The following is a 121,896-nucleotide window of genomic DNA, read 5'->3' as shown; positions in this document are numbered from 1 at the left end:
GCTGATAATGTACAGTGATCACCACGGGAGCACGCTGATAATGTACGCTGATCACCACGGGAGCACGCTGATATTGTACAGTGATCACCACGGGAGCACGCTGATAATGTACGCTGATCACCTCGGGAGCACGCTGATAATGTATGCTGATCACCACGGGAGCACGCTGATAATGTACGCTGATCACCTCGGGAGCACGCTGATAATGTACAGTGATCACCACGGGAGCACGCTGATAATGTACAGTGATCACCACGGGAGCACGCTGATAATGTACGCTGATCACCTCGGGAGCACGCTGATAATGTACGCTGATCACCACGGGAGCACGCTGATAATGTATGCTGATCACCACAGGAGCACGCTGATAATGTACAGTGATCACCACGGGCGCACGCTGATAATGTACAGTGATCACCACGGGAGCATGCTGATAATGTACAGTGATCACCACGGGAGCACGCTGATAATGTACGCTGACCACCACGGGAGCACGCTGATAATGTACGCTGATCACCACGGGAGCACACTGATAATGTACGCTGATCACCACGGGAGCACACAGATAATGTACGCTGATCACCTCGGGAGCACGCCGATAATGTACGCTGATCACCACGGGAGCACGCTGATAATGTACGCTGATCACCACGGGAGCACGCTGATAATGTACAGTGATCACCACGGGAGCACACTGATAATGTACGCTGATCACCTCGGGAGCACGCCGATAATGTACGCTGACCACCTCGGGAGCACGCCGATAATGTACACTGACCACCTCGGGAGCACGCTGATAATGTACGCTGATCACCGTGGGAGCACGCGGATAATGTACGCTGATCACCACGGGAGCACGCTGATAATGCACAGTGATCACCACGGGAGCACGCTGATAATGCACAGTGATCACCACGGGAGCACAATGATAATGTACAGTGATCACCACTGGAGCACGCTGATAATGTACAGTGATCACCACGGGAGCACACTGATAATGTACGCTGATCACCTCGGGAGCATGCTGATAATGTACAGTGATCACCACGGGAGCACGCTGATAATGTACAGTGATCACCACAGGAGCACGCTGATAATGTACAGTGATCACCACGGGAGCACGCTGATAATGTACGCTGATCACCACGGAAGCACGCTGATAATGTACGCTCATCACCACGGGAGCACGCTGATAATGTACGCTGATCACCACGGGAGCATGCTGATAATGTACAGTGATCACCACGGGAGCACGCTGATAATGTACAGTGATCACCACGGGAGCACGCTCATAATGTACAGTGATCACCACGGGAGCACGCTGATAATGTACAGTGATCACCACGGGAGCACGCTGATAATGTACGCTGATCACCACGGGAGCACGCTGATAATGAACAGTGATCACCTCGGGAGCACGCTGATAATGTACGCTGATCACCACGGGAGCACGCTGATAATGTACAGTGATCACCACGGGAGCACGCTGATAATGTATGCTGATCACCACGGGAGCACGCTGATAATGTATGCTGATCACCAAGGGAGCACGCTGATAATGTACGCCGATCACAACGGGAGCACGCTGATAATGTACAGTGATCACCACGGGAGCACGCTGATAATGTACAGTGATCACCACGGGAGCACGCTGATAATGTACAGTGATCACCACGGGAGCACGCTGATAATGTACAGTGATCACCACGGGAGCACGCTGATAATGTACAGTGATCACCACGGGAGCATGCTGATAATGTACGCTGATCACCACGGGAGCACGCTGATAATGTACAGTGATCACCACGGGAGCACGCTGATAATGTACGCTGATCACCACGGGAGCACGCTGATATTGTACAGTGATCACCACGGGAGCACGCTGATAATGTACGCTGATCACCTCGGGAGCACGCTGATAATGTATGCTGATCACCACGGGAGCACGCTGATAATGTACGCTGATCACCTCGGGAGCACGCTGATAATGTACAGTGATCACCACGGGAGCACGCTGATAATGTACAGTGATCACCACGGGAGCACGCTGATAATGTACGCTGATCACCTCGGGAGCACGCTGATAATGTACGCTGATCACCACGGGAGCACGCTGATAATGTATGCTGATCACCACAGGAGCACGCTGATAATGTACAGTGATCACCACGGGCGCACGCTGATAATGTACAGTGATCACCACGGGAGCATGCTGATAATGTACAGTGATCACCACGGGAGCACGCTGATAATGTACGCTGACCACCACGGGAGCACGCTGATAATGTACGCTGATCACCACGGGAGCACGCTGATAATGTACGCTGATCACCACGGGAGCACACTGATAATGTACGCTGATCACCACGGGAGCACACTGATAATGTACGCTGATCACCTCGGGAGCACGCCGATAATGTACGCTGATCACCACGGGAGCACGCTGATAATGTACGCTGATCACCACGGGAGCACGCTGATAATGTACAGTGATCACCACGGGAGCACACTGATAATGTACGCTGATCACCTCGGGAGCACGCCGATAATGTACGCTGACCACCTCGGGAGCACGCCGATAATGTACACTGACCACCTCGGGAGCACGCTGATAATGTACGCTGATCACCGTGGGAGCACGCGGATAATGTACGCTGATCACCACGGGAGCACGCTGATAATGCACAGTGATCACCACGGGAGCACGCTGATAATGCACAGTGATCACCACGGGAGCACAATGATAATGTACAGTGATCACCACTGGAGCACGCTGATAATGTACAGTGATCACCACGGGAGCACGCTGATCACCACGGGAGCACACTGATAATGTACAGTGATCACCACGAGAGCACACTGATAATGTACAGTGATCACCACGGGAGCATGCTGATAATGTACAGTGATCACCACAGGAGCACGCCGATAATGTACGCTGATCAACACGGGAGCACACCGATAATGTAGGCTGATCACTACGGGAGCACACCGATAATGTACGCTGATCACTACGGGAGCACGCTGATAATGTACGCTGGAGCATCTGGGGGGAATCCATGTGGAGAACATACAAACTACACACACGACACTTACCACAAACTCCGTGCAGCAATGCTAACTATGGGGTTTATTCTAGTTCATTCTTTCTGACAAAATCCTTCTTAGATGGACAAAACCATGTGCACTGCAGGGGGGCAGATGTAACATGTGCAGATAGAATTAGATTTGGGTTACCGTATATACTCGAGTATAAGCCGAGTTTTTCTGCCCAATTTTTTGGGCAGAAAACCCCCTCCTCGGCTTATACTCGAGTCAAGTGGAAAATACACATCGGCGGAGCCGGCAGAACACTAGCTCCGGGCGCAGACATATCACAAAGCGCCGGAGCTGTGCACTGCTGCCGCCGGCTCCCCTGCCTTATCCGCCCACTTTCCCAGCTCACCAGCCGGTTTCCCTACCTTGCCCGCCCGTTCTACCGCCGACGCCGCGCTGCAGCAGGACAGAGCAGGGGCCGGACACACGCAGGAGTGTCAGAGGTTGACACTTCCTGCCTGGTGCTCTGCTCCCTCTGCTCCGTCCTGCGTCTAAAGTACCGGTACTGTGAATAAAGGTACCAACATGAAATGTTAAATAAATTCTGGTGTGTGTGGCGGGGGGGGGGGTCGGCAGTGAGGGGGCTCTGGGTATGTGCTGTAATAAATTACCTTTATGCTGTTTTTTTACACACTATGTGTACTGTGCATGTCTGTGTGTGTGTATGTAATGTATACTGTGCATGTTTGTGCGTGTATGTATACTGTGCATGTCTGTGTGTGTATGTATACTGTGCATGTGTGTATACTGTGCATGTGTATGTATGTCTGTGTCAACTGTGTGTATACCATTTGTGTGTTTTTGTCAGTATTGTTTGTATACATTGTGAGTTCTTCGCTGTTTGTATGTATACTACCGGTAATACCGTATGTGTGTGTGTGTGTGTGTGTGTCAGACCAGTAACCGCTGTGTTTCCCACCCCCGGCTTATACTCGAGTCAATAAGTTTTCCCAGATTTTTGGGGCAAAATTATGGGCCTCGGCTTATATTCGGGTCGGCTTATACTCGAGTATATACGGTAGTTATTTTGTTTCTGTGCAGGGAAAATACTGACTGCATGATTTTACACTGCAATATAGATCTCACTTTGAAGAAAAACCCCACCCAAATCTAATTCTCTCTGCACAAGTTACATCTGCCCCCCTGCAGTGCACATGGTTTTGTCCATCTAAGAAGGATTTTGTCAGAAAGAATGAACTAGAATAACCCCCTATATTTGCCCTCGCACACACACACACACACACACACACACACACACACACACACACACACACACACGGATGCACTCGCACTTTTTCAGAAATAACGTCACTGTAGAAATTCACTATTCAGAAAACGGATGAATATTTATTTGTAACAACCAATATTTCATGGAGAAGAAATCACAAACCCTTCAAACATAATGAAAAATCAACCTGAGATTAAAAAGGCAACTTGACAGTACCCACAGCAGAGGTTAGTAGGCCAAGATCACAGTTTGCACATTTCTTAGTGTTAAAAGAAAACCGGAAGACTTTGCTAAGAGTAACGGATAATTCCAGTCATAAACTGCCCGTCATTAGAGAATACCCCACAGACATCGGGCCCGTGCACCTGCCAAGACCGCACACTGCCGGCACCAGGTAGAGACTCTGCATTCCCCACCACGGGCCAGATATTCCCAGCGGCGCCCCAGGTCTCGCTGCTGCAATCCTCTGGGGGTAGAAATGTAATCAGAATTTTACACCTAGCGGTATTAAACTATGCGTTTCCTTATTAGTACAGCCCGGATCGCGCCGTTTGTTTCTCTTTCCTGACAAGGGAGAAATACTATTTGTTTCCACAATTGCTTTATGGTGATTGAAAGACATCAACATGAAGATTATTTAGTGCAAATTAGAAGTTGTTGGAACAGTTCAATGCAGCCGAAGGGGGGGGGGGAGGTTATTCCAGGCCAAATGTTGTGCAAGATTGTATTCTAACGAGTAGTTTTACATGAGACGGTAGCCAGCAGCAGAACCGCGCACGTCTCTAATTACACCGCCGCTGACCCAAACGTGAGATCACGAGATTTAATATGTAGATTCAATTTAGTTACCCTTTTAGGGTTCAATAATTTTGGAGCAGTGATGGCGGCGGTCGCTGGTATCGGCAAGGATGGAGATTTACCTCCACGCGGCGCCGCGAAGAGAACCGTTTCTGAGCATGCGAGGGCCGCCATTAACTCTACCTCTCGTTCTTTAGGCAAATTAAGGCCGACTTCACAGAGGCATAAAGACAGGAGATCTTGTGTTAATTACAACCAAATTATGGTCATATACATAGCACAATTCCTACTACAGTCACTGCGAGGAGCTCTGCTATGCAAGGCAAGGACTGCTGCAATACAAACTCAGTCACTGTGAGGAGCTCTGTTAAACAGGGTAATCAGAGAGAGGGGGGGGGGTGTCAGGGTGAGCCTAGGAAATATAAAACCTGCCCTGCATACACCCCTCTACATGGGACAGGGCGTATACGGATCATTGCCCGTATACAGTTAGCGTTTTGGTGTCACCTGGTCTAACACCCTGGGAACTGGGAGCAGCACCGGTCTCTCCTGTAGCCGCTCCCAAACCTTGGCCCTCTGACATTCTGTGACATTACCCGGCCCGGCAGAATAGTCACTGAGTTCTTACGGGTACAGCGGAAATGGGTTCGAATACAAATCCAAATACACATGTCGTAAAAACTCAGCAGCGCTTTATATCCAGCGAGTACCACAATCAGGCAGGTGCGCCCACATATGTCCGGATTCTGGACGACTGTGTGACTCCATCAATATCGCTCACCTGTATCATTATTATTATCACTGAGTCATATCCGTGTCATGGCCTGAAATGCAATTACCCCCCCCCCCCCCCCCCCCAGTCCTGACCCCTAGGGTGCTGATCGGTCCATGGGACCACCCACCGGAGCTCCTGTGCAGAGAGGTCACTGTGTCTATATACTGCTTACAGAAATATCTGGGAACCTGGACATGATTAGTGTTGTCTCATAATGATGATACAGGTATAGATGTGTGTGTGTGTGTGTATACACACACACACACACACACACACGTTCTCAGAGCAAAGCACTAAAAGACTAAAGTAACCACTCATACCTGAAAGTGTAGATGCAAACACAGACGGAATGACTGCAACATACACAGACTCACACTCCCAACATACACAGACTCACACTCCCAACATACACAGACTCACACTCCCAACATACACAGACTCACACTCCCAACATACACGGACTTGCACTCCCAGCAGATGGAATGACTGCAACATATAAAGACTCACACTGGAATGTGAGCAACACACAGACTCACACTCCCAGACAGGATGAGTGCAACATACACAGACTCACACTCCCAGCAGATGGAATGAGTGCAACACAAAAAGACACTCACTCCCAGCAGACAGAATGAGAGCAACGTACAGACTCACACTCCCAGCATACAGAATTACTGCAACATACAAAGACTCACACTCTTAGCAGACGGAATGACTGCAACCCACAAAGACTCACACTCCCAGCAGAAAGAATGAGAGCAACGTACACAGACTCACACTCCCTGCAGATATAGAATGAGTGCAAGATACACAGACTCACACTCCCAGCATACAGAATTACTGCAACATACAAAGACTCACATTCTTAGCAGATAGAATAAGTGCAACATACACACTCACACTCCCAGCAGACAGAATAAGTGCAACATACACAGACTCACACTCCCAGCAGACAGAATAAGTGCAACATGCACAGACTCACACTCACACTCCCAGAAGTTAGAATAAGCACAGCACACAGAATCCCAATCCCATTATAGAAAACATAAGCAACACACAGACTCATACTCCCAGAAGACCTAGTTAGAGCAACAATAATATGCACAACACACAGACTCAGACTCCCGCAAGAGAATGTGAGCAACACACAGACTCACACTCCAAGGAGACAGAAAGAGAGAGTAATACACAGACTCACACTCCCAGGAGACAGAATGTGAGCAATACACACTCACACTTCCAGGATAGAGAATGAGAGCAACACACAGACGCACACTCCCAGGATACAACATGAGAGAGTAACACACAGACTCACACTCTCGGAAGACAGAAAAAGAAACACACAGACTCACACTCCCAGGAGACAGGATGAGTTACACTCACTCCCTGGGAAGTACACATGCACAGACACAGCATGGAAGGAACAGCATAGTATGGAAGAATAAATTAAGATCAGCTTAGAGCGTGAATCAACAGAAGAGGAACCAGAACATTATACAAAGCCCAACACGGCGTCATTAATATAATACTTTACACTTGATATACAGCTGTACAGAATTGCAACCAACCAAAGACAAAAACAATAAAATGGTAAGCAGCTGCCACGCGGCTCATTAAGGCAGGTGGGTGCTGGAACGGAACCCGGGGTCCTTGTAGATTGTCACTGTCAGGTAAGAAAGGAGAAACACACCATATTAGCACATTATTAGCTGGCACGATGGGGGGACCAGAGAAAGAGCTGGCATGGAGTATCAGTCACTGGGAGCCGGAGGTCTAAGTTATTATGTCCTTTGTAGAGCAACACCCAATATGACTGGAGCTATATAAATTATAGAGGATTTATTGTTCATTCTAGCCCCCTGCTGTGGTGCATCTAACACAGTCTGGTCTGTATCTCAGCACTGAGCTACAGACCAGACTGTGTTAGAAGCACCACAGCAGAGTGTGACACCACTGGCAGGAAAGAGGAACTGCATGGGTTTGATAGGTAACATTTATTCCAAGAGAGGAGGAGAAAAAAAGAGGTACTCTGGGTGGGGGCACCCTTGTGTCACAGACAAAGGGCTTGCTGGTATTGCTAATGTCTAAAACATAGGATTTTTATTAGGGAAATTCTTAAAAAGGATTTTGGAATAAATGTTTCCTTAATACATTATATACTTAGGAGAGCACCACTGGCGGTCCAATAAAAAGGACACCAAATATCTACTAAGTTATTGGTGTTCAGGACCCATTTGTCCATTACAGGATTTGTCGCCAGTTTTTCACAGACTTGACACCATACCCTCACAACTACAACTTCAACAGTGACTGATTACCACTGACCAGTGTGGATCCAGCTCTCCCAAACTCCCTTTACCCCCCTTTCCCCTTTTTCGATACTGGGTTTGATAGGTGCAGGGTGCTAGAATGACCACTAGATGGCGTCAGGAGCTAACATACAATTCTAGATCAAATAAAAATAAAAAATACATGATTTTTGTTAATTTCTTTTTTTCCCGACCTATCCAATTAATTTCCAGTTTTTGTTTTTTTCCATAAAAGAAATTTTCTATTTTCGAGAAAAAAAAATGTGGCCGATAGGAGGCAGATCCCTAATAGCTGCCAGATTTTAGGCCTAATTGGATAGCCACCTAGGAAGTAGATTAGCTGCCCCAGTTGATACCAAACTCCAGGCCTGATTCAGACTCGCACGCTGGGCAGCGTATATTTGGGTAAACGCCTCTGCTTCCTCCCCATGCCCGCCCACTATGGAGCGAATGCCTCTGGCTAGTGTGAAACTTCCTGAAGGCGATTGGTAAGTCCCTCATTACAATGACAAATTGCAGAGGACGCGAGTCGTAATCTCCCCTGATTTACTAAAAGGTGGAATAAAGACCTGAGGACTGATTTAACGGATGCCAAATGGGGAAAAATCCTCCAACTAGCTGTTGCTTGTTCCCCCAGCATACTGGTGGGTTAGACACAATATAACTGATTGTCGCAGTGGTATAGATGTCCCGATACTATACCTAAAATGGTGCTGGGTGTACCTAATATCTGTTGGCGTTGTTCCTTGGGCCCCGGAAACCCCCTCCACATTTGTTGGTACTGTTCCTCATAACAATCTTACTGGAATAATGTCATCTCTATTTCTGTGAGCATACTGGGTGAAGCAGTCCCTTCGGGTCCCCTGTTTTGGCCGTTTCACCATTGGCTTATGGTCGTATTATCGACCACACAGGTCGACAGTCATTAGGTCGACACCATTGGGTCAACAGGGTTCTAGGTCGACAGTGGGCAAGGTCGACAGGGGACAAGGTCGACATGGTTTTAGGTAAACATAGCGTTAGGTCACATGGGTTATGTCGACAGGTCGCAAGGTCGACATGGGTTTTTTGAGCCGGCATGTGCCTACAGGAGGTATTTCATGCCCTACCATCCACTAGGGCGTGGTGGGAGAATGAAATAGTGTGCCCGAAGCATGGCGAGCGCAGCGAGCGATGCGAGGGGCTGCGGTTGACTTCAAACAGTGTCCATGTCGACATCAGGGTAAAAAAAACAGTGAAAAAAAAAACATATCGACCTCGCGACCTGTCGACACAACCCATGTTGACCTAACGCTATGTTGACATAAAACCATGTCGACCTTGTCCCATGTCGACCTAGACACCTGTCGACCTTCAACCATGTCTACCTAGAACCCTGTTGACCTTCCTGCCTGTCGACCTTAGTGTGGTCAACAAAACGATCCACACCCCACTATTCATCAGAATCTGTCCCAAGATATAAAAAACCGTGTCCCCCCAGGTTCTGGCATATATACACCCAAGGTGTGCAGAATGTGGTGTCCATAGTTACCGTATATCACACACAGGCGGCACATACCCACGCTACGAGCAGCTGCTCGCTCCGTCCTCTGGGCAGACACTGTGCAGGGGGATCAGGCTCTCGCTCTGCTCCGTGTCCTCCGAAGTCCTACAAATCCAGGAAGCCGGGTTACAGGTATTTCCAGGTGCTCTGGAGGAACAGACGGTTATGGCGTCTCTCCGGCAGGACCTACCTGGTTATTCGATGCTTCCTGCATATAAAGGCAAAGATCCTGCGCACTCCGACCATCACTGGATCCCAGTTGTTATAATGGCAGAGGAGGGTCACAATGAAGAAGGACACAAAGACCGGCAGGGCGCCGGCAAAGAACACCCAAGAGAAACTCACCTGCAACATAGAAGAAGCCGCAATGAGGAGTTTATTCACAAAGATGGCAGTTCCATTCCAGATGGGATGTTGCTATGGGTAACCAATCATATGCTATGGGTTATCTTTAAGAAATAAGTAAGACGTAGATGCTGGTTGGTTGCCCATAGTAACAAGCCATCTGTGACCGCTTGTACAATGAGATGCTCGCCTTGCAACGTTATTGCCGCATCTGACAGCCGGCTCTCATGCAGCATCCGTCCGCCACAGAGGTAAAAGCGGGACACATAAAAAGAGCATATAAAAAACATTAAAAACTATCATTAAATAAAGTCTCAAGCGCACACTAGGTTTTATGTCTTTTTACTCCTTTTCCAGGAGGAAGAGTGTGAGACATTTAACCATGTAGAAGATGGCACAGCACAGAGGCAGAGAGAGGCGCCTGCCCTCTGCACTAGGAACATGGTGGGGAATGCGCCTCAGCTAGCCGGGATACAGAGACCGGACGCAGCCGCCACTTGCACAATGCACTGTGGCCACACTGAAGGCAGCAGACTCGGGGGTAAATGTACGGAGCATGGAGGAGTGGTATCTAATCTCATAATGAAGGTGATAATTCACCAGCCAATCAGCTCCCATATGTAAACTGGAAGTTGGGGGCTGATTGGCTGGAGCATTATCCCCTTGCACATAACGTTCATTACGGGGATAGATACCACTTCTCCAAGCTCCTATAGACAGGGTTATCGGCAAATGAGAAGACCTCGGGAAGGGGAGGGGGGAGGAGAGGAAAGCATGTATGGAGGGAGGCGTGGCATGCAGGGAGGAAAGGAGGCAGGGAAGCATGTATGGAGGAGGGAGGGCGGCAGGGAACCATGTATGGTATGGAGAGAGGCGTGCATGAAGGGTGGAAGGCATATATGGAGGGAGGGAAGCATGTATGGAGGAGGGAGGGAGGCAGGGAAGCATGTATGGAGGAGGGAGGGAGGCAGGGAAGCATGTATGGAGGAGGGAGGGAGGCAGGGAAGCATGTATGGAGGAGGGAGGGAGGCAGGGAAGCATGTATGGAGGGAGGGAGGCAGGGAAGCATGTATGGAGGGAGGGAGGCATGTATGGAGGGAGGGAGGCAGGGAGGCATGTATGGAGGGAGGGAGGCAGGGAAGCATGTATGGAGGGAGGGAGGCAGGGAAGCATGTATGGAGGGAGGGAGGGAGGCAGGGAAGCATGTATGGAGGGAGGGAGGCAGGGAAGCATGTATGGAGGGAGGGAGGCAGGGAAGCATGTATGATGGGAGGGAGGCAGGGAAGCATGTATGGAGGGAGGGAGGCAGGGAAGCATGTATGGAGGGAGGCAGGGAAGCATGTATGGAGGGAGGGAGGCAGGGAAGCATGTATGGAGGGAGGGAGGCAGGGAAGCATGTATGGAGGGAGGGAGGCAGGGAAGCATGTATGGAGGGAGGGAGGCAGGGAAGCATGTATGGAGGGAGGCAGGCAGGGAAGCATGTATGGAGGGAGGGAGGCAGGGAAGCATGTATGGAGGGAGGGAGGCAGGGAAGCATGTATGGAGGGAGGGAGGCAGGGAAGCATGTATGGAGGGAGGGAGGCAGGGAAGCATGTATGGAGGGATGGAGGCAGGGAAGCATGTATAAAGGGATTGAGGCAGGGAAGCATGTATGGAGGGAGGGAGGCAGGGAAGCATGTATGGAGGGAGGGAGGCAGGGAAGCATGTATGGAGGGATGGAGGCAGGGAAGCATGTATGGAGGGAGAGAGGCAGGGAAGCATGTATGGAGGGAGGGAAGCAGGGAAGCATGTATGAAGGGATGGAGGCAGGGAAGCATATATGGAGGGAGGGAAGCATGTATGGAGGGATGGAGGCAGGGAAGCATGTATGGAGGGATGGAGGCAGGGAAGCATGTATGGAGGGAGGCAGGGAAGCATGTATGGAGGGAGGCAGGGAAGCATGTATGGAGGAAGGGAGGCAGGGAAGCATGTATGGAGGAAGGGAGGCAGGGAAGCATGTATGGAGGGAGGGAGGCAGGGAAGCATGTATGGAGGGAGGGAGGCAGGGAAGCATGTATGAAGGGATGGAGGCAGGGAAGAATATATGGAGGGAGGGAGGGAAGCATGTATGGAGGGAGGGAGGCAGAGAAGCATGTATGGAGGGATGGAGGCAGGGAAGCATGTATGGAGGGATGGAGGCAGGGAAGCATGTATGGAGGGAGGGAGGCAGGGAAGCATGTATGGAGGGAGGGAGGCAGGGAAGCATGTATGGAGGGAGGGAGGCAGGGAAGCATGTATGGAGGGAGGGAGGCAGGGAAGCATGTATGGAGGGAGGGAGGCAGGGAAGCATGTATGGAGGGATGGAGGCAGGGAAGCATGTATGGAGGGAGGGAGGCAGGGAAGCATGTATGGAGGGATGGAGGCAGGGAAGCATGTATGGAGGGAGGCAGGGAAGCATGTATGGAGGGATGGAGGCAGGGAAGCATGTATGGAGGGAGGGAGGCAGGGAAGCATGTATGGAGGGAGGGAGGCAGGGAAGCATGTATGGAGGGAGGGAGGGAAGCATGTATGAAGGGAGGGAAGCAGAGAAGCATGTATGGAGGGAGGGAGGCAGAGAAGCATGTATGGAGGGATGGAGGCAAAGAAGCATGTATGGAGGGAGGCAGAGAAGCATGTATGGAGGGAGGGAGGCAGAGAAGCATGTATGGAGGGATGGAGGCAGTGAAGCATGTATGGTCACCATCCATGCAGGATTACTCTGGACAGTCTGACAACAATGGAATAGAAGTAAGATGTTTTAGTGAATGCAACACATTTATTTATATGCAAACAGTGTAATACAACCAATGTTATCTCATACGTATGGCAGTAAAGTGTAGAATAAAATTCAAAGTCAAGTGAAGGACCAACGTGTTAGTGAGTGGATCGCCCCAGACTAGAGGAACAGCCTTGAGGAAGACCCCTCGAGTCTCGATGTGCGTTGGTCATCTTGATCCTGTTCCACCTACCTCCATCTGGATTGCCTGGGAACCATAGAAGGGTATATCTGGGGATACTGTACTAGAACCACCCGAGTCTGGGGCGATCCACTTACACGTTGGTCCTCACCTGTCCTGGAATGTTACTGACTCTTATTACACATCTTACTGCCATTAATAGGAGCTTAAATGACATTTTATACACAGCTTTTATTACGCTTATTGCAGTTAAATAATCATGTTGCTATCTCCCAAGCAGCTGATTTCTATACCATTACGTTGGGTAATTTGTTGACAGACATCATATTTGTTGTTACCACAATACCTGCAGCCAAAATATTGAATAGTTTTTCACTTTTTTTTATTTTCACAAACACCGACTTGTGCAGACTTAACCATCCCAAGGAGAATACAATAGTATCAGCAATACACTAATGTGGTGTCCATGTCGACTTTACAGCTGTGTCGGCATTTTAACATATTCGGCATTCTGATCATGTCATTGCATTTCATCTGTCTGTATTACTGTATGTACCTGTTGGGATTTTGACCTTCCAGATTTGCACCCTGCCGGTATACCAGTGATTATCGGTATTTCAATTGTCGGTAAATCATACTGATCCCTTCTTTGTTTATAGGGCACCGAGTGTAGCCCTAGTGTACGAGCAGGCTGCTTACACCCCGTGATGCACCTCAGTAGTTCCTCACCTACAGAGCTATGTATTATAACAGCCCAGACTCTGGACACATGTCCTGGTTTTCTGTGCCCGTGGTCAGCGTCAGGGAGAGCGCGGGGACGGGGGCCAGCGGCAGGGAGAGCGCGGGGACGGGGGCCAGCGGCAGGGAGAGCGCGGGGACGGGGGCCAGCGGCAGGGAGAGCGCGGGGACGGGGGCCAGCGGCAGGGAGAGCGCGGGGACGGGGGCCAGCGGCAGGGAGAGCGCGGGGACGGGGGCCAGCGGCAGGGAGAGTGCGGGGACGGGGGCCAGCGGCAGGGAAAGCGCAGGGACGGGGGCCAGCGGCAGGGAGAGCATGCGGGGGGGGGGGCGGGCAGCGGCAGGGAGAGTCCAGGGATGGCGCCAGGCAGAGTGCGGGCACTAACAGAGAACATTAGAGAGACCAGGAGGCTGCCGGCAAAATTACAGTGGATGCATGTGGCGAAAATGCCATAAAAAGATGCCATGTGGAAAAGTTTAATGACATATTAGGGGCAGGAGGGAGCTTTAATGGGATATAAAGGGGCACGTGGAAAGGTCCGATGGCATATAATAGGCAGTTGGAGACTCTGATGGCAAACAATGTGCTTATGGTGTGGATGGCATATAAATGAGCATGTGGGAGCTGAAATCTGAGAAATAAGAGTTCGGAGGGGATGGCCACAGTCCGGCAGCCGTCCCTTTCAGTGGCGGGATCCGGCTGCAGCCGTGCGGCCGGGCCGTCCCGTGTGAATGGACACAATAGTGTCCATTCACAACTAATGTGTGCGGCACGGCTCCCTGGCCGTGCGGGATTTCACCGTCCGGCAGGAGCCAGAGTGTGTGAAACCGGCCTAACTCTACTGTGATTTTGGCTAAGCCCCCTGGACACAGCGCCCTGTCCAGAAATCTGAAAGCTGGTACCCATATCAGTTGAACGTTTTGTGGATGTATAGTAAATGCAGTGGAGTATCCATGACAACAGCCTGGCGTTCCCATCTAGGATGACCACCTAACTACACTATGATAAAAAACCTGATTGGACACCCCGGTGAAAGCGGAAGGGTGCGCTCCTGCAGTGGACAGACCGGTCTTCGCGGGGGTATAAAACTGGTAGATGGGCCCTGATTGGATCATGTGCTAATGAAGGAGCCAACCATGGGGATCATCGTAGGCGGGTCAATCACGCTAGGACGATCCCTACATCCTGTGTCTTTTGTCACTAATGCGTTGTACCCCAGGGACCGGAGAGAGCTAACTAGGGAGCTGCCGTCTACATAGCGCACCTGCTTCCATCGCGCTGTTGCCGGCAGGTTCTCTGCGCACGTACTGTAAGGCCCTGGAGATCTATCCGGCGGCCCACCGCTGACAAATGTGGAAGGCGAGGAACTCTCTTGTCCTAAACACTTCTCCTGCGCTATGGTACTTACACAATTTGCTTATGTCATTACTCGTGTCTCTCTCGGGACGGGGAAGTGTTTTGCTGAAACAAGCATATAAAACACAAGGATTGCTCGGAGGCATTAAAACGCCAGCTGAAGTTTAGCAATTTACACTACACTGCAATTAGCGAGTCGTTTTATAGAACTGCGCTTCTCAGGGAAACAAATGTAAAGCCATAATAATAACAACTGAGCGTACCTTCTGCATGCAGATATCCGCAATGATGGAGAGAGGTATAGTGAGGCTCAGAGCCAACGTGCCAATGAGTGAGGAGGTCAGGAAGCAGCCCCTTCAAAAAAACACAACGTAAAGCTTAAACGTTTCATGTGGAAAAAAACATCTGCTGCGTTTAGTCACTTCAGCACTAAAATAACCCAGAGAAGTTCTGGGCGACGTGGGCAGATGGGTCCAACGTGCCGATCAGCTGCAGATAAATCATTTACTCCTGAACCGCCAAGAAGCAGAAAAGGAAGCGGCATTTTCTTCCCCTTTCTGCACAATGTGCCAAGTCTGCAGCGCCATCTAGTGTTCACAAAGCAGTATAGCATGGTACAAATAAACTAGCAGTGTAATTATACCACCCAGTGCGGTTTGCTGAATACAGCACGCTCTGCATTAAATAGACAAGTTGATTACATTGGGTACCTTACCACCACTGCGTCCCACAATGCACTGCAATCTTAACTGTAACAGGCGCTACTATAATAAATAGGGGACACACCTACAGACTGCAGCAAAGTGCGTCTCCTGCCTTTGCAGATTGACGCCCATTCCTAACATGAGATTTGAGGCATCAGACACTCACCATAACCACAGGAACTCTGACAGCACGGTGCCGACGAGGCCGTTGATGACGAGGTACATCCAGACAAGCTTATTAGGAAACTCAAAGGCCTCGAAATCCGTGTAGTGCAAGAGGAAGAAGCCCGGCCACAGTAACAGGAGATTGAAGAGTCCGACGAAACCTGTAGGGAAGGAAGCGGCCGTTAGGTGGGGTCTCTGGGTGCGATAGAAAGCACCAAGGGTTCAGGTTACGGTCAATAGAAACATAGAAACATAGAATTTGACGGCAGATAAGAACCATTTGGCCCATCTAGTCTGCCCCTTTTTTACCCTTCAGGTAAACTCAACCCTTTTTAATCCTTATTTCTTTGTAAGGATATTCATATGCCTATCCCAAGCATGTTTAAATTGTTCTACTGTCTTAGCCTCTACCACCTCTGATGGGAGGCTATTCCACTTATCCACTACCCTTTCTGTGAAGTAATTCTTTCTAACATTTCCCCTGACAATATGTCGACACTATAGGTAATAAATTAGCATGCACTAGTTCAACACAAGTTTTTGACATTTTTTGGGTGTGTGTGGGCAATATGGACAACGAATTAGTGTAACACATCCCTTGTATGGCTGGAGTATTCTGGCCCACTTTTATAACCACGCTCTATGCCCACACATAAGTAAAAAAAAAAAAAAAAAAAAAACTATTAATAACTTGTGTCAATCTTTACCTGTGTCAATCATCGGCATGCAGACCAGATCCCTGCACACGGAGCGACGTGCTTAAGCACAGATAGCTCAGCACACATCGCTACACACCGGCAATGCAACCGCGATGTGTGCTGAGAGATCTGTATGGGCCGGTGCTCTCCGGTGAGAACACTGGTGATGACTAGATTTGGACTGCATGCATCCCAGGTCTGCTGGAGGGGGCTGGCTACCGCTCCCCCCTCCCTCCTTGCAGGGAGCCTAGTAGTGGGGAGAGACAGGACAGGCTGCCGCCGCAGTACAGCCTCTCTCCCCAGCTCAGAACATTCTGCCCAGTGCCGTGTGCTGAGTTGGGGAGAGAGGCAGCTGCAGCGGCAGCAGCCTGTTTTCTCTCTCTGTGTGTGTGAGGAGTATCCCTCTCACCACCCTGCACAAAATAGTTTTTTTTCCTTTAATGGGGGCATGGCCAAAATCCTCCTGTAGGATACAGGAGGATTGTGACCGATGGCCACACCCCATTTATTTTACCGGTGTCTGGCCGACCTGTCAGTGCCCCTGGGTATACACATGGGGCTGTGTGTGCTTAATTTCTAAGCGATCTGCTCAGATTGCTTAGATATAGCCCTATGATCGCCCTGTGTGTAGGGGTAAAGTAGTTTATTAGATTACGGCGATTGGCCTACGGCAGGGGCGGCCAAACCTGTCCTCAAGATCTACCAACGGTGCATGGTTTCCAGGCAACCTGTGGATCTAGGAAGGAATAAATGCAGCAGGTTTTAAAATGTGACAGTTAGTAATGACTACAGCTGTGCACCAGCTAGGTGATCTGGGGAATGTGACAGTTAGTAATGACTGCAGCTGTGCACCAGCAGGGTAACCTGGGAAATGTGACAGTTAGTAATGACTGCAGCTGTGCACCAGCTAGGTAACCTGGGAAATGTGACAGTTAGTAATGACTGCAGCTGTGCACCAGCTAGGTAACCTGGGAAATGTGACAGTTAGTAATGACTGCAGCTGTGCACCAGCTAGGTAACCTGGGAAATGTGACAGTTAGTAATGACTGCAGCTGTGCACCAGCTAGGTAACCTGGGAAAATGTGACAGTTAGTAATGACTACAGCTGTGCACCAGCTAGGTGACCTGGGAAATGTGACAGTTAGTAATGACTACAGCTGTGCACCAGCTAGGCGATCTGGAAAACGTGGACCGTTGGTAGATCTCGAGGACGGGTTTGGCCACCCCTGACCTGCAGTATATAAGCCATCATATTCTCATCATGCTTCAATGTCAGGGTGCATAGCAGTATATACACCATCTGAACCTGGGTACAAGCTGGTAGATACATTCTGCAGATCCGATAAATGCTCAGATCTCACAGAGTGATTATCAGGTGGCTGTGCAGCCGTACACACACAGCAATAGTGTGCACTTGTATCAGATCTCTTCAATGGGATTATGAGAATGAATGAATTTTCTTTAGCAAGCTTTGATGGATCCTATTAGATGTACATTTAAACGGTATCCCATCTACAATGGTGGCTAGAAAACCTGATGGCTGCGTTTTATCAGCCCTCCGTAACTCCGTTGTGCACACTCACTCGTACTACGATCAGTGAGCTGTTCTGGCAATCGTGCAATTCTATACACATAAAGTATGGTAGATGTATAATTAACAAGATGGTCAATTAGGAGTCCCCCTTGTCCATCTGTTTTCTTTAATAACTACATATGAAGATTTATTACATGTCAAAAGTATAGTTATGTAAGTACTTCTCACTGAACATATGTGGAGGACATGTAATAGAGGGGATGAAAGAAGGATCTAGCGCATTACACTTGTCTACAGTCATAAAAAAATACCAGTATTTTTTTAATACATGATCTTTTCACAGAAGTTCTTTTGCAATCATAAAAGTAGGTTCATTCATTTTGTTCAAAACATGGAAATGCAGACACAACCCTACGTGTTTCGTCCTTAGGACTTCATCAGGGGTAAAATCGATTAACCTTAAATTGAGACCTTACATGTAAGACTTTGTGTGTTTTCCCATAAAACTATGTTCCATCGAGAATAAAATCATAACAGAAATCAGGTTCCAGGATTAAATTGACCAACCAGACATCAATGTGATCGCAGTCATGCAGACGGGGAAATCCATTTGCAATCACTCACCATTGGATGGCTCCTCCCACAACTGTGTGTGTGGCAGCTAGCGTCAGAAGTCATCCCCTGCAATGGCCCGGGCCCGTCTGTCTTTTTTTCCCCTGTGACTCCCAGAAAATTGCTGGTTACCACCCCTAAATGGCAGCCGGTTGTCAATCACCTTGCAAATGGCCAGCGATGAAATGCCATCGCTGGTTTTGTTCGCAGAGGTACCATGCGCATGTGCGGTCTCCTTATAATTGGCCCTGTAAATAGGTCTGAATCAGGCTCACTTTATCAAAATCTGCACTCATACCAAATAAAGGTATGTACACAAATTGGTCGGAATTCAGCAGTAACTGATGCCATATTGCGAGCCCATTCCTGCAGCTGGACCAAATTCACCTGAAAAGGATAACCTTCCCGAACAGTCAAAGAGATTGGTGTAACTAGGGGAAATTCTGGTGCCCATAGCGGTGCCCACATTTTGCAAATAATATAAGCAAATTAAGTGAAGATAATTTTTTTTCAGGATGAACTAGAACCTCTCAATTAAGTTATCCCACTGATCTCTTGAAGACCTTTACGACTTCAATGTCAGTGCTCTATAATCTATATTTTCGGGTCCCACTTAAGTTCTGAATGCATACCATCATTTCCTAGAGGTGTTATTTAAGATTCATATTTTGGCTTTGGGTCTTAATTTCTTTTGCCAACTGATAATTACTAGTCAAAACAGACTGCACTACTACCAAAGCCAGACTTTGGACCAACTATTACATTTTTAACATTTTACAAACCAGGCCAAAGAATAGAATTGAAAATAAAACTGCCTGAGGGCGCCCACCTCTCCCAATAATTTCTATTTATTAACAGTTTCTTATATAGCGCACACATATTCCACAGCACTTTACAGAGTATAGTTGAACATTCAAAGCAGTCCCTGCCCCAGTGGAGCTTACAATCTACATTAATACAACTAGCTCTCTGAGCCTGGTACTGGTTATTGGAAAATAAGGAGGTACCCATAGCGTTTAACCCCTTATTATCCAATACCATTTTATGCTCAGCACCCCAAGACTGGTTACAGATTTGGGGGTGGAGGGGGACACCTCATTATTTATTTTTTTCTCTATTTTTAACCATTTATTTTCTGTTTATAGTATGGAAGCCTGCAGGGATAATAGTGATCTATGCAGGGCTTCACCTCTGAAGCAGATTGACACCAGGTTTGCTGTCAGTCTGCTGGGGTAGATTGAAAGTCGACTAGTAACGACTTCTGCTTTTACATGACAGGAATACCAATACATAGTAAATGCTGTTTTTTTCAGACAGCAAAAAAATGATAATGATATCTGTAAGCTTTTAAACAGACCCAAAAACTCACCTGTTGGCAATTAAGTAATGTTTACAGCTTTAAAAGTACTGCTCTATTACGCAGTGATAGTTTATATACTGTATCTATAGTATTTTATCCTTCTCACACACGTTCATTATGTTTGCAATGTTCTCTGTCTCTGAGAGGAGAGGACCCATATCCCGGCTCCAATCAGGCCCCCTCCTATGTGGCGGGGGCCACACAATATAGAATGGAATTTATGGTATATTAAATACATATGTGCACCGGAAAATGTCCAAGGGATACTCAGCCCACCACTGTCTGCACTTAGAGATGCCGCTGTCCGTCTTTATACCACCAGCACCCCGACTGCCGGTCCCTCATATTCCAACTCATAGAACCGGACTCACCTACAAAGCTGCGGGCTCGCTGTGATCCAGCAGATCCCTGAACATTAGATCCTTAATTAGGAAGGGAAATGGAAGCGGCTTATAAAGAAAACGCAATAACGATGGCTGCACCCCCATTGCGGGATTACGCAGCTGCTTAGTGAATCTTACCGAAAAACATGGGTATGTCCAGCTTATCCTCCCGATCTACTTTCCTCTTTATCATGACAATGTAGACAGCATAAAGCATTGCTCCAAGCAGGGACCACAGGGAACCTAATAGGAAGCACAAGATTATTATTGCTCCAGCATATGGTACACCGGTCTGATCTGCAGTACCTGGAACCCGACCAAATCTCACTTCTAGTTCCCGCAGCCAGCAGCTCAACTGCTTATTAGGGTAACAGCACCTATAAAGTAGGTATAAAGTAGGTAGCACTGGCCGGACGTATTTATGGATGGCTGTGTGCGGGGGGCAAAATCAGCTGATGTCTAGGTTGCAAGACCCCCTTTGAGTTGCCGCTCTTCTATTTACCGCAGAGAGCTGTTGCAGCTAAACATACAGGTAAGCAGGACACAGCAGCCATCTACTTTTACCCCCCCCCCACCCTACCTTATTGTTCCCGTTGGTCATGCACACAGTCAGCCACAAATACGCGCTGCCACTGCTCCCCATCTGCTCGCTCCTCCTCTCTATGGATGGAGCTGGTGCTGTTGCTGTGTTCTGCTGGCAGCGGGTGGTGGGGAGAGCACTCGCTGCTCTGGGCATCTCTGTGGCCCTGTGTTTGCGGCCACTTGCTTTGTAAATGGATGTGCGGTTGTGATGTTTCCAGTCATGTTATTTACATAGAGCATGCTGATTGGTTGATTCTGATAAACTCATTGCGCTCGGCCCCCATACGGGATAGGGCGATGGTTAATATATGTAAACCTTCCGGGAGAACTGCACTACATGATCGTACAAACTGCAGACGAATTGGTCCAGCTGTTTTCAAGAGTAGCACGTTCAGACAGATGGACGGACGGACGGGCTTCAGGGACTTTGCTTTATACGATGTAAGGCTGTATACTAAGTAAGGATACAGAAGGATACACTGCACTACTACACCGGCCATAGTATACTCAGTACTTTATACAGTGTCATCACTACATCTAGTATGGACCACGCCATTGCCCTCTCCTGTATGGGAGCCGAGCACAATGAGTTTATCATAAAGCGGGGAAGAACGCGGCACTCACCTATGTAGCCGTGCCTGGTGGCTGTGTACGTCATAGGCCAGTGCTAGCAGTACAGTTGCCTTTCTAAGCGTATTCATGTTCCTGGCACATACCCTACGCTAAGCCCGTAACAAGCCTATGCCATATGCCCTTGCTGCAATGTCATGCCACAGTGTTGCATCATGCAGGTTCTGGGGCTGATTCTCTCCTCCTTATTCAGCCCCGGCACAGTGCTGTGGATCTCCAGCCCGCGCTGATGATCACATCTTGAGCACAGCAGTCGGTGCCAGTTTACAGCTTGGAACGGCACCAGGCGGAGGCTGGGGGACCGGCACAGGCTGGCAGAGGTATGTGCGTGCATGGGGGTTTTCGGGGTGCAGCGGTTGTGAAGGCCAGTGTGCGTGATGACTGGGGTGGGAGGCATGTCAGGAGGACATTGTGTTCTGGGGGCAAAAGAAGGCACTGGGGGTGAATGTTGTGGTGTGTGATGGGAAGGGGGTGTATGAGGGGTAGCAGGGGGCATAGAGTGGGGCGGCTGAGGCAGAGAGTGTGTGATGGGTAGCAGGGGGCATAGAGTGGGGTGGCTGTGGCAGGGGGTGTGTGTGATGGGGAGGAGCAGGGGGCATAGAGTGGAGTGGCTGAGGCAGGGGGTGTGTGTGATGGGGAGGAGCAGGGGGCATAGACTGGGGTGGCTGAGGCAGGTGGTGTGATGAGTAGTAGGGGGCATAGAGTGGGCTGGCTGAGGCAGGGGGTGTGTGATGGGTAGGAGGGGGGTATAGAGTGGGGTGGCTGTGGCAGGGGGTGTGTGATGGGGAGCAGGAGGCATAGAGTGGGGTGGCTGAGGCAGGGGGTGTGTGTGATGGGTAGGAGGGGGGCATAGAGTGGGGGTGGCTGAGGCAGGGGGTGTGTGATGGGTAGGAGGGGGGCATAGATTGGGGGTGGCTGAGGCAGGGGGTGTGTGATGGGTAGGAGGGGGGCATAGATTGGGGGTGGCTGCGGCAGGGGGTGTGTGATGGGGAGCAGGGGGAATGCAATGGGACACAATTGCAAACTAAAACTGAAAAACTTTCCCATTGAGGGTAATATTCTTACTGGCGGTGGAACTGGAGAAACTGGTTTAATACCCAGAATCCCGATGATTCCCGCCTCACATTTACAGTTCCCGATAAATGTTTACTTCGCTGTGACCATAAATAAAGCACAAGGTCAAACACATAATGTAGCTGGAGGTGACCTAGGAGGGGAATGTTCTTCCCATGGCCAACTTCATGTGGCCCTTTCGCGTGTTTCATCAAAAAAAAATCCATTTATAGTCAATAATTCTAAATTTCAAAATTCACTGCTACTGAAAAAAAAAAAAAAAGCACCCATGCGAAGCAGGGGGTGTAGCTAGTTGGCTAAAATATACCCAATGTCTAAATAAAATAAGAAAAGAAAGCAGAAATGTCGTCCATCAAACAGCCACTGACCTGATAGAATTACAACCAACAGTAAAGTATGTGGCTAGCCCAAGACACAGACAAAACAATACAACACCAAAAAAAAAAAAAAAAAACACTTTAACCCAATTCAGACAGTTTATTAAAAGCAGTGATCATTTGCAAGGCATGGCTTCGCCTTGTAAATGGTCACTGTTTTAAAAAACGTCCGATTCCAGATGGGAACCCGCACCTCTGGCCAAATCGGGGTCATTACATTCAGCCCTAAATGTCATTTTATATATTAAATAATCAAAAATTGTATGTAAAAGAGGCCCCAAACATCTGCACTGCATTTCCCCGATTTGAGGATCAAAAACACTAATCGGTAGCCATCGATGACCATCAATTGTCAGAGAATTGATGAAATTCTGCAGGCTAAGAATCCCTGATTTGCCAATTATCTTTGGGGCCCTAATACAAAACTTTGGGGAAACTTTTTTGCAACCCGCCACAGCAGGGAAATAAGAAAAGCGAACGTGAAATGTTTTACAGTACTTTAATAATAATGTAATAAACATTTAATAACGTCCTCCTCAGGCTTAAATTCGGTACTAGAATAACTTATAACTGGGCATTTACCTAGAGTATCTTTGTCTCTTGAATTATCAGTGCCCGACAAGCTAACAAGCACCACACCTCCAATGCTAGAAAATAAAATAAAAAAATAAAATAAAATTAAAAAAAGGATTAGGTCACCAAATAACATGAATTTAAGGATAAGGGAGATATATCAACATAACATATATTTCTGGAGACGGTATTAGACTGTAGCGTGGGGTCAGGGTATATAGCGGAAGTGCGGGGGGGCTGTCAGATGCACGGTAACTTCAGTGAGGGTTACCGACATTCACTGTCAAACCTTTACCTCAGAACGACCGCCAATAGCTTGGAAAGTGTAAACCGGTCACCGCTGTTGCTTGGAAACACAGAGGCCAGGATCAGCGTGAACAGACCTGAGGTAAAATAAGCACATGACACAGATCAGGGTAGTGAGAGGACTGCAGTAGTATGGGATGGAGCCGGGTAAGCGGATAATCATACAGGACCAATATACTCGGGATGCAGGAGAACGCCACAGATCTTACATATGGACTATTGCATCACATAAAATGGCCGCACTAGCTATGTACACAAATCAGATGGCGATTGTCCATGAGAAATGCAAACTCAGGTCCTGGATCATGACCTCTCCTGTCCTGTGCTCAGGGGAACCCCAGTAATAGTAATCTGGCCTGGCTATCCTTTCCATAAAGAATCCTCAAACTCCTTACAAGGCCCTCACCCACGTCATCGCACCCTACATGCTTCTATATAAGCCTTCCTGCCGTCTCCGGTAGGCCAATGACCGTCGCCTCTTCTCGTTCCTGGTTACTGCGGCTCACCCACGTCATCGCACCCTACATGCTCCTATATAAGCCTTCCTGCCGTCTCCGGTAGGCCAATGACCGTCGCCTCTTCTCGTTCCTGGTTACTGCGGCTCACCCACGTCATCGCACCCTACATGCTCCTATATAAGCCTTCCTGCCGTCTCCAGTAGGCCAATGACCGTCGCCTCTTCTCGTTCCTGGTTACTGCGGCTCACCCACGTCATCGCACCCTACATGCTCCTATATAAGCCTTCCTGCCGTCTCCGGTAGGCCAATTACCGTCGCCTCTTCTCGTTCCTGTTTACTGCGGCTCACACAGGTCATCGCACCCTACAAGCTCCTATATAAGCCTTCCTGCCGTCTCCGGTAGGCCAATGACTGTCGCCTCTTCTCGTTCCTGGTTACTGCGGCTCACCCACGTCATCGCACCCTACATGCTCCTATATAAGCCTTCCTGCCGTCTCCGGTAGGCCAATGACCGTCGCCTCTTCTCGTTCCTGTTTACTGCGGCTAACACACGTCATCGCACCCTACATGCTCCTATATAAGCCTTCCTGCCGTCTCCGGTAGGCCAATGACCGTCGCCTCTTCTCGTTCCTGGTTACTGCGGCTCACCCACGTCATCGCACCCTACATGCTCCTATATAAAGTAGATGATGGGGAGAGGACGGGTAGGGAATTGGTCTGCACACTCTTAATGGGTCGTTTTTTCGTTTTATTTATAGACCCGTATTGCCCGCTATTCCGGTTCACTTGCGGGGGTGCCACTCAAGGTAACTAGAAGTATACGAAGAACTGTGATGGCACAAAGAGTAGTGCCAAAAAAGGACGTTACGCTGTTAGAGTGCACACTGTTTATTTATATTTTTCACTGTATTGTGGTCTGAGTTTGTAATAAAATTTAGCTTTTAATAAATTTGCTTTAAAAGGATTTCCTCTTTGTTTTTATTCCTTTATGTTCGTGGGGAAAAAAGAGGATTGGGTTTTCTTAGGTGAAATATAGAATTAAAATTGTTTACATTTAGACATGGTGCTCATACAAGGAAACGAAATGAGAGGGTGTATAAGAATAGAATGTTTAAAACAAAAGAATGTTAGAGTCCGTAGTCTGCTGCACTTGATTTGATTTTTTCAATGTTATAATTTTGTTACAGGTATTCCCTGGGTCTTATTGTGTCTATGCACCGTTGCCTGTGATTGGCTTTGCCCAGCTACCTGTCTAAATGTATCTAGTACAAGAATGTAGGCTGATTTTTAATATTGCCAATATTATTGGCTTTTTTTAAATCAGTACATTTCTTTATTACAGAGGTAGGTGTGTGTGCTGGTTATTTTTATAATTGGGGTTGTGTCACCTCCTTAGATCCTTAGAGGTTCTATTTGCCCCAGATGGTCGTTATGTATCGGGGTTTTTTAATATAAAGAGTTTTGGAAAGAGAATTCTTTTAATAGAATTCTGTGTGTAGTTTTTACTTATATTTATAGCCTTATAGGTTTAAGTTGCACAGTCAGTTTGGTAGGTCTATCTCTGTTTTCCCTCAGTGTGTATTCTGGCGCCGCACTGGGGGTCCCCGCCTGGATCGGCAGTTGGAGCCCTGTTGCGGTTTACAATCACAAGTTTTATTGGGGTTTTATTACAGTGATTCTCCCACCAAAATTCCACATGCATATATCTGCTGGTACTTATTGGCGCATATTGTGTTTGAATATTTATTTAGCACTTATTTGCAGGTCTTGGCTGGTATACTGTGTGTTGTTCTTATAAATTGTATCAATTGCTACCACATTGTGTCATTTAACTATAACGGATATCTCCTGTCTGAATTGGTAGTTTAGGATTTATTTCACAGTCTCCTGTTCTAGGAGGGTGTTTGTATTGATACTTTGTTCTTAAATCTTAGTATACCCAGCTCTATAATATCATTTTATCTGCGCATTTATTTGCCAGGTTTGTACCTTATGCAGGATGAGTTACAGTCCCTTGATTGGGTAAGGGTTAATACTGATTGTCTGTGTATTCACACAGATTTATTCTATGTGCGCTTGCTGTTTTTATAAGTAAGTTTCCAAATCACTTTGTTCCTGCTCTGTATTAGTTGCAGGTTTTTATTTTATGCATATACACTTTAATTTTCTATCATGTATGTACATGAGTTTTTATCACTATGGATAAGTAATACTCTGTGTATGCACGTGTCACTGGCTATCTCCACTATGGGTAGATATATTGCCACTGCTTGTCCTCACACACACACCTTGTTCCTCTAAGTACAAATAGTATACATTGTTATAACATTGTAATTGATATCATTTAGTGCAGCTAGAGGTCGGGCTCTAACAGCTCGACGCGCGTTTCACCTAACAAGGCTTTTTCAAGACCAACCAGGTGCTTCCTTAGGATTATATTTATTTATTTTCAGCGTCCAATCACGTCGCGCTTTCGCGGTCACGTGTTGTTCAGCCGGCCAATCTCGCGGCTGTAGTTCTTTTAGTAATCAGACGGCATCTCCGTCTGTTTCCCTTGTTTCCGGGTCATGTGACTAGCGTCATGCATCACATGCGCTGGACTAGCCAATCACTGGCTTGGGATCTCGATCCCGGAGTTAGTTCTGCCCGGGACTCTGTATGTTGAAACATAAGTGTTTTACTTATGTCTTTCTTGTTCGCTCAAACGTCTTATCGCATCTTTATTTGGGTATGTATATGATGTAGTGGACATGCTTTAATATTGACAGAATGTTGTTGTCCCTATTCCCCAGCTATTTTTTGCATCCTGATATCGGTATTTTTTTATGCCATGTTCTGGGGGGTCCGGAATCTGTGTAATATAGTGTCCTCTTTAGTTTAAAATGTTAAGTCCTATTTTGTGGGATTTGTCATAAGGTTTGATCCTTCCCTTTTTACTTGGGCTTGTCAAAATTTATTATTGTATTATACTTGTCTATCTCTTCATAATTGTCATTTTATTAGTTTGTAAAAGCGTTATAGTTTATTCAGTTTCCCATGTAGTGTTGGTCTGTCTCAGTGTATACATCTAGATGGGTTTAAAGGGGAAGTGTAATAAAAAAGTGGATACAGTGAGCAAACTGGCAAAGAAAAACGTGAAAAATATATGTATGTATATGTATACATATATGCATATATACATATACATATAGTGATAATGGTGAGAAATTATGTTTATATAGTGAAACTCATTGTTAATATTGTTGATCTATTCGTGATGTGATTATTAACCACTTGGTGTTCTATTTTAATTACTTTTAAGAAGGTGGGTGATGATTTCTAGGGGAGATGAGGGGAAACAAGTAGGTAGGTGAAAAAGGGGGAGAGTGATGATGGTGAATTCTTGTTCCAAATATAGTGTGGAATATCTGGATTGGGTGTAGTATATATAAATCTAAATATCATGTGTGCCCCATTGTGTTGTACCTATAATGGGTGATATTGTGTATCTTATATTATAAGTGATAAATTAAGTGGTAAATAATAAATCTTTTTGTTTTAACATTTCTCTTTTTTGTTTATCATCTGTGTTTTGTAGGTTTCTCTCAGGCTTCTCCGCCGTTCCTCCGAAAGCATACCGCATGGTATATCCAGGTAAGTTTTTTTGTTTTAATTTTTTTGATTGCTAGGTTTATGATTACTTTCTAATTTTTATATAGTTGTTATTTCTGTTATTGATTTTTATTGTATGAACCATTATTATTTTTGATTCTCCTTCCTATTTTCATTGTATGTGGGTAGGAGAGATCCTTTCTCTACCAGTATTTGGTCTTCAGTGGTTTTTGTGTTATTTGAAATTCTTGGCTGGTTTGTTCTTCCTGGATTTCTTTGTTCTTGTATTTCTTATGTCTAAAGATATGGTGTATAACTATTATTCTCATTTAGACCAGTTGGATGTAAGCTGTCCATTATAAAGATCATTCTTGTTTCTTGTTTTAGCAATTCTTTGTCAAGGTCTCCTCCTCTTATTCCTAGACGTATTTGTTTCATTCCAAATGCTTTCAGTGTTTCAGGTTTGCAATTATGGAATTTGAGGAAGTGTTTGGCCACAGGAGTTAGTGTCTTAAAGTTATCCTTGTCTCTCTGTGCATTGCGTATCGTTCCTGCATGTTCGAGTATTCGTACCTTAAGGGGTCTGATGGTTTTGCCAATGTACGTTTTATTACAGGGGCATTGCAGGTGGTATATGACTCCCGTGGTGGTGCATGAGATGTTCTCTTGTATCTTCCACTCTTTCCCCCATTTGTCTGTATATGATGTTCTTGTGATCATATATTGGCAGGCTTTGCACTTGCCGCATTTCGTGGAGCCAGGTCTTTTATCTGGAATTGATGGTTTTGTAAGATGGCTTTTTACGAGACGGTCCTTAATATTTCTAGCTCTTCTCCAACTTGTTTGTACCTGTGTTGGTAGTATCCTTTTCAGGTCTTCATCGGTTTTTAGGATTTGCCAATGATCTTGTAAGATGGCTGTTATTTCTTTCCAATTTTTGTTGAAACTGCCTATAAACCTCACTGGTTCTTCTTTCTCATTATGGGTTTTGGGTTGGAGTAAGGATTCTCTCGATATTGCATCAACTTCCTTTTTTGCTCTTTTAATTAGTCTTTGGCTATATCCCCTGTCTTGGAGTCTTTTGCTCAGTTCTGATTCTCTTTTTACATATGTTTCGGGATCGGAGCAATTGCGTTTGGTACGAATCAGTTCTCCTTTTGGAATGGCTCTGATTGTTGCAGGTAGATGGGCACTTGTGGAATGTAGGATACTGTTTGTTGCTGTGCTTTTTCTGTGGACATCTGTTGTTATTATCCCCTCCTCTTCGATGTTAATGGTAAGGTCCAGGAAGTTGATGGAGACCTTGCTTGCCTCATGGGTCAGTCTCAAATTCAAGTTATTGGTGTTCAGTATTGAGATGAAGGCTTCCAAGTCATTTTTACTTCCCTCCCACAGTATGAATATGTCGTCTATATATCTCTGATACATCAAGATATTGTCTGTGTATTCCTCATTTTTTTCTTGAAATAGAATTTCCCTCTCCCACCACCCCAGGTAGAGGTTGGCATATGTGGGGGCACAGGCTGTCCCCATTGCCGTGCCCCTCACCTGGAGGTAGTGGGATTCGTTACAGGTAAAGAAATTCTTAGTGAGGATGAATTCTAGTGCTTCCAGCAGAAAGTTGTTAAATTCTTGGTTTGCTTCCATATTCAAGAAGTACCTTGTTGCAGCAATTCCTTTATCATGATTAATGCTGGTGTATAAACTTTCGATGTCACATGTCACTAGCCAGGTGTTATCATTGACAGTTATGTTTTCAAGTTTTTTTAAAATATCCATCGTGTCCCTGGTGTACGAGGGCAGTGCTGTGACATGTTTTCGAAGGAATTGGTCAACATAAATACTTATTTTTTCTGTTAAGCTTCCTATCCCGGATAGTATTGGTCTACCCGGGGGCTTTTTTTCGTTTTTGTGCACTTTCGGTAATAAGTACATAGTTGGTGTTCTTGGTTTTTCTACTCTTAGATACTGGAAGTCACTTTTGCTTATTGTTTTTCTGTCATAAGCTTCCTGTATCATATCTTGATACATCAGAGTGTATTTGTGGCTCGGGTTAAATGTGAGTTTTTTATAACATTGTTCATCTTGTAGTTGTCTTTCCATCTCTTGTAGGTATGAGTTGAGTGGCCACAAGACAATGTTCCCCCCCTTGTCTGAGGGCTTCACCACTGTATCGTCCCATTTTTCTATTTCTTTTAGAGCTTTTTTCTCTCCTTCATTGATGTTGTCTACTTGTTTATTTCGTTTTGAAAAGAGGGAGTCAAGATCTTTTGATACCATACTCTGGTATACTTGTATTTGGGGACATATTTTTGGATCTGGTTGGAAGGTTGATTTTTTCTTTATTTTATTTTTGTTGAATGGTTCATTGGGAGGGGTTTCAGGAGTGCTCTCATCTTCCAATTCTGTCAGGATTTGAAGTATTGAGAAGTCACTTTCTTCGAGGGTATTTGGATCATGTTCTTCTGGAGGTCTCTCAGTTGTTTCATTTCTGCGAAATTCTGATTGGTTAGCGAAAAATTTCTTTAAAAGAATTTTCCTCGTGAAGAGGTTTAGGTCCTTCTCACATTCAAAGCGGTCAGGATTTTGTGTGGGCGAGAAAGATAAGCCTCTTTTCAGAATGGATTCTTGTTCTGGGGTCAAGATTTTATCTGTTAGATTTATAATTCTGAGGTTGTCCTTTGCGTTATCCTGCATTTTGTTTGAAGTTAGAACTGTTGTCTTAATCTCCTCCTCTCGCGAGGTTCGTCTCTCCAATCCAATGATTCCCTCTTTCGTCTTCCTCCTTTTGCTCCTCCTTGTTTTTCGCCTGGGTCTTGTGTGTCTCTCCGACCACGGCCTAAAAAATTCCTTTGATACGGTCTGCGTTCGGGATTGTCACCTTCTGACATTTCTGTTTCAGAGGTTGTGTAGTTAGATGCACTACTTGGTCTTCTTTGGGTTTGTTGTGATATTCTAGTATTCCATTTGAAGATTTTATTCGTGGCAAAGTCTGTTCGATCCCTTTGAAATTTGCGTCTCTTTCTTTCTATGATTTCATTTTCATAGTTTTCTATTTCTTTCTTATATTTTTCATATCGTGTTTGAAAGAGTTCGAGCGTCTCGAAGTTTTTTAGTTTTTCACTCAATCTCGCTATTTCTTGAGATTGTTGTGCCAGTATTATCTCATCGTGTTTTATCAAGATTTTTATTAATTCATTGGAACACTGGATTAGGACAGTTTCCCATTCTTTCTGTAGTTCTTCGGTTGCTAGTTCATAAGCCGGAAAAATCCTTGCTCTTAGGCCTCTTGGTATCAGTTTTTGTTTCAGATAGTTGTCGAATGTCATTCGGTTCCACGTTGTTTTACTGTGCTTCATGAGTGCCACTTTCAGGGAAAAGAGGTCGTCTGACCAGTTAGTATTATTCCTATCTTCCACTTCTGGGTTTTGTGAGAAGATGGAGTTCATATCTGTTCTTAGTTTTTCTTTTCTATTTTCTAAGTCTCTGGCAAGACTGAAGTTCGACATCTTAAGGAGTTGGTTGGTATATTATTTATGTTAAGAAAGTTTGTGGAGGTAATTTCTCCTTATGGAGAGGTGCTAGACGTTCAGGAAGCTGAGTTGACAGCAAGAGTATATCAAGTAGATGATGGGGAGAGGACGGGTAGGGAATTGGTCTGCACACTCTTAATGGGTCGTTTTTTCGTTTTATTTATAGACCCGTATTGCCCGCTATTCCGGTTCACTTGCGGGGGTGCCACTCAAGGTAACTAGAAGTATACGAAGAACTGTGATGGCACAAAGAGTAGTGCCAAAAAAGGACGTTACGCTGTTAGAGTGCACACTGTTTATTTATATTTTTCACTGTATTGTGGTCTGAGTTTGTAATAAAATTTAGCTTTTAATAAATTTGCTTTAAAAGGATTTCCTCTTTGTTTTTATTCCTTTATGTTCGTGGGGAAAAAAGAGGATTGGGTTTTCTTAGGTGAAATATAGAATTAAAATTGTTTACATTTAGACATGGTGCTCATACAAGGAAACGAAATGAGAGGGTGTATAAGAATAGAATGTTTAAAACAAAAGAATGTTAGAGTCCGTAGTCTGCTGCACTTGATTTGATTTTTTCAATGTTATAATTTTGTTACAGGTATTCCCTGGGTCTTATTGTGTCTATGCACCGTTGCCTGTGATTGGCTTTGCCCAGCTACCTGTCTAAATGTATCTAGTACAAGAATGTAGGCTGATTTTTAATATTGCCAATATTATTGGCTTTTTTTAAATCAGTACATTTCTTTATTACAGAGGTAGGTGTGTGTGCTGGTTATTTTTATAATTGGGGTTGTGTCACCTCCTTAGATCCTTAGAGGTTCTATTTGCCCCAGATGGTCGTTATGTATCGGGGTTTTTTAATATAAAGAGTTTTGGAAAGAGAATTCTTTTAATAGAATTCTGTGTGTAGTTTTTACTTATATTTATAGCCTTATAGGTTTAAGTTGCACAGTCAGTTTGGTAGGTCTATCTCTGTTTTCCCTCAGTGTGTATTCTGGCGCCGCACTGGGGGTCCCCGCCTGGATCGGCAGTTGGAGCCCTGTTGCGGTTTACAATCACAAGTTTTATTGGGGTTTTATTACAGTGATTCTCCCACCAAAATTCCACATGCATATATCTGCTGGTACTTATTGGCGCATATTGTGTTTGAATATTTATTTAGCACTTATTTGCAGGTCTTGGCTGGTATACTGTGTGTTGTTCTTATAAATTGTATCAATTGCTACCACATTGTGTCATTTAACTATAACGGATATCTCCTGTCTGAATTGGTAGTTTAGGATTTATTTCACAGTCTCCTGTTCTAGGAGGGTGTTTGTATTGATACTTTGTTCTTAAATCTTAGTATACCCAGCTCTATAATATCATTTTATCTGCGCATTTATTTGCCAGGTTTGTACCTTATGCAGGATGAGTTACAGTCCCTTGATTGGGTAAGGGTTAATACTGATTGTCTGTGTATTCACACAGATTTATTCTATGTGCGCTTGCTGTTTTTATAAGTAAGTTTCCAAATCACTTTGTTCCTGCTCTGTATTAGTTGCAGGTTTTTATTTTATGCATATACACTTTAATTTTCTATCATGTATGTACATGAGTTTTTATCACTATGGATAAGTAATACTCTGTGTATGCACGTGTCACTGGCTATCTCCACTATGGGTAGATATATTGCCACTGCTTGTCCTCACACACACACCTTGTTCCTCTAAGTACAAATAGTATACATTGTTATAACATTGTAATTGATATCATTTAGTGCAGCTAGAGGTCGGGCTCTAACAGCTCGACGCGCGTTTCACCTAACAAGGCTTTTTCAAGACCAACCAGGTGCTTCCTTAGGATTATATTTATTTATTTTCAGCGTCCAATCACGTCGCGCTTTCGCGGTCACGTGTTGTTCAGCCGGCCAATCTCGCGGCTGTAGTTCTTTTAGTAATCAGACGGCATCTCCGTCTGTTTCCCTTGTTTCCGGGTCATGTGACTAGCGTCATGCATCACATGCGCTGGACTAGCCAATCACTGGCTTGGGATCTCGATCCCGGAGTTAGTTCTGCCCGGGACTCTGTATGTTGAAACATAAGTGTTTTACTTATGTCTTTCTTGTTCGCTCAAACGTCTTATCGCATCTTTATTTGGGTATGTATATGATGTAGTGGACATGCTTTAATATTGACAGAATGTTGTTGTCCCTATTCCCCAGCTATTTTTTGCATCCTGATATCGGTATTTTTTTATGCCATGTTCTGGGGGGTCCGGAATCTGTGTAATATAGTGTCCTCTTTAGTTTAAAATGTTAAGTCCTATTTTGTGGGATTTGTCATAAGGTTTGATCCTTCCCTTTTTACTTGGGCTTGTCAAAATTTATTATTGTATTATACTTGTCTATCTCTTCATAATTGTCATTTTATTAGTTTGTAAAAGCGTTATAGTTTATTCAGTTTCCCATGTAGTGTTGGTCTGTCTCAGTGTATACATCTAGATGGGTTTAAAGGGGAAGTGTAATAAAAAAGTGGATACAGTGAGCAAACTGGCAAAGAAAAACGTGAAAAATATATGTATGTATATGTATACATATATGCATATATACATATACATATAGTGATAATGGTGAGAAATTATGTTTATATAGTGAAACTCATTGTTAATATTGTTGATCTATTCGTGATGTGATTATTAACCACTTGGTGTTCTATTTTAATTACTTTTAAGAAGGTGGGTGATGATTTCTAGGGGAGATGAGGGGAAACAAGTAGGTAGGTGAAAAAGGGGGAGAGTGATGATGGTGAATTCTTGTTCCAAATATAGTGTGGAATATCTGGATTGGGTGTAGTATATATAAATCTAAATATCATGTGTGCCCCATTGTGTTGTACCTATAATGGGTGATATTGTGTATCTTATATTATAAGTGATAAATTAAGTGGTAAATAATAAATCTTTTTGTTTTAACATTTCTCTTTTTTGTTTATCATCTGTGTTTTGTAGGTTTCTCTCAGGCTTCTCCGCCGTTCCTCCGAAAGCATACCGCATGGTATATCCAGGTAAGTTTTTTTGTTTTAATTTTTTTGATTGCTAGGTTTATGATTACTTTCTAATTTTTATATAGTTGTTATTTCTGTTATTGATTTTTATTGTATGAACCATTATTATTTTTGATTCTCCTTCCTATTTTCATTGTATGTGGGTAGGAGAGATCCTTTCTCTACCAGTATTTGGTCTTCAGTGGTTTTTGTGTTATTTGAAATTCTTGGCTGGTTTGTTCTTCCTGGATTTCTTTGTTCTTGTATTTCTTATGTCTAAAGATATGGTGTATAACTATTATTCTCATTTAGACCAGTTGGATGTAAGCTGTCCATTATAAAGATCATTCTTGTTTCTTGTTTTAGCAATTCTTTGTCAAGGTCTCCTCCTCTTATTCCTAGACGTATTTGTTTCATTCCAAATGCTTTCAGTGTTTCAGGTTTGCAATTATGGAATTTGAGGAAGTGTTTGGCCACAGGAGTTAGTGTCTTAAAGTTATCCTTGTCTCTCTGTGCATTGCGTATCGTTCCTGCATGTTCGAGTATTCGTACCTTAAGGGGTCTGATGGTTTTGCCAATGTACGTTTTATTACAGGGGCATTGCAGGTGGTATATGACTCCCGTGGTGGTGCATGAGATGTTCTCTTGTATCTTCCACTCTTTCCCCCATTTGTCTGTATATGATGTTCTTGTGATCATATATTGGCAGGCTTTGCACTTGCCGCATTTCGTGGAGCCAGGTCTTTTATCTGGAATTGATGGTTTTGTAAGATGGCTTTTTACGAGACGGTCCTTAATATTTCTAGCTCTTCTCCAACTTGTTTGTACCTGTGTTGGTAGTATCCTTTTCAGGTCTTCATCGGTTTTTAGGATTTGCCAATGATCTTGTAAGATGGCTGTTATTTCTTTCCAATTTTTGTTGAAACTGCCTATAAACCTCACTGGTTCTTCTTTCTCATTATGGGTTTTGGGTTGGAGTAAGGATTCTCTCGATATTGCATCAACTTCCTTTTTTGCTCTTTTAATTAGTCTTTGGCTATATCCCCTGTCTTGGAGTCTTTTGCTCAGTTCTGATTCTCTTTTTACATATGTTTCGGGATCGGAGCAATTGCGTTTGGTACGAATCAGTTCTCCTTTTGGAATGGCTCTGATTGTTGCAGGTAGATGGGCACTTGTGGAATGTAGGATACTGTTTGTTGCTGTGCTTTTTCTGTGGACATCTGTTGTTATTATCCCCTCCTCTTCGATGTTAATGGTAAGGTCCAGGAAGTTGATGGAGACCTTGCTTGCCTCATGGGTCAGTCTCAAATTCAAGTTATTGGTGTTCAGTATTGAGATGAAGGCTTCCAAGTCATTTTTACTTCCCTCCCACAGTATGAATATGTCGTCTATATATCTCTGATACATCAAGATATTGTCTGTGTATTCCTCATTTTTTTCTTGAAATAGAATTTCCCTCTCCCACCACCCCAGGTAGAGGTTGGCATATGTGGGGGCACAGGCTGTCCCCATTGCCGTGCCCCTCACCTGGAGGTAGTGGGATTCGTTACAGGTAAAGAAATTCTTAGTGAGGATGAATTCTAGTGCTTCCAGCAGAAAGTTGTTAAATTCTTGGTTTGCTTCCATATTCAAGAAGTACCTTGTTGCAGCAATTCCTTTATCATGATTAATGCTGGTGTATAAACTTTCGATGTCACATGTCACTAGCCAGGTGTTATCATTGACAGTTATGTTTTCAAGTTTTTTTAAAATATCCATCGTGTCCCTGGTGTACGAGGGCAGTGCTGTGACATGTTTTCCACTTTTTTATTACACTTCCCCTTTAAACCCATCTAGATGTATACACTGAGACAGACCAACACTACATGGGAAACTGAATAAACTATAACGCTTTTACAAACTAATAAAATGACAATTATGAAGAGATAGACAAGTATAATACAATAATAAATTTTGACAAGCCCAAGTAAAAAGGGAAGGATCAAACCTTATGACAAATCCCACAAAATAGGACTTAACATTTTAAACTAAAGAGGACACTATATTACACAGATTCCGGACCCCCCAGAACATGGCATAAAAAAATACCGATATCAGGATGCAAAAAATAGCTGGGGAATAGGGACAACAACATTCTGTCAATATTAAAGCATGTCCACTACATCATATACATACCCAAATAAAGATGCGATAAGACGTTTGAGCGAACAAGAAAGACATAAGTAAAACACTTATGTTTCAACATACAGAGTCCCGGGCAGAACTAACTCCGGGATCGAGATCCCAAGCCAGTGATTGGCTAGTCCAGCGCATGTGATGCATGACGCTAGTCACATGACCCGGAAACAAGGGAAACAGACGGAGATGCCGTCTGATTACTAAAAGAACTACAGCCGCGAGATTGGCCGGCTGAACAACACGTGACCGCGAAAGCGCGACGTGATTGGACGCTGAAAATAAATAAATATAATCCTAAGGAAGCACCTGGTTGGTCTTGAAAAAGCCTTGTTAGGTGAAACGCGCGTCGAGCTGTTAGAGCCCGACCTCTAGCTGCACTAAATGATATCAATTACAATGTTATAACAATGTATACTATTTGTACTTAGAGGAACAAGGTGTGTGTGTGAGGACAAGCAGTGGCAATATATCTACCCATAGTGGAGATAGCCAGTGACACGTGCATACACAGAGTATTACTTATCCATAGTGATAAAAACTCATGTACATACATGATAGAAAATTAAAGTGTATATGCATAAAATAAAAACCTGCAACTAATACAGAGCAGGAACAAAGTGATTTGGAAACTTACTTATAAAAACAGCAAGCGCACATAGAATAAATCTGTGTGAATACACAGACAATCAGTATTAACCCTTACCCAATCAAGGGACTGTAACTCATCCTGCATAAGGTACAAACCTGGCAAATAAATGCGCAGATAAAATGATATTATAGAGCTGGGTATACTAAGATTTAAGAACAAAGTATCAATACAAACACCCTCCTAGAACAGGAGACTGTGAAATAAATCCTAAACTACCAATTCAGACAGGAGATATCCGTTATAGTTAAATGACACAATGTGGTAGCAATTGATACAATTTATAAGAACAACACACAGTATACCAGCCAAGACCTGCAAATAAGTGCTAAATAAATATTCAAACACAATATGCGCCAATAAGTACCAGCAGATATATGCATGTGGAATTTTGGTGGGAGAATCACTGTAATAAAACCCCAATAAAACTTGTGATTGTAAACCGCAACAGGGCTCCAACTGCCGATCCAGGCGGGGACCCCCAGTGCGGCGCCAGAATACACACTGAGGGAAAACAGAGATAGACCTACCAAACTGACTGTGCAACTTAAACCTATAAGGCTATAAATATAAGTAAAAACTACACACAGAATTCTATTAAAAGAATTCTCTTTCCAAAACTCTTTATATTAAAAAACCCCGATACATAACGACCATCTGGGGCAAATAGAACCTCTAAGGATCTAAGGAGGTGACACAACCCCAATTATAAAAATAACCAGCACACACACCTACCTCTGTAATAAAGAAATGTACTGATTTAAAAAAAGCCAATAATATTGGCAATATTAAAAATCAGCCTACATTCTTGTACTAGATACATTTAGACAGGTAGCTGGGCAAAGCCAATCACAGGCAACGGTGCATAGACACAATAAGACCCAGGGAATACCTGTAACAAAATTATAACATTGAAAAAATCAAATCAAGTGCAGCAGACTACGGACTCTAACATTCTTTTGTTTTAAACATTCTATTCTTATACACCCTCTCATTTCGTTTCCTTGTATGAGCACCATGTCTAAATGTAAACAATTTTAATTCTATATTTCACCTAAGAAAACCCAATCCTCTTTTTTCCCCACGAACATAAAGGAATAAAAACAAAGAGGAAATCCTTTTAAAGCAAATTTATTAAAAGCTAAATTTTATTACAAACTCAGACCACAATACAGTGAAAAATATAAATAAACAGTGTGCACTCTAACAGCGTAACGTCCTTTTTTGGCACTACTCTTTGTGCCATCACAGTTCTTCGTATGCTCCTATATAAGCCTTCCTGCGGTCTCCGGTAGGCTAATGACCGGCGCCTCTTCTCGTTCCTGGTTACTGCGGCTCACCCACGTCATCGCACCCTACATGCTCCTATATGAGCCTTCCTGCCGTCTCCGGTAGGCCAATGACCGTCGCCTCTTCTCGTTCCTGGTTACTGCGGCTCACACACGTCATCGCACCCTACATGCTTCTATATAAGCCTTCCTGCCGTCTCCGGTAGGCCAATGACCGTCGCCTCTTCTCGTTCCTGGTTACTGCGGCTCACCCACGTCATCGCACCCTACATACTCCTATATAAGCCTTCCTGCCGTCTCCGGTAGGCCAATGACCGTCGCCTCTTCTCGTTACTGCGGCTCACCCACGTCATCGCACCCTACATGCTCCTTTATAAGCCTTCCTGCCGTCTCCAGTAGGCCAATAACCGTCGCCTCTTCTCGTTCCTGGTTACTGCGGCTCACCCACGTCTTTGCACCCTATATGCTCCTATATAAGCCTTCCTGCCGTCTCCAGTAGGCTAATGACCGTCGCCTCTTCTCGTTCCTGGTTACTGCGGCTCACACACAAATCCAACATTTCTCCCCTGCTGCACCTTCACTGGAATGTAACTCCCCCGCTCCATCAGACTCTCCCCAACACTGCAGTGCTTCTAACAGGCACTAAAACCTGCTCTTCAAGGCGTACCCAGTGTATAACATGGTGGTTCGCTCCACCAACCTCTTTCAGCCATCTCACTCACTATATCTTCCTCGTTACCCCTTCCATCGTTCTCTCTCTACCATCCTGCCCTCAGATCTCCATTGACTTGCTTATGCCTCATGTTTTAGGTCTGTCAGTCTCCCCTTCTCTTATCATAAGAGCCAAGTCCCGCCCTTCCTGTTCTCTCAGCGCCTTACTCATGCACTACCGTTACAGCCCTCATTGTCTTGTCTTCTGGAATTTGACCTTCCCTAGCATTCCCTAATAGCAAAACTGTGGCAAGGCATGATGGGATTTGTAGTTTCACAACAGCTGGATGGCCATAGTTTGGACATGCCAGTCTTAGTCGCTCACCTTGCTTACCAGCTGTATTGTGTATCGGAGTTCTGTGGCGATATACCACTTGTGTCCTGTATGTTTTGGTTACTGGAATGCTGTAGAACCCTATTATGTCTGTCTGACTTTTGTACGGCGCTACAGACCACTTGTGGCTCCACAGAGTGTAATAATGATAACTAAAATACAATATTACCTCATAGATTAGCACTGACCAATACTAGCGAATAAATTGCATATAACTTACCCGACGTGGAGGAAATGATGTTCACTATTGCGACTTGCGTGTCAGAAAGCGCCTCCTGATAGGAATAATTTGCCAAGAACCACTGAAGGAATCAATACAAAAGATGGTGAGTCTTAGACAAAGTGAAAGTGACAGAATACAGAGCAAACCTACAGATGTCATCTTACATCATATACAGATCAACAGAATATGTTCTCCTGACCGCAGGGACCTGCAAAAGCAGTTGGTACCACCTCGGGGGGGGGGGGGGGGGGCTTTCACATTTGTGACCGAACCAGCTCTGCATTGTTTGCTGCATGTCCGGCCTGAAGATACATTATCCCATCCTCTCCTAACTTCCCCAGGATCTTCAGCTCTACATTTACCAGGAAAATCCATCTGCCAACCAGCGATATGCCCCAATACCAACAGGGGGCCCATGTGAGCACTTACCAGATGTTATGAGATTTGGGACTGCGCATTACTTTGGCTACAGACTACCACTGGACAGCCTCCAGGGGCAAAATAGGAACGGACACTGTCTACCCACTGTCCACTGTGCACCAACATCGCACAACAACCAGGGAACAAACGAGCGGTGTTATAGAAATAATAATCCAAAGTCGCGTAAGAGAAAGCGCGACTTGCCAACAAACATGGTTGGGTTCACCCAGAAAAATGCTGGGGGTCTGAGCCTGCACAAGGCGGACAGCGGACATCGTATGACTTTAGCGGCTGCCCCATTCTCAGACATTCTCACCACAGAGCCCCCCCTCCAGGCCAGCACAGCCCAACCGCTTGGGGTGGTTGGCTTGTGCCTGCCTGGGGGTGGGTGGGGGGGGGGTTTCGTGCACTGGACTTGAACATTAGGAATGTTGAGGACCAACCAGATGCGGTCAGCTGGTTGCGGTAGGTGGGCCTATGCTCTTGCTAAGTGCCTCAGTTTTACGCTATGGCTATATTACAGAGTTTATTATAACAGGAGCGATTATCACATCCGTTAGCGCCGCGTCTCCCAAGCTGGCTGCGTACAAGTCACTGCAAGCTGTTCATGTTGGCGACTGCACGCTACCCTCCCCGGCTCATCCCTATGATCACGGTGTCACATCTTCCTGCGCCGAGCAACAAGCTCTTCCTTCTGGATGAACGATTCTTCCAAGGAAACGTGAGCAGTCCGCTGGCAGAAATTTGCAGAGCAAAGTATCATTTCCGACTGCAGAACAACCTGCGCTGCTCTTATCCTGTCCTCTGCAAATTGCACCGCTCCAGCCTGGATTTCTGGCCCGACTTGTCGGGATTTTATAACTCAAACAATTTACACAATCTATAGCAAATCTACAGGGGAGATAATGGTTGTCAGCTGTCCAGAACGGGTTGACATCAAATACGTAAAAACAAGCTCAGCTAACATCTTCCTGCAAAAAGCAGGATTATAATGTGTGAGCCCCAATTACATTCACAGTGGTCCTGGCTATTCTGGTGACAAGCAGGGTGCTCGCAAAATGCCACAGCAGTGATTCAATCACTGCAACAGCGCCACCTACCAGGCTGCAGGAAGCACAGCACACCGCACCCTATCAAACAGGTATCCACATGCATTGTGGCACTGAGAGGCTACTGACAAAGGTTTTTACGAGCTTTATAGCATAAACACTGCAATCCGTATACGGTCGCCACATAAAAAGTGCAATTTGCAGAAAATAAACACTGCCCTTAAAACAATCAGCAATATTACTCCTTATTTATATCTTCGATACAGAGAAGGATGAGAAGGCCGTTAATGCGAGCCTAATCAGCAGGGCACTTTAATCAGGCAATCAATACCATGCATTCTTAATTCCCCAAAAAAGGCGCTCTAGTGATCTCAGGCGTCAGCGAAATCACAGCGCTGCTTAATCACACAGAGAGAGAGAAACACTTGTGCCAGGTTTAAAATGGATTAATTAGTAAATCAACAAAATACAGTAATGAATTATACATAACATGAAGAATACCAGAACAGTGGATTACAGATATTAGTCAGATCAACATAAAACAGTAAACAGGATGATTAGATCGACTCGATTGATTCTATACAGCGCTCGACTGCTTGGGCGCTGGCTCCACTATTACCTATAGGCAAACCTGTATCAGGCGCAATTCTAGCGTTCATTGTAGAACCTTGCACCAGTCCCAACTTGCGCAGTTCCGCTTTCCTGTATGGGGTGTCACGCTTTGGTCTGATGCTTCTAGCACACTCTGGTTTGTAGCTCAGTGCTGTGATACAGACCAGAGTGTGCTAGCACAGGAGCAGAGATTGTTTCCCCAGGCAGGAAAGAGGATGTGCATGGGTTGTGAACAGTGACGCTGATAAGGGGGGTGGGTAATTTTTACCCAGGCCTGGGTCTGCTGGAAGGGCCCAGTTCCTGCTCCCCCATTGCAGGGAGCCAGGCAGTGGGGACAGAGATGACAGACCTCGACGCAACACAGCCTCAATGCTGCTCAATGCCATGTGCTGAGCAGGGGAGGGAGACAGCTGCAGCGGCAGGCTGTCCTCTCTCCCTCTGCTTTTTTTTTTTTTTTCATGGGGGCATAGCCCCACCCCTTCTGGAGGTCCTGCCCCGTTCAGTGGTCAGGCCCCCTCTGAGTTGGCGGGGCTTGGCTGACCTGCCGGCACCCCTGGTTGTGACAGGTGCAAGGTGCTAGAATGAACACTAAACAGTTTGTATTAAATGCTACTATAGTGATACACTGATAGTGCATAACACAAAAGTAGCTGCTAAATTTGGGGTCAACCCAAAGAACCCAAGAGTAAATACAAAACTTCAAAATAGACAGATTTGTCTAAATAATTCCACATGCTCAATGCCTAAACCATCTGAGGCCATGAACACAACAAGAGCTCTTTACCAGATTCATGGTCTATGATGGTTATGCATTTATCATTTTTAGTATAACCTACAGGTGTAAGCATCAGCCAATAAGGGGAGTCACTAACCACAAGCACTAACTTCAAACTGAGCGAGCCAATAAGTGGGAGTCACTAACCACAAGCACTAACTTCAGACTGAGCGAGTCAATAAGGGGGAGTCACTAACCACAAGCACTAACTTCAGACTGAGCGAGTCAATAAGGGGGAGTCACTAACTACAAGCACTAACTTCAGACTGAGCGAGCCAATAAGGGGGAGTCACTAACCACAAGCACTAACTTCAGACTGAGCGAGCCAATAAGGGGAAGTCACTAACCACAAGCACTAACTTCAGACTGAGCGAGCCAATAAGGGGGAGTCACTAACCACAAGCACTAACTTCAGACTGAGCGAGCCAATAAGGGGGAGTCACTAACCACAAGCACTAACTTCAGACTGAGCAACCCAATAAGGTGGAGTCACTAAGGCCTTAAATCAGACCTGATTGCTGGACAAAATGGACAAAAAAAAGCTGCACTGCAGGTGGGGCAGATGTAACATGAGCAGAGTTAGATTTGGGTGGGGTGTGTTCAAACTGCAGTGTGAGAATAAAGCAGACAGTATTTACCATGCACAAAAATAGCATAACCCCTCCCCCCCCCAATCTAACTCTCTCTGTGCACATGTTACATCTGCCCCACCTGCAGTGCAGCATGGCTTTGCCAATTTTGAGAACAAATTTGATCTGCAATCACATCTGAATTAGGCCCCAAGCACCAGCATCGGCCAGGTGGAGCGAGCGAATAAGGGCAAGTCACTAAGCACCAGCATCAGCCAGGTGGAGCAAGCGAATAAGAGCGAGTCACTAAGCAACAGCCAGGTAGAGAGAGCGAAAAAGTGCGAGTCACTAAGCACCAGCATTGGCCAGATGGAGCGCGCGAATAAGGGCGAGTCACTAAGCACCAGCATCGACCAGGTGGAGAGAGCGAATAAGAGCGAGTCACTAAGCACCAGCATCGGCCAGGTGGAGCAATCGAATAAGGGCGAGTCACTAAGCACCAGCATCGGCCAGGTGGAGCGAGCGAATAAGGGCGAGTCACTAAGCACCAGCATCGGCCAGGTGGAGCGAGCGAATAAGGGTGAGTCACTAAGCACCAGCATCGGCCAGGTGGAGCGAGCGAATAAAGGCGAGTCACTAAGCACCAGCATCGGCCAGGTGGAGAGAGCGAATAAGGGCGAGTCACTAAGCACCAGCATCGGCCAGGTGGAGCGAGAGAATAAAGGCGAGTCACTAAGCATCGGCCAGGTGGAGCGAGTGAATAAGGGCGAGTCACTAAGCACCAGCATCGGCCAGGTGGAGCGACCAAATAAGGGCGAGTGACTAAGCACCAGCATCGGCCAGGTGGAGCGAGCGAATAAGGGCGAGTCAAAGAGCACCAGCATCAGTCAGGTGACATGACCTTACCACAAAGCAGAAGAAGAAACTGATCTTTGCCACTTGGCAGACTGTGAACTTTCCGCTTGTCCTCAGGCCGGGCTCACTATCTCTGACTGGTGGGTGCGACATGCGGGATAGCTTGGCCTCCAAAGCTTGACTTGACGGGAGCTGTCGGACTTCCATCAGATTGCTGAACCGGACACGAGACTTCTTCTCAGCTAAAAATATTAATAAGAAGTATAAACAGTTTGTGCATTCACCACATATCGTCTCTCTCTCTCTCCGCTGCGCTCTGGGATTACACATTTGTGAATTCACCTTCCCTCTCTCAGGTAATTACTGTTGTAGGAATCACACACAATAGGGTAAGGGTTAAACCTTAAGAGAAGCTTCAATTGGGAAGACAATGGCTTTTTATATTACTGTAGTATTCCGGACAGCCCAGACAATATCATCCACCCCATGGGTGCAAACGTCCGTACTGGACAATACACATCTTCAGCCTGGAAGGTGACTGGTAGCGAGCAGTGGCTAGAAATGACATAGTTACATTGGCTTCCCTTTATAACTTACGCTTTTGTTTCTCATTATTCTGATTAACGGACATCAGAACTTTCTCGTTCTGTAAGTCATGGAATTTCACCGGGACGTACAGGGGTTCACTCTACAAGGGAAGGCGACAAACAGTGTCAGTCTGTATTCGTAGCGTCAGCAGCAGAAACATTAGGTACAAACCAGAGTCTCAAGTCACCGATAGACCAAAATTGTATCATTATTTGTAGAGAGCCAACATATTACGCAGCGCTGTACATGAGAGTGAGAAAACAGGAATTCGGTACTCAACGTTAATTCCCTTTCTCCGAATCCATAGGGGACACTGAAGTCGGCACCTTAGGACTTAGGACACCTTATAAGTGTAGCATGGCTCCTCCCCCTCTATCCTCCCCTCAGACCTCAGTCTTAATAAACTGTGCCCGAGAGAGAGAGAACGAACCAGAACAGAATACAAAAACACGCAACCATACAACCTCACAGGCATGAGCAGTGCTGGGAGGGCATTCAGTGTCCCCTATGGATTAATAAGAAAGAGAATTAACGGTGAGAACCAAATTGGGTACCCCCCCCCCCCCGCCCCCGTTGATTAAAGTCGTAGTATTGTCGGACTGGATGCAAAACGTTCAACCTATGAGGAGAAGATCCACATTTAGTAAGGCCAAGTCTGGACTCTTGAGAAGACCAGCGATCCTGGAATTGCTGCCCAAGGACAACAGCCACCCAGCCCCTGAGGCTGGCATCTGTTGTCCCGATCGTCCAGTCCCAGATCCCGAAACGACACCCTTCCAAAAGGTTGGGGGTGTGAAGCCACCATTGCAGAGAAAGACGGCTGCAAGGGGATAGGATCACCAATCTGTGCATGTGCACATGTGAACCCGATTACTTTTTAAGAAGGTCGAGTTGAAACGTTTGTGAATGAAGGAGGCCGGACGTCAGGGCCTGGAATGTGGCTACCATTTTGCCCAAGAGACGAATGCATAGGTGTACCGAGACACGTCAGGGTTGAAGGACCTTTGTGGTCAGGGCCTGAAAAAGTAAGAATCTGGTCCATGGGAAGAAATTTTTTTTGCAGTGTCGTGTCCAGGATCAGACCCAGAAAGAGTGACCGCTGTGAAGGATTCAGTTGGGATTTTTTTAAATGTAAAATTCAGCCACGATGGAGCAACACTTTGTGAGCATCCTGGACCAACTGGTCCCTGGACGAGGCCTTTATCACCAAGTCGTCCAAGTAGGGAACAATATTGATTCCTTGCTCATGAAAAGATCGGACCAAAGTCCTTGAGCTCCCCCGTCAGCTCACTTATGATTTGGCTTTTGATGTGCCATTTTTGCATGCGATTTAACACATGTAAACTCCTGTGGAGCTGCAGGAGAGCGGCGGGGTCCAGGCAGCTGGTAGCAGCAGGTGCCGGACGGCAGCAGAATTATAAATAATATTTTCAAAAGACTGTCCGGCCGGTTATTGGCTGAGTGAAGTTTCTCACTAAGCCAATCAGCAGCCAGGCAGTCTTTTGAAAAAAAAAAAAAGTAAATTCTGTTGCCACTTCCTGCCCCCTGCTGCCGCCTTATGGCACCTGCCGCTGCCCGTCCCTGCACATAGGTGTGTGCCAGCAATGCAGGTGTGAGGGGGGGCTAATCCGAGCTGAAGGGATCTCTGTCTTCAAGTGTACACACTTACATAATATAGAGTGTATGGAGAGGGGGCCTTTTGGACTGCATACCCTAAATTACAAATGTGAGAGGGGGATGCCGGCAGTCGGATTACTGACACTAGTCAGAAGACTGGTAGCGAGTATCCGATGCTGCTCAAAATGCGGACGCTGGCGTCCCAAAGGAAACCATTTGGACCAATATTGACTTTGGAGCCAACCTGGTCCTTTTAAAATATCCACTTACTGTATAGTACATATACTGAAAAAAAACCAATGCATTTACAGAGCACCTAATCTAAAAAAATTGCTTAATAAGAAGAAGTGGTGTCGCTCCAAAATCGATGTTACCAAAAATCCGAACTCAAGGCTTTCATAGATGTGGTCTATGTTTAGGATGTAGAAATATGAAAGGTATAGGTAGTAAAATAAGTGGAAATCAATGGAGTTATGCAAAAAAATCTGCAATTTTATTACCTGTAACACCTCAAATGTCATGTACGCTATTGAATGCACATGTGGTCTATTTTATAAAGGCCGCACATCAAGACCCCTCAAAACCAGATTGGGAGAGCATTTGAGGATTGTCCGTAATGTACTCATGCTTTGTTCATACATTTTAAAACTTGTCATAATAGTGACATATCTGGTCTTAAACAATTTTGTGGTTTGCGATGGATAAAAGGACATTGGCGCAGAAAAGATATCGCCACACAATTAGCGCAAGCAGAGATGGCAATTTCCAACTTAGCAACCTTACCGCCAAAAGGTATAAACTCAGATTTTAAAATTAAATGGTTCCTTTGATTTTTTTCATTTACTTATATGGGCACTATCACTTTAAATTAGAGATGTGCAGTTTCAGATTTACTTGGATTTATCTGGATCCCGTTATTGGCTATCAACTGTCACATGTTTTGGATAGCCAATAAGATGATCCGGATAAATCCGAACTTGCACATCTGTACTTTAAATCCACTTTGATGCACTTTAATAGCTCAATGCACTTTAAGATGATAATGTATTTTATGTACTATTATTTTTTTATGGTGCGTATTTTATTATTCATACTCTACACCACTTTATTTTACAGTCATCCTACATTGTTATGAATTAATGATATCGCTGTTGAGAGACGGAAAATACCAATGGATTATGGGTATTGTAGTTCTGGATGACAATAAAGCACATAACTGACTACAAGCGAAAACCGGAAGTGACGTTGCGCATGGAACACACAACAGAGGATCATGGGACTGGTAGTTTTCTTTGATTAGGGATCCGGTTGTGTGATGCGCGGCGCCACTAATGAGGAGAGGAATCTGGAAATGACTGAGCCCGCACAGGACGGAGCGATGCTCCATGGGACTTGTAGTCTTATTAGTATGATTATCCCAGCTGTGTGAGGCGCTTTACCATTGGAGAAAATGTGCTATATTAATAGGAAAGGGAGACTACGTCCACACTATGCTGCACTGGACCTTGAGAAAGACCCAGGAGAAGGGTTGGAATGCGTCGGTCACCAGAAGAACCGTGGTGAGGACTTTGCTTTGCTGTTTGTTTGCCAGAGATCCATTACCACCAGGAACTTGGACCAGAGCCGCATCCGGGTCTTGCACCGGACCAAGCGCTTGTGAATTGTCTGATTGCTTTCACTTCAGATCCTCTGGTCATTTTTACTGCATCGCTTTTATCCTGCCCGCGGATGTGTGGACTTTTATTTGTCTTATGCATTCATGTTATGGATTGTATGTATATAAGGGGATTTTGATTACCTACCGGTAAATCCTTTTCTCGTAGTCCGTAGGGTATACTGGGGTTCAGGTAGACAATGGGGTATAGATGGGTCCAAAGGAGCCGGTGCACTTTAATAAAAATTAACATCCTGTGTGCTGGCTCCTCCCCTCTATGCCCCCTCCCACAGCCCAGTTTAGAAAACTGTGCCCGAAGGAGACGGTCATACTAAGAGAGGAGGAATAACTTTAACTTTAACTACCAACAGCATAGCACTGACGAAACCAGTCAGTCAAACACGCCAAACAGTAGAACGAAGCACAGAGGTGGGAGCCCAGTATACCCTACGGACTACGAGAAAAGGATTTACCGGTAGGTAATCAAAATCCCCTTTTCTCTAACGTCCTAGGGTATACTGGGGTTCAGGTAGACAATGGGGACGTCCCAAAGCTCCCACAACGGGCGGGAGAGTGCTGAGGTCCCTGTAACACTGAGTTTCCAAACTGTAGATCCTCTGAAGCCAGAGTATCAAACTTGTAAAACCTTACAAATGTATTGTTTCCCGACCAGGTGGCTGCTCTACACAACTGTAGTAATGAGGTCCCCCGAGCAGCCGCCCACGAGGCACTCACCGACCTGGTAGAGTGAGCGGATATGGAGGCCGGAGCAGGAATAGAGGCCTGCGAATAGGCCATCTGAATGGTTAATCTAATCCATCTGGCGATGGACTGCTTTGTCGCTGGACATCCTATCTTTCTAGCATCATATAGGATGAAGAGAGTATCAGACTTCCTTGTACGAGCTGTTCGAGAAACGTAAGTCCTCAAAGCTCTAACCACATCCAAAGCCTTAGGTGTGGAAGAACCAGTAGAAACCGATGGCACCACAATGGGCTGGTTAATATGAAAAGCCGAGACCACCTTCGGGAGGAACTTCGGCCCTGTACGCAACTCAGCCCTGTCTGCATGAAAAATTAGGTATGGGCTTCTGCAAGAGAGTGCGCTCAGCTCGGAGACTCTTCTACCAGATGCTAATGCCAATAACAGAACCGTTTTCCATGTAAGGAACTTTATTTCTGCTGTCTTCAAAGGCTCGAACCATGATGAGTGAAGAAATTCCAAAACTAGGTTTAGATCCCAAGGCGCCACCGGACTTTTGAAGGGTGGTTGGATGTGTAAGACCCCCTTGATGAAGGTCTGCACCTCTGGGAGAGTCGCCAACTGTCTTTGAAAAAATATAGACAGCGCAGAAATTTGGACCTTGATGGAACCCAGCCTAAGGCCCAGATCAACCCCAGCCTGTAAAAACCTAAGGAATCTTCCTAATTTGAATTCCGAAGGAGGATATTTATGGCCTTCACACCAAGAGACATACCGCTTCCAGATTCTGTAGTAATGCTTTGAAGTGACTACTTTTCTAGCCTGGAGCATAGTTGGAATAACGGCACTTGGGATGCCTTTTCTTGCTAGGATTTCCCTTTCAATCTCCACGCCATTAAATTTAGCCGACGTAAGTCGTGATAAATGAACGGCCCTTGCTGTAGAAGGTCTGTTCGGTGTGGCAGAGGCCAAGGGTCTTCCAGAGACAGGGACAGAAGGTCCGCAAACCAGGTCCTGCGCGGCCAATATGGGGCAATGAAGATCACCAGAACCCTTTCCCGTTTTATCCTTTTGAGAATTCTCGGGATCAATGGGATGGGAGGAAACAGGTAAATGAAACTGAAGGGCCATGGCGCCGTCAGTGCGTCCACCGACACTGCTAGAGGATCCCGCGTTCGGGAGCAATATCTCGGCAGTTTCTTGTTCATTTGTGAGGCCATCATATCTGCCTGAGGGCACCCCCACCTGTCCACCAGCATTTGAAATATCTGGGGGTGTAGACTCCACTCCCCTGGGTGCAGGGTGTGTCTGCTGAGATAATCCGCTAGTGAGTTTTGTACTCCCGGAATGAAGATGGCCGATATGGCTTCTGCGTGGCTTTCCGCCCACCTTAGAATTTTTGCCGCTTCTCTCATGGCAGACCTGCTTTTTGTGCCCCCTTGGCGGTTTATATATGCCACTGCCGTGACATTGTCCGATTGGACTTGGACTGGCTTTCCTCTCAGCAGATCGGAGGCCTGTATTAAGGCCTGGTGTATTGCTCTTAGTTCTAAGATGTTTATGGGAAGAGAGGCCTCCTGCTCTGACCATAGACCCTGGAAGTGAACTCCCTGAGTTACTGCTCCCCAACCCTTCAAGCTGGCATCTGTTGTTAGGAGTACCCATGGGTAAAATCCGAACCTCCTTCCCACTAGCAGGTTGGATGACTTCAGCCACCACAGAAGAGAGACTCTTGTTTCCGATGACAGAGTGACTAGGGAGTGCATGTGGAGATGAGACCCCGTCCACTTGTTTAAGAGGTCCAGTTGGAAAGTCCTCGCATGGAAGCGTCCGTAGGGAATCGCTTCGTATGCTGCTACCATCCTCCCGAGTAGTTGTATGCAGGAGTGGACAGATATCCTGCGCGGTTTCAGAACCAACCGCACCATCTTTTGGATTGCCAGAACCTTCTCCGTTGGCAGGAAGACCTTCTGCGCCACCGTATCTAGTATCATCCCTAGGAAAAGAAGTCTTTGAGATGGTACTAGCTGCGACTTCTTTAGATTCAGTATCCATCCGTGGGTTGACAGGATCCTGGAGGTGGTGCTGACACTCTCCTCCAGTAACTCTCTGGTAGGGGCCTTTATTAAAAGGTCGTCCAGGTATGGCACAATATTCACTCCGGCCCGGCGGAGTAGATGCATCATCTCTGCCATGACCTTCGTGAATATCCGAGGGGCTGTAGACAGGCCAAAAGGTAAAGCCCTGAACTGGTAGTGGTCGTTTAGGATCGTGAAGCGAAGATAGGCCTGATGTGGCGGCCATATCGGGATGTGAAGGTAGGCATCCTTTATGTCTAACGACACCAGGAATTCCCTTTCCTCCAATCCCGAAATGACCGCCCTCAAGGACTCCATCTTGAACTTGAAGGTCTTGAGATGCATGTTCAGAAACCAAAGATTCAGTATAGGTCTTACCGAACCGTCTGGTTTGGGCACGACGAATACGTTGGAGTAGTATCCCTTCCCCCTGAGATGGGTAGGTACCGGAATTACCACAGCCTGATCTATTAGTTTCCGAACCGCCTCCAGAAGGTTCCTTTGAGATTCCTGTGAAGCTGGTAAGGCTGATTTGAAGAATTTTTGAGGCGGGGTAGAGGCAAACTCTATTCTGTATCCTTGAGACACTATTTCTAGCACCCAAGGGTCCAGGGCAGACGCCCGCCAAACCGGACTGAAATGAAGTAAACGTGCTCCCACTGGAATGTCCCCCCCCTGAGGAAGGGAACCGTCATGCTGAGGGCTTTTCCTGAGTGGAGGTGTGAGCCTGCTCGGGCAGGACTGCTGACTGGGTTCTGCGGAACTTGCCCCTAGTGCCTCTGACTGCATTTGAGGCTCCACGGCCTCTGGACCTGAACCTCGCGGTCCGAAAGGACTGCAAGGAGGGCCCTGAATAATTTCTCCGCGGGGGTGGAGGGGCAGACGGCAAGTAAGTGGACTTTCCAGCAGTTGCCTGTGAAATCCACTTATTTAGTTCTTCACCAAATAGAGCCTCCCCGGTGAAAGGTAAGGCCTCTACACCCCTCTTAGACTCTGGGTCGGCCGCCCATTGTCGTAACCATAAGACTCTGCGGGCGGAAACAGACATAGTGTTTGTCTGAGCTGCCACTACTCCAATCTCTTTTAATGCTTCACATAAAAAATCTGCAGATTCCTGGATATGTCTCAAAAGAGTCAGCATATCCACTTGAGGGTTATCCTCTTGTAAATCAGCCTGAATTGCCTCAGCCCATTTGCTAATGGCCTTGGTTATCCAACAACCTGCAATAACTGGTCTCTGAGTTGCCCCAGATGCCACATAGATAGCCTTTAATGTGGTTTCCAACTTTCTATCTGCTGGGTCCTTTAAAGAGACTGCCCCAGGGACTGGGAGCACTATCTTTTTAGAGAGCCTGGATACAGATGTATCCACTGCCGGTGGGGTCTCCCACAGCTTTCTATCCTCAGACGGGAAAGGAAAAATAGATAAGAACCTTTTAGGCACCTGAAATCTCTTTTCTGGGTGAGCCCAAGACTGTTGAAATTTCCTGTTAAGCTCTGTAGAGACAGGAAAGGTGGCAGAGGATTTTTCTTTTGTAGAGAAAAACATTAGTTCTGTCTGTTCCTCTTCCTTATCAGGGAGATTTAGGACCTCTCTTATTGCAAAGATGAGAGCATCCACCCCTTGAGAGTGAGATTCCTCAACTACCTCAGGAATCTCTGCCTCATCATCTTCTAACTCCTCATCATCATCATCATCTGTACCCAGCAAAGCAGGCAAAGAACGCTTTTGAGGAAGAAGCTTAGGTGGTTTTTGAGCAGCAGGTGTAGCTCTAAGATCAGCCACAGACCTCTGTAAGTCATGTCTCTCCTGTCTAGCCACAGCTAATTCAGAAGAGATGGAAGACATCATTCCCTTAATAGAATCTAACCAAGCAGGTTCCTGGCTGCTAGTACCCTGCTCAGGTGAAATACAGTTATCACACACAAGAGACCCCTCCACTAAGGGGGTGAATTTTGCATGGCATGACTGACACACAGACTTCTTCCCTGCCATGCTGTCGGGTATATAATGCTTATATATATATATATAAATATAACTATACCAACACCCGCAGAGCAACTGTAACTTCCCCAAGCAGTGAGAAGGGACAGAGAGGGAGAGCCAGCACACAAGCCCTTAGCTGGGCGTTAGTTAGGCACCCGGGCTAACAATAAACGCAGTTTGGTCCTATAGAGGACACAAGTGTGGCACTTAGTAGCACCCACGGACCCCCACAACCCCACTGTGTTACCAGTCTGTTGTACGGTCTCTGCTGCGTCCTCGCGGTGCTCTCAGCAAGCGGTAATGGCGCCGGCTGCTGCTGCTCTTTCGCGCTCTCCGGGAGGCTCCGCCCCCAACATGGCGCGTCTGTGTAAAATACACGCCGCCGCGGCCAGAAGAATCCCCTTAGCGGGAGACCTATTACCGCTGTACCGACACTCTGATGGGGCGGCGGGCTGAAGGTGTGCTCGTCAGTCCTTAATGACTGCGGTAACATCACCGTCCGGGTCAAACCCCGGCAGCAGGACACGGACCATTAACCCTGTAAGAGGTTGGTGCCGTGTCCCTCCATCAGGACAGCAGTAAGCACAGCTTGCTGCAAAATAAAATTAAAAATAAAAATAAGAAAAAACTCTGGAGCTCCAGAGTGTGCTACCGGCCCGTAGGGCACTTTTTTCTAAACTGGGCTGTGGGAGGGGGCATAGAGGGGAGGAGCCAGCACACAGGATGTTAATTTTTATTAAAGTGCACCGGCTCCTTTGGACCCATCTATACCCCATTGTCTACCTGAACCCCAGTATACCCTAGGACGTTAGAGAAATGTGATTAAACTGGCTGTACTTCACTATATAGACTCTTCATTATTATAGGTCCTCTGTGAAACTATTGACCTTCATTACAAATGTACAAACCAGCGATGGCTAAATGAAAATATAATTTTTTTTTCTACTGGAATCCCGACTGTTGGCTAGTTAGGAACAGAGACATCAGGTCACAAAACAATGTCTGATCTACGCCAGAGCCAGCTATGCTAACACATGTCCTCAGAACTCTGTTATCCACTGCCCGCACACTATAGTGACATCACAGTTAGGGATGCCAATCCCGGGATTCCCGGGATTAGCATCCCTAGTTGTGTTAGGCATGTCCCATACACATCCCCACACTGGCCGACCCGCACATTGACTTACATTAGCGGGCGGGCAGCCGGGAGTGGGGCCGGAGGTGCACGGTGCCTCCGGGCAAGTGCACCTAAGCCTTAGCAGACAGACACAGGAGAAGAGGCGGGCGGGTGGGCGGAGAAGAGGCGGCGGTCGGATCAGAAGAGGCGGGCGGCCGCAGAGGAGAGTGGAAGGGGGTGGGCAGAGGAGAGTGGAAGGGGGCGGGCACAGGAGAAGAGGCTGCATCAGAGTGGGCAGTGTGGCCTGCACAGTGTGACCTCTACCGTCACGCTACGCAGGCCGCACGCCGGGGTCAGGATTCGGGAACAGCCGGGCAGCGTCTGAGCAGGTGCACAGACGCTGCCCGGCATTAGACTGCGCATGCGCAGTCTAATCCCGAAATCCCGGGATTGGATACTGCAATACCGGGATTGAAATCCCAGACTTTTTGGGGTCGAATCCTAGGATCCCGATCCCGGGATTGGCCACCCTAATCACTGCTGTTAGGGAGAGTGTCTACTTATTTGTTACTCTATATGGCTCATACAGGAATATAAGCGACAATGGTCCTACGGTTACTTGAGTCTCTGTGTTGCACAATAAATCATGAGCTCAGAGAAGGGCAGGTAGAGAGAGAGATGGGAATTAGATGGAGAGAAACACAGATTATGTGCAGTTTACTATTACCACAAAGGAGAGATCACCATAGAGAGGGAGATCATAGGATAAATCCTTACCAGGGTGTGATTCAGGGAGTTGTCTGCAGCACAGGCAGTGAAGTAACCTTCAGCATCTGCAAACTGAGAAGGACATTTAGACTTAAGACTATGGGCCTGATTCAGACCGGTCAGCAAGGCTGCAATAGTTGCAGATGAACAATACCATGCTGCGCTGCAGGTGGGGAAGATGTAACATATGCAGAGAGAGTTAGATTTGGTTCAGGTGTGTTGAAACTGAAATCTAAATTGCAGTGTAAGAATAAAGCAGCCAGTATTTACTCTGCACAGAAACAAAATAACTCACCCAAATTTAACTCTCTCTGCACCTGTTACATCTGCCCCACCTGCAGTGCAGCATGGTTTTGTTAATCTGCAAAAATTGCAGCCTTGCTACCAGGCCCCAACAGTGGAATGATTTCTAAGTAACGCTTTAATGTCATGTTTAATGGGCAGGAAGGAGGTATACCCCACCACAGGGGTATATTCAATGCAGACGGCAAGCTATATGGAGAGAAGTGCAAATAGCTCGCCATCAGAGTATTCAACTGCCCCCCCCCCCCCCCCACCCCCCTTTCCACCTCGCCTGTTCCCTGAAGCAAGGTAGAAACACAGAGTGCGGTCATCAAAACGGCGGGGCTTGCCACAACATGCAGCTGGCTCACTGCATTTGTGGCGAACCTCGCCGTTTAAGGGAGTGTTCTGCAAAACATTGAATACGGCGAGGGGAGTTGGACGGCGAGGATGGCTTTTCCTCACCAAAAAAAAAAGCCATCCTCGCCATACAAACCCTCCTCGATGACGGCATTGAATATACCCCATAGACTTCAATGGTTGGAAAGCATCATTGACGTCTATGGTGGGAATCGCAACATTGTATCCTATGATGGGAACAGCAAGGTTTAACCTCTACTAACCTTTGTGGTTAGTAAAGGAAACGGACTGAATGATGATATGTACTTGTCATAATTCGAGGACCCAGAGCTCTCTCTCCCTCTCCAATAGGAGATCTGGGACTGTGAGCTTGCTGCAATTTAACCAGGGGGGCCTTCTAATAAATGTATAGATGGGCGTATAAGAATCCACATGTCTGCACGCAGTGTAATATAACATGCTGGGCAGTTATATGCTGGTCACTGGTTAGGAAGACACAGTATGCTCTGCAAACAATCTGCTTCCCAGCTCATCGTTCACAGGTAACCCCACACTGCCTGTGACTTCCCAAGGTTACCAGGGATGGATCCTCAGCACTGTGTGACCATGACAGGTACAGGCCTGCAATCCTGTATACTGGCCGGGGAACAGGCATTGCAGCACCGGTTATACACATGCCATGGATTCCCATTAGAGTACACTCACCAGAGCCGCGTGTCCCCCGCGTAGGCGCTTACTACACTGCTGTCTCCACGGCCGCCATACAGCAAAACCCAGGAGATACAACACAAACATGGAGGTTTTGGCGAATGTGCTGAAGAAAGGTTTGTTGAATTCCTGGAATATGTACTGGGGAAAAAAAACAGAAGAATGTTCAGGTATAACAATGTGCAGAAATATAATTATAGGTATCTAAGAAATTTCATTTCCAGTTAATACTCTGTTCTCCACCAGTAAATGTAGGAGGGACCTGAAGTCATCCAAATGGGTGATACATAATCTAGAGAGGAACACCCAGCCTGACCTTAAGACATTCAACTGTTCAGTAATAGGGGAGTAGAACACACAGTCCGGGCAGACACAGACCAGTAAGAGGCGTGTAGAAGACACAGTGTGGGCAGACACAGACCAGTAAGAGGCGTGTAGAAGACACAGTGTGGGCACAGACAGACTAGTAAGAGGCGTGTAGAACACACAGTGTGGGCAGACACAGACCAGTAAGAGGCGTGTAGAACACACAGTGTGGGCAGACACAGACCAGTAAGAGGCGTGTAGAACACACAGTGTGGGCAGACACAGACCAGTATAAGGCGTGTAGAAGACACAGTGTGGGCAGACACAGACCAGTAAGAGGCGTGTAGAAGACACAGTGTGGGCAGACACAGACCAGTAAGAGGCGTGTAGAAGACACAGTGTGGGCAGACACAGACCAGTAAGAGGCGTGTAGAAGACACAGTGTGGGCAGACACAGACCAGTAAGAGGCGTGTAGAACACACAGTGTGGGCAGACACAGACCAGTAAGAGGTGTGTAGAACACACAGTGTGGGCAGACACAGACCAGTAAGAGGCGTGTAGAAGACACAGTGTGGGCAGAGATTTTGGAAAGAGAGCTAAATTATCCTAATAGGGTGGATAACATGGCAGGTCTAACAGTGAATGTGACTAGTCAGGCAGCAGCTGCAGGGGGAATCAGATGGCCGGACTGACAGCAGATGAAGGGGATAGAGCACATGGCTGGTTATCCAGTGCAGGACTGGAGAGGGCTCGTACTCGGTTATAGGCAGATAAACCACTAACTAGATGTGATCTCTTTTTCTCACTACCCTAACCTCAATTGTGACAACCACAAAGACCCTTCTGCTGCCCTAGATCACTATTATAGGACAGTGCGGCTTTGCACCTGGTCATACGTCAGGGACTTTGTGGCACATATTAGCCTGTGGCCCACAGAAGAGAAGCTACTGATTCAGGATTCCACATTTGCTACTCACTGAAGTCAACTCGGAGGAAGCGACCCAGATCACGTCCACCAGCAGTAAGATCAGGATGCCAAAGATCAGCCTCCTGCGCTGTGAGGTGCCATTTCCAGGAGAGGTCATTCGATTCATAATGACAATCCAACCCATGTGTAACCTGCTGAGGGAACGCTGCACCTACCCGCTCGCAGACAGAGTGAGCAGCCAGTGTGGGAATGACCGGTGTGACTGGGAACGCTGCACCTACCCACTCGCAGACAGAAGATCTGGAAGCCGGGCATGGAACCGCTCATTCCGCTCTCATTCCTGGGAAAACATGTAGAAAGAGACATTAAAACCATTTCTTTATATGCAAATAAGCCTCGCCAAATGCTGAAGATTATTTACATGGCTGCCCTATGAGTGGCACTTACAGGAGGCAACACTAGTGTTCATTCTAGCACCTGCTATCTTTGAAAACCCATGCAGTTCCTCTTCCCTGTCTGGGGTGTCGCTGTTTGCTGTGGTGTTTCTAGCACAGGTCTGGTTTGCATATCAGTTGTGATATACAGACCACACTGTGCTAGAAGCACTACAGCAGATAGCGACACCCCAGGCAGTGAAGAGGAACTGCATGGGTTTTCAAAGTTGGCGGGTGCTAGAAAGAACACTACAAAATGCATTTTTCACTCTTTTTTTTTTTAAAGCAGAATCTGGAAATACCCATGTCTACATTTTCACGTGTCCACCTTCTTCCATGTCGACCTTCTGCTTGTGTCAATCTAGACACTATGACCTATACCACATCACTTACAGTATCCATAGTGATCCCACTAGGATGCAGGCAAGGCACAGGAATAGCATGTGCGTGGTGCGCACTCTTGAAAAAGCGGCAGGGCCGACCAGGGGTAGGGGGTGTAGCCCCGCCGACCGCACTACTGTGGGCAGAACTGCCCTGTCTGTGTCATTATTAGGCTTTTTTAGGGGGGCCCCATTAAAAGAGAAGGGCACATTTGCCCTTTAAATATTGGGCAGGACACGGAGTACTTCTAAAACAGCCTAGGGTGAAGACAAATATATACATAGTCACATACACTGGAGTGCCAAAAGCCATGGTTGGCAAAGTGCAGCATCGATTACACAAGAGGACAGACAACCGCTGGATAAAATGCTGCCCCATACCCACTGGACACCTCCCATAGCACCCTGATAGTCGCAGATGCAGGATCTTGGGTGCGAATGGACCTCACCAAATTCTGGACAACTTGAGACAGATGACATTGTGCATTATCCTGCTGGGAAATACCATTATGTTGGGGGTACATTATATCCATGAAGGGCTGTAAATAGTCACTGATCTCTGCGACATATTGGTTACCTGTGAATGACGTGTTCACATGAACCAGCAAACTCAACCCTTGACACACGAACCCAGCCCACACCAATATGAAGCCACCACCACACTGCACAGTTCCTTGCTGACAATGGGGGTCCATGGCCCCATGGGGTCTGTGTCCTAGTACAGGGGCACTCAGGGGCATATCCCATGGACTGACCTGCTGTATATGTGTCTGGTAACTCCTGCATGGAATGTGGATGAGAACTGAACCAGCGTCGCTGGTCTCTTACTACAGACAATGTATTAGGCACATGTGGCTGCTTCCCACTGTGTGTGGTAATGTCTTCCAGAAGGTATTCCCAGGACACAGGATACCATAGATTGTGGAATGTCCACACAATTTGGAATGCCCCACCCTTCAGGCACCCATTATCTTGCCCCGTAACTCCAATAGCCTTGCCATTACAACTGATACAGGTCTGGTTATTTCCAAGATGTCACAGTACTGCAGCACCACCTATCATTACCTTTACATCTCTCCAGGAGACCCTAGCGCAGAAACTAGTGTGCAAGGTGGTCATTTTCCCAGAGACTTTCCTACTGCGCATGGAAAATGGGAGCCATGCCATTTTGCCAGTGATTTGTGCAGAGTTGCTGCTGCGGGTCTCTGAAAGAGTAATGCCGGGTAAACACCAGAACGATCATGATCGTGAGATGATCATACGATGGGACACACAATCCGAGCACGATCTGTACCAAGGTGATGGGGTCGTTTTCAAATCCTGACTGCAGCAGGTAGGATCTCCAAAACGACCAGAGGGGACATGCATCGGATCGGATTTAAAACATGCCCAATTTACATACAATACGAGATTGTATCGAAATTCGGGGATTTGAGGCCATATCGTTCTGGCGTGTACCCAGCATGAGTATTCAAAATAGAGGTGAAGGGAAACTGCGCCCACTAGTTACATCAGTGTTTACATACATGACTTTTGCCAGTTCAGTGTACAGGGAAAGGGACAGTACACATGGCGCGCACAGGGAAAGGGACAGTACACAAGGCGCACACAGGGGAATGGAATGGGGAGCGGCACAGTGCATGGGGGCATACAGGGAAATGGCACAGCGTACGGGGACATACCGGGGCATAGAGTGGAATGGCACAGCATACAGGGGAATGGCACAGTATATGTGGAACATACAGGGGAATGACACAGTACACAGACGCATACAGGGGAATAGCACAGTGCACAGCGGTATAGAGTGGAATGGCACAGCATACAGGGAAATGGCACAGTACACAGACGCATACAGGGGAATAGCACAGTGCACAGGGGTATACAAGGGTGCACAGTATATGTGACACATACAGGGGGATGGCACAGTACATAGGGGCATACAGGGGAATAGCACAGTGCACAGACGCATACAGGAGGGTGGCACAGTATATGTGACACATGCAGGGGAATGACACAGCATACAGTGGAATGGTACAGTACACAGACGCATACAGGTGAATGATAGAGTGCATAGGGGCATACAGGGGAATAGCACAGTATATGTGACACATACAGGTGAATGGCACAGTGCACAGGGGTATACAGGGGAATGGCACAGTGCACAGGGGTATACAGGGGAATGGCACAGTACATAAGGCACACACCTGGGCTCAGCAGGTGAGCTGTCGGGTACAGTGCTGGGTGTAGTGTAGATACGGACAAGGCTCCCGGCGGAGTTGTGTTATACCCTTATAGGGACGCTCGGGGCCCCGGGCGGACAGAATTCGGTCAGACGGACCCGTTACCGGCGGAGACTTCCGGGTATCTGTCCGGGGTAGACACCGCGAGACCTGTGGATCCCGTGAGTCGGGGAGCGGTGACGCGCGCAGGCGCAGTGCGGGCGGCGGCTCTGTGGGTGGCGGGGGTGGTGGTGGTGTGTGTCCGGGGCTGTCACTGTGTGCTCTGTGCTGGGTGTCACTGTGTGTGTGTGTGTGTGTGTGTGTGTGTGTCCGGGGCTGTCACTGTGTGCTCTGTGCTGGGTGTCACTGTGTGTGTGTCCGGGGCTGTCACTGTGTGCTCTGTGCTGGGTGTCACTGTGTGTGTGTGTGTGTGTGTGTGTGTGTGTGTGTGTGTGTGTGTGTGTGTGTGTGTGTGTGTGTGTGTGTGTGTGTGTGTGTGTGTGTGTGTGTGTGTGTGTGTCCGGGGCTGTCACTGTGTGCTCTGTGCTGGGTGTCACTGTGTGTGTGTCCGGGGCTGTCACTGTGTGCTCTGTGCTGGGTGTCACTGTGTGTGTGTCCGGGGCTGTCACTGTGTGCTCTGTGCTGGGTGTCACTGTGTGTGTGTCCGGGGCTGTCACTGTGTGCTCTGTGCTGGGTGTCACTGTGTGTGTGTGTGTGTGTGTGTGTGTGTGTGTGTCCGGGGCTGTCACTGTGTGCTCTGTGCTGGGTGTCACTGTGTGTGTGTCCGGGGCTGTCACTGTGTGCTCTGTGCTGGGTGTCACTGTGTGTGTGTCCGGGGCTGTCACTGTGTGCTCTGTGCTGGGTGTCACTGTGTGTGTGTGTGTGTGTGTCCGGGGCTGTCACTGTGTGCTCTGTGCTGGGTGTCACTGTGTGTGTGTCCTGGGCTGTCACTGTGTGCTCTGTGCTGGGTGTCACTGTGTGTGTGTGTGTGTGTGTGTGTGTGTTTGTGTGTCCGGGGCTGTCACTGTGTGCTCTGTGCTGGGTGTCACTGTGTGTTTGTGTCCGGGGCTGTCACTGTGTGCTCTGTGCTGGGTGTCACTGTGTGTGTGTGTGTGTGTGTGTCCGGGGCTGTCACTGTGTGCTCTGTGCTGGGTGTCACTGTGTGTGTGTGTGTATGTGTCCGGGGCTGTCACTGTGTGCTCTGTGCTAGGTGTCACTGTGTGTGTGTGTGTGTGTCCGTGTCCGTGTGTGTGTGTGTGTCCGGGGCTGTCGCTGGGTGTGTGTGTGTGTGTGTGTGTCCGGGGCTGTCACTGTGTGCTCTGTGCTGGGTGTCACTGTGTGTGTGTCCTGGGCTGTCACTGTGTGCTCTGTGCTGGGTGTCACTGTGTGTGTGTGTGTGTGTTTGTGTGTCCGGGGCTGTCACTGTGTGCTCTGTGCTGGGTGTCACTGTGTGTGTGTGTGTCCGGGGCTGTCACTGTGTGCTCTGTGCTGGGTGTCACTGTGTGTGTGTGTGTCCGGGGCTGTCACTGTGTGCTCTGTGCTGGGTGTCACTGTGTGTGTGTGTCCGTGTGTGTGTGTGTCCGGGGCTGTCACTGTGTGCTCTGTGCTGGGTGTCACTGTGTGTGTGTGTCCGGGGCTGTCACTGTGTGCTCTGTGCTGGGTGTCACTGTGTGTGTCCGGGGCTGTCACTGTGTGCTCTGTGCTGGGTGTCACTGTGTGTGTGTGTGTCCGGGGCTGTCACTGTGTGCTCTGTGCTGGGTGTCACTGTGTGTGTGTGTGTCCGGGGCTGTCACTGTGTGCTCTGTGCTGGGTGTCACTGTGTGTGTGTGTGTCCGGGGCTGTCACTGTGTGCTCTGTGCTGGGTGTCACTGTGTGTGTGTGTGTGTGTGTGTGTGTGTGTGTGTGTGTGTCCGGGGCTGTCACTGTGTGCTCTGTGCTGGGTGTCACTGTCATACACAGAAATAGAGGGGACAGGGGGCAGGAGAGTGACAGGGAAAGGCTGACATTCATCATCACTGTAGTAATGTGTCATGCCACCTCACCATGCCCAACAGTGCCAGGTGCCACCAGTCATGTAACAGTCACAGGGAGGGGGGCGGCATCAGGGGAGCTCACAGTGTTTTATGGGTGTCACCATGAAAACGCTGGGTGTTCCCCTGGGAACGCAGGCGTGGTGTTACCTGCTCGGGGGCAGGTGGCTGATGTCACATGACTTCTGCGCCCGCCCCCAATTCGGCGATCAGTGGGCAGGATGAACGTCAGCTCGGACTGACTTTTATCTGCGAACAGCAGAGAAATCGTTCAACGCTGAGCGACCATCGAATGATTTTTCGGGAGGCCGCATGTGAGGGGATAAGTTTGCGTACACATCCCCTCGCAGGATACCGAGTGAATTTGGGGGGCAGGGGGTTCTTTGGGGGCAGCTGGCCGCGCTTACCTGCTCACTAGGCAGATAATATAACACTGTCTAGTGAGTGAGTTTGAATCAGGCCCAAAGAGAGGTGACAGAGACATGACAGACGGAACGGGTTGGGATCGTTTGGTCTACAACAGCTAGATCAGCAAGCATTAGGTCGACACCACTATGTTGACAGGCAGCAAGGTCAACATGGGTCTAGGTCGACACAAGCATTAGGTCGACATGGGGTTCTTCACTGTTTTTTGACCGGAATGTCGACCCTGTCGACATGGACACAGTTTGAAGTGCACCGCATCGCTCGCAATGCTTCGGGCACGGTGCCTCGCTACACTCGGCACACTATTTTATTCTCCCACCATGCCCTAGTGGATGGTAGGGCATGCAATACCGCCTGTCGCCACATGATGGCTCAAAAAACTGTGAAAAACCCCATGTCGACCTTTTGACTGTCGACCTTGCCCATGTTGACCTAATTCTTGTGTCGACCTAATGACCTGTCGACCTAGACCCATGTCGACCTCCCTGCCTGTCGACCTAGTGGTGTCGACCTAATGCTTGTCGACCTGGTTGTTGTAGACCCAATGACCTTATCCCGATGGAACAGGTAACGAAAAAGCCAGAATATAGATGACAGGGACAAGACAAATGGGCTAGAACAGAGGGGACAGGATAAGGACTGGGGGGGTGGCAGGGTCAGTGCAGAGGGGACAGGGCCGGGACAAATGGGCAGGAGAAGGGCTGGGGGACCAGGGATAAGGGACCTAGGACAAAAATGAGAGGGGCCAGAACAAAGATGACAAGGACAGGACTGGGGTTACAGGGACAGAACTTAGGGGACAGGGCCAGGACAAAACATAGATGCCAGGGAGTGGACAGAACAGAGTGGACAGTAAAGAGGAGACAGGACAGAGGGGACAAGACAAAAGGGCCAGGACAGAACAGAGGTGACAGGGACAGGAGAGAAGGGCCAGGACAGAACAGAGATTACAGAGACAGGACAGAGGGGCAGAGGCGTAACTAAATATTCATAGGCCCCATAGCAAAAGTTTGTAAGGGCCCCCTATTTAGCAACTGATGGTGATAAATGTATGTAAAACATATTACTTAGACAGTAAAGATGGGCCCCCTACAGCTCTGGGCCCCATAGCAGCTGCACCCCCTGCACCTATGGTAGCTACGCCCTTGCAGAGGAGACAAGACAGGGCCAGGACAGAACAAAGATGACAATGACAGGATGTAGGGGACAGGGCCAGAAGAGGAGCAGGATAGAGGCAGGGCCAGGACACGACTGGTGTGACAGGTATGGAGAAAATGACTGTGCAGGAACTTGGGGCGCTGAGGTGATGGAAGGGATTTAACGTTACTTCCCAGGTTAAATGTGGTTGTTTCTTTCACCTCCTCCAGTTCAGAAATGTTTTCAATCAAAATGTAACAGAAAAAGAACACACATATCCTCCTGTAATACTGATAAAGCACTTTTGTACCTTATTCAGAGTACTGGTATGGAGGTATCCACAATGATCTTTTGGGGTGTTCCCCCTTTGTGATTACAAACAATTTTCTTGAATCAAACAGGCACATCTGATGGGTTTCTCTCCTTGCTTTCTATGACCTGCAATTCACCCAAACGAGACTCAGCAGATGCTGAGTTAACTAAAAGTTCAAGCTTGTATTATTCCTTAAAATAAGTGATAAAAAGTGCTTGGGTTTTATAATCTGTATTTTATATTAAAAAAATGTAAGTCATAAAAACCATTTGATCTCAAAGTCTTGGTTGAGACCATTGGGCATTAAAGGTTTTAAGTTAAAAATACATTTAATTTCTGTTACCGTCTTTAATGTAGATGGTAAGGTCTGGATAATGGAATATAATATAATAATAAAAATATTGGCAAAACTGGGGGCAAACATTGTGCCCATGGCCGTGCCTCTTTTTTTTAGATAAAAATGTCCTGAGGCACTCCAGGGTGCCTAGGCACAAAGTTTGGGAACCACTGGCTTAGGGTATACTTTATTCCCTCAGATATAGGGCCAGATTCTCTAAGCTTCAAAAGTGATAAAATGGAGAGTGATAAACAGCCAGCCAATCAGCTCCTGCCTGCCATGTCACAGACTCTGTTTGAAAAAAATGTCAAACAGGAGCTGATTGGCTGGTTGTTTAACACTCTCCATTTTATCACTTTTGAAGCTTAGAGAATCTGGCCCAGAAATTGTTGTAGTCTTTCACTTAGCAGATCATTCCATAAAACTTTTAACCGCTTTTATCCCGTGTTAGTTCGGTTATGGTGTATAACCATGAGGCGTCTGGACTTTCCAGGAAAAAACCCTCTTCCCATTTGATGTCCTCCAGTTTATTCAGAATGTCTCTGGTGTCTCTCGGTGTGATCTGTCTAAGGAAACGAGTGGTTGCAAATGTGAGTTGATAAACTTTGAGAGATTTGCGGTGATCGCTTCTATCCTGGTGGATGTAGGGGGTCCTTTCGGATATTAAGGAGGACATCATACCTCCCAACTGTCCCGCTAAATGCAGGAACGTCCAGATTTTTGGGGACGTTCCCGCGTCCCTCCCACGGCCGGCAGTGTCCCGCTGAGGGGGGGCAGTTGGGAGTCCCCCCCCAATCTGACAGAATAGACCAAAAACGGGGATGTGGCTTAATTTGCATAAGCCGCACCCTCATTTACATACACAATGCCCCTTTTTGGGCGCTAGTGTCCCTATTCTCATATTCACAAAGTTGGGAGGTCTGGGACATAGATTGCCGATATTTGAGGGTTGTCCATAATTAGACATTTGATCTTGTTTGTAGTTAATATGTCATTATAGCTGTTTATAAGTTGATCCAGATCTTTCTTGAAATTTGCCGTTGGGTCTTTTATGAAACTTGTTTGAGTATTTTCATTGTTCACCTGTCTTAATACCTATCCGATATAGGCCAGTGCCGTCTTTCCCATTTGGCACGATGGGCAGTTGCCCGGGGGCCCTAGGACCTAGGGGCCCCCGGCCCAGCCCAATGGGAAAGATGGTGGCCGGGGTCCGGGAATCCGCTCACCCTCGCTGGGGGATCCGGGCAGGGGGATCAGGGAGGTGGCGGCAGAGGCGTAGCGAGGGCGGTGCCGGTGGAGCACCAGCTCCGGGCGATGGAAGCTATCCTGGCGCTGGAGCCGTCCCAGCACCGCCAGCTCGCCCGCTCCATCTCCCCCGCTAGCTCCCACCGCGGCTCGCTGTGTGCGGGAGACGTGATGGTATTTAAAATTCACGTCTCCCTCTGGACCGCCAGCCAATAGGCGCTTGCGGTCCAGCAGCCAATCAACTGGTGGCTGCTGGACCGCGAGCGCCTATTGGCTAGCGCGGTCCAGCGGGATATGTGAATCTTAAATAGCAGGCGCAGCAGCACACACTAGTGCACTGTTACAGCGGGGACTGGGAGCGCCTGGGCAGCGGACAGCTGGGGGGTCCCCACTGTCAGATGTCACGCGCAGGGGCGATCCGCGGCACTGCTCCCCTCTCGTGACAGCCGCCGCAGCTAACATCATCATCCCGCCCACCCGGCTCCCAATGTGCTGATAAGTTGTGGCCATCAGAAGGGGGACCATGCTCGAGCTCCAGTATAACAAACCTAAAAGAGATCCAGACTCACCACCCTGGTGTTGGATGGTATGGGTATGTTGGGGACAGTGAAAGAGTAGGGTGTGTAATTGGGAGTGGTGTAGAGGAATAGGGAGTGAATGTGGCACAAACAGGGGGACTAGGGTGTATATGTGAGTAAAGCTTTATAGGGGGTCTGTGGGTGGAACAGGGTGTTTGTGGTGGGGATAGAGGGTTATGGGGTGTATGTTGGGGGACAGGGTGTTTGTGGTGGGGATAGAGGGACGTGGCAATGAGGTCTCTCCTCTTATATGGAATCAGTATGGGAATTCTGTAAGGGGCAGTAATATGGGCAATGTTTAAGGGGCACTACGAGGGGAATTATGTGTAAGGGACATTACGCCGGAAGCTGACTGGCTGCCGCACGGAGCCAGAGAGGTGAGGGTTGGGGAGGTGACTGTGGGCTCCTGGGCACTAATTTGGGGGGGTCCAGTGAACTAGGTTGCCCAGGGGCCCTTCCTAATGTTAAGACGGCCCTGATATAGGCTTCCATATTCCGGATGACCACCCCTTCTCCCTTTCCCCGGTGGCTTTATAGTACATAGGCAAATGCAGGAAGGGGGGAGGGGGAGTTCTGGTTGCCCAGAAACCCCCTTCCTCTTGGCAAGTGCCTTAGATTATGACAACAATAGCACTGGTATATAATATCACCAGAGCCGCCACCACATCACTCAGTGTAAGGGACAGAGCAGAGCTGCCATCACATCACTCAGTGTAAGGGACAGAGTGGAGCTGCTGCACATGCCCAGTGTACCAGCCTCTTCTACCACATTTACTGTATGTGTGGATCTGAGCCCTCAAACATTGCAATGGACCAGAGAGCAGCTGCCATGAGGAAGAGGCAGGAGCCTTACCATGAAGTGGGAGAATGTAAGCTTAGAAAGTGCAGTACTGGTTCTATTACGTTTGTGTATTTATTTATTATGACATGTTTAACCTTTTCCTGACCACTTATCTTATATACATGTTTGAAACAGCCTATACCAGGGGTTCCCAATCTTTTTTGATTTACGGCACCCTAGAGAATCAGAATTTTTTTCACGGCACCCCTAGGTCCCAAAAAATTTAATTTGATTGGGTTTATATGCGATTCTTAGTGGCAGTTATGTGGTAAAGGGCAGGATTTGCTTCTGTTTGTACACATTCTATGATTGGCAGCCACCAGCACTGGTTTTGCTCATAAATAATTAACCATTAATAATTTGAGTTGGTCCTGGACCACCAAGCCGCGGCACCCCTGCATATGTCCCGAGGCACCCCAGGGAGCCACGGCACACAGTTTGGGAACCACTGGCCTATACTATAGACCAGGCATGTCCAACGTTGGCCCTCCAGATGTTTTGAAACTACACATCCCAGCATTCTTTGCCACAGTTTTGCTATTAGAGAATGCTAAAACTATTGCAAAGCATGCTGGTATGTGTAGTTTCAAAACATCTGGAGGGCCAACGTTGGATATGCCTGCTATAGACCATCTGTACTGTTAAATATTAATACTGTATTCCATACAGTATCCAGTGAATAAAAATACCAATTTCAGGGCCGTTACCACTCCCCTAGACTCCCGTACTTACTCCAATGCGCTGCAGAGATTATGGATTACATTTAGGTGATACGGTCATTAGGTTGACAAGCATTGGGTCGACAAGCATTGAGTCTACACCATTAGGTCTACATGCAGCAATGTCGACATGGGTCTAGGTGGACAGGTCATTAGGTGGGCACAAGCATTAGGTTGACATGGGCAAGGTCGAGAGTGAAAAGGTCGACATGGAGTTTTTAACTCTTTTGAGCTAACATGTGCTGACAGGCGGTATTTCATGCCCTACCATCCACTAGGGTGTGGTGGGAGAATAAAATAGTGTGCCGGAAACATGGCAAGAGCAACGAGCCATGCAAGGGGACGCGGTGCTACGTTTTAATGTCCATGTCGACTGTGTCGAAATTCGGGTAAAAACAGTGAAAAAACCCATGTCGACCTTTTGACTGTCGACCTTGCCCATGTTGATCTACACCCATGTCGACCTACACCCATGTCGACCTTGCTGCATGTTGACCTAATGGTGTTGACCCAATTCTTGTTGACCATTCTCTTGCAGACCTAACTATCCATACCCCCTCTTTACACAGCACTGTGACCCAGGTCGGACCTGAGTCTGTGCCGTTTACACTGAACCTGGGTCAGCATTGCTTTTGACTATTTATGACATTAAAAATGTCCATTTCAGGACTGATAAACTGCCAGCCAACCTTCCCTCAATGATTTAAAATAAAAATCAAAAGACATGACAAGCTAGCGTTGAAAAATCTAGGTTGGTTTATTTAGTAAAATATTATTTCAAAAGGTTATATTCAGTGCGCAAGCACACATAGCAGTTAAAAAGTGCAGCATCTCCCATGTGCTCCCCCCAGCCCCCCCTCTCCCCTTCACAAAAAAAAAGAACACAAATGATACTGCATCCAATTATGATTTCTGTAGGTAGGGTATATATCCCTAAAAAAAATGGAGTCACTAGAGTGGGATACACATCACGCACCCTCCTCCATTAAGCTCTTGCTCCCACTACTGCGTGTTAGTGCTGCTTCCTAGTGCCAGATAGGGTTGTCATACCTCCCAACAGTCCAGATTTTATCGGGACAGTCCCGATTGTCAGGGCCTGTCCCGCTGTCCCACCTGCGGGTGGCAGTGTCCCGCGGTGTGGGGGGGCTGTTGGGAGTCCCCCCTGTCAGCTGCTAAGCAGCGGGGAATAAACGCTGTGCGTATGCGCACAGCGTCTATTCCCGCAGCCAGGGGGCTGGGGGCATGGCTAGAGGCTCACAGAGCCTCTGGGTCATGCCCCCATAGCGGCAAAATGGGGGCGTGGCCTCACGGAAGAGCCGCGAGTATAGGCCATGCCCCAAATTAGGCCCCCCCCGAAAATTTCAACGCGCCTTCGGCGCGCAGCAGCATCGTCCCGCATCCTAAAGTGACAAAGTTGGGAGGTATGCGTTGTGCCAGGTCCACCTGTGGAGTGCCAGCTTACAGGGGTGCCTGGAGCCTGTGTGCACTGCCCGCATGTGGGCGCATCCTTCCTGGCTGCTGTCTTTTGCCGCTGCAATGCACTGTGGAACGCATGGCGCTGACTTACGGAAAGGCGCCCCACACTTCTGGTATCCTTTCAGCACTACCCGGATTGGACCATTTACACCGCCCACTACCCAGGTCCGACTGGTGTTCCAGTCTGGTCAGGACCTGGGTAGGATTCCAGTGCCAATGGACCTGGGTCCCTTTTACACCAACACTAACCTGGGTCCAACCTTGGTTTTTGACTAAGTTTATAATTTTTCTTAAATTTTTCAAATGGCTGCAGTAATGCTGGGAGGTACCTGCAGCCACTCTCACTATACACTGTAATGATCCCATTAGTATACACAGTAACCTGCCTGCTCAAATGTTAAGTGGAAACCTCCCAGCATTTACAAAAATACACAATACTTCCCTTGTTGGTATGATGTTTTTAGTCGTCAAATGGACGAAAATGGAATCCTTGTGGCAAATTTTCATATATGTTTGTCCATGTAAGAGAATAGAAACAAATGGCATATGGTGAAGTATGTCCACATAAAGTTTTGTTTAGACACCCGTGCAGGTAGTTGAGGGCTGTGAAGCTGTTCCTTCCACCGATTAATTCTGAAAGTGAATCACATACCCAACTCACATCAGTGAGATGACTAGTAAAACATATCAAGGTATCTTTTACTTGATTCGTACCCCAACTCACAGTGTACAGATGTTATGCTCTCACATCAAGGTATCTTTAAATTCACAGAAAGAGAAGCGGGGTGCCACCGAAATAGATATACAATTCTTACCCCAACTCACTGATATGAATGCTGTGATACTCCCATAAAGGTTTCTTTAAGACCACACGATAAATGGATCACAAAAAAACTTTAAATAGCTTCCACATCCAGTTGCAAAGACATACAAGATAAAAGTAGATAAAAAGTGAGGGTAACACTAGGACTTCTGAAGTGGGATAGATGTTAAACACAAGGTCTACAACCTGGAAGGTTTTCCGGATATTCCAACCAGGGAGTATGTCGACCAGGGCCCCAAACTGGATATCAGTGGTCCGAGAAATTCGCCTCCTGATTGTATGCTAGGCGGCCAATAGAATCATTTGGATGAGAGGCGCCGAAGATGAAACATCCCTGTGCCTCTCATTCCAAGCGTGTACCGGCGGCGGAGACGGAGAAGATGTCGGGATGTTCGCCAGAGGACCTGGGTGAGTAGGATTTCCTTGCACAGGTCCGGATGGACTCCAACAGACGCCGCCGACACAGATGCCATCGACATGGAGCCCACCGCCGACATGGAGCAGGACAAGGCACCGGATCAAGACCCTGGGACCTACCTACGGGATCAAGATAGGTAAGTATCAGTATTTATGTAATGTATGTATTAAAGTTTTCTTTTTCTTTTGTGTCAGTGTGTGTTTATTTAACTATATTTTTAACTGTGGAACTACAAGTGCCAGCGGGCCCTTTAATGCCCCGCAGGCTGGGACTTGTGCTTCTCCAAGTCCCAGCTTGCAGGGGAGGCTTGCTGGGACTCATAGTTCCACAGTTAAAAACAATAGTTTATTCTATTTCTTACACTCAAATCAGCTCGATGCCCACCGCCCAGGGGCATCGAGGACAGCACCAGGCTTCAGCCTGGTCAGGTAAGTCCTGGAGGGGGGGGGCCAGGCTGACCGGTCAGAGGGTTAATGATTTGGCCGGGGGGACTTGTATAAAAAGTCTACCCCCGGCTGTGGCATTACCCTGCTGGCTGGTTGAGCCTGGGGCTGGTTCTTAAAATACGGGGGACCCGTAGTCATTTTGTCCCCTGGGGCTGGTTGTTAAAAATCGTGGAACCCCTATTTGCCAGGTTCCCTGATTTTTAATTACCGGCCCCGGCTCTTTCAGCCTGGTGCTGGTTATGGCTGTGGGGGGGACCCCACGCTGTTTTTTTATTTACATTTATTTATTTTACCTTTTTTTTTACACTGCAGCCTGCACGGATCTGACTGATCCGTGCAGGCTTAAAGCAAATACGACAGGAAAATAAGGTGTATTTTCCTGTCGTATTTTCGTGGCTGTTTCAGGCCAATTAGCAGCCGTATTATCAATACGGCTGCTTAGTAAATCAGGAACCACCATTCTTTTGCATGGTGATTCCTGTCATATCCTATCGATGGTGTAGACATTTGTATTTGTAAATACAAATGTCCCATCTCCCGCCGGTAGGTGTGCGCATGCGCAAAAGAAACTTAAACTGGATTGATGGCTAAAGTTTCTTCTGCGCATGCGCACGGATCCCGGCCGAGTAGGCTGCCCGCAGCGACCCCTCCCGTTGCTCTGCACACCCTCCAGATGTTGTGGAACTACATGTCCCAGCATGCCGAGGTTTTTTTGGGCATGCTCTTATAGGAAAAAATGTGGCAATGCATGTTGGAACATGTAGTTTCACAACATCTGGAGGGCCACAAGTTGAAGACCCATGGTTTTATAGCCATCGATGGTTCCTGCTCCAGAAGCCATCGATGGCAACCATCGATGGGGGATGTGCCGATGGCCATCCCTAATATTATTCGTCACATCCCCGCTTTCTAACTGGCGCTTATTTCTAATTGACTCACGCCTCCGCTTGTGGCCAATCATCCGATTGGCCAGCCAGTCTTTCCATCTTTGGCATTGACAGCGGCCCTGCCTCTTCCGTTGATTGGCTACAGTGGCTTTCCTGTCGCCTGTGATTGGATACACGCAGCCGTGCAGTCTCCTGCTATTAGCTACATCGCCTCAACTTGCACGCACCGATTAGCTGTATCACATTACTGCTATGATGGTGATTGGCTGCTCGGAGTCAGCGCACTTCTCTGATTGGTTGCCTCTCCCTTCTGGTTTCCTCCGCCTGAGTATTGGCCGCCATCTTGCTGTCAGTCTGTGCGGAAGCCGCTCCCGATACAGGACATGGCTGCCCGGCTCCCGGCCTGTGTGGTGGACTGCGGCACGGGGTGAGACTGTGGCAGGGGAGAGGCGGGTGTGTGAGGGGCTGGGAAGGCGCTTACATGTGTTGTATTACCACAGCTGGGCATCATTCAGATAGGTGAGGGGCGGGTGTGTGATGGGTGAGGAGGGCATGCACTCACCCTGTACGCTGCCCACGCACCCCTCATACACCCGGGCACGCAGTGGTGAAGTGAGTGGGTGTATGATGGGCGAGGAGGGCGTACACTTGTGAGTGTGTGAATGATGGCCATGTACACATTAGTAAGGAGGGCACATATTGGTGAGTGGGTGTATAATAGGGGCACACATCGCTGAGTGAGTCTATTGTGGGCGAGGAGGGCATGCAGTGGTGAGTGTATTGTGGGCGAGGATGGCATGGAGAGGTGACAGGGTGTATGATGGGCGAGGAGGGCGCACAGTGGAGAGGTGACAGGGTGTATGATGGGTGAGGAGGGTGCACAGTGGAGAGGTGAGTGTGGGTGTATGATGGGTGAGGAGGGTGCACAGTGGAGAGGTCACAGGGTGTATGATGGGTGAGGAGGGTGCACAGTGGAGAGGTGAGTTGGTGTATGTATTAAGGAGCGAGGAGGGCGCATGGTGGAGGGTGGATGTATGATGGACGCACAGTGGAGAGGTGAGTGGGTGTATGATGGTTGAGAAGGGCGCACGGTGGAGAGGTGGGTGTATGATGGGCACACAGTGGAGAGGTGGGTGTATGATGGGCACACAGTGGAGAGGTGGGTGTATGATGGGCACACAGTGGAGAGGTGGGTGTATGATGGGCGAGGAGGGTGCACAGTGACGAGTGGATGTATGATGGGTGCACAGTGGAGAGGTGAGTGGATGTATGATGGGCACGGAGGGCGCACAGTGGCGAGTGGGTGAGGAGGGCATGCAGTGGCGAGTGGGTGGATTGTGGGTGAGGATGGCATGGAGAGGAGAGTGGGTGTATGATGTTCGAGGAGGGCGCACAGTGGAGAGTGGATGTATGATGGGCGTACAGTGGAGAGGTGAGTGGGTGCATGATGGGTGAGGAGGGCGCACTGTGAAGTGGTGAGTAGGTGCATGATGGGGAGTGGGTTATTAATCTGTGGCACTGTGGATCTGGTCTTGGCTGAGCCGCTGGTTGGGACGATTTCAATCTGACTAGATCACTTAGAAATGGAGCACTGATTGGTCCGTGTGTATAGCCGCGGGTGATGCGCTGGCTTTCCCCAGATTGCGGTGCTTTGCCTATTACAAATTGTGGGCACAGAGCATCGTGGGCACACCGCATCGTGGGCACACCGCGATGTGTGCTGAGTGATCGCGCTGAAACACATCGCTCAGCAAAAGAGCCGGGTCACCCCGTGTTTACGGGTCACAACAGATTTGTCCACATAATAATACTGCAGTGTTCCGGAGCAATGATTGATTTTCATCTGCTTTTATTCATTACCAGATTTTGGTCCTCGCCGGACAGATAAATCTATTGTGTACCCAGCTTAAAGCACCAAATACACAGCTCCAAGGTGAGCGATGGTGGGGGGAGTGACGGCCACGTTACTATTGGTGGGCACACCTATGAATGGGGAGGGGGCCGCTGGTGCAAACGTGCAGTGTGCAGGGATTAATAACAGCTGTAGATGAGTGAACACGATGGGGGAAATAAGTGGATGGATAATGCAGTATATTGTAGTTTTGCACTGGGGGATTCTGGGAAATTATTCTGTACACATAGCTGGATGTTGATGCTGTGTTTGAATTCCATTTGAACAACTGAGATCAAATTTCGCACCCAAAAGCAGAATGAGACCGTTCTGTAAAATCTTAAAAAGAAAAGTAAAGTTGTGCTGCTGTGACTGCAGCCTTTGGAACGCTGGGCAGAAGAGGGTTCCAGGCACTTGCTCAGTGTAGCTGCGTTGTGGGATCGGGGAATGCAGGAAGACCCACGTCAGTGGGGGCTGCTGATAGGATCGGCATTCCTCAGGGCTGGATGCATGGGACATTTCAGGTGTGCAGCTGGGTGGGGACGTAGGTTGGGCCACATAATTACTTCCTGCTTGTTCTCTCCTCTACATATAAGGAAGTTTTCTCTGTCACCCTCTATTTAGTGGGCAGGAAGTGTGCTGGCCAGGGCTGTAGTTCCACATTATGGTCACTGATTGTGCAAGATGCAGTTTTCCCCGTGCTAAGATTTGTGAATGTGTAAAGCACTGCTGGTATTCTGCACTGGATGCAGCGAGTGTGCAAACCCTGCTGGTATTCTGTGCTGGATGCAGCGAGCGTGCAAGCCCTGCTGGCATTCTGCGCTGGATGCAGCGAGCGTGCAAGCCCTGCTGGTATTCTGCGCTGGATGCAGCGAGCGTGCAAGCCCTGCTGGTATTCTGCGCTGGATGCAGCGAGCGTGCAAGCCCTGCTGGTATTCTGCGCTGGATGCAGCGAGCGTGCAAAGCACTGCTTGTATTCTGCGCTGGATGCAGCGAGCGTGCAAAGCACTGCTTGTATTCTGCGCTGGATGCAGCGAGCGTGCAAAGCACTGCTGGTATTCTGCGCTGGATGCAGCGAGCGTGCAAAGCACTGCAGGTATTCTGCGCTGGATGCAGCGAGCGTGCAAAGCACTGCAGGTATTCTGCGCTGGATGCAGCGAGAGTGCAAGCACTGCAGGTATTCTGCGCTGGATGCAGCGAGAGTGCAAGCCCTGCTGGTATTCTGCGCTGGATGCAGCGAGCGTGCAAGCCCTGCTGGTATTCTGCGCTATGAGCCTGATTATGGTGCATTCACTATCTTGCAAATGACCCAGTGTTGGGAGATGGGGGTGATGGTATTGCGTTCTACTCAGACTAATGTGGGGTGGTGCAGCAAATTCGGGGCTCTGTCTATGCCCTTGGTGAACTAGCGCAATTGGGTATGAATTGCGCACTCACTGGTGCCACAGGCAACAGTGAGTGCACAATTCATACCCAATTTCGAAAGGACACAGTGTACCTATGTACAGTATGCTGTGCTAGGGATCCCTCCTCGATTGTAATGGCCTGTAGTGACCTGATGCCGCTTCCTCCGATGCAGCACTGGATCACACATGCAATTAGGAGGCGCATACTTATACCAGACTAGTGTTCATTCTAGCACCCGCCATCTTTGAAAACCCATGCAGTTTCTGTTCCCTGCCTGGGGTGTCGCTGTCTGCTGTGGTGTTTCTAGCACAGGTCCGGTTTGCATATCGGTGCTGATATATAGACCACACTGCTAGTAGCACTACAGCAGACAGCGACACCCCAGGCAGGGAAGAGGAACTGCATGAGTTTTCAAAGATGCCAGGTGCTAGAATGAACAGTACCGGACGCCTCCGTCTGTATTACCATAAGCAGCTCTATGTACGGGACTGTGCATGCGATAGGTTGTAGCGCGCATGCTCAAGGCTAAACAGCATCAGAAATGAGCAACTGTTTTTACAGTCCCTTCGCACCTTGACTGGCAGGAAGACGGCTTTTGGGGGTCGTAACTGGAAGTTTCCTGGGAGTGTCCATGAAAACCGCAAGTGTATTCAGACGTTTTTATGGAGGTCTGTGAGCACCGGCCACATTCAGCCTGTCTCTGTCGCAGAGCTGTGGAAGGGTCAGAGCTACGCACACTTGCACAGATTGGGTAAATGATCCAATGGACGTCCGTCGCCGATAATTTCACAAATCATTTGCAAACTTGCACGGGTCGGGTATTCACTCTGTCTGGGCAGTGACTATCTGATCGCAGGGCTCTAGAAATTCGCACAGCAGCAGTCCGATTTGAATCGGATCCTATGACCGAATCTGAATCAGGCCCCATATGCTTGGACAAAGCACTGCTATTATTGTGCACTGTCTGCGTTATGGGGTTCTGTAGTGTGGACTAGTATTACAGTATGTGCTGTATGTAATGTGTTTGCAATGCTGTATACAGTGAGCATGTGGCAGTCCTGGATTTTCTGTGCTGTACTGGTGTCCTAGTTTATCTGCGCTGTGTACAGTGAGCCTGCTGCAGCGCTGGTGTTTCTGTGCTGTGTACAGTGAGCCTGCTGCAGTTCTGGTGTTTCTGCACTGTATACAGTGAGCCTGCTGCAATGCTGGTGTTTCTGCACTGTATACAGTGAGCATGCGGCTGTTCTGGTATTTTTGCTTTCTATACAGTGAGTGTGCTGAAATTTTTGCACTGTATACAGTGAGTGTGCTGGAATTTCTGTGCTGGTATATATGCGCTGCATACAGTGAGTGTGCTGCGGTGCTGGAATTTCTGTACTGTGTACAGTGAGCCTGCTGCAGTGCTGGTGTATCTGCGCTGTGTACAGTAAGCCTGCTGCAGTGCTGGTGTTTCTGTGCTGTGTACATTGAGCCTGCTGCAGTGTTGGTGTTTCTCTGCTGTGTACAGTGAGCCTGCTGCAGTGCTGGTGTTTCTGTGCTGTGTACAGTGAGCCTGCTGTAGTGCTGGTGTTTCTGTGCTGTGTACAGTGAGCCTGCTGCAGTGTTGGTGTTTCTCTGCTGTGTACAGTGAGCCTGCTGCAGTGCTGGTGTTTCTGTGCTGTGTACAGTGAGCCTGCTGCAGTGCTGGTGTTTCTGTGCTGTGTACAGTGAGGCTGCTGCAGTGCTGGTGTTTCTCTGCTGTGTACAGTGAGGCTGGTGTTTCTCTGCTGTGTACAGTGAGCCTGCTGCAGTGCTGGTGTTTCTCTGCTGTGTACAGTGAGCCTGCTGTAGTGCTGGTGTTTCTGTGCTGTGTACAGTGAGCCTGCTGTAGTGCTGGTGTTTCTGTGCTGTGTACAGTGAGCCTGCTGCAGTTCTGGCCTTTCAGGCTATAAAAGGATATTTATACCCTGCGCTATCTTAAATCCTTCAGACTTATACAGATTGCATTATGGAGACAGGGCAAGGTCCAACACTCCTAACCCATATTCTTGTTCCTCCCATTAACAGCTGAAATTTGACTTGAAGTTGTTTTGATTGCGCAGTGGGCGGGGCATACTGCGCAGTGAGCTGCTGCCAATTCAGTGCATGTCTGTAGTGTGTTTATGAACGGAATGGATGGTCTGGGGTAGGTTTTGTGATTTTCTCTACTGTGGAACTAACATCCCAGAATGCCCTGCCACAGCTGTGCTATTAAGGTATGCTAAATCTGTCAGGGCATGCTGGAATGTGTAGTTCTACAGCATCTGGAGCACCCTGCCATAAGCATTACTCTAAATTCCGGCATGTGGGGACACTGGCCCAGTGTTCTCCCCTCTCTACATATTAATGTGAGTTTCCGCTTTGCTGATGTTAAAAGTGGAAGTGAGTCATGATCAGCAGTTCCCACTTTACATTCACCACGTCCTGCAATAGCTGTGCAGGGGGGCGGCAGCCGCAGAACCCTGACTTTATATTACTAGCCATAGTGACCTGTAAGGGCGGAGATGGGCTGCTAGAATAAGTGTGGGGGGCCCCTCCGCGGGTGCGGTGTTATACCCCATATGTGCGGAGTTGGGGATGGGATTGTACATGAATAAATCAGACGAATGGCACAGGACGTCCAGTTGATGATCAAGTGCAGATCTGGAGCCTCTGTTCTGTGTTCTAGCTTACACTTGTAATATAAATGTGAGACCTGGTTCTTTCATAATCCTTTCCCAGTGAGATGCCGTGTCTGATACCCTGTCCTACACACCATTTCATCAGTGGAGCTTACTAACGGTATTACCTGGTTCTGCTTTGTACTGCAGGAGCTGGGACCACATGTCTGCCTAGATAACTTATCAATGCACAAATCGGGTCCGCTCACCGTGGATCCCTCAAGGCCCCCATATGTTATTTATTCGTCCAACTTGTCTTAAGCGCCCCCGGCAGCTCCCCGGAGGGCTAACATCCGATACTTGATGTGCCATTTTTTTTACATCAACGAGGCGCCACTAAAAATGTCAGTAAAGGGTTAATTATTAAAACCAAAATGCATAGGGTACTCCCCCTCCACGAACTACTGTACCTTCCCCTGCATTATCTGGATTGGCAGAGCACACACACACTTGCGGCTTTGGGAACATACTTTAAGTCGACAATTAAAGGTTGACCGGATCGGATGGTCGACATGAATGTTTTTCTGGGGTCATGCAGTTCTGCTGAGCTCCAGGCCAGGTGTCCTGTGTTGTGTTCCTGTATAGTGGCCGATGCTCAGTTAGATCGGTGACATCACTCAGGTGCATGGAAGGGTATTGGCAGGTGTGTGTGCATAGGCCTGATAAATGGAATGTGTGACGGTGGATATAAGATAAGTGATTGCTGGTGACATCGTCCAGTGAGTGCAATCACTTCCCGGCGTGGGTGGATCACTCCGCCTCAATCTGTACATAGGGACATTACCCCTGGGGGAGGGGGGTGCTGAGGAATGATCACATTGTAAAACAAGTCTCAGCAAGCAGAGGTCCTTGTGCAGGTTATATGTGGGATTACATACAGAACACGTGTTATCAATGGTGTCTTACAGGATTACACACAGCACGCATGTACAGCCCTTCCAACGTGTTATCAGTGGTGTCTTATTGATAACATACAGAACGCATGTATACAGCCCTCCCACGTGTTCTCAGTGGTGTCTTATGGGATAACATACAGCACGCATGTATACAGCCCTCCCACGTGTTCTCAGTGGTGTCTTATGGGATAACATACAGCACGCATGTATACAGCCCTCCCACGTGTTCTCAGTGGTGTCTTGCGGAAATACATACTGTACAGCACACATGTATTTAGCCCTCCCACTTGTTCTCAGTGGTGTCTTACAGAAATACATACAGCACACGCATGTATACAGTCCTACAACATGTTTCAGTGGTGTCTTGCGGTTTGTGTTTTTCAGATATACGAAGCTAGGATATGCTGGAAATACAGAACCGCAGTTTATCATCCCATCATGTAAGTGCTCATTGTATATAAAGTGTGTATGGCTGAGGGCCACTGGGCGACTTTTCAGGGATTATGATGTACTGTAGCGAGCTATGAGCTTGCTGGGGCAGGAGGGGATGGATTTGATGTAGCGAGCTGTGTGCTTGCTAGGGCAGTGGGGGATGATTATGATGTAGCGAGCTGTGTGCTTGCTGGGGCAGGGGGGATGATTATTATGTAGTGAGCTGTGCGCTTGCTAGGGCAGTGGGGGATGATTATGATGTAGCGAGCTGTGCGCTTGCCGGAGCAGGGGGGATGATTATGATGTAGCGAGCTGTGCACTTGCTTGCGCAGGGGAATGATTATGATATAGTGAGCTGTGTGCTTGCTAGGGCAGTGGGGGATGATTATGATGTAGCGAGCTGTGCGCTTGCCGGATCAGGGGAGATGATTATGATGTAGCGAGCTGTGTGCTTGCTGAGGCAGTGGGGGATGATTATGATGTAGCGAGCTGTGCGCTTGCTGGTGCAGGGGGGTGATTATGATGTAGCGAGCTGTGTGCTTGCTGGGGCAGTGGGGGGTGATTATGATGTAGCGAGCTCTGCGCTTGCCGGAGCAGGGGAGATGATTATGATGTAGCAAGCTGTGCACTTGCCGGGGCAGTGGGGGATGATTATGATGTAGCGAGCTGTACGCTTGCTAGGGCAGTGGGGGATGATTTAGATGTAGCGAGCTGTGCGCTTTCTAGGGCAGTGGGGGGATGATTATGATGTAGCGAGCTGTGTGCTTGCTAGGGCAGTGGGGATGATTATGATGTAGCGAGCTGAGCGCTTGCTGGCGCATGGGAGGTGATTATGATATATCGAGCTGTGCGCTTGCTGGGGCGGGGGGGGGGGTGATTATGATGTAGCGAGCTGTGCGCTTGCTGGGGCGGGGGGGGGGGTGATTATGATGTAGCGAGCTGTGCGCTTGCTGGGGTGGGGGGGTGATCATGATGTAGCGAGCTGTGCGCTTGGTGGCGCAGGGGGGGGTGATTATGATATATCGAGCTGTGCGCTTGCTGGGGTGGGGGGGGGGGGGGTGATTATGATGTAGCGAGCTGTACTGCTGTGGTGGTGGGGTTCATCATGAAGTAGCAGGCAGCCCTCCGGTCTGTGGGGAGGGGGCTTGTTATGTAGTTTATGCTCTTCCTAGGGCAGAGTAGTTCAGTAATAGTGAGCATGGCTGGGGGAGTGGCCTATGTATGATCTACCGGCCGTGCACTTGCTATGACTGAAGGGATCAGTATGGTGGTACGGCGGAGCGCTTGCTGCCATTGCAGGTTGCACAGTAATTTCCACATCTGCTTTTTCTCAGGTATTGCCATCAAGGAGTCGGCCAAAGTCGGGGACCAAGCTCAGAGACGTCTCATGAAGGGTGTGGATGACCTGGACTTCTTCATCGGGGATGAGGCAATAGACAAACCCACATATGCAACTAAGGTATTGCACAGTAGTGCCTAGCGAGCTGGCTGAGGTGCTCGGTTACAGAGCGTCGCTGGGGAAGTGCTTGTATACAGGCCTTATTCACTTCTGATCGCAGTACAAATTAGTTGTCAAAATGGGCAGAGCCATGTGCACTGCAGGTGGGGCAGATGTAACATGTGCAGAGAGAGTTAAATTTGTGTGTTGAAACTGAAATCTTAATTGCAGTGTAAAAATAATGCAGCCAGTATTTACCCTGCACAGAAACAATAGGTACTTGTGTATTATCATGGCGCCGGCGTGCGCGGACCGAATGTGATTTAACACACCCCCACTATCCACGTCAACCCAAAGCGTGGCGAGCGCATGTGGTACGTGTCCTCCCGATCTGTTCATACCCCCACTATCGACGTCTGCGTGGAGTTGATTTTATAAAGTGTGGCGAGCGCAGCGAGCCACCGAGCCCACGCTTCAGGCTCGTTTTCCGCTGCGCTCTCCACACTTTATAAAATCAACTCAACGCCGGCTCGCTGCGCTCACCAGGCTTCGGGCTGATTTGGCTAGTGGGGGCGTGCTAAATAACAGCGCCGTGATAATACACAAGTACCAACACAAAATAACACGCCCAAATATAACTCTCTCTGCACATGTTGCATCTGCCCCACCTGCAGTGCACATGGTTGTTTCCATTTTGAGAACAAATTTATACTGCGATCAGATCTGAATAAGGCCCATAGTAACAAATGGGAGATGTTTTACACTTTGGGGTCAATTCAGTTAGGGTTGTTGTTTCCGCCCCTGCAGTAAGTCTTGCACATAGCAATTTCAGCAGCAGTTATAGGGCAAATACGTTAGGCCGGGATACTTGCCACACAGGCCTAATTGTATTGCTGTCGATACACAGTGGTTGGTCTTTCTAGTCAAATCATTTTCGAGCAGTTTGAAATAACCATGGAAACGTCACACAGATAGAACCTCGGTCAGGATTTGAACTCCTGTGCACCAATGTGCACCTTACTGTTTATTAATGAAGCGGAACCTGTTCTGTGAGGGAAATGTTCTGAGATACTGGGATTCTTGTTTCCTAGCTCCCCACGGTGCTACCAGTCCTGACTCCTTATTGTAATGTAGCGTACAGTATGTCAGGGGCTGAGTCCTGTTCTATTAGTCCGTGTGTATGTATTGTACGGCTCTGCTTAGTAACCCCTATGGTTGGAGACCCCCGTACAAGGCTGCAAACACTGACTATGGCCCGCATGTCATTGCTGTTCTCATCCACAGATCTATTCTAGGCTACATTATTTCATTCCCCAGTGTACAGAATATATGGAGCCTCCCCTTTCAGGAATAATTGTGCTGATGTGTTTGTTACTCTCTCTGACTTCCCAGAAATAGCGAGATTGTGTTCTGGGCTCAGTGTGAGATTGACAGACGTTCGCTGGTTCCTGCCTCCATACTCTGACTCTCCCACTCAGTGCTATTAGGATTAACACCTTCTGCTAGAGCGAAGCACCTGGTGTGGCATCCTTCGCTGGCCATACACTAGAACCATATTGTGTACGAATGCATGATTTTGACGGGTTGTGCGACCAATTGTATGCACATTGTGTGGTATATTGGTCGAGAGGTCAGTCCTCAGATCTTACGTGCTGCAGGTATGATCAGTCGTGAGTTGGTTTTTCGCATGCGATCAGTCATTCGATGGCTCGTAGAACCTGAGTTTCCCGGACACTCCTACCCCACCGTGAGACGATCGATCATATGCAGCAGTTGGATCGCACGAAGGGCCGTTGGCTCATCGTGTGTCAAAAATGCCTCAAATCGTTCAAGGGAAATTGTGACACAATCAGAATCACAAGTCTATGGCCATCTTTAGAATAATGTGGAATATTTAAGATTTCCGACACCATTTCCCTTGAACTCCCCGGCAGCTTCCCAGACACGTGATACATCTTGGCCGTTAGTAGCGTCTTCAGACGTGCAGCAGGTAGGATCACAGGATCCATCTCACCAGGATTGGTCACGTGTCTGCGTAGGAGCGGGACAGTTCTGCTGGATCGTCAGGGGCTACTGTGATCATGTATACACCCACGCACCTACAGTATATACACACTCGCTCATCTGTCACTCACATCTTATAGATCCAAGCTGGATGAGATTGTATCAAACTGCGTAATTATGTGCCCCTGAGAATACTGGGGGTGCAGCGTATGAGGCGTGGTGTAATTCATGGTTTCCTCCTTTTTATTGTGACATTCTGAATAAGGAATTCTCTCATTGGGGGAGATTGTGCTTTCTAAAGGTCCCCATACACTGTGCGATTTGGGCCCGATTTCACCAGATTTGGATGGATCAGGCAGTGGAACCGGCCCAAACCGTATGTGCAGACATGCCATCCGACCCGATGCGTGGTCCCGTGTGCACCGGGTCGGGATGTCGGACCGGCTGCACATAAGATTTGGTAAATCTTATGTGCAGCCTGGAGGTGGGCAGGGGACGCGGCGGATGGGGAGCGGAGCGGGCTGATGCAAGGAGCCAGGCAGGGGAGGGGCACTGACCTGGGCGGTGATCGCCGCAAGCAGGGAGCCGGTGGTCCGGGGCGGTGAACGCAGTGATGGGTACCAGAGACCCTGTAGCGTGGGGGAAGCTGGACAGCAGCGGGCGCACATAGAAATTAATGGACAGTCAGTGATTGGCTGAGAGGTCTGTCAGAGAGCTCTCAGCCAATCACTGGCTGTCCATTCATTTCTCTGTGTTTTTTTCTTTTTTCTTTTTTTTTTTTTACTATGTGCACCTGCTGCTGCCCGGCTTCCCCTACGCTACTCTGCAATCTGGTCCCCTCGCTGCCCAGTAAGTGAACTCACTGCCTGGCTCTGTGCTTGCAGCCGCCACCCGCTCTGCTCAGCTCCCTCTGACAGCAGCTCCTCAGGGACTGCATGTGATGAATGGCATGCGATTCATCACATGCAAAACTTGGCACATCAAGTGCCAAATTGTGTGTGATCCCCCTGGGGAGTTGTCAGTAGATTAGGTCCTTCGGACAAGTCAGCCTAATGTATGGGGGCCTTAAGTCACTGGGAGTTAATTCAATTGTTGGAGGACCAGTCCTAACGTTGTTGGGGGCCAGGTTCACCTTAGCTGCAGTTCTTCAGACAGTTAGCCACTCCATACAACTAATCCCATGCATTAGGGCACAAAAATGTCCACCCTCGTGAACAGCATGGGTCTGAATGCACAAACAATTGCTTTAGACGGGAGTTACCAACCATTGAATCGACCCAATCATGTCTTGAAGTATGATGGATTATTGGGTAGTGCCAGGGTCCTGGCATGATGGGTGATCACCATATTACTGTATATAATGTTGGACTGTGTCTCCCGTCACAGAATTATGCAGCATATGTTGCCGATACATGCACATGCTTTGACCTGTTGGTGCACTTCAATGAAAGCCGCGTTCCCCGGGGTGTGAATCCCCACTTTAGACATCGGCCAACGTCCTCATTTGTCAGTTGTAGCTGTACTGATTGCAGTCCCTTCGCTGTGTGGCTGAAAACTAGTTCCGTTCTGCTATACAGTGGTCATAATCATGTTCTATACCACTTATTCTGGGCACCGCTGATGTTTCTATAATATTTGCTGGAAGTACCAGTGCGTTGTGCCACCTTCCCTCATTAAAGCTTCAATATTGCCCGTTTTCCATATGTTGCTATGTCTGTTGTCCGTATCTGTAACTTATGCATCAGAGTTTTTTTTGCGTTTAATGTATGATTCCAATTTGCTGTATGTGGGATACTGTGTGGTCTAGTTTTGCTGGTCTCAGGCACTCTGTCCGTGCAGCAATCACCATACAAATGTGTTCTGTGTTAGGGACTCTGGCAAAGTGATCCCCATTGGCAGGTCATAATGTCCACTGTACCTACTTTCTGTCCTTTCTTTCTCCGGTAGTGGCCAATTCGTCATGGAATTGTGGAAGATTGGGACCTGATGGAGCGGTTTATGGAGCAGGTTATATTCAAGTATCTAAGGGCTGAACCTGAAGACCATTACTTCCTCCTGGTGAGAATTCCTCCTTTATTATTGGGCTGAAGGCAGAACGGCTCGCTGGCACAGCTGCATTAGTTGCCCGGCTCGCTTATGCAGCTGCAGGCATTGGCCGTTTTGCTTAAGCAGCTGTATTAGTTTCCTGGCTCGCTTATGCAGCTGCGGGGATTGCCCGGCTTGCTGGCATGGCCGCAGTTGTCACATCCTATCTAATGTCCTATGTCTTTCTCCCATGCAGACGGAGCCCCCTCTGAACACACCAGAAAACCGCGAGTACACGGCAGAGATCATGTTTGAGTCTTTCAATGTCCCCGGGCTGTATATCGCTGTACAGGTATAGAAACATAGAATTTGACGGCAGATAAGAACCACTTAGCCCATCTAGTCTGCCCCCTTTTTAAACATGTTACCTCAAACCATATTTGATCCTTATTTCTTTGTAAGGATATCAATATGCTTATCCCAAGCATGTTTACATTGTACTACTGTATTTACCTCTACCACCTCTGATGGTAGGCTATTCCACTTATCTACTACTCTTTCTGTGAAGTAATTCTTCCTCACATTTCCCCTGAATCTTCCTCCCTCTAGTTTCAGTGCATGTCCTCGTGTTCTGTTGCTCCTCTTCCTGTGAAGAATGTCTCCCACCTGTACCTTGTTAAAGCCCTTGATATATTTGAAAGTTTCTATCATGTCCCCCCTTTCCCTTCTCTGCTCTAAAGTATACATATCCCCTTCCCGACATATGACGTACATTTACGTCATATGTCGGTTGCGGGGGAATCAAGCCAGCTCACGGAGTGAGCTGGCTTGAAAGAGAGCAGGTAATGGCTGTATATTACAGCCAGGTACCTGCTCTCACGGCCACGAGCGGCGAGTTCGCCGATCGTGGCCGTTTAACCCTTTAAGCACCGCGGGCAAAGCGCCCGCAGTGCTTAAATAGCTGATCGGAGGGGGGGCGCCCCCCTCCGGCGCCGATCGGGGCCCCCCGCGGCGAGATCGGAGGGTGCCGATCGGTTGCCATGGCAGCCAGGGGTCTAATGTAGACCCCTGTGCTGGCCGTGTCAGCATTCCTATTACATCCTGCCTGAGGCAGGATGTAATAGAAAGTGCTGAAAATCACTATGTTCAGCCATAGAGCTCTATGGCTGAACCTAGTACAGGCGATCGCGCCCCCTAGTGGTCAAGTACACTAGGGGGCCTTGTAGTAAAAGTAAAAAAAAAAAAAAAAAAAAATAAGTTTAAAAATAAAAAAAAAATAAAAAAATATTAAAAGTTCAAATCACCCCCCTTTCCCCATTTCACAAATAAAAATAAATAAAAAATAAAAAAAATAAACATATTTGGTATCGCCGCGTTCCTAAAAGTCCGATCTATTAAAATATAACATTAGTTATCCCGCACGGTTAAAGGCGTAAACGGAAAATAATTCCCAACGCCAAAACTACGTTTTTTGGTCGCATCGCCTACCCAAAAAAAAATAACTAAAAGAGATCAGAAAGTCGCCCATATCCCATAATGGTATTAATTAAAAAGTACACTTCAGCCCGCAAAAAATTAGCCCTCACCCAGGTCCGTAGGTGGAAAAATAAAAAAGTTATAAGCCGCAGAACATGGCGACGCAAATTAGAAAAAACATAAAATTTTCTATTTTTTTTTTTAGTGGTAAAACATAACGAAAACTATATAAGTTTGGTATCACCGGAATCGTAACGACCCATAGAATAAAGATAACCCATCATTTTAAACGAACTATGAACTCCAAAAAAAACGTAACCAGCGCAAAATTGTGGAATTGCGGTTTTTTTCTTTTTTACCCCACATTGAATTATTTCCTGATTCCCCAGAATATTATACGGTATAGTAAATGGTACCATTAAAAAGTACAACTTGTCCCGCAAAAAAAAAGCCCTCATGTGTCTATATAGCCGGAAAATTAAAAAAGTTACGCTTATTTGAACGCGAGGAGGAAAAAAAATTAACAAAAAAGGCCTCGTCGGGAAGGGGATATTAAGATCTTTAATCTTTCCTGGTACGTTTTGTGATGTAGGCCATGCACCATTTTAGTTGCTCTTCTTTGTACAGTCTCTAATGTATTTATATCCTTCTGGAGATATGGCCTCCAGAACTGAACACAATACTCTAGGTGAGGTCATACCAATGACCTATACAGTGGCATTATTACTTCTTTCTTTCTGATACCTCTCCCTATGCAACCAAGCATCTGACTTGCCTTCTTCATTGCTTTGTTACATTGCATACCTCCTTTTAAGTCCCCTGAAATAGTGACTTAAAAGCAGGTAGACAATGTAACAAAGCAATGAAGAAGGCAAGTATGTCTTCTGAATTTGTATCTCATTATAAAATATGTATACTTTATGTGTACTGTATGGTTCGGGTAGATGACACTTGTTAAATAGGTGACTGATGTCCCGGCCTAATGCATTACGTGCTATCACATTACTATCAGTGACTGCTGTGGGTGTGATTACCAGGGTTACTGTGCTAGCCATGTGCTGGGCTACAGGATACCGCTCCCCTGATGCTGTACAGCTGCTTTGGAACTACACATCCCAGCATACCCTGCCTCTGATATGCATGATCTAATACGTCAGACCTAAGGCGGGGATAGATACCGCAGCAGTACAGAGTATGTATGGTATGTGTAGATGTATATGTAGGTAGGTATATAGGTAGGTATGTTGTAGATGTATAGGTAGGTATGTGTAGATGTATAGGTATGTATGTTATCTGTAGATGTGTAGGTAGGTAGGGGTAGATGTATAGGTGTGTAGGTAGGGGTAGATGTATAGGTATGTATGTTATCTGTAGATGTGTAGGTAGGTAGGGGTAGATGTATAGCTGTGTAGGTAGGGGTAGATGTATAGGTATGTATGTTATCTGTAGATGTGTAGGTATGGTATGTGTAGGTAGGTATGCACTGTATGTGTATGGTATATGTAGGTATGTACTGTATGTGTAGTCTGTTGTATTCCCCACTTACAGTGAACAGTAGCAATGTTAGTACAGGGGTGAAGGCTGTGTTCCGGCTGTGACGCTGATTTCCCTTTTGTGTGTCTCTTCCCAGGCTGTACTTGCGTTGGCAGCGTCTTGGACATCCAGACAGGTGGGCGAGCGCACACTCACTGGCACTGTAATAGACAGCGGAGATGGAGTCACTCACGTCATTCCAGTGGTAAGTACCACCTAGAAGAACTGACCATGTGTGTCGGGGTGCCTACAAGTGATGGACTGGAGACCAAAGCAAGCTTCTGCTCATGTCGCTCCAGAACTACCACGTTAACATTATATCGATGGACAGATCCTACTACAAATGGTAACACGTGGGCTCAGACTCTGAGTCTTTCTAGTATTTAATGGCAAAGCTGGAGCAATGACACTTTGGTTTACCAGGAGTCTATTACTGAATGTCCCGGCTCACAGGCGCACTGGTAACAATGGGGCTGGGAATGTAAGTCCCATGCAGACACGCACGGGCGGGCTTCCATCCTGCTCTTGTATAGAGGTACAGAAGGTGGAGGTGAAGGCGCAGGCTGGTGTACCCCGAGCACAGGAATGTCTCTTGCTTAGAACGTGGACCTCTTTTTTGCATGCATGTCCCCATATTCTTTAAGTATGAAGAACACCATAAGTGCCTTGCCCATGGAAAAGGGGAAAACCAAATAAAGCAGCACCTCCAAATAATCTTGTGCTGTCCCACCAAAACCACTTCCCCAACCACTGCAATCTTAAATATGTGGACAGACTGAAGCAAATCCCGTCCCTCATAACAAAAATAAACCTAAAGACCACATATAAACACAATTTCTCGAGAATCTTATGGCTTAGGGGGTGCCATGAAAAAAGTTCTGATATTCTAGGGCGCCACGATTCAAAAACGTTACGGAAATAACTTTCTGTGGCAGGAACTGTTCTCATATGTACCTTTCCTGCAGTAGCAGCAAGGGGAACAAGAACTATGCAAGATGAGAAACAGTTGGCCCTCTACTGCCACCATGTGATTGGAATATGTATTGCGGAATATGACAACTAGCCTGTACTTTTTTTGTATTTATGGTGCTTGTGTATTATCACGGCGACCAAATAGTTTACGTATGGCAGCACTGGGATCACATCACATGCGATGCAATGGTACTTGTGCAGTTTCACGGCACCCCTGCCCGCGGATCGCATTGCACGCAAATCGCATGAGATGCAGTGCAATTTAGCACACCCCCACTATCCACGTCACCCCGAAGCGTGGGAAGTGCCCGCGGTATGCATCCTCCTGACATGTTCATACCCCCACTATCCACGTCGGCGTGGAGTTGATTTTATAAAGTGTGGTGAGCGCAGCAGCCACCGAACTGGGAAGCACAGCGGAAAACGAGCCCGAAGCATGGCGAGCAGACACGGAATACACGTCAAGTAATCTGAGTCCCCGCGCAAGGCTCACTGCGCTCGGGCTCGTTTTACGTGGCCCCTTGCGAGACTCCCCACGCTTCGGGGTGACGTGGATAGTGGGGCTGTGCCAAACGTGGATCGTGGGAGTGTGCTGCATCGCATGTGATCAAATCGCATACCATGCGATACTACTACGCTGAATAGGACACGACGTTAACTACTTAACGTGCGCCGTGATAATACACAAGTAACGTATTTATTTATTACCATTTATTTATATAGCGCACACATATTCCACAGTGCTGTACAGTGAACACATCAGGCCTACCACATGTACACACACACGCATTCTAATGAGATCGCTTAGAATATTCCCCTAAATCGTTATGTGTGTAGGCCCCATTAATATTGTGTTTTTTTTTCTTTTTCTAACTTTTCCATTTCATTCCCCAATGACCCCACAATTCCCTCTGTCTGGTCGCCCCTTCTCTCCTCTTCCTTACACTCTACATGCTGAAACTAGCCAGGGGTTTCCTGTATTTCATCAACCTGTTTAAGCTTTAACCAATGGTCTTGTTCTAAACCAGGGAGCCGCACAGGAGTTACTTGTTAGCCCAGTTGCGTCGCCCTGGTCCAAGCAATTAGCGACTTCCTACTTCGGGAGCTTTTTGCTTACAGAGCCAGTGCTGTCGGCCATTATGGACAGATTGAACATCTTGTCCCCTCTTGCATAACACTTGGCAAGCCACCAGACTGGCCATTATCAGTGAAGGCTGAACACGGCGCTACATATGTAGGTTTGTATATATTATATTGTTCCGCTCTGTCTTTCAGGCTGAGGGCTACGTCATTGGAAGCTGCATTAAGCACATCCCCATCGCTGGAAGAGACATCACATACTTCATCCAGCAGCTGCTCAGAGACCGAGAAGTTGGGATTCCTCCCGAGCAATCCTTGGAAACGGCAAAGGCTGTAAAGGTACTGGGCGCTGCTCTCCGTGTATGCGTATAAGGGCAGAACGCTGGCTGGCCGCTCTCGCTGGTCATGTGCTCTGGATTTTTTTTTTTTTATATCAATTATTTTTACTTTTGAAAGAGTTATATTAGAATCAGGCTTAAAAATTAGCGGTCTCCAGTGTTGGCGAGTGGTCTGAATGTGACACTGTTGTAGCTGAGATAAAGAGATGATGGACAGCTCCTCCATACCCAGGAATTGGGCTGCAGGTTTATAGTATGGAAATCGGTAAACCCCTACGGCGCACGCGTCACACTGTGTATGCACAAAGGTTCTGGTGGAATTGAGACACGCGGTATTAGAAGGTGCTGGGTGTTCATGGGAGAGAAGAGATGTATAGTCTTATGGGCATCTCATGGGAGTGTCCTCCCAGCTGTGTTTGTGTATGCAGATAGGACACTCAGGCAGAAGATCTGTACCTGCCGCAGTAATACAGCAGATTTCCATGGTGGTGTCTAAAGAGGCAGAAGGCGTATTGCAGCGCCTACAGATGCTCAAAGTGGGCATGTCAGTCCTTGCACATCATACAACCAGCTTTGTGGCTTCAGACAGACAACCAGAAAAACCACAGCTGGCGCTTTTCATATAAGACTACCGCATGCCAGGAATAATAATGTCTATTGTATTATTGGTGAATGAGCAATATGTCTAATCTGCCTCTTCCTGCTACGTTGATGCCTAAATCAATGGCATCAAGGGGCATGGGCGGAGCTTAGCGAAGCTGCAGCTGGTCATTCACCAATCACTGAAGCCTGAAATTCTGTTCCCATCCTTTCCCCCTTCTACACTGTACATCACCGATTGTGTCATCTGTTCTCTGAGATGATCTCCATGCTTAGTGTTAACCCCTTGTTTTCCAGGAGCGCTTCAGCTATGTCTGCCCTGATCTAGTTAAAGAATTCACTAAGTACGACACAGACGGCATCAAGTGGATCAAGCAGTACACAGGGGTCAATGCGATATCTAAGAAGGAATTCAACATCGATGTCGGCTACGAGAGATTCCTGGGCCCTGAGATCTTCTTCCACCCAGAGGTCAGAATTGTCCCTGCACATCCAGTACAGTCGTAGTCTTCTACGTTTATGTCCACCGTTCCGGGATAGGTGTTCTATAGATAGGTGGCGCCTCGCGTATTCTCGTGGCTGGAGAGACCAGGCTTGTAATTTATAATGGGCGGGAATAATTGTTGCAGATGAAGTGCCCTGGCTGACGGAGGGCTTCCATTTTTACTTATTGATGTTTTCGTTTTTTATGTGTAGTTTGCCAATCCAGATTTTACCCAGCCCATCTCGGAGGTAGTGGATGAGGTTATTCAGAATTGTCCCATTGATGTCCGGCGCCCGCTGTACAAGGTAATTGAAGTATTTGTGTTGGGTTTTTTTTCCCTGCTTGGTTTTCTTGTACTGGTTTCACCTGGAAATATCTCTGGTGTATATGGAACAGCTTCCATGTTACTAATGTAGATCTGCCCACTGCACAGAATATCGTCCTCTCTGGAGGTTCCACCATGTTCAGAGACTTTGGCCGTCGCCTGCAGAGAGACTTAAAGAGAACCGTTGATGCCAGACTGAAGCTGAGCGAGGAACTTAGCGGAGGCCGACTCAAGGTGAGTGCCCCCAGGTCCAAGTGGCGCGAGGGTTATACGGAAGCATTTTCGCTCACGTTATAAGTGGAGATGTGTTGCTAAAGTACTGGTAGCAAAATGCTGCACTCACGGGGACTGGTGAACATCATCTAAACAGCAGAAAACACATTACTGTATATACTGAACGTTCTGTAATTTTTGCACATTTAAGGTCATGCAGCCTCTTGCTATGCTGTCAGTGACTTGTATATGTCAGTTGTAGGTTAGATATATCTACTTTCAATAAAGCCACCTCTGGACGGTCAGTGTTTTAAGCAGGTCTTGTCTTGTCTCCACAATGGCCTCTTATCTGCTGAGCAAGCCATAAATAAAGCGCATTTATCAATCGTTTAACAATTCCATGCGAGCTCTTCTCATTGTCCTGTCTTCCTCTTTAGCCCAAGCCCATCGATGTCCAGGTGATTACGCACCACATGCAGAGATACGCCGTCTGGTTTGGAGGCTCCATGCTGGCGTCCACAGTAAGTCTGTCCCCGTTGCTTTTGCTCACTCTAGAAGTGGAACCTGGTATGAAAGAAAATAGAATTAGACTCTGTCCTTTCTTATAAATGCCTGCAGGGGTCCCAGGAAAAATCAGAAGTCCTTAATCAATGCTACGTACCCCCTTAATGCCTGGATGTGTAATGGAGAGCCTGTAAAAATATGGGGCCCGTTTATTAACGAGTGGTAGCGATTTAAACCTCGTTGCCTGTGATGAATCGTGCTTCAGCCAATCCGCTCCTGTCGTCATGTGTTTGAAAAATGACCGTTGGAAGTTGATTGGCTGGCTCTCCATTTATCATACACAAAGTTTAAATGGCTAAAACTCATTGATAAATCGGCCCCTGAGTGTTTTTCGGACGCAGAGTGTTCCTAGTATTAATATGCCTACAGTATGTATGTTAGTATCTCCAGAGCTAGGACGTATGAATGACCTTGGTTCGTTATATCAGAGGATCAGCCATATCCGCAAATCTTACTGTGCACATCTGGCACAATCTGACTCTTCTGTTTCCTTTCAGCCGGAGTTTTACCAAGTTTGCCACACCAAAAAAGACTACGAGGAGATTGGGCCAAGTATCTGTCGTCACAACCCGGTGTTCGGGGTCATGTCTTAAATCCGGTGACGGCTTCCTATTGCTCGTCCGCTGCCGGAGGGTGCTGGGGTGCAGCCGGTGGGTGTACGCCAGTCTCCTCCGATCATTGCCAGGAGTTCTCTTCAGATTGTGGTTTAATAAAAGCGCTGGGTTGTAGTTCTGTGCCCTGGTATTTTGTATGGACTTAATCTCATCGTCTATGTAAGCATTGGTTCTTCACACATTTGTATGGGGACATAATGTGTGTCACATATGTAGACCAGCGACCAACCTCTGCGGAGCTTCCTGTGACTGGTCATGGGAACCGCTTGCCGTCTTTTTCTATCTTTTTATCGGGACCAATTTGTAGGTTTTGGTTCCTTAGCGTACGACCTGGAAACCGAGAGCTTCTATCATATGCTGTATCCTGTCTGCTTGTCTCCTGGACATAGACAGATTTCTGTTCTTCGCTTGCACACACGGCTCCGACCATATCGGCAAATGTATGGTCACTTTTGATTAAAAAGAATTAATTGGTAAGGTTGGTTTGTGAAGCCTAAAATTTATTCCAATAAAGACCACAGTATCTTTTTTACAAGCCATCTCTGCTCTCTTTCTGTATCTGTAGCGTCACACTTCCTGCGTACCTGTGGGTATCAACCTTACGGACTTAGATCTTGGGAACAGATGGCAGGATCTTCTAATGCTTCCCCCTATAATGTCATCTGAAATGTACAATGTCAGCCGGCCGGTTGGATGAGGCCTTCTGATCACTGCTAACCACCATCCAGGTTTATCTGTTCCTGGGCCAGTAATAACCGTTACTATATATATAGTTCTGACATACGCCATGGCAGCTTACGGTAAATAACCGGCTGGTTATATAACAGCATGTATGGGGGTAACTGTGTAAAGTACAGTAACTGCCTGCAGATTTGGTATGATGACCTTCTGTGAGTAATGGGGTATATGTCTGAGCAATATAACAAAGCTGTCTACGTGCTTCATATGTAGCAGAGCAGAATCCCAACAGAGTCCCTACCGCAACCTTAACCAAAATCACCCAAGAGTACCATACCAATCCCCCCCCCCCCTATAGTGTTTTGTGTACAGGTGATCTGCTGACCGCCTGTACACCCACAGCAGGGTCTGCTGGCGTTTGACATTGTAACTGGGCCCACCTAGTTACGTCAGGCAGTGCGTATTCAGCCAATGTTACCCGATCTGCCTATAGATATATTTGCAGCTCTATAGACATCTTTAAACGGATCAGACAGCAGTTTTTTTTTTATTCATATGCACAGCCCCAGCAGTCGTGACTGACATCACAACTGGGTGAACATTTACATGCAACCACCCTATTGCGTTTTCAATCAATGACTGCTCGTGCAGCGGGTATGTGGGTGGTCGGCGGATTGCCTGTCCACACACAGCGTGATGCCCTGATATATCGGGGTATCAGCTGTGTTGCACAGCCGATGCAATATGTCTGTGATCAATGTCGTTCAGACGTGTCGCTGGTATACTCTGGCCGAAGCCCCAGCAACATTTTGGCTTTTCAGTTGATCTGCAGATCCATCTTTAAGTGAGCATAAGCCTCTGACCAGTACTGCAAATGTGCTGAGCATGAGAGAATTGTCCCCTGGAATACGTAACCATTTCATGACAAAAATTCAACGTTGCCTCTTGGCAGCGTCCCTAATGAGTTTTCTCCTGGTCCTGCCCAGTAGACAGTTTGCTCCCACCTTCGCCAGTATCTTCTACTTCATACTAATGCGTTCAGTAGTAATATGGGGTGGGTAGAAAAATAATAATTTATTTCGGTACTTGTTTCCTATCTGGGCGCCCACGATTTTAATCGCGGGCATCGGGGGTAAAATCGGGGCCATCGCGGCCGATAAAAAATCGGGTGCGATGTGCCAGACGCGATGCCCGCGATTTTCCCATAGAGAACAATGTTAAATGCCTCAATTTACCCGCGATGACCGCGATTTACCATAGGAAACAATGTTAAATGGATCAATTTCCCCAAATTATCATAGGGAACAATGGGAAATGGGGTAAAAACACCCCTGAACATAAAAATGTCCCCCCAAAAGTAGTTGACGCCACCCCGCCATCAACGTGAACCCGAAGCGTGGCGAGCGGCGGCGGTACGCGTCCTCCGACCTTTTCATGCCCTACTATCCACTAGGGCGTGGAGTGAGAATAGAATAGTGTGGCGAGCGCAGCAAGCCACCGAGCCCGAAGCGTGGCGAGCGGACGCGGATACCTTCACAGGTAAACGCGTCCCTTCGCGGACTTCACAGGTATCCGCGTGGCCACGGACACCTGTGAAGCCCGCGAGGGGACGCGTTTACCTGTGAAGGTATCCGCGTGCGCTCGCCACGCTTCGGGCTCGGTGGCTCGCTGCGCTCGCCACACTATTCTATTCTCAACTCCACGACGACGTGGATAGTAGGGCATGAAAAGGTCGGAGGACGCGTACCGCCGCCCCTCGCGGGCTCGCTGCGCTCGCCACGCTTCGGGTTGGCGTGGATCGTGGGGTGGCGTTAAAAATTTGGGGGGACATTTAAGGGTTAATTGTGCCTATTTGGGCTCTGTAGCCCATTTAACATTGATTCCTATGGCCACATCGGGTCCATTGAGGCATTTAACAGTAAAATCGCGTCGGTCGGGCCATTTAACATTGATTCCTATGGGAAATCGGGTGCATCGCGTCGTGGGCATCGCGGGTACATTTATGGCCGGCCGCGACGCGACCGACGCGATTTCCATGTTTAACATGGGTTTCAATGGGAAATCGTGGGCATCGCGTCGGTCGCGTCGCGGCCAGACATAAATGTACCCGCGATCACCACGACGGGCGCCCAGATAGGAAACAAGTACCTTTATTTCCGGTTTCTTATATAGCGCGCACATATTCCGCAGCGCTTTACAGAGTATATATGGACATTCACATCAGTTACCAGTGGAGCTTACAATCTATATTCCCTACCACATGTACACACACACACACAGACATTCTAGGGTTTATCTTGTTGGGAGCCAATTATCCTCCCAATATATTTTTGGCTTGTGGGAGGAAACCGGAGTAAACCCAGGCAAGCACGGGGAGAATATACAAACTCCACACAGTTATAGCCATGGTAGAAATCGGACCCATGACCTCAGCGCTGTAAGGCAATAATGCTAACCACTACACCGTCCGTACTGCCCCGTATATATAACACATGGTGGGGATAGAACCCATGACCTCAGCGCTGTGAGGCAGTAATGCTAACCATTACACCATCTGGACTGCCCCGTATATATAACACATGGTGGGGATAGAACCCATGAGCTCAGCGCTGTGAGGCAGTAATGCTAACCACTACACCGTCCGTACTGCCCCGTATATATAAAACACATGGTGGGGATAGAACCCATGACCTCAGTGCTGTGAGGCAGTAATGCTAACCACTACACCGTCCGTACTGCCCCGTATATATAACACATGGTGGGGATAGAACCCATGACCTCAGCGCTGTGAGGCAGTAATGCTAACCATTACACCATCCGTACTGCCCCGTATATATAACACATGGTGGGGATAGAACCCATGACCTCAGTGCTGTGAGGCAGTAATACTAACCATTACACCATCTGGACTGCCCCGTATATATAACACATGGTGGGGATAGAACCCATGACCTCAGCGCTGTGAGGCAGTAATGATATAACCATTACACCGTCCATACTGCCCCGTATATATAACACATGGTGGGGATAGAACCCATGACCTCAGTGCGGTGAGGCAGTAATGTAACCATTACACCATCTGTACTGCCCCGTATATATAACACATGGTGGGGATAGAACCCATGACCTCAGCGCTGTGAGGCAGTAATGTAACCATTACACCATCTGTACTGCCCCATATATATATATATATATATATATATAACACATGGTGGGGATAGAACCCATGATCTCAGCGCTGTGAGGCAGTAATGCTAACCATTACACCATCTGTACTGCCCCGTATATATAACACATGGTGGGGATAGGACCCATGACCTCAACGCTGTGAGGCAGTAATGCTAACCATTACACCATCCGTACTGCCCCGTATATATATAACACATGGTGGGAATAGAACCCATGACCTCAGCGCTGTGAGGCAGTAATGTAACCATTACACTGTCCGTACTGCCCCGTATATATAACACATTGTGGGAATAGAACCCATGACCTCAGCGCTGTGAGGCAGTAATGATATAACCATTGCACCATCCATACTGCCCCGTATATATAACACATGGTGGGAATAGAACCCATGACCTCAGCGCTGTGAGGCAGTAATGATATAACCATTGCACCATCCATACTGCCCCGTATATATAACACATGGTGGGGATAGAACCCATGACCTCAGCGCTGTGAGGCAGTAATGCTAACCATTACACCGTACGTACTGCCTCGTATGTATAACACATGGTGGGGATAGAACCCATGACCTCAGTGCTGTTAGGCAGTAATGCTAACCATTACACCGTCCGTACTGCCTCGTATATATAACACATGGTGGGGATAGAACCCATGACCTCAGTGCTGTTAGGCAGTAATGCTAACCATTACACCGTCCGTACTGCCTCGTATATATAACACATGGTGGGGATAGAACCCATGACCTCAGCGCTGTGAGGCAGTAATGTAACCATTACACCATCCGTACTGCCCCGTATATATAACACATGATGGGGATAGAACCCATGACCTCAGTGCTGTGAAGCAGTAATGTAACCATTACACCGTCCGTACTGCCCAGTATATATAACACATGGTGGGAATAGTACCCATGACCTCAGTGCTGTGAAGCAGTAATGCTAACCACTACACCGTCCGTACTGCCCCATATATATAACACATGGTGGGGATAGAACCCATGACCTCAGTGCTGTCAGGCAGTAATGCTAACCACTACACCGTCCGTACTGCCCCGTATATATAACACATGGTGGGGATAGAACCCATGACCTCAGTGCTGTGAGGCAGTAATACTAACCATTACACCATCCGTACTGCCCCGTATATATAACACATGGTGGGGATAGAACCCATGACCTCAGTGCTGTGAGGCAGTAATGTAACCATTACACCATCCGTATTGCCCGTATATATAACACATGGTGGGGATAGAACCGATGACCTCAGTGCTGTGAGGCAGAATACTAACCATTACACCATCCGTACTGCCCCGTATATATAACACATGGGGATAGAACCCATGACCTCAGCGCTGTGAGGCAGTAATGCTAACCATTACACCATCCGTACTGCCCCGTATATATAACACATGGTGGGGATAGAACCCATGACCTCAGTGCTGTGAGGCAGTAATACTAACCATTACACCATCCGTACTGCCCCGTATATATAACACATGGTGGGAATAGAACCCATGACCCCAGTGCTGTGAGGCAGTAATGCTAACCACTACACCGTCCGTACTGCCCAGTTTATATAACACATGGTGGGAATAGAACCCATGACCTCCGCGCTGTGAGGCAGTAATGCTAACCACTACACCATCCGTGCTGCCCCGTGTATATAACACATGGTGGGGATAGAACCCATGACCTCAGCGCTGTGAGGCAGTAATGTAACCATTACACCATCCGTACTGCCCCGTATATATAACACATGGTGGGAATAGAACCCATGACCTCAGCGCTGTGAGGCAGTAATGCTAACCATTACACCATCCGTACTGCCCCGTATATATAACACATGGTGGGAATAGAACCCATGACCTCAGCGCTGTGAGGCAGTAATGCTAACCATTACACCATCCCTACTGCCCCGTATATATAACACATGGTGGGGATAGAACCCATGACCTCAGTGCTGTGAGGCAGTAATGCTAACCATTACACCATCCGTACTGCCCTGTATATGTAACACATGGTGGGAATAGAACCCATGCCCTCAGTGCTGTGAGGCAGTAATGTAACCATTACACCATCTGTACTTCCCCGTATATATAACACATGGTGGGGATAGAACCCATGACCTCAGTGCTGTGAGGCAGTAATGCTAACCATTACACCATCCGTACTGCCCCGTATATATAACACATGGTGGGGATAGAACCCATGACCTCAGTGCTGTGAGGCAGTAACGCTAACCATTACACCGTCTGTACTGCCCCATATATATATAACACATGGTGGGGATAGAACCCATGACCTCCGCGCTGTGAGGCAGTAATGCTAACCATTACACCATCCGTACTGCCCCGTATATATAACACATGGTGGGGATAGAACCCATGACCTCAGTGCTGTGAGGCAGTAATACTAACCATTACACCATCTGGACTGCCCCGTATATATAACACATGGTGGGGATAGAACCCATGACCTCAGCGCTGTGAGGCAGTAATGTAACCATTACACCATCTGTACTGCCCCGTATATATAACACATGGTGGGGATAGGACCCATGACCTCAGCGCTGTGAGGCAGTAATGCTAACCATTACACCGTTCCGTACTGCCCCGTATATATAACACATGGTGGGGATAGAACCCATGACCTCCGCGTTGTGAGGCAGTAATGCTAACCACTACACCATCCGTGCTGCCCCGTGTATATAACACATGGTGGGGATAGAACCCATGACCTCAGCGCTGTGAGGCAGTAATGTAACCATTACACCATCCGTACTGCCCCGTATATATAACACATGGTGGGAATAGAACCCATGACCTCAGCGCTGTGAGGCAGTAATGCTAACCATTACACCATCCGTACTGCCCCGTATATATAACACATGGTGGGAATAGAACCCATGACCTCAGCGCTGTGAGGCAGTAATGCTAACCATTACACCATCCGTGCTGCCCCGTATATATAACACATGGTGGGAATAGAACCCATGACCTCAGCGCTGTGAGGCAGTAATGTAACCATTACACCATCCGTACTGCCCCGTATATATAACACATGGTGGGAATAGAACCCATGCCCTCAGTGCTGTGAGGCAGTAATGTAACCATTACACCATCCGTACTGCCCCGTATATATAACACATGGTGGGAATAGAACCCATGACCTCAGCGCTGTGAGGCAGTAATGCTAACCATTACACCATCCGTACTGCCCCGTATATATAACACATGGTGCGGATAGAACCCATGACCTCAGTGCTGTGAGGCAGTAATGCTAACCATTACACCATCTGGACTGCCGCGTGTATATAACAAATGGTGGGGATAGAACCCATGAGCTCAGCGCTGTGAGGCAGTAATGCTAACCATTACACCATCCGTACTGCCCCGTATATATAACACATGGTGGGGATAGAACCCATGACCTCAGTGCTGTGAGGCAGTATCGCTAACCACTACACAGTCCGTACTGCCCCGTATATATAACACATGGTGGGGATAGAACCCATGACAATGCTTCTTTATTGAAGATTGCAACCTTTTGTACAAAAATATATACCATTTCATATACAGTATAAAATATAATTTCACATAAATTTACAAACATCAATTTGATCCATATCCCCATACCTTCCCACCATCCCCCCACCCCTTTTTTTTTATTTCCCACCTTCACCACCTAACAATCTTATACAAAATAAACTTTCCTATTCTGTACTTTCTCCTGATCCTGAGCTCCACCATTTCTCCTTCTCCAAAACATCCACCCTGACCCATACCCTCTCATACTCATACCTTCCCATACATCTCTCCTTCCACTCCAATTTTAAACTTACCATCATTTTTACCTTATCCTCCCGTCCTTCCATCTTCATTCATTCTCACGACATTCATTCCTATCATACCTCTCCTCCACCTTCACCACTATACCCATCACCTTTAATACAGAACACATTCATTACCCTTACCCACAAGACGCCTTTCATCTCTTCATTTACTCCCCCCCAACCATTTTCTCCACCTACATTTATTTTTTAAGTGAAGGATCTGGTACTAGCAAAACATGTATGTAAAACATTCTTTTATTTCATATTCCATATTCCCCCTATTTTGTGTGAAAATAAAAAGAACAGAGTCCCAGTATGTTCCAGGTTCTACTATTTGCCACCTACTAAGGAGGTTTCAACCGGCCCCACAAGCGAGACCAGCTGATGGCATCCAGCTTCTCCTTTTCCATTTCCATCATTACCTTCACCTCATGTAGAATAAGACCCACCACCGTCCTAACAGGGAGGATCTTTTGTCTCAATATAACATGACACCGTGCATTCCACGTGTGATACCTGACTGCTAAACTAATCATATAAATTGTGCATAAATCAAAATTCCCATAACCTTTGAATGCCCCATAGACCCACTCCGGGTAACTTAGCCCCGAAAGACAAGGGATCCCTAGAGCAACTGAGACATCTTGATAAATGTTTACATTGAAGGGACATTTAAGAAAGAAATGGTCCATTGTCTCCTCCTCCCCAGGACATTCCTCACGTGGACAATCACGGGTATTGGCACCTCTAAACTTAATATTCCCTTTAACGTAAAGTCTCCCTTGGAAAGAAAGCCAGGCAATGTCTCTAAACTTCAGTGGGATCCTCTGCTCATTAAGCAGTTTCAACCCAGCTGAACAGACATCCCCTGGGCAATCTCTCAAAGCCAGTGGAGCATAAAAGTAGGTCTGCAAGATCCTCTTCCCCATCTCCTTTCTCGAGAGATCTCTCACATCACCCACCTTCAAACTCCACTTGGTAATCATCTTTATGGATTGAATCACGTAAATCGGAAGGTAACCTCGCCTGGTCCAAGGTCTTCCCATCCGACCACCATCTATCCATGTTCTAGAATAAGGAGACATCCATTCCATGAAACCATGTACCCATCGAGGGGGGTTGTCTAAAAATAGACCTCCCACATTCAATTTCAAAAAAGTTGTTACAAAAAGGACTACAGGATTGACCATTTCCTGGCCCCCTTCTGCCCTCGATCTGTACGTGATTCCTCTCTTGACTATGTTCATCTTGTTTCCCCAGAACATCTGAAAAAACACGGAACATAATCTAGACCACAAAGACTGAGGCAAAAAACAGACATAGCTGATGTAAAGGAACATTGGTATCAAATAAGTTTTGCAAATGTCAACCCTTTCTCTCAGGGAGAACTTGCACCCTTTCCAGAAATTGACCTTCTTGGTGACATCATCTAGCTTTCTTCCCCAATTTAGCAAGGAATAATCTCCGTGATCAAATTGGATGCCTAATATTTTGATACTATCTTTAGGCCTGGGGAGGGTGTCCGGGAGAGAAAATTCTTTCCCTCCCTCCCCCATCCAGAAAACTTCACACTTGTCCTGATTTATCTTCGAACCAGACGCCTCAGAAAAATCAGTCACTAGTTGGTTGATGTCACTTGCCTCCTCCTCCGCTGACAAGACCACCGTAACATCATCTGCATAGGCTACCACCTTTAGAGTACACTCCGGTGACAGCTGCACCCCTTCCAACCTGCTGCTCTCAATCCTCCTCACGAAAGGATCAATTGCAAACACGTATAAAAGAGGGCTCAGGGGGCAACCCTGACGCACACCCGAGCTTACCCCAAATTTGGGCCCTACCCAACCATTCACAAGCGGGAAGCTCTCGGCCTCTTTATAAAGAACCTTTAACCAATTGACCATTTTTGACGGAAAGCCATACCTTTCAAGTAATTTCCAAAGATACTCATGATTGACACGGTCAAAAGCTTTAGATTGATCCAAGGCCAGCAGGAATTTTCCTTCCCCCCCAGCCCTGCACCGCTCCACGGCTTCCCGGACACCAAGGACCGCACTAAAAGTGCTACGCCCCTTCACTGTACAGTGCTGGGAGGGGGAGAGAAGCCTCTCAGAAAACTCCATTATTCTGTTAAAGAAAACTTTTGCCAAAATCTTCCTGTCCGTATTAAGAAGAGCGATGGGGCGCCAATTCTCAATACGGGCTGGGTCTTTTCCTTTGGACAATAAGATTAGAGCCGACCGTCTCATGGAAGGAGGCAGATTTCCTTCCTCCAAACTTGCATTGAACACATCCGTGAGACGGGGAGCTAATACATCAGAGAATTCCTTATAGAACTCCGATGTTAGACCATCCGGTCCAGGTGACTTTTTTGATGTCAAACCATCAATTGCTTCCCTAACTTCCTCTACTCCAATCTTATTGTCCAAACACTCAAGAGAGCCATCTGGCTCCATCAGACCTGGTGTCTCCCTCAGAAAAGTCTCCATCTTCTCTCTGATAGGTGCTTGCTCAGACAAGAGATCAGAATAATAGGCTCTAATGACTTCCAGGATGCCTTCCCTCCTCTCCTGAAGCACACCCCTTCCATCATATAGGCCACTGACTTCTCTTGCCTCGACGGCTTTTCTACAATTCTGGTAGGGATCCGGTGAGTGGTATGTACCATAATCCCTCTCCAGAATCAAAGATGCCAATCGGTTATACTGAAATTCCTTCATCTGAGCCTTCACCTGGGAGATTTCCCCACCATCTCCACCCTCAGAGATCAAGAAATCCAATTTCCTTTTAAGAACATAGTAGGCACTCTTTTTTTTCAATCCTCTGTTTTTAATCAGTCTTTTGAAAAAACCTTGGACCTTCTTTTTCATTTCCTCCCACCACTCTGATTTACTCCATCCTGCCTCCAACAGTGATTCATGATCCTCAAAGAGACCTCTGAGAGACTGCTTCACACTCTCTTCCTTTAGGAGCTCTGAGTTCAGCCTCCACAGACCCCTCCCTTTCTGGATGGACTGTGAAGCATTCAATGAAAAACTAAGAAAGCAGTGATCTGAAAATTCTACTGGCTCCACCTTGGAAGGCAGAGTTTTCGAATTTGTTTTGACAAAAAATCTATCTATTCTACTTTTATTCTGACCGCTATAAAAAGTGTACCCAGTGAGGTCCGGAGTATGCCTAATATGGACATCCACCAGACCAGCCTCTCTAACCATTCTAACTAAATAATTTGCATCATAGCCCAAGGTCCTACTGCTTCTGGTACCTCCTCTGTCTTTGGTTCTTACAACAGTGTTATAATCACCACCAAAAACGACCTGTTGGGCTGTGAATAAGAATGGTTTTATCACCTCAAAAAGACATTTCCTATCCCAAGCTTTTTGGGGACCATAGATATTGATCAGCCTTAGGTCATGTCCTCTAAAGGTGACATCCAAAACCATACATCTTCCTACTTAAATTTCTATGATTCTGTGCACGGTTACCATGTCGGAAAAAAGTACCGCCACCCCAGTATACGGCTCGGCCGCAAGAGACCAGAATGAGGGCCCCCTACTCCATTCCCTTTTAGCCTTATGCAAGGCTTCTAGGGTCCTCAGTCTGGTCTCCTGGAGGAAAAAGATGTCTACCTCTGCTGTTCTAAAAAAATCAAAAGCCATGAACCGAGCTCGCTCAGAATGTATAGAAGCCACATTAATTGTGGCACATCTTATGGGGTGAGGATCCATGCAAAAAACCATAGTGTAGGGCAATACCAAATCCTTTACTTATTTACACCAGACCCACCACCATCCTTACATTCACCACCACCCAACACATCCATATCCTCAGCCATACCCTCAGACAAACCATCATTCCTTTTTACAGGATCAGGAGGCCTGTCTGAGACATTTAGCAAGTTGACTCTGTTTCTTTCCGGGTCACCTTGCTCTCCTTCATCCCTTGTCACCACCTCTCTGTGTATTGTTTCATGCTCCCCTTCTCCCTTTCCATCTTTTGAACTAATTAATTTTACCACTTTCCCTGTCTCCAAGGCTACTTTTTCTATTTTCTCCCCGTTTCCTTCCTCCTTCTTACTTTTCTTCCCTTGCGTTTTCCCTTTCTTATTTGCTTTTTTCTTCTTTCTCTTCCCTACTTCTTTCTCAACTTTCCTAAGAGCTAAAGTCTCCCCTTCCTTATAGACTTCCTCCTCCTCCTCCTCCTCCTCACTATCCTCATCTTCTTCGGAAAAAACTAGAAACCTGTTGGATATGCTCACTATCTCTTCATCCCCTTTCCTTTTTGTGGCACTTTTCCTCTTCCTCACTTCCTGAAACTGTTCCTCCCTTTCTGAATCTTTGTCTCTTTCCCAAACTACCAGAGTCTCCTCTTCTACTGTAGCCTTTTTGAATTTCCCCTTTGTTCCCGCTCCAGGTGTTCTATCCATATGGCGCATAGATTCTGGGCATCTACTGTAGGGATGCCCCTCAAGGCCGCACAAGTTACATTTTACTATGTTACACGACCTCGAGGGGTGACCTGCCTCGTTGCAGAGGGAGCATTTTACGTTTCCACATTCACTGCTCATATGCCCCTCTTCGCCACAACGAAAGCAGGTCCTTGGCTGGCCTGGATAGAACACCTGTATACGGTCTCTCCCGATATAAGCAGCCGAAGGGAGATGTTTTGTCCTTCCTTCAACTTGGTGTAATCTTATCTGCACAGACCATGCACCTCCCCAGACTCCTAAGGTGTGTCCAACCTTAACCATGTCCCCTATCCAGATGCATTGTCTACTCAACCAGTACTTTATGTCGTCAGCTGGGATAGTTTCATCCCTCACCAATATCCTTGCTCTGACATTCTCTGGTTTTGACACTGATACAATTTCATAGCCCTTATAAGCTTCTTCAAATTTTCTTACTTGCCATTGGTCTACAACCTCATTCATTTTCCTCATAAAAACAAAACTGAGATCAAAAATTTGAGACCTTTCTGGATGAATACATGCCGTTAGGTCATGAGCACTGCAATCCAGAGTAAAGATTAAATTAAGAAATTTTTCTTTTGTGGGGACCGGATCTGACTGAACCCACTTAAACTGTATCACATTTCTCCTTCTCTGAATTACACTCTGGCTCATGACCTGACTTTGTCTGTCTTCATTTCTTTTATTTGTTTGTTTTATCATATTGGCATAAGATATAGGTGCTGGCATTTGAATTGGGTCTGGAGTTCCAAACTCAGAAACTCCAGTACCATCACCGGCTTTTACCTGCACTTTCTTTGTACGGATGTTTTCTGCAATCAACTTGAAAGCAGCCCCAGCTCTTTCAGGTACTAGTACATCCCCATATACAGTTTGCATTATTTGTGCCTCATCAGCCTTTAAATTTGCCTTATTTAAACATTTTTGGCCCTGTGCCAACTTTTCAGCTTCACACAATTTTACATTTCTGGTAGAAACATTATTATTACTCTCAGCCGTTTCTTTAACACCTTTAAAACATTTTTGGGCATTAGCAGTGACATTGCTCGGTCCGGGCATCTGCCCATCATCCTTCATCGCACAATTTGTATCCATTTTTTCACTGTCCATATTTCCCCCTCCCCCAGCTGTCCCTGCAAGGTTGGGAGTACTGTCTGCAATGTAGACAAAACTTTCCCCTTTACCTGCACCCACAGCCGGAGTTAGAGCACTGTCCCGTATCATACAGTTTTTTTCATTGGTTTCAGACTTTGCACCAGAGTCTCCCCGGGACACAACATTTGCAACATTCATACTTACTGTGTCCCGGGGGACCTGCTTCATCTTTTCAGTGCCTTCCACCTCAGCTGTTAGCTGCACTCTCTTTTCCTCTGAGTTCATTTGCATGGGCTTCTCAATCTGCAGCTGCATCTCCATGCTGCTGGTTTTTTCCATCAGCTGATCTGGACTTGCAGGGAATAGGCCGCCTCCTTTGCAGCTGCTCTCCATTAACTCATCTGCATCAGCTGGAGCAAGGGAATCCTGAAGCTCCTGGCTTGCAATTAACCCTTTCTCCGCCTGAGGTAAATCTTTGCTTTTTCTTTCACCTTTCATTTTTTTTGCAATATGAGTCTTTAATTTTGACAAGATTTTTGAATTTGTAACAATCTTATCTCTCCATACATGGCGCTCCCATGAAAGGCAAGAATTTCTCTTTTTCTTTGCTTTATAGACTCTTTGGTAAACTTTTTTCGCCTCTTTATTTAATTCCTCTAGACCCATTTTCTCAAAAGCATTATCTTCTTCTGCACTTAAGTCTTCATCCTCAGACTGCATTTCTTCCTCAGACTCTTCTGACACCATTTCACCAGGTCCCCCCGCAGCGACTGCTATGTCACCACCGGCGTTTGCATCCCCGCCGGGTTCTTCCATCATTTCCCCCCGTGGCTGGCTTGCCACAGGGGTACCTCCGGATTCATCCGGGGGGACATTTTCCATTGTACTCACTGTATCTTTGTCTGAGGCTCCTGCTGCAGGTGTTGCAACAGCAGGGATGTTCTTCCTCTTGGACCGGCTCTCAACTGCACGGCCTCCTCCACGTACCATAGAAAGGTACAGCAGGCCCTTGCCTGCAAGCTTCCCCCACCAGGGTCCCCTGGCTTGGGGATTCCCAGAGGAGGAGCTACTGCAAAAGTCTGAGTCTCTACCTTCTCTGAAGCACCTGCAACACACACCCTCCTTGCAGATCACCTCAGAGCTGTGAGGCAGTAATGCTAACCATTACACCATCCGTACTGCCCCGTATATATAACACATGGTGGGGATAGAACCCATGACCTCAGCGCTGTGAGGCAGTAATGCTAACCATTACACCATCCGTACTGCCCCGTATATATAACACATGGTGGGGATAGAACCCATGACCTCAGTGCTGTGAGGCAATAATACTAACCATTACACCATCTGGACTGCCCCGTATATATAACACATGGTGGGGATAGAACCCATGAGCTCAGCGCTGTGAGGCAGTAATGTAACCATTACACCGTCCATACTGCCCCGTATATATAACACATGGTGGGGATAGAACCCATGACCTCAGCGCTGTGAGGCAGTAATGCTAACCATTACACCATCCGTACTGCCCCGTATATATAACACATGGTGGGAATGGAACCCATGACCTCAGTGCGGTGAGGCAGTAATGCTAACCATTACACCATCTGTACTGCCCCGTATATATAACACATGGTGGGGATAGAACCCATGACCTCAGCGCTGTGAGGCAGTAATGTAACCATTACACCATCTGTACTGCCCCGTATATATAACACATGGTGGGGATAGAACCCATGATCTCAGCGCTGTGAGGCAGTAATGCTAACCATTACACTATCTGTACTGCCCCGTATATATAACACATGGTGGGGATAGGACCCATGACCTCAGCGCTGTGAGGCAGTAATGCTAACCATTACACCATCCGTACTGCCCCGTATATATAACACATGGTGGGAATAGAACCCATGACCTCAGCGCTGTGAGTCAGTAATGTAACCATTACACCGTCCGTACTGCCCCGTATATATAACACATGGTGGGAATAGAACCCATGACCTCAGCGCTGTGAGGCAGTAATGATATAACCATTGCACCATCCATACTGCCCCGTATATATAACACATGGTGGGAATAGAACCCATGACCTCAGCGCTGTGAGGCAGTAATGATATAACCATTGCACCATCCATACTGCCCCGTATATATAACACATGGTGGGGATAGAACCCATGACCTCAGTGCTGTTAGGCAGTAATGCTAACCATTACACCGTCCGTACTGCCTCGTATATATAACACATGGTGGGGATAGAACCCATGACCTCAGCGCTGTGAGGCAGTAATGTAACCATTACACCATCTGTACTGCCCCGTATATATAACACATGGTGGGGATAGAACCCATGACCTCAGTGCTGTGAGGTAGTAATGTAACCATTACACCATCCGTACTGCCCCGTATATATAACACATGATGGGGATAGAACCCATGACCTCAGTGCTGTGAAGCAGTAATGTAACCATTACACGTCCGTACTGCCCAGTATATATAACACATGGTGGGAATAGAACCCATGACCCCAGTGCTGTGAGGCAGTAATGTAACCATTACACCATCCGTACTGCCCCGTATATATAACACATGATGGGGATAGAACCCATGACCTCAGTGCTGTGAAGCAGTAATGCTAACCACTACACCGTCCGTACTGCCCAGTATATATAACACATGGTGGGAATAGAACCCATGACTCCAGTGCTGTGAGGCAGTAATGCTAACCATTACACCTTCCGTACTGCCCCGTATATATAACACATGGTGGGGATAGAACCCATGACCTCAGTGCTGTGAGGCAGTAATGTAACCATTACACCATCTGTACTACCCCGTATATATAACACATGGTGGGGATAGAACCCATGACCTCAGTGCTGTGAGGCAGTAATGTAACCATTACACCATCCGTATATATAACACATGGTGGGGATAGAACCCATGACCTCAGTGCTGTGAGGCAGTAACGCTAACCATTACACCATCCATACTGCCCCATATATATAACACATGGTGGGGATAGAACCCATGACCTCCGCGCTGTGAGGCAGTAATGCTAACCATTACACCGTCCGTACTGCCCCCTATATATAACACATGGTGGGGATAGAACCCATGACCTCAGTGCTGTGAGGCAGTAACGCTAACATTACACCTTCCGTACTGCCCTGTATATATAACACATGGTGGGGATAGAACCCATGACCTCCGCGCTGTGAGGCAGTAATGCTAACCATTACACCGTCCGTACTGCCCCGTACATATAACACATGGTGGGGATAGAACCCATGACCTCCGCGCTGTGAGGCAGTAATGCTAACCATTACACCATCCGTACTGCCCCGTATATATAACACATGGTGGGAATAGAACCCATGACCTCAGCGCTGTGAGGCAGTAATGCTAACCATTACACCATCCGTACTGCCCCGTATATATAACACATGGTGGGAATAGAACCCATGACCTCAGCGCTGTGAGGCAGTAATGCTAACCATTACACCATCCGTGCTGCCCCGTATATATAACACATGGTGGGGATAGAACCCATGACCTCAGCGCTGTGAGGCAGTAATGTAACCATTACACCATCCGTAGTGCCCCGTATATATAACACATGGTGGGAATAGAACCCATGCCCTTAGCGCTGTGAGGCAGTAATGCTAACCATCACACCATCCATACTGCCCCGTATATATAACACATGGTGGGAATAGAACCCATGCCCTCAGTGCTGTGAGGCAGTAATGTAACCATTACACCATCTGTACTGCCCCGTATATATAACACATGGTGGGAATAGAACCCATGACCTCAGCGCTGTGAGGCAGTAATGCTAACCATTACACCATCCGTGCTGCCCCGTATATATAACACACCTCAGCGCTGTGAGGCAGTAATGCTAACCATTACACCATCCGTACTGCCCCGTATATATAACACATGGTGGGAATAGAACCCATGACCTCAGCGCTGTGAGGCAGCAATGCTAACCATTACACCATCCGTACTGCCCCGTATATATAACACATGGTGGGGATAGAACCCATGACCTCAGTGCTGTGAGGCAGTAATGCTAACCATTACACCATCCGTACTGCCCTGTATATATAACACATGGTGGGAATAGAACCCATGCCCTCAGTGCTGTGAGGCAGTAATGTAACCATTACACCATCCGTACTGCCCCGTATATATAACACATGGTGGGAATAGAACCCATGACCTCAGCGCTGTGAGGCAGTAATGCTAACCATTACACCATCCGTACTGCCCCGTATATATAACACATGGTGGGGATAGAACCCATGACCTCAGCACTGTGATGCAGTAATGCTAACCAGTACACCATCCGTACTGCCCGTATATATAACACATGGTGGAATAGAACCCATGACCTCAGCGCTGTGAGGCAGTAATGCTAACCATTACACCATCCGTGCTGCCCCGTATATATAACACATGGTGGGAATAGAACCCATGCCCTCAGTGCTGTGAGGCATTAATGTAACCATTACACCATCCGTACTGCCCCGTATATATAACACATGGTGGAAATAGAACCCTTGACCTCAGCGCTGTGAGGCAGTAATGCTAACCATTACACCATCCGTACTGCCCCGTATATATAACACATGGTGGGGATAGAACCCATGACCTCAGTGCTATGAGGCAGTAATGCTAACCATTACACCATCCGTACTGCCCTGTATATATAACACATGGTGGGAATAGAACCCATGCCCTCAGTACTGTGAGGCAGTAATGTAACCATTACACCATCCGTACTGCCCCGTATATATAACACATGGTGGTGATAGAACCCATGACCTCAGTGCTGTGAGGCAGTAATGTAACCATTACACCATCCGTACTGCCCTGTATATATAACACATGGTGGGGATAGAACCCATGACCTCAGTGCTGTGAGGCAGTAACGCTAACCATTACACCATCCGTACTGCCCCGTATATATAACACATGGTGGGGATAGAACCCATGACCTCAGCGCTGTGAGGCAGTAACGCTAACCATTACACCATCCGTACTGCCCCGTATATATAACACATGGTGGGGATAGAACCCATGACCTCAGTGCTGTGAGGCAGTAACGCTAACCATTACACCGTCCGTACTGCCCCATATATATAACACATGGTGGGGATAGAACCCATGACCTCAGTGCTGTGAGGCAGTAATGTAACCATTACACCATCCTTACTGCCCAGTATATAACACATGGTGGCGATAGAACCCATGACCTCAGTGCTGTGAGGCAGTAATGTAACCATTACACCATCCGTACTGCCCCGTATATATAACACATGGTGGAAATAGAACCCTTGACCTCAGTGCTGTGAGGCAGTAATGCTAACCATTACACCATCCGTACTGCCCCGTATATATAACACATGGTGGGGATAGAACCCATGACCTCAGTGCTATGAGGCAGTAATGCTAACCATTACACCATCCGTACTGCCCTGTATATATAACACATGGTGGGAATAGAACCCATGCCCTCAGTACTGTGAGGCAGTAATGTAACCATTACACCATCCGTACTGCCCCGTATATATAACACATGGTGGGGATAGCACCCATGACCTCAGCGCTGTGAGGCAGTAATGCTAACCATTACACCGTCCGTACTGCCCCGTATATATAACACATGGTGGTGATAGAACCCATGACCTCAGTGCTGTGAGGCAGTAATGTAACCATTACACCATCCGTACTGCCCTGTATATATAACACATGGTGGGAATAGAACCCATGACCTCAGCGCTGTGAGTCAGTAATGTAACCATTACACCGTCCGTACTGCCCCGTATATATAACACATGGTGGGAATAGAACCCATGACCTCAGCGCTGTGAGGCAGTAATGATATAACCATTGCACCATCCATACTGCCCCGTATATATAACACATGGTGGGAATAGAACCCATGACCTCAGCGCTGTGAGGCAGTAATGATATAACCATTGCACCATCCATACTGCCCCGTATATATAACACATGGTGGGGATAGAACCCATGACCTCAGTGCTGTTAGGCAGTAATGCTAACCATTACACCGTCCGTACTGCCTCGTATATATAACACATGGTGGGGATAGAACCCATGACCTCAGCGCTGTGAGGCAGTAATGTAACCATTACACCATCTGTACTGCCCCGTATATATAACACATGGTGGGGATAGAACCCATGACCTCAGTGCTGTGAGGTAGTAATGTAACCATTACACCATCCATACTGCCCCATATATATAACACATGATGGGGATAGAACCCATGACCTCAGTGCTGTGAAGCAGTAATGTAACCATTACACGTCCGTACTGCCCAGTATATATAACACATGGTGGGAATAGAACCCATGACCCCAGTGCTGTGAGGCAGTAATGTAACCATTACACCATCCGTACTGCCCCGTATATATAACACATGATGGGGATAGAACCCATGACCTCAGTGCTGTGAAGCAGTAATGCTAACCACTACACCGTCCGTACTGCCCAGTATATATAACACATGGTGGGAATAGAACCCATGACCCCAGTGCTGTGAGGCAGTAATGCTAACCATTACACCTTCCGTACTGCCCCGTATATATAACACATGGTGGGGATAGAACCCATGACCTCAGTGCTGTGAGGCAGTAATGTAACCATTACACCATCTGTACTACCCCGTATATATAACACATGGTGGGGATAGAACCCATGACCTCAGTGCTGTGAGGCAGTAATGTAACCATTACACCATCCATATATATAACACATGGTGGGGATAGAACCCATGACCTCAGTGCTGTGAGGCAGTAACGCTAACCATTACACCGTCCGTACTGCCCCATATATATAACACATGGTGGGGATAGAACCCATGACCTCCGCGCTGTGAGGCAGTAATGCTAACCATTACACCGTCCGTACTGCCCCCTATATATAACACATGGTGGGGATAGAACCCATGACCTCAGTGCTGTGAGGCAGTAACGCTAACATTACACCTTCCGTACTGCCCTGTATATATAACACATGGTGGGGATAGAACCCATGACCTCCGCGCTGTGAGGCAGTAATGCTAACCATTACACCGTCCGTACTGCCCCGTATATATAACACATGGTGGGGATAAAACCCATGACAATGCTTCTTTATTGAAGATTGCAACCTTTTGTACAAAAATATATACCATTTCATATACAGTATAAAATATAATTTCACATAAATTTACAAACATCAATTTGATCCATATCCCCATACCTTCCCACCATCCCCCCACCCCTTTTTTTTTTTTTTTTTTATTTCCCACCTTCACCACCTAACAATCTTATACAAAATAAACTTTCCTATTCTGTACTTTCTCCTGATCCTGAGCTCCACCATTTCTCCTTCTCCAAAACATCCACCCTGACCCATACCCTCTCATACTCATACCTTCCCATACATCTCTCCTTCCACTCCACTTTTAAACTTACCATCATTTTTACCTTATCCTCCCGTCCTTCCATCTTCATTCATTCTCACTACATTCATTCCTATCATACCTCTCCTCCACCTTCACCACTATACCCATCACCTTTAATACAGAACACATTCATTACCCTTACCCACAAGACGCCTTTCATCTCTTCATTTACTCCCCCCAACCATTTTCTCCACCTACATTTATTTTTTAAGTGAAGGATCTGGTACTAGCAAAACATGTATGTAAAACATTCTTTTATTTCATATTCCATATTCCCCCTATTTTGTGTGAAAATAAAAAGAACAGAGTCCCAGTATGTTCCAGGTTCTACTATTTGCCACCTACTAAGGAGGTTTCAACCGGCCCCACAAGCGAGACCAGCTGATGGCATCCAGCTTCTCCTTTTCCATTTCCATCATTACCTTCACCTCATGTAGAAAAAGACCCACCACCGTCCTAACAGGGAGGATCTTTTGTCTCAATATAACATGACACCGTGCATTCCACGTGTGATACCTGACTGCTAAACTAATCATATAAATTGTGCATAAATCAAAATTCCCATAACCTTTGAATGCCCCATAGACCCACTCCGGGTAACTTAGCCCCGAAAGACAAGGGATCCCTAGAGCAACTGAGACATCTTGATAAATGTTTACATTGAAGGGACATTTAAGAAAGAAATGGTCCATTGTCTCCTCCTCCCCAGGACATTCCTCACGTGGACAATCACGGGTATTGGCACCTCTAAACTTAATATTCCCTTTAACGTAAAGTCTCCCTTGGAATGAAAGCCAGGCAATGTCTCTAAACTTCAGTGGGATCCTCTGCTCATTAAGCAGTTTCAACCCAGCTGAACAGACATCCCCTGGGCAATCTCTCAAAGCCAGTGGAGCATAAAAGTAGGTCTGCAAGATCCTCTTCCCCATCTCCTTTCTCGAGAGATCTCTCACATCACCCACCTTCAAACTCCACTTGGAAATCATCTTTATGGATTGAATCACGTAAATCGGAAGGTAACCTCGCCTGGTCCAAGGTCTTCCCATCCGACCACCATCTATCCATGTTCTAGAATAAGGAGACATCCATTCCATGAAACCATGTACCCATCGAGGGGGGTTGTCTAAAAATAGACCTCCCACATTCAATTTCAAAAAAGTTGTTACAAAAAGGACTACAGGATTGACCATTTCCTGGCCCCCTTCTGCCCTCGATCTGTACGTGATTCCTCTCTTGACTATGTTCATCTTGTTTCCCCAGAACATCTGAAAAAACACGGAACATAATCTAGACCACAAAGACTGAGGCAAAAAACAGACATAGCTGATGTAAAGGAACATTGGTATCAAATAAGTTTTGCAAATGTCAACCCTTTCTCTCAGGGAGAACTTGCACCCTTTCCAGAAATTGACCTTCTTGGTGACATCATCTAGCTTTCTTCCCCAATTTAGCAAGGAATAATCTCCGTGATCAAATTGGATGCCTAATATTTTGATACTATCTTTAGGCCTGGGGAGGGTGTCCGGGAGAGAAAATTCTTTCCCTCCCTCCCCCATCCAGAAAACTTCACACTTGTCCTGATTTATCTTCGAACCAGACGCCTCAGAAAAATCAGTCACTAGTTGGTTGATGTCACTTGCCTCCTCCTCCGCTGACAAGACCACCGTAACATCATCTGCATAGGCTACCACCTTTAGAGTACACTCCGGTGACAGCTGCACCCCTTCCAACCTGCTGCTCTCAATCCTCCTCACGAAAGGATCAATTGCAAACACGTATAAAAGAGGGCTCAGGGGGCAACCCTGACGCACACCCGAGCTTACCCCAAATTTGGGCCCTACCCAACCATTCACAAGCGGGAAGCTCTCGGCCTCTTTATAAAGAACCTTTAACCAATTGACCATTTTTGACGGAAAGCCATACCTTTCAAGTAATTTCCAAAGATACTCATGATTGACACGGTCAAAAGCTTTAGATTGATCCAAGGCCAGCAGGAATTTTCCTTCCCCCCCAGCCCTGCACCGCTCCACGGCTTCCCGGACACCAAGGACCGCACTAAAAGTGCTACGCCCCTTCACTGTACAGTGCTGGGAGGGGGAGAGAAGCCTCTCAGAAAACTCCATTATTCTGTTAAAGAAAACTTTTGCCAAAATCTTCCTGTCCGTATTAAGAAGAGCGATGGGGCGCCAATTCTCAATACGGGCTGGGTCTTTTCCTTTGGACAATAAGATTAGAGCCGACCGTCTCATGGAAGGAGGCAGATTTCCTTCCTCCAAACTTGCATTGAACACATCCGTGAGACGGGGAGCTAATACATCAGAGAATTCCTTATAGAACTCCGATGTTAGACCATCCGGTCCAGGTGACTTTTTTGATGTCAAACCATCAATTGCTTCCCTAACTTCCTCTACTCCAATCTTATTGTCCAAACACTCAAGAGAGCCATCTGGCTCCATCAGACCTGGTGTCTCCCTCAGAAAAGTCTCCATCTTCTCTCTGATAGGTGCTTGCTCAGACAAGAGATCAGAATAATAGGCTCTAATGACTTCCAGGATGCCTTCCCTCCTCTCCTGAAGCACACCCCTTCCATCATATAGGCCACTGACTTCTCTTGCCTCGACGGCTTTTCTACAATTCTGGTAGGGATCCGGTGAGTGGTATGTACCATAATCCCTCTCCAGAATCAAAGATGCCAATCGGTTATACTGAAATTCCTTCATCTGAGCCTTCACCTGGGAGATTTCCCCACCATCTCCACCCTCAGAGATCAAGAAATCCAATTTCCTTTTAAGAACATAGTAGGCACTCTTTTTTTTCAATCCTCTGTTTTTAATCAGTCTTTTGAAAAAACCTTGGACCTTCTTTTTCATTTCCTCCCACCACTCTGATTTACTCCATCCTGCCTCCAACAGTGATTCATGATCCTCAAAGAGACCTCTGAGAGACTGCTTCACACTCTCTTCCTTTAGGAGCTCTGAGTTCAGCCTCCACAGACCCCTCCCTTTCTGGATGGACTGTGAAGCATTCAATGAAAAACTAAGAAAGCAGTGATCTGAAAATTCTACTGGCTCCACCTTGGAAGGCAGAGTTTTCGAATTTGTTTTGACAAAAAATCTATCTATTCTACTTTTATTCTGACCGCTATAAAAAGTGTACCCAGTGAGGTCCGGAGTATGCCTAATATGGACATCCACCAGACCAGCCTCTCTAACCATTCTAACTAAATAATTTGCATCATAGCCCAAGGTCCTACTGCTTCTGGTACCTCCTCTGTCTTTGGTTCTTACAACAGTGTTATAATCACCACCAAAAACGACCTGTTGGGCTGTGAATAAGAATGGTTTTATCACCTCAAAAAGACATTTCCTATCCCAAGCTTTTTGGGGACCATAGATATTGATCAGCCTTAGGTCATGTCCTCTAAAGGTGACATCCAAAACCATACATCTTCCTACTTCAATTTCTATGATTCTGTGCACGGTTACCATGTCGGAAAAAAGTACCGCCACCCCAGTATACGGCTCGGCCGCAAGAGACCAGAATGAGGGCCCCCTACTCCATTCCCTTTTAGCCTTATGCAAGGCTTCTAGGGTCCTCAGTCTGGTCTCCTGGAGGAAAAAGATGTCTACCTCTGCTGTTCTAAAAAAATCAAAAGCCATGAACCGAGCTCGCTCAGAATGTATAGAAGCCACATTAATTGTGGCACATCTTATGGGGTGAGGATCCATGCAAAAAACCATAGTGTAGGGCAATACCAAATCCTTTACTTATTTACACCAGACCCACCACCATCCTTACATTCACCACCACCCAACACATCCATATCCTCAGCCATACCCTCAGACAAACCATCATTCCTTTTTACAGGATCAGGAGGCCTGTCTGAGACATTTAGCAAGTTGACTCTGTTTCTTTCCGGGTCACCTTGCTCTCCTTCATCCCTTGTCACCACCTCTCTGTGTATTGTTTCATGCTCCCCTTCTCCCTTTTTCTCTTTTGAACTAATTAATTTTACCACTTTCCCTGTCTCCAAGGCTACTTTTTCTATTTTCTCCCCCTTTCCTTCCTCCTTCTTACTTTTCTTCCCTTGCGTTTTCCCTTTCTTATTTGCTTTTTTCTTCTTTCTCTTCCCTACTTCTTTCTCAACTTTCCTAAGAGCTAAAGTCTCCACTTCCTTATAGACTTCCTCCTCCTCCTCCTCCTCACTATCCTCATCTTCTTCGGAAAAAACTAGAAACCTGTTGGATATGCTCACTATCTCTTCATCCCCTTTCCTTTTTGTGGCACTTTTCCTCTTCCTCACTTCCTGAAACGGTTCCTCCCTTTCTGAATCTTTGTCTCTTTCCCAAACTACCAGAGTCTCCTCTTCTACTGTAGCCTTTTTGAATTTCCCCTTTGTTCCCGCTCCAGGTGTTCTATCCATATGGCGCATAGATTCTGGGCATCTACTGTAGGGATGCCCCTCAAGGCCGCACAAGTTACATTTTACTATGTTACACGACCTCGAGGGGTGACCTGCCTCGTTGCAGAGGGAGCATTTTACATTTCCACATTCACTGCTCATATGCCCCTCTTCGCCACAACGAAAGCAGGTCCTTGGCTGGCCTGGATAGAACACCTGTATACGGTCTCTCCCGATATAAGCAGCCGAAGGGAGATGTTTTGTCCTTCCTTCAACTTGGTGTAATCTTATCTGCACAGACCATGCACCTCCCCAGACTCCTAAGGTGTGTCCAACCTTAACCATGTCCCCTATCCAGATGCATTGTCTACTCAACCAGTACTTTATGTCGTCAGCTGGGATAGTTTCATCCCTCACCAATATCCTTGCTCTGACATTCTCTGGTTTTGACACTGATACAATTTCATAGCCCTTATAAGCTTCTTCAAATTTTCTTACTTGCCATTGGTCTACAACCTCATTCATTTTCCTCATAAAAACAAAACTGAGATCAAAAATTTGAGACCTTTCTGGATGAATACATGCCGTTAGGTCATGAGCACTGCAATCCAGAGTAAAGATTAAATTAAGAAATTTTTCTTTTGTGGGGACCGGATCTGACTGAACCCACTTAAACTGTATCACATTTCTCCTTCTCTGAATTACACTCTGGCTCATGACCTGACTTTGTCTGTCTTCATTTCTTTTATTTGTTTGTTTTATCATATTGGCATAAGATATAGGTGCTGGCATTTGAATTGGGTCTGGACTTCCAAGCTCAGAAACTCCAGTACCATCACCGGCTTTTACCTGCACTTTCTTTGTACGGATGTTTTCTGCAATCAACTTGAAAGCAGCCCCAGCTCTTTCAGGTACTAGTACATCCCCATATACAGTTTGCATTATTTGTGCCTCATCAGCCTTTAAATTTGCCTTATTTAAACATTTTTGGCCCTGTGCCAACTTTTCAGCTTCACACAATTTTACATTTCTAGTAGAAACATTATTATTACTCTCAGCCGTTTCTTTAACACCTTTAAAACATTTTTGGGCATTAGCAGTGACATTGCTCGGTCCGGGCATCTGCCCATCATCCTTCATCGCACAATTTGTATCCATTTTTTCACTGTCCATATTTCCCCCTCCCCCAGCTGTCCCTGCAAGGTTGGGAGTACTGTCTGCAATGTAGACAAAACTTTCCCCTTTACCTGCACCCACAGCCGGAGTTAGAGCACTGTCCCGTATCATACAGTTTTTTTCATTGGTTTCAGACTTTGCACCAGAGTCTCCCCGGGACACAACATTTGCAACTTTCATACTTACTGTGTCCCGGGGGACCTGCTTCATCTTTTCGGTGCCTTCCACCTCAGCTGTTAGCTGCACTCTCTTTTCCTCTGAGTCCATTTGCATGGGCTTCTCAATCTGCAGCTGCATCTCCATGCTGCTGGTTTTTTCCATCAGCTGATCTGGACTTGCAGGGAATAGGCCGCCTCCTTTGCAGCTGCTCTCCATTAACTCATCTGCATCAGCTGGAGCAAGGGAATCCTGAAGCTCCTGGCTTGCAATTAACCCTTTCTCTGCCTGAGGTAAATCTTTGCTTTTTCTTTCACCTTTCATTTTTTTTGCAATATGAGTCTTTAATTTTGACAAGATTTTTGAATTTGTAACAATCTTATCTCTCCATACATGGCGCTCCCATGAAAGGCAAGAATTTCTCTTTTTCTTTGCTTTATAGACTCTTTGGTAAACTTTTTTCGCCTCTTTATTTAATTCCTCTAGACCCATTTTCTCAAAAGCATTATCTTCTTCTGCACTTAAGTCTTCATCCTCAGACTGCATTTCTTCCTCAGACTCTTCTGACACCATTTCACCAGGTCCCCCCGCAGCGACTGCTATGTCACCACCGGCGTTTGCATCCCCGCCGGGTTCTTCCATCATTTCCCCCCGTGGCTGGCTTGCCACAGGGGTACCTCCGGATTCATCCGGGGGGACATTTTCCATTGTACTCACTGTATCTTTGTCTGAGGCTCCTGCTGCAGGTGTTGCAACAGCAGGGATGTTCTTCCTCTTGGACCGGCTCTCAACTGCACGGCCTCCTCCACGTACCATAGAAAGGTACAGCAGGCCCTTGCCTGCAAGCTTCCCCCACCAGGGTCCCCTGGCTTGGGGATTCCCAGAGGAGGAGCTACTGCAAAAGTCTGAGTCTCTACCTTCTCTGGAGCACCTGCAACACACACCCTCCTTGCAGATCACCTCAGAGCTGTGAGGCAGTAATGCTAACCATTACACCGTCCGTACTGCCCTGTATATATAACACATGGTGGGATAGAACCCATGACCTCAGTGCTGTGAGGCAGTAATGTAACCATTACACCATCCATACTGCCCCGTATATATAACACATGGTGGGGATAGAACCCATGCCCTCAGTGCTGTGAGGCAGTAATGTAACCATTACACCATCCGTACTGCCCCGTATATATAACACATGGTGGGGATAGAACCCATGACCTCCGCGCTGTGAGGCAGTAATGCTAACCATTACACCATCCGTACTGCCCCGTATATATAACACATGGTGGGAATAGAACCCATGACCTCAGCGCTGTGAGGCAGTAATGCTAACCATTACACCATCCGTACTGCCCCGTATATATAACACATGGTGGGAATAGAACCCATGACCTCAGCGCTTTGAGGCAGTAATGCTAACCATTACACCATCCGTGCTGCCCCGTATATATAACACATGGTGGGGATAGAACCCATGACCTCAGCGCTGTGAGGCAGTAATGTAACCATTACACCATCCGTAGTGCCCCGTATATATAACACATGGTGGGAATAGAACCCATGCCCTTAGCGCTGTGAGGCAGTAATGCTAACCATCACATTATCCATACTGCCCCGTATATATAACACATGGTGGGAATAGAACCCATGCCCTCAGTGCTGTGAGGCAGTAATGTAACCATTACACCATCCGTGCTGCCCCGTATATATAACACATGGTGGGGATAGAACCCATGACCTCAGCGCTGTGAGGCAGTAATGCTAACCATTACACCATCCGTACTGCCCCGTATATATAACACATGGTGGGAATAGAACCCATGACCTCAGCGCTGTGAGGCAGCAATGCTAACCATTACACCATCCGTACTGCCCCGTATATATAACACATGGTGGGGATAGAACCCATGACCTCAGTGCTGTGAGGCAGTAATGCTAACCATTACACCATCCGTACTGCCCTGTATATATAACACATGGTGGGAATAGAACCCATGCCCTCAGTGCTGTGAGGCAGTAATGTAACCATTACACCATCCGTACTGCCCCGTATATATAACACATGGTGGGAATAGAACCCATGACCTCAGCGCTGTGAGGCAGTAATGCTAACCATTACACCATCCGTACTGCCCCGTATATATAACACATGGTGGGGATAGAACCCATGACCTCAGCACTGTGATGCAGTAATGCTAACCAGTACACCATCCGTACTGCCCGTATATATAACACATGGTGGAATAGAACCCATGACCTCAGC

The 121,896-nt window shown here is 47.2% G+C and overlaps 2 protein-coding genes across 5 annotated transcripts; one reads left to right on the top strand and one right to left on the bottom strand.

The window, feature by feature from the left end:
- Nucleotides 1-4,421: 4,421 nt before the first annotated feature.
- SLC35F5 (solute carrier family 35 member F5) lies at nt 4,422-60,824 on the bottom strand. Of its 4 annotated transcripts, none has more exons than XM_083154344.1 (16): nt 60,498-60,822; nt 57,761-57,819; nt 57,529-57,673; nt 56,242-56,385; nt 54,904-54,966; nt 44,981-45,071; nt 44,435-44,625; nt 40,101-40,182; nt 24,110-24,197; nt 23,824-23,888; nt 20,717-20,821; nt 15,993-16,152; nt 15,386-15,476; nt 9,940-10,094; nt 9,765-9,854; nt 4,422-7,560 (listed from the first exon to the last, which is right to left on the bottom strand). In XM_083154344.1, exons 3-15 carry the CDS (start codon nt 57,661-57,663, stop codon nt 9,770-9,772), a joined length of 1,455 nt encoding a protein of 484 aa, XP_083010470.1. In that variant the 5' UTR covers nt 57,664-57,673; nt 57,761-57,819; nt 60,498-60,822; the 3' UTR covers nt 4,422-7,560; nt 9,765-9,769. The 4 variants fall into 4 exon arrangements, with proteins under 4 accessions (XP_083010470.1, XP_083010469.1, XP_083010468.1 ...); XM_083154343.1 differs by having other exon boundaries at nt 57,529-57,670; XM_083154342.1 differs by having other exon boundaries at nt 9,738-9,854; nt 57,529-57,819; nt 60,498-60,824.
- An 11,642-nt stretch (nt 60,825-72,466) lies between these two features.
- Nucleotides 72,467-93,693, top strand: ACTR3 (actin related protein 3). The gene is made up of 12 exons (XM_083154340.1): nt 72,467-72,615; nt 79,445-79,500; nt 80,827-80,951; nt 84,882-84,992; nt 85,216-85,311; nt 88,066-88,173; nt 90,216-90,359; nt 91,256-91,429; nt 91,655-91,747; nt 91,876-92,001; nt 92,418-92,501; nt 93,042-93,693. The coding sequence occupies exons 1-12, from the start codon at nt 72,572-72,574 to the stop codon at nt 93,135-93,137; spliced, it is 1,257 nt and encodes a 418-aa protein (XP_083010466.1). The 5' UTR covers nt 72,467-72,571; the 3' UTR covers nt 93,138-93,693.
- The last annotated feature ends 28,203 nt before the right edge of the window (nt 93,694-121,896 follow it).

The sequence above is a fragment of the Crinia signifera genome, chromosome 7, assembly GCF_055691185.1.
Source record: "Crinia signifera chromosome 7, ASM5569118v1, whole genome shotgun sequence".
NCBI lineage: Eukaryota > Metazoa > Chordata > Amphibia > Anura > Myobatrachidae > Crinia > Crinia signifera.
This window is presented reverse-complemented; position numbering and strand designations above follow the sequence as displayed.

Excerpts from the sequence above, each read along its gene's own strand:
- SLC35F5 (XM_083154342.1), bottom strand. The coding sequence starts at position 57,663 with ATGGGTTGGATTGTCATTATGAATCGAATGACCTCTCCTGGAAATGGC. Across the intron at positions 40,183-44,434 it reads GTTTCTTCTTCTGCTTTGTG|TGGTTCTTGGCAAATTATTC; the intron begins GTAAGGTCATGT and ends TGATTCCTTCAG. Across the intron at positions 9,855-9,939 it reads AGGAAGCATCGAATAACCAG|GACTTCGGAGGACACGGAGC; the intron begins GTAGGTCCTGCC and ends CTGGATTTGTAG.
- ACTR3 (XM_083154340.1), top strand. The coding sequence starts at position 72,572 with ATGGCTGCCCGGCTCCCGGCCTGTGTGGTGGACTGCGGCACGGG. Across the intron at positions 91,430-91,654 it reads AGATCTTCTTCCACCCAGAG|TTTGCCAATCCAGATTTTAC; the intron begins GTCAGAATTGTC and ends TTTTATGTGTAG. Across the intron at positions 92,502-93,041 it reads GCTCCATGCTGGCGTCCACA|CCGGAGTTTTACCAAGTTTG; the intron begins GTAAGTCTGTCC and ends GTTTCCTTTCAG.